We start from the raw sequence: 113,494 nt of genomic DNA, 5'->3' as shown, positions 1-113,494 counted from the left end.
TCAACGCAAATTGTTAAGAAGAAAAGGTGTTAGTGAAGCAGTGGTCCCCTCTGTCACTTGCCGCGTCTTCAGTCCCTCCCATAAGATTTGGGGAAAGTAAAAAGCCAAAGTCCGCCAAGTCCAGTGACGAGCAGTGAAGCTTTTGTAGCTTTTTCTCCTCGGGTGTCAGCACTCTGTAGAGCTGTATGAAACGGAAGTGATGTACGTTTCGGGAGCTGTGACTAGTTCAGTAGGACTGTGGAGGGGAAGGTCAGTCTGGATTGCAGGAAATTAGAAACTTCTTTGTTGTCTTATTCCAGTGCTGCTGGCTGAGCACCTGCTGAAGCAGCTGACCTTTTCTCTCTACTGATACTGTTTAGGGGTACCCGCCTGACTCATACTGAGCCTGCCCTCACCTTCCCTACGGGAGTGGGGGCCATGTCTGCACTCGGTGCCCTTTTCCCTCTCCCCTCTCCCCCTTCTCCCCTCCCCCACACAGCAGTGGATTATTAGACCAGGCCCCAGAAAATTCTTTATCTTAAGAGTTTTGCAAGGGGAGGGAGAGAGACCCTCCGGGATTGCGGCTTGTATGGGGGCGCTTAGAAAGTCGGGACCCATGAGCCACACTGCAGGGACAGGCAGAGAGGCTGAGACGTAGAAGTGCGGGTGGGCCGGAGGAGCCGCCCCATGGCCTCGAGGACCTCCCTGGTTTCTGGATCGGCTTCTCCATCTTTGCTGTGGACGCTACTAATCCGTATCCTTAGAATGCATTTTGGCTTTTTAAAAGTTAATCTGAAGTGAAGTTTTATTACATGCAACCAAAAGGACCTTGACTAAAGTACTGCCAGATTGTTCGAATTACTCATGATTATGTGTCCTCCGCCTGTTTGCAAAATACAACTGAATTCTGGAGCATTCTTCTTACCAAACCTTCCTTGGTCATTTTGTGAATTCTCTCAAGATGGAATGCTACAGTAATGGAGCGAAAAGACACTCCCTCACTTTTAGAGGGAGGAGTTCCTCAGCCCCAGGAAGGGGACGTCTGAGTCCCTGTTACAGCCAGGGCCTTCTGGACCAGGGCCTCCTCCTGCTTCCCAACATCCTTCCAAAAGATAAACACTGTCCCCACTCTTAGCAACTGTAATAAACCCAGAAATAGAGGGCATTTCTGTCAAAGAGTAACATCAAGTGATGGAGGGCAGGGATGATTACAGAACAGGTAAATGCTGACCACTCCTACCGACACAGCAGGCTGTCTGGCCTTCGGCAGGAACCGTAAGTGGGAGTAGATTCCAGCAAACCCCTCAAGTTTACAATGTAGGAGAACCACACTCATAGCTCCCCTGTGAGGCCACTTACAGAGAAGCACTGTGGGCCCTAACGAGGCGTCTCTGCCTGGGCAGGGCTGAGAATGGTTCAGAGTCAGAAGTATGGTCCTCTGTGGTCTTGGGACAGGTGGGAATGGCCGTGGAGCATGTTGGAGGGATCAGTGTGAGCAGAAGCCTGGAAGCTATTCACGCTCAGGGAGAAGTTCATCTGCTTGCTTGCCTATCACACAGGGTAGTGAGTATTTCTGCCTTGGTAATCTTATGCAACTAATGATTTCCTCCATCTTTTCCCTCCAAACCGCCCGCTTTGGCACAATGGGGTTATGTGAACTCACCCGGCATAATTAAGCCCCTTGCCTAAGGGTGGTAGTGCACCCCGCCCAGGCATGACCGGGGCACCTGCATGACTGTATTCGTGAGCACAGGCTGGGGCAGCTAGGCCCTTTGGACCTATGGTGGGCAGGCAAGGTGCCTTGAAAAAGTGAGTTTAAGTTCAGCTCAAAGGGAGCTGGGATTTACTGAGGAACAGATAAGAAAAGAGGATTGTGAAGACTGGCATTTCCCCGACTTCAGATAAGAGTCCCCCGATCTGGAATGTGCCTTCAGGCTCCCCCCTAAATGATCCCAGGCTGGCCTCTTCCTACATCACGGCAAGAGGCCTATGCCGCATGCCCCTCACGGAACGGCCCTCGCTGAACAGGCCATGGGCCTCCACACTGTGCGTGGCTCTGAGCGGTGGGCCCGGTCTCGCGTGCTCACCAGAACCCAGCGGGCTCCACCCAGAGCCTAGATTTCCTCATCTTGACCAAGAGCAGCCTTTATCCCTTCTAATGACGGAGCCACTGGTTTAGCAGATATTTGTGAATTTGAAGTATTTTAACGCCTACTAAGCGCCGGGCACTGTTTACAGTGCAGGGACCAGGGAATAAAACAAACTTGTGAGCCATTCTACCGAGGAGGCAGTAGAAGCTGGAAGTTCATCTGTAGTGTGTGCTGGGATTTTTTGACTCAAGATTGCCTTTCGAGCCTATGATTTAACACCCTTTCCTTACAAAGTCCCGCAGGAAGTCACTAGGCTTTCCCGACCCATAAAGGAACCCACAGGCTGCCTCGGAGCACCTGGCTGACGACGCGGGGTGGGCACCTGGATGTCTGAGGACATCAGGCAAGTCTCTCTGAGTAGGGTAGGCCTGGCAGAGGCCGAAGAATCAGCCTCAGCCCCATGAGACTCTGCAGAGCTTTGAGAAATGTGAACTAGAGATGAGAAACACAAAAGCCAATGTAAAGTCGTTACATGCACATGACCTAAAACCCCAGCCTTGGAAGAACCTGTCGAGCTGATTCCAAGAGGTAATCTGCTCGCTCTGAGTTCCACCTTAACGATAATGACAGTGACCAGCCTAAGTGAAGGCCTACACTGTGACAGGCACTGGGAAGGTAAGTACCTACTTGTCCCTTCTATGAGGGAGGCAGAGGCCTCGGAGGTGAAGGAGGCAAATCCAGGCGGTGAGACTGCTGACTTCCCCACTGCTCTGCCCCGTTGTGACCCGCCATCAGCTCTTCTCTCATTGCGCCGCTGCTTGGTACTCACTAAAGCCTGGCATAGCAGGTGCTCTAGGAAAATGGGACTGTGGCTTTAAAATGAAAAACATTCCATCCATCACCTTAAAGCAGTAGTTCTTAAACTTTCATGTGCATCAGGAGATGCACCTGGAGGGCATCTCTCCCCTGGAGAACTTGTTAAGACACGGGTTTCTGGGCCTAACCCCCTGTCTGACTTAGTAGGTCTGGGGTAAGGAAGGGCCAAGAATTCCCATTTTTAACACATTCCCAGTTGACGCTACTGCTGCTCCGGAGATCAGACTTTTGAGAATCACTGCCTTTAAATCTTTCCTGTAAACTGGGAACTGAATGTCTTCATTCCCTGTTATTGGAAATGCCCATGCTACACAGAAACGCAACTCGAGTCTTTATTACTCATGATTCCCCAAAACAAGCACACGTATCTCTTAGTATTCAGGTGTCAGAGCCAAAAACACCCAAACATCACCAACTGTCTCACTGGGCACGTCTGAGACCACTGAGGCAAGGCTCTCCCCCCCCGGGGGTAAGGCCACAGGCTAGTCTCAGCCCCACGGTCTGGAGCTCGCACCCTTCCCCCGCCATGCGCTGTGCCTTTGCGGGTCACGGTGCACCTGACATGTTCCTTCAGGGCTGAGACTTTGGGCTGTTGGCATCACACCCAAGGCCCCAGTGGGATCTTTCGCACAACTCTTGTCTGGTCCATTTTCTTAGAGTCCTTCCCCCAGGTCCTTGATGCCGACTGTCCTCCGAGGTCTTAACCATGCCTTTCCTGACCTGTCTCTCCCTCGCTGCCCTTCGTGTCGAGTCCCTCCCATAGGACACTGGCACCTTGTTCTTCCTTCCCCTCTTCATCAGCACATATTTCCTGAGGACTCATTATATGTCTGTTCCATTTCCTGGGGGTAAAGCAGTTCCCAGAACAAACATACTGGCCCTCTCCTTGCAGCCTAGAAAACCATGGTAATTCACGTAATGAGTGTTTGGGAAGAGAGTGGGGAACCTGTTGGCAGGCAGTCTAGGTGGACCCCTCTTTGTGAGTCACAGACTTCCTGATCATCTCAGTCTTCCTTCAGAACCTGTCCATTCTGCATGAATCTCCTTCCTCAAGAGACTGTTTCTTCCCAGTCTCCACACACGCAGGCCACTGCTCCCCCTTCACCCCGCAACTGGACCACAACTTCATATTGGTATCGTCCACGACTACCCGCTGTGTCCATAGCTTTGTTCCACATCCTCCACTGCCACGTGGGGAGGCTGTGCCCTTATGTCTGCCACCTGCCCGGCTCCAGGACACTCCTGGCTATCATTCTCCACGTGTTTGACTCCTCACCGTTTCATTCCCACCCCAGGAAACGTCACCGTCCATGATGATGATCCACCCAGCAACCCAGCCTCGAGCTCCTTGGCCGCCTTTGTTCTCAAGAACATATTTTACTCTTCAGTCACACCCATGACTAGATTTTGTCATCTCCTGTCAACTGCTCTACCTCTGGTTTCTCCTCACATTTTAGCCCACCGTAATCTCAAACGGTGCAAGTACAGTGCTAGATTCCTCCTATCGGGATGGGTGAAAACGGGGGTGGGAAGAAACCCAGTAACTATCCCAGAGGGGTGTGCCCTCACTATTATAAGAGTTAGGTTTTGTAAACCAGCCTTTCAAAGAGCAATTTCGAAAGCAATAAGTGACTACTTTGCGTCGCAAGGATTACAAACCTGCACCTACGTGATAAGTTGGGGGTGGGGGAAGAGCTGTCTTAACGTGGTGGCTCGGATCAAACTTTCCAAGGACGATGTCAGACAAGTATTATAAATGCTGCATCTCAAAGAACTTGGATGCAATTGAAGGGTATAGACTTCAAGAAACCGTGGCTCTGGATATGATGAAGACATTGATGTGCAAGATGCATGTAGAGAGTTTGAATAAAATTGTTACTTGAAATGTAAGAATGGGCGGGAGCAATATTTTGTATTAATGTATTATTGTATATAACCTTATTTTAAATATGCATGTGTTACTAAATAAATTAGATATTATAATTAGACATCTGACTATTTCGTCAACATTCCTAAAAGTTTATCCAGATTGATCCCTTAAGTTTGAACAATCTTTTCATTAGGAAAATAGGGACTTGCCTTAAATATAAGATCAGCTATATCATTAATGAACTCCCTGTTGTCTGCTGAATAAAGTCCAAGTTCCATAATTAGCCTTCAACACACTGACTCATCTAGCCGTCTAGATCTTGGAACCCTAGACTTTATTTTTTTATTTTTACTTTTTAATATTTATTTATTTTTGAGACACAGAGAGAGCACAAGTGGGGGAGGGGCAGAGAGAGGAAGACAGAATCTGAAGCAGGCTCCGGGTTCCAAGCTGTTAGCACAGACCTCGATGTGGGGCTCGAACCCGCGAACAGAGAGATCATGACCTGAGCCAACGTCCGATGCTCAACACTAAAATTTAAACCATACCTGCCTCTCTATCCTTTGCTCACTGGGCTTTTACCCCTCTGAGCCCGTGCCTTTGCTGAAGCATTGCCTGCAATTTAAAATGTCCTCCAAACTCCACCTAAAGAAGTCCTCGTTGCTGAAGGCTGGCTCCCTTCCTCCTCTGCCTCCTCTAGAAACCTTCCCTGAGGCCCTGTCCGTGTGAGTTCCTCTGAGCAACCCCTCACACGCCATCCTGTGTGGTGTCATGCAGGATTGGTTCCGGGCCCGTCTGCTTCACCAGATGTGAGGACGCTCTTCCCAGGAAAGGCCTTAGGTTGACCCCATGGCTCAGGGGATGCTGGGGGTGGGGTGGGGAGGCAGGAAGCTTGCTTTAAACGAACCAGGCCCTGGGGCGCCTGGGTGGCTTAGTCGGTTAAGCGTCCGACTTTCGCTTAGGTCATGATCTCGCGGTTCGTGGGTTCGAGCCCCGCGTCGGGCTCTGTGCTGACTGCCAGCTCAGAGCCTGGAGCCTGTTTTCAGTCTGTGACCCCCTCTCTCTCTGACCCTCCCCTGCTCACGCTGTCTCTCTCTCTCTCTCTCCTAGAAATGAAATAAAACATTAAAAAAAAAAATTAAACGAACCAGGCCCAGCTAATGGCCTCCTGGGCCTACCTGCCCAGAATCAGAACTAAGTCTTCCTGTGCCTTTGGGGCTGAAGGGGTCTCTGGTCCGTGCTGCTGGCACGAGCCTGATGAGATGTCACTGTCTTGCACTAGTCCAGCAATTCATAAGGTCTGACTTACAAATGCCTGACTGTCCTGAGGCCCTTCCAGGAGGTCTACGTGGTCAAAATTATGTATCTTAATAACACTTAGACGTTAACCGCCCTTTGCACCATGTGAAGATTTGCACTGAGAATGAAAAAACAATTCCAGGTGAAACTTCTGGAATCGCGGCAGGAATCTGGACAGTGATACCAAACTATCAGCGGTCATTGTATTCTTCACCACCGTGTGCTTTTCATTAAAAAAAAAAAAAAAAAGCCAGTTTCCCATAAGAATGTCCTTGGTGAAGCAGAAACAATTACTAATTTTATTAAATCTCAAGTACGTGTTTTTCAGTTGCATGTGGGACAAAATGGGAAGTATGCATAAAGCACTTCTGCACAGTGACTGTGACCGGTGCTAAGCGATTGGGCAATCGTGCAAGTTGTTAGCAGAATTGGCCGCTCTGGTTGTGGAATACAAGAAAGAATGACTAGACAAGCTGGTTATTCAGACTTGGGTGTTTCTTTTTTTTTTTCAAATGTGTGTTTATTTTCAAAGAGAGAGCCCGCGTGCGCACTCACACGTGTGGGGAAGGGGCAGAGAGAGAGGGAGAATCCCAAGTAAGCTCCGTGCCGTCAGCACAGAGCCCGACGTGGGGCTCGAACTCACAAACCATGAGATCATGACCTGAGCTGAAACCAAGAGTCTGATACTTAACTGACTGAGCCACCCAGGCACCCCTGATGTTTTTTTTTTTTTTTTTGATGCTGTATGGTGAAATGTGTCAACACTTGGAAGATCAGGATAACCCAGTGAACCAATACTTTCCAAAAGACAAATGCATGAGGCACAAAAGCATATATAGGTCAGAGATTCAAAGGGCAAGATCCACCAAAAGAGTGAGAAGGGGTGCTGAGAGGAAAACGTTTGAGAACTGCCCCACGTGTCCAACCTCTGGCTAGTCGTAGAAGCCACACGGAGGAGGCCAGAGCTTATCTGCCCCGTGCTATTTGCATGAAAATAGATCCAGTTCCACATTGTGCTGCACCTTTGCTGTGGGATTTCAGTATTTCCCGCACCTCTCTGGGCCCCTGTGGAAATGGAGATGATGATTCTTCAGCAACTGGTGGTGGCAGAGAAGGAAGTTCATTCATTGGTTTCGAGAGATAGTCGGTGATGCAATCCAAAGGTCCCGCTGATGTATTATAAAGAAGAGGGTGAAGCATTGGGTTTTGTTTTGTTTTGTTTTTTTAGATTATTACAAGGAAAGACCCTCTCCAATAACCTCACTTCCAAGGCCGCTCTCAGAGTGCAGATCTCTTACTTTGTGCGGGTCCTTGATTCCTCATTAGAGGCGTCTCTGATCTTGAGGCCTTATTTGAGTTGCATAATTGCCAGCACTGGAAAAAGGAGCTTTCCTTCTTCTCTCCCCACGGCGGAGAACTGCTGATCTGATGGCTTCGCCCAGCTCAACAGGAAGTGAACGTTCTGTCCCAACCACAGGGCCCAGAGCAATCTCTTCTGCCCGCCTGAGGTCAGCCACAGAGCTGACAAGCCAGGCCGCTGGGGAAGGAAGCTGGGAGAGGCTGGGTGCCCTCAGCACTGCTTTGATGGGGAGCAGGGGCATTGGGAGCAGCTGGCTGGCTGGCTGGCCCTAAGGCATTACAATGCGAGCCTCCTCTAGAAAATTCGCACAAACCTGACTGCATGAGCATCCGGATCAGGGTGAGAGATTCTTGCAAGAACAGTTCACTTTAATCAAACTCCCGGAGGCTGTGACACAGAAATAGACACCAGAGGACCAGTTTATTGATGTATTAGAAGAAGTTTGGGAGCCCCTGGGTGGCTCAGTCGGTTAAGCCTCTGACTCTCGGTTTCGGCTCAGGTCATGATCTCATGTTCATGGGTTCAAGCCCCATCACGGAGCCTGCTTGAGATTCTCTCTCTCTCTGTCTCTCTCACTGTCCCTCTCTCAAAATAAATAAACATTTAAAAAGAAAAGAAAAAGTTCAGGGCGCCTGGGTGGCTCAGTCAGGTTAGTGTCCGACTTCTGCTCAGGTCATGATCTCAACGTTCATGAGTTCAAGCCCCACATCAGGCTCTCTGCTGTCAGTGCAGAGCCCACTTTGGACGCCTCCGTCCCCAGCCTCTCTGCCTCTCCCCTGCTTATGCTCTTTCTCAAAAATAAAAGAATTAACATTAAAAAATTTTTTTAAGAAAACGAAAGAACAAGTTCAAATGTCAATAAATAGACCAGAAAGAGCATTTGACAAAACCCAACACCCATTCAAGCAAACCAGGAATAGAGAACTTTTCTCAACTTTGACATTTGCCCAAACCCACAGACAGTACAGCACCAACAGTGAGCGCTGATGCACGCTCTGGGCTCTAACTAATAATGAAGCGTCGATGTAGGTTTATCAGTTGTAACAAAGAGCCTTCTCTGGTGTTGGATGTGGACAGTCGGAGAGGATGTGCACATGTAGGAACAAGGCATATGTGGAAAATCTCTGCTCGGTTTTTTGAAATTGCAATATAGTTGACACACCACACTGTGTAGATTAAAGGGGCACAGCACATCGATGTGACGCATTTATATTGCGGTATGATTTTCATTGTAACATTACTTAATACCTCTGTTGCATCAGAGGTGGTGGGAACAACTTTCAGCTTGTTCAACTTGTTCAAAAGAACAACTTGCGACCATGTTCTTTTGTTAAAAACCTTACAAAGGCTTCTCATCTGACCCAGGAGGAAAGCCTAAGTCCTTATTTTTTTTTTAATATTTATTTTATTTAGGAGATAGAGAGCAAGCAGGAGAGGGGCAGAGAGAGGACCCCAAGCAGGCTCCATGCTTTCAGCACTGGGCCCGACTTGATGCTCGAACTCAAGAACCATGAGATCATGACCTGAGCTGAAATCAAGAGTCGGACGTTTAACTGGCTGAGCCACCCAGCCCCAAAAAAGGTAAATTTCAGATGGATTAAAAACTCAAATGTAAAAACAACAACAACAAAAATCACTTCCCAACTAACACAGGAAACCTAGAAGATAGGGTGGGTGGGGAGAGGAAAGACATGTTTGAAAATTAAAAATGTGTTTTTAGGGAAACCATAAACTAAGCCAATACATAAATTATAGACTGAGCCACCCAGGCACCCCAATAATTTCAATATTCTTAATAAGTAGCAGATGTCTCTTAAGATTAATTATGTTGTTCATGGCTCTGATAGGATCCTTTCTTAATCTTTGTAAGAATCTCAGAGATTTAAAAAATACATTTGGGATGGGAGGGAAATAGTTACAGAGAGGAAGGGAGGCAAACCATAGGAGACTCTTAAATACAGAGAACAAACTGAGGGTTGATGGAGAGTGGGGGAGAGGGGAAAGTGGTGATGGGCATTGAGGAGGGCACTTGTTGGCATGAGCACTGGGTGCTGTATGTAAGCTAATTTGACAATAAATTATTTTTTAAAATACATTGACATCTTTATTGTCAAGTATATAGTAAATTGTTATGTCTTATTTCATCAGTTGGCATAATTTTATGACTTTTTGTTCATCTTCAATCCATGCAACCGAAACATCATTTGAACAAGTTTCAGAATTTAATAAATGAAAAGATTTAGGGGCGCCTGGGTGGCTCAGTCAGTATCTGACTTCGGCTCAGGTCATGATCTCACAGTCCATGGGTTCAAGCCCCACGTCGGGCTCTGTGCTGACAGCTCAGAGCCTGGAGCCTGCTTCTGATTCTGTGTCTCCCTCTCTCTCTGCCCCTCGCCCGCTCATGCTCTGTCTCTCTCTGTCTCAAAAATAAAAATAAAAACTATAAAAAATAAAAATAAAAAATAAAATTTCTAATAACACACCGTATCTCTTTTTCTTTCATCTGCTCCCTGGTCACAAATTCTCTTCCTTAGGTTTATATATTTAATCAATTTTATCATGTGCCTAATAAATCCAGCAGTTCTCAAACTGTTTAATTTCAAGACCCAACATATTTACTGTATTAAAAATTAAAACTAAGGGGCACCTTGCTGGCTCAGTCAGTGGAGTGTGCGACTCTTGATCTCAGGGTTGTGAGTTCAAGCCCCATGCTGGGTGCAGAGATTACTTCAAATCTTTTTCAAAAATAATAAAATGAAAATTAAAACTAAGAAATGCAAAATAGATTTATTCTTAATTTATTTAAAAGCAACAATAATGAGCCCATTATAAGTGAACATACAAAACATTGTTATGAAACATAACTATGTTTTCTGAAACAAATTTAGTAAGAAAAGGGATGTTTGTGCCAATATTAATACAATATAAAAGGCAACTCACATTTTCATGTTTTTAAGAAAATACACAGGAGACGTCACTGTCTGAACTCACGGAAGCCCTGAAAGTGTCAGAAATCTTCAGGAGTCCACACTTGGAGGACCATTGAATTGATCTATCAACTTGTAAGATTCAAGATCTATCAGTATTGACTGTTCTATTGTAATAAATGATATGTAATTTTATTATTTATTAAACCCAAACACAAACTTTCCCATGTATTTATTACTTATTTAGCCACTCCCACTCTACAATTTTTATTAAACTCTGTAGAGCAGGATTGATAGCATTTATTTTATTTTATTTTATTTTATTTTGAAGATTTTTTTTAATGCTTATTTATTTTAGGGAGCGTGAAGGAGGGACAGAGAGGGGAGTACAGAGGATCTGAAGTGGGCTCTGTGCTGACAGCAGCGAGCCCGATATGGGGCTCAAACTCACAAACTGTGAGATCGTGACCTGAGCCAAAGTTGGACGGTTATCCTACTGAACCACTCCGGCGTCCCTATCTTATTTTTTAAATCATCTCTGCACCCAGCGTGGAGCTTGAACTCAAAACCACAAGATCAACAGTCGCAAGCACCACCGACGGAGCCAGCCAGGCGCCCTGACTGATAGAATTTTCTAACTCCTTTGTCATTCTAGGATAATAACAGGCTGGCTAACAAGATTCAAGTCTCCATCCAGCTGTCATTATTTCGATCCCTGCTCTCAGATACTTTATTTCATTTTCTCTGCTGTTTATTTGACACACAGTAGTAAATATAACATTTATCAAGGGAAGATTTAAAGTGAGTTACATGATTTGCAACTTTCCTGCATCATCCAGAGATCACGGAATACAGTGACTAAGCATCAGATGAAAACATCTGAAGGTTTTCTAAAACTCTGAAATGCTCGACTTTCTCCCAGGCATCACACTGGCACCGTGTACACAAAATCCAATAAAGGTTTCATAGGTCTGTTTCTCACTGAAACCAGCTTTCTGGAGCACTGACCATCAAATTAAATATATGATTTTAAGATGCTATTCCTGGGGGCGGCTGGGTGGCTCAGTTAATTGCCTTACTCTTGATTTCGGCTCAGGTCATGATCTCACCGTTCATGGGTTCGAGTCCCACATCAGGCTCCGTGCTGGCGGTGCAAAGCCTTCTTGGGATTCTGCCTCCCTCTCTCTTTGCCCCTCCCCTGCTCACTCGCTCTTGCTCTCTCCATCAAAATAAATAAGCATTAAAAAAAAAAAAAAAGAAAAAGATGCTATTCCTGTTAGTGCTACGTCATCCCTAAGAACCATTAAACAATCTTCCTCATCTTCAATTCTGCACTGTGGGTACAGTATTAAAACACCTGCATGTGAGGTCCGCAGCCGGACAACAGCAGGCCTGGGGGAGATGCGCGATGCACAGGCACGCTGGGGTCCCCGCCGGCCTTGCAGATGGCCATGGCGTGTGGCTTCAGGGTACTCACCGCCAGGAAAAAGCCAAGTGGCTTTGGGGGACACCAGAGCCGCTTGCCAGCAGTGCACACCTCGGCAAATAAAGGGCTCACTGTCTGGACCTTTACCCACTGAGCAGATGGGGACCAGGGGCTGGATGGGGTGGAAGGCTTCCTTGTGCAGCTCATGACCAAGGGGGCCGACATGTTCGGGAGGATGGGAGTCTGGTCCAGGCGAGCCAGCGGCTGCAGACATGTTGCGTCACCTCCAGAGCGCGGGTGCACCTCCCACATCACCCGGAGAAAGTGCAGAACCAGAGCCACCACACTCTGAACAGCCGGAGAGCCCGGTGAGGTCGAGGCAGAGGCAGGCAGCAGGGAATGGTGCAGCCAGGACACATGCCCCCAGCCTGAACCCTCTGGTCCGGACTCCCAGACCATTACGGAAGAGCATCTGGCGCAGGATGGGTGGCCCGTTGCTTGGAGAAGGAAATGAGTGGGGGTGAAATGATCTGCGCCTTTGTTTGCTAGTTGTTTTGAGACTTGTGTGCAGGGGTTTCTGGAGGGTTGTCGACCTCTGGCCTGGTTACCCATCCCGCCCTCTCTCCCACTCCCCTGTCCAGCTCCCACCTGGGGAAGAAGAGCCTTAGGATGCTTGGTCTTGGGGTGAGGGGACCTGGTTCCCTACACCCCCCTCGGGGCTTAACTTACTATCTGAGTGATGAGGCCAGTTTCCCAAGAGATCGCCTCTTGGGTAAGAGGAAAGATGAGTGGGTGTGGGTGCAGCTGGAGGAGCGACCACGCTTGTTGCCGGAGGCAGGTGGATTTTTGGAGAAGGAACAGCCAGGGAACCAACACGGAGCCTTAGAGACATGATGCTCCTGCTGAGTCAGGAATGTGAGGTGACCCCGCGAAGGGAAGCGAGATCACCTGGAGACGTGAAGGAAAGTAGCTGCAGCGGCTCCCTCTTCTCCCCTCCCCCAGCCCCAGCTGAACAGCTCTGGACCCCTGCCCAGAATCTGGAACCTCCTGGAACACTCCTTCCTGCGCCTCAGCCTCCAGCCCTGGGTCCCCTCAGGAAGTCTAACCCCTTGCTAGGTGCTGCCTCCTCCAGCCTCCTTCCAAACTCTTCATCCCGCCCAAGTCCAGGGATGAGGCTTAAGACCTCAGTACATAATACCTTACTGTTCCATCTGTGTCTTGACCTTGGAATCAGCCGTCTGGGAACTGAAGCTCAGCAAGGGTGTCCTTTCTGGGCCCACCCTAGCAGCCTGGTGCTTTTTTTTTTTTTTTTTTAAGTTTATTTGTTTTAGTAGTCTCCGCAGCCAAGGTGGGGCCTGAACTCATGACCCCAGGATCGAGAGTCACGCACTCTTCTGACTGAGCCGGCCAGGCGCCCCCCGGCAGCCCTGGTACTTTTGGACAAATAAACGGATGGACGGATGGAGCACAGCGGCGCTCTGAAAGTTTCCAAAATAAACTGGTTTTCCTTTTAACAAAGGAAACAAACTAAAGCATCTGAACAAAAGGCAAAACAAACAGACTTCTTTGGGGAACAATAGACACGTCATTGACAATGAAAGAAAGTTTACAGCTTGACACAGACATTTTCCAAAACACTGTTGTCGACGTGGAGATGTGCTGTCCGGACCGCCGTGGGAGGAAGGCTGTGCTGCTTCGTCGGGGAAAATCAGTTTGCTGCCAGCTCTTTGCGCCTTGAGGTCTCGGCCTGGTAGCAGCCTCGCCCACCCGGGCTCTCAGCTCCCGGGGCAGCCCCATCAGGTGCTGGGCGAGCTGGGGCATTTTGGCTCAATGCAGGTCAAGTCTGTGTTTTGCTCCAGAGCTTTCTGCTGGGGTGGCCCTGGCTTCGTCACGCCCGCATCCCAGCTGTCTCTCTGGCAGTGCTCTTTCCACCGCCTCCCGCCACCTGTGTTAATTTCCAAAAACTCGTCTTGCACCCCAGCTCCGGGTCAGCACCTATTTCTGGAGAACCCACCTGGCACACCGTTTTCTCATGTCAGTAGGTACGTGGTTCATAAGAGGGAGCAAAGATCGAGATCCCAATGATGCATTTCTGTTCTTCTTTTTTGACGTTCTAGTAAAGGCATCGTGGCTGAACATGTTCTATTCTTTTTGGACCTTACAGAAAATGCTGTGTAAGATTCTTTAAAAATTCTTCTGAAATTAACTTTTTTCATTTTCTTTATCATCACATCAATAAAATATTTCTTTTAGGAGTTTTACTACTTCAGATGCTTCATTTGGAAAACGGACTCATGATGTTCCTTGCAGTTTATCTCAGTGACGTTTGCAAATATTCTTTATTTCACCCGTTAGCATTAACAGGATATTATGGCCATTCCTATGAAATATGTGGTTAGCCGTTTTCACTTTCACTGATTCAAACTGTGAGGACTGTTTGGGTCTAACAGTTATGGCAACAGCAAAAATAAGCTACTCAATGTCTTGGTTGAAATAACGAAACTGTTTCAGATTCTCTCTCTCTCTCTCTCTCTATCATCTGTCTATTTTTGAGAGAGAGAGAGAGCATGCAAACATGTGCAAGCAGGGGAGGGTGGAGGGAGAGAGAGAGAGAGAGAGAGAGAGAGAGAGAGAATCCTAAGCAGGCTCCACGCTCAGCCCGGAGCTAGATGCAGGGCTCGATCCCACAATCCTGAGATCATGACCGGAGCTGAAATCAAGAGTTAGATGCTCAACTGAATGAGCCACCTAGGCGCCCCTGTTTTTCATTTTAGAAATGCAAATTTTATGGGGTGCCTGGGTGGCTCAGTTGGTTAATCGTCTGATTTTGGCTCAGGTCATGATCTCACAGCTTGTAGGTTAAAGCCCCACATCAGACTCTGTGCTGACAGCTCAGAGCCTGGACCCTGCTTCAGAGTCTGTGTCCCTCTCTCTCTGTGCCTCCCCTGCTCATGCTTTGTCTCTCTGCCTCTCTCTCTCAAGAATAAACATTCAAAGATTTTTTTTAAAATGGAAATTTTATGCCAATTCTTGCACAACGTGGAAAGATGCTCCTTGATGCTGTCAGATTATCAGAGTATCGTAAAATTCCTAGGCTGAAGTCTATTTTTGGTATAATTTTAGAAGATTTGTGTTTACGACTTAGAAGAATTGTGGTTATGGTATTTCCTAAAAGCTTTAAGAAATCTTGTTGTCTCTTCATTTTTTGTGATGATTTCCATAATTTATTATAAATTAATGCATGTGTAGATATCAAAGCTGTGTACTCCAACTGTTCACAAGAATTTCAGCATCATCCACGTAGAAACAGTAGAACCAATGGAGCACCTGAGTGGTCAGTCGGTTGAGTGTGAGACTCTTGATTTCAGCTCAGGTCATGATCTCACAGTTTGTGAGATGGAGCCCTGCATCAAGCATCATGGGGCCACCTTGGGATTCTCTCTCTCCCTCTGTCTTTCTGCCCCTCCCCCACTCTCTCTCTCTCTCAAAATAAATAAACATTAAAAAATTTTTTCATCATATCCTAATGTGGGGATGGAATTTTGATGACATTAAATATAAATGGCTCAAAATTGTATACTAATTATTGTGAGCTTTAATTCTTAGCAGATGCAACCTTGTGAACAGGGTTGGGTTATGAATTATGTCTCATGACAAAAGGTCCGAGACACAGACATGTGTAAAATACGCATTAGCTCCGATGACAAAGGGTACACATGTCCTCATCTGGACAGTGAGGTGACCAACAGGAAGTTCAAAGTGCTGTTCCCAGATGGTACCAACACCCCGAGAGACATCTCGGCAGACAGACCCTGAAGCCAACATCTTCAGCCACTTCTAGGCAGCCTGGGAGAGAGCTGTGTGTGCTCCCTGAGATGTTGGCTGACAGGTTCCATGAGGGAAAGGCCGTCAGACCTAGTCAAGGTGTGTTAGCTTCCTCCCCATGGCTCTCTGCTATGCAAAAAATGTATACTGTTTCTACAGAGAAAGCTTATAGGAAGAATTCTCCAGATGTTTGTTAGATAACCGACCCTTACATGGGTTTGGATGGCCCATCCCTGGAGCTGAAAAACTTGGATTCTGTTCACATAAGAACCACCCGGGGAGTGGAGGGAGGAGGGAAAGGAGAAGGAATCTCAGGGCACTGGTCTGGGATTGGGAAAGTATTGCCTAAGGCCAGCTGTGATTTCACCTTACTGACCTGACAGTTGCTTAAATAGTTCTTTGTACAAGCCAGGCACTGGTTAAGCATTTCACAGTGTTTGCCTCACTTAATTAACCTGATGTGGCAGTTACTATTGCTATCTTCATTTTACAGATGAGGAAACTGAGACACAGGAGGTGAAATACCTTGCTCAGGGTCCTACAGCTCATAAGATACATATTCCTGAAGACCTATTTTTTTTAACTTTATTTATTTATTTATTTATTTATTTATTTATTTTGAGAGAGACTGAGCATGAGCAGGGAAGGGGCAGAGAGAAAGGGGGAGAGAGAGAGAGAGAGAAAGAGAGAGAGAGAGAGAGAGAGAATCCCAAGCAGGCTCTGTGCTGTGGGCACAGAGCCCGACTTGGGGCTTGATCCCACAAGCCGTGAGATCATGACCTGAGCCAAAATCAGGGGTCAGACCCTTAATTGACTGAGCCACCCAGGAGCCTCCTGAAGAGCTTTTTTTTTTTTTTTTTTTTTTTTTTTAGGGACTTGGCACATTAAATCCCATATCCTATTTAAATATCTATATTTAGAGATTTACAGCAGAGAAGCTTTCAAACAGGTAAAGAATCATCTCCGGGTGAATTTTTGTGTCTCTGCACAGATTTGCTTCATTTGCTTTTAGTGTTTGAAGGCTCCAGGTTGCCACAGTGTCTAACATTCCCCTGGGCCAGATTTTGAAGTAGGGAGAGAATGACCTAGGCGTGCACACTCTTGAGAGCAGAGATCCAAGACTCCAAGTGTTGAAGGTCTGAGAAAGGGAGAGAGGGTTCCTCTCAGCATCCCAGCTGGAGGTTCTTAGGGTCTCTGGGCCGCCTCAGGCCAGTTTTCTGGAATGGGCCTGGGGTGGGAAATGTACTTCCGGGGGCAAGGGATAACCTGAGAGCAAATAACCCAAATCAACTGGGATGGCATGGGGTCTGAGTTTTCTATGACAGTTTCAAGCTTACTCGTTATAAAATGGTTTCATATGGCATCTCCTTGAGGAAAAGTGGAGAAATCAGCTCTTGACACTTGATTGACCTTCAATAATCCGGAGGAAAAGAGCTAAGTCTGAGGTCAAACCGGCGGGATACAGCGGTGGTTCGGGAACAGGGCTTCAAATTAGGGCCTTTGAAAATGTGTTCTCAGTACTGAGTCTACGTGCATAAACATTTCTCCGGGAAGAGGGTCCTCAGCTGTCATCAGCTTCTCCCTGAAGTTGAGGGACCCCAAAAGGTGCCGAACCCCTGCCTGACACCATCTCTTCAGGGACCCCGGGGAGTAAACGCAGAAGGGCTGGTGGAGACGGGCAGCTTGGCAACACGACCTCGGGTTTCAGAGGGGGCGGGGAAGGCCGAGCTCTGGGAGATGCTCCTTTGCCCTGTCCCGTTTCCTGAGATCTACACTGCACCGAGGACGCCCCTTCCCTGCTGCCGTCAGAGTTCAAGACCCGCTTCCCCGACGCCCGCCTCCCAGAGGGTTCCGGCCCGGGGCGTGGCAGGCTCGAATCTGCTCCCAGGCCCAGCGCGAAGGCTGCAGCCGGTAATTAGCTGTGGTCCCAGCGTCTCGCACCCCCCTTCCCTGCCTGGGCGAGTGACTGGGGACGCGCCCCCGCGGCGGCGCCGCTCCCACGGGCGCGCGCGCACTCATTTTCCTGGCGGAGGGACCGGGCTTCTTCGGGTGCTGCGTCCTACAAGACGTGCTGACGTCGCGGAGGGCCGGCAGTCGGCTCGGGAGCGGCCGGCGCGCGCGCGTGTGCGTTGGGCGCAGCCGCGAGGCTGGGAGGCGCACAGGGACGGTGGTTGTGCCGGTCCTAGGGCGGCGGCCGCCACCGCAGTAACCCCGCGAGCGGAGAGGGCCGACGCGGCCGGACGAGCTGGGGATGGGGAGGACCGGGGCCCGCACCTCTCCCGGGCGCGTGCGCGGCTCCGGGGGCGCACAGTGACGGCTGCGGCGCCCCTGGCCCGGCGCCGAGGCCGCTTCGCCAGAAGAACCTTCGGCCGGCAGCGGGCCGGGCCATGAGGAGCGGCCGGGGCCGGGCCAGGCCTCGCTGACCCCGGCCCCGCACGTAGGCCTCCCCCCCGTTTCCGCTCCGGCCTCTCGGCATGAGCGTCCGCCCGGGCCGGGGGCCGCGGCTGCCCCGCTCCGGCGGCCCCCGGGCGCGCTCCGGGCCGGCGGGCCCGCGGTGCTGATCCCGGCCCGCCGCGCTGCGCTGCCCGCCCGCCCGCTGTATGCCCCGGGGGGCGCGGCCATGGAGGTGGTGGGCGACTTCGAGTACAGCAAGAGGGACCTCGTGGGACACGGGGCCTTTGCCGTGGTCTTCCGGGGGCGGCACCGCCAGGTGAGCCCCGTCGGCCGGGGCGAGGCCGGGATCTGTGGGCCGCGGCTCCTCTGCCGCCCGCCCGCGCGGCTGCGGCCGGACCGGGTGGTCCTGAAACTTGGAGACGCCGCGGGCGCAGCCCCCACGCCCACCCCCCCACCCCCCGCGTCCCGGTTTGCCTCCTCGTCCCCGAGGCCTGGCATTGTGCGCGCTGTCAGTGTCGCGGGGTTTGTTTTGATCGGGCGGGGATTGTTTTGAGGCCGAAGCCGCTAGGCAGCGCTCCACCTACCGACGGGCCGCTCGGCCTCTGATTTCCCCTGCTTGCAGAGAGCCTGGTAACCAGAGTGCTCTTAGGGGCCCGGCCGGATACACGCCCTTCCACCTTGAACGTGACCCGAATCTGAGTCCTAAAGGAGTGCCCGGTCCCCTCCCCAGCGCTGGGCTCGGGCGTGGAAGCGCGCACCTTAGGGGTTTTTCCGCGCTCTGGGCTGCCAGGGCTCGTCGCCTTTGAGGTCGATAATTGCAGACCCAGCGGAAAACGGGCTGGTTTCCCGTTAGCCCGAGACTTTCTCAAACTCGGGGGTATCGCATTTCCCAGCATTGGTTTCCCTGCACCCCGTCCGAGCCCCGTACCACCTTCACTTCTTGGGGTTAGACAGGCGGGTGGAAAAGATGGACGCTTCGTTTTTCAATCCAAGTAAACATGAAAGCAGGTTCAAAAAATTTTTTTAAGCTTTTGCTGTTTCACACGAGGTTTTAGATTCCAAAGAATTTGGAAGAGCACCTAGAGGTGGAAGTCTTCAAAGGGGGTTGGTCGTAGTTCTGGCTGTTGGCAAGAGGCGTGTTTAAAGTGGGCTGTTTTTGTTACTTATCAGAGTAATAACAATGATGTTCATTTCTTATGAGAATAGGTTAAAACTCAAAAAAAATAAGCAGGAGGCTTAACCCTGCCAAGCTATCAAATGCCACCTTCCAGTTTATTTATCCATATTTCTCCATAACTTTAAATTGGTTGTAAACTGTGTTCTTTGGTTCACTTGTGGTCTTCGTGTCTATTATTTTTAGTGGCTGTCTTGTAAGGCGTTAGTTTGTGATTTATGAAATCATTTTCCTGTTTTTGGAGATTCTAGTTCTTTTCCATTTACCGCCCCCCGCCCCCCAGTGTTGTTTGTATATGAATTGGCTAGAAACATCTTTGTGCTAATATATTTCTGTAAAACAATTTCTAGGAGTAACACTATTTTTCCTTTTCAGAAAACTGACTGGGAGGTGGCTATTAAAAGTATTAATAAAAAGAACTTGTCAAAATCACAAATCCTGCTTGGGAAGGAAATTAAAATCTTGAAGGTAGGCTTTTTTATGTGATATTTCATATGAGGTTAAAAGGTATTTTAAATTAATACATGATGACATCCTTTGTGTCATTTTGGTCGCTGGAGCCAAGTTTGAGAATTTTCACCTGTTGCTCTCATTTTTTGCATGCTCATTTTCTTGAGACATTTGAGTACTTGGAAACTATTTTTAAGAATAGATGTTTGTGGCTCTTGGCCAGTGCTTAGAGGGATTCTGGGAAGGCTGATTTTAGCTTCTCCTAATTTCTTTTCCCTCGTTATTGTGTGACTGTTTGAGAAGAGGCAGGCCCTTCTTACCCATTATTTAGCTCTTCTGTTGATCCCTTTCATGTTACATTTAAGTATTTGGGGGTGTGGGAGCTGGGAGTTGGAATCTTTTCTCCTTATAAACTGAAAAGAATCACTTACCTTGGAAGTGGCCTTCTTAGATCACTCGCAAGCAGGGTTATTGCATTGCGATGCTTTGAGGGAAAAAAATGGTCTCCAGGTGAAATGAGTGTGGAAAATCCTGTCTACTACATACTTCCTGGAGAGTCACTCACAAAGCACTTTGCTCAGTAAAGAAAGTCTGAAAAAATTGCTCAGTGAAGAATCCAACTTAGGAGAGTTTAACTCAGTACTTCCCATGCTGATAAGAGTATAGAGCTCTCAACTAACACCAGCTTTCATCAAAATTAACTACACTGTGGAGAGCTCTTTGGGAAGAATCCTAGCTCTTCGAGCTAAGAATTATGCTTCGTTTTCTTTTAGACAAAGAATATGCTCTTTAAAAGCATTTTGGAATCTTATGCCTTTCGTGCTGTTAGAATTGTATATTGAATTTAAAAGACTCCCAGAAAGTCTGTGGTCATACTGTCTGTGATACTTATTTTGTAGACAAGAGTATTCCCTTTGTTAAGAGTCTAAGAAATGATCACGGTGAAAAAATATTTCGGGCCCACGTAAAGTTGGATCAGGCACATTTCCTCCTATTGTTTCATAAATTGAATTGTTCTAATCCAATAATCAGGAGTGTAGTGTATAGAAATTGTATGTATGTTCGTGTATGTGTGTGTATACTTAATATTTATTTGCATATTGAAATATGTTAGAATGAATACAAATATTTTAAATTCTCAATTTCCTTAACAGGAACTTCAGCATGAAAATATTGTAGCACTCTATGATGTTCAGGTACCTTATTATTATTATTTTAAAATTTGCATGTCGATAAAGAACTTTTCTGTTTAATACAAATGTAGATGAATCATAATAGAAAATTGCCTCATTCTTGTTAGGTATATAGTTTGAGTTATATGTTAACTGATAAATTGTTTAAAGTAGCATAGAGCGGTAGGTTAAAAGACTGTGTTGCCTGAGTACAGTTGTGCTATAGGAGCAGTGCTGTTTTAGGTCAAGAAGACGAATATTGATACCAGATCTAGCATTTCTGTGGTAAATGGAGAAAGGACTGTTGTGGGCTATTAAAAAATTAGATAGAGCTTTTTTTCTTATTGCGAAAGCAACATTTGCTAATTCTAAAGGTATAAAAACAAGGAAACTATGCATACGCCTCACATATCGTATGTCTATGATTATTACCATGGCATACAGTAGAGGTAAACTTTATTTGGAGGTGGGAAGGCTGGGTTCTCAAGTTATCTTCTAAGGTGACATTTCTACATCGAGAAAATTACCCTTGGAAATCCTTTTAAAAAGCTTCAATTTGGAGAAAATTACTGTTTTGGGGGGGTAGGGCACCAGAGTAAGTAGTTGGCTTATACTTAGGGCCCATATTGTGTTTTAAATACTAGATCCGGTCTTGCGGGTGTGGCAGTCAGCCTGTGTGAGAGCCCTGGGGATCTGAGATGGGCAGAGGGGGCGGCCAGCTCAGCCTCTCCCGGGATTCTCACTTCAAAGCAGACTAGAGTGCATGATTTACGTTACTTCCTTCTTTTGTTTCTCTTAGTCTGGACAGTTGGATTCCAGTAAAGTAGATGGACATGTTAGGTGATTCTGCTGTATGTGTTTCTAGATAAAATTTTTCTGTATATACACTTGCATCGTTCAAATTCATTAGTTTTATAAGGTTTTGAGTGGCTACTATGTACCAGGCATCATTCTAAGTGCTAGGATCAAAGCAGTGAGTAAAACAAAGTCCTTGCTTTCAGTGTGCTTAATTTTAGTGAGGTGTACTTCTTTTTTGTGGATAGTCATTTTTCATGTAGCCATGAAATACTACCAAGTATTTAAACCCATGTTACAAGGTGTTTCATTTTTTTCCATTACAGTGGAATACACTTCCGTAAAGTGCTATGGGGATACGAAGTTCTGAACATATCTTAGATTATTTATGTTCAGTTTCTAGAATTGGAATCACCAAGTCAACTAGCACATACAGTTTTAAAGTTTTTGGTTGTAGAGTGTGATTATGCTCAAGAAATTTGCAATTTAAATTTCATGTACATACTGTGTGAGTGACTGTGGGGTGTATTTTATTCCCCATTTAAATAGGTGTCACTCATTCATTCCTTCAGCCGAGAAAGTCAGAGCAGCAAAGAAAAAGGGGAAAAAACTTTAAAGTCAAAACTCAACTTCTCCACAATCCCTTGCTGCAGTGTTGATTCTCCTCGGAGCTGTTTGTGTCTTTGGAGACAGAGGGCACCAAGTGGTACAAGTCAGTGCCTGGTACAAAAATTGTTAAATAATATTAACTCCTAATTCCCCATTTTTTGAGAAGCACAGAAACCCTGCCAGCTGCAGAGTAGATTTCCCTTTCAGAAGAGAGGGTGTACTTAGACTTCATTCTAGTAGAAGAATATTTTTAAGTACTTATTTGGTTTTGAATGAGATACTCAGTGGGAACATGTACTCAAAAACCTGAATTATCAAACAGGAATATGAAGGTGACTGTATTAAAATGTTTATATTTTGTGCAAAGATCTATCAGTCTGATAAATACACTCTTAAGCATTTGGCTAATGAGTGAACAGTCTTGGTCTAATATTTTAGGTTCCCCCCCTTATCAGTTTAGTTATTTATCGTATATTTGTAGACACAGTAGTATAGTCATTTTAACAAATTGAAATGAACAGTATTTTTACTGGCCATCAGCTTTGGAGATCTGTCTGAAATGTGTGGATACACTTTTATAAATTAAAGACTTTGACATTGTTTCTAACAAATCTGGTTTCAGTTTAGATGACACTTAAAAAGCAGCATATTTTCCCATCATAAAGTTAAGATATCCCCCTAGTTAAAATAATCATTGTGAACAAGAATAAATTAGAAAAGAAATGCCATTCTCAGAAACAACCACTGTTATATTTCCTTCAGAGTTTTCAGAATACATTTATGCATCTTTCATCATTTATAATTAGAGTTTTAAGCTTTTCATTGTGAGAGATTTGCTAATAGTATTTTTACATGAATGCAGCTTGTTTTCTTGAACTTACTGTATTTTGGATACAGTCTTGTGTCAGTACAGTATTATAGGGCTACAGGGTAATTTACCTAAAACCCAGTTGTGGTCATTTGGGTTGTTTCATATGTTTCCTGTTAGAAACAGTACTGCAGAGAAAGCTGTGTACATATCTTTGCTCATTTGTATGAGTGTTCTTGTAGAATACATTCCTCGTCATGGAATTGTTTGGTCAAAGACCTTACCACGTTGCCTTCCAAAAGGTTGTACCGATTCATTTTGATGTAATTTTTTCTGTTTTGACAACCTCATGGGAAGACAGTAGCTTGAGTTTTATTTTTTGTTTCTTAAATCATTAGTGCACTGACCATCTTAATGTTTGCCTTTTTGTATTTCTTCTGTGGCTTTCCTGTGGCTGTTCTGCGATGCTTCTGTTGTGTTCCTCTTTCTTACCGGTTTCTCTGTAATCAGTGTTTCTTGAGCCGGTTAATGAGATGTGCAGTTAATGAGATGCGCGGGAGTCAGTGGTGAACAGAACCGCGATGGCCCTGGGCCCCTGTAGCGCTCGCCGTGTAGCTGTAGCGGGGAGGAGGGCGTGAAGCACATGGCCACTTACTCTACGTGTCCCCAGTGCAGAGAGAGAGAGCAGTTGAAGACCTCTGAGAGGATGCCGTATGGGGGCTGGGGGAGACATGGGGGCTTGGGGAGACTCGGTGAAGTCATGATGTTTAAGCTGACTTGACAGAAGAGGGGGAGCTGGCCAGGCTTGGGCAGGTGGGGGAAGAGCTGGGAAATGTCCCGAGGAGACAAAGCCTTCTGTGAAGAGCGGGCAGGAGGGGGAGAGCTGGAGGGGCCAGGGGAAGGCTGGGCGATGGGAATGCGGGAGTGAGGGCAGGGTGGCCGTAGGTGATGCTGGCGAGGTGGGCAGGGGCCACCTAGGGGGGCCACATGCCACCTTTGTTCCGAGGGCAGCGCAGAGACATTGAAGAGGTTTAAGAGCAGGAGAGTGATAGGTCTGTTTTTCAAAAGATACAGATCTTTGAACCTTCTGGGCACGAGATAAGTATTGTCAGTTAGGAGCACTTTACCTGAATGACGGTCAATTGCCTGGGTAAAGATCCACCACCAGGTAATATTTAGTGTAGTGGGAGAAGATGATTCATTTAATAAATGGGGCCGGCAAAACCGAGATATCTGAGAAAGACTAAAGTTGGATCCCTGTTCTCACCTGTTCCATGACAATTTCCAAATGAACTAAAGGCTTAAATATATAAAATATACAATAAGAACCTTAGAATAATATTTAGATGACCATGTATAATCTGAGAATTAGAAAGATATTTTAAATCAAGATAAGATCCTCTGAAGCTGTAGAAGTAGGGACACTGGGCGCTGGGTGGCTCAGTCAGTTAAACCTCTGACTCTTGGTTTCGGCTCAGGCCATGATCTCAACAGTTTCGGGAGTTCGAGTCACACTTGGCTTCTGTGCTGGCAGCACGGAGCCTGCTTGGGATTCTCTCTCCCTCTCTGTTCTTCCCCTGCTCACACTGTCACTCTCTCAAAATAAATAATAAATAGGAAGTAGGGACATAAAATTTAAAAAAACATTTTTTTTACTGTTTTATTTATTTTTGAGAGAGAGATAGAGACAGCGTGAGCAGGGAACGGTCAGAGAGAAAGGGAGACACAGAATCCGAAGACAGGCTTCAGGCTCCAAGCTGTCAGCACACAGCCCAACTCGGGACTTGAACCCACGAACTGCAAGATCATGACCTGAGCCAAAGTCAGACGCTCAACCGACTGAGCCACCCAGGCGCCCCCAGCATATGCTATTTTAAACATGTTTGTGGGGCATCCCGATGGGGTGGGGGCTGGTGGTGCAGGTGCTGAAAATTCACCCACAGCAGAACTAAGGAAATAGAAGTGTATCAAATACACCGCAAGGGAGCAGTGGGCAGGACAGCAAAGGAGAGACCCTCTTGAAGGATGCGGTGGGGGTAGGGGGGCTTATAGTTATAGGGCCAAGTGAGGGAGTATGGGGACAGGGAATTTCCCTTTTTTGGTAACTGCTCAGTTGTAAGTAGCTCATTGGCCAGCAAGGGCCTGTGGCCGCTTCGAGGTGGGTCGCTTGATGAGCCTGTTTGCATAGCTCGGTGGTCACTGTGGCCTTTCTGCCTTGCTCAAGCCTCCATTGCTCAAGCTGTTGCCTAAAGTGGCCTCTACCGTTTTTGAGAAAAAGAAGCCAGCCATACACAGCTACCGTTTGATTCCGTGTTTGTGTCTTCCAAGAAGAGTCCAGGGTAGTAGAAGTCAGGGAAAATACAGCAGAGGGTGCCTCTGGGGACGCAGGGATCGACCACAAAGAGGATGAAGGCACTTTCTGGGGCGATGGAAATGATCTGTATTTTGATTGGCAGGGTGCTTACATGAGCGTACCCACTTGTCACGGCACAGTGAACTGCACACTTTAGCCTCTGCGTGTTAATGTGTGTACGTTATGCCATAATACAGTTCAAAACAAGGCAGTTGACAAATACTGGTTTGAGAAAGTATTCACAACACAACAGATGTAGGCTGATGTCTAAAATAGACAAATCTGCTCACAATTTGGTAAGGAAAAGATAATCCAGAGACAATAAGCAAAGGATGCAAATTGTTACTTCTCATAAGCGAAATAAAAATGGCTAACGTATGAAATGATATTCATGGACAGGCAGTCAGGGAAATGTAAATTAAAGTAACAGTGAGGTGCCACTTCTCACTCATCCCTTTGGCAAAATTAAAAAGTGCATTGGAATTAGGGAGGAGGTATAAAATATTCTCATGGATCACTGGTAGAAATGTGAATTGTAAGAACATTTTTGGCATGCTATCTGACAATATTTTGTCACCCTGCAAGAATATTCTCAACACTGCAGTCAGCATGATCCTGGTGATGTATGTCAGGGCTCGTTCATGCTCTGCTCAGACTGGCATTCTGCAGCGGCTCCCGTTTTTATCAAAGTGAAAGCCGAAGTCCTTATTTGCACAGCATGGCCGTTTTAGCTCTCTCCCCATCTCCTGCTTCTCTGTGCTTGCTGCTTCGGATGGTCCCTGTGGCGGTCTGTTCTCAGGGCCTTTGCCCCTTTTTTCCTTTTCCCCAGGACCTTTCTTCCCAGAGAAGACATTCCTACCTCTCCATAGTATACATAGATATATTCCCAACTTTCTTTAGGTCCTTACCCAAGCACTATGTTTTCACTGAAGCTTTCTGTAGCCACCCTCGGTAAAATTCGCAATCCCCTCCCCAGCACTGTCTCCCCTCCCTACTTACTTTTCAAAGCACTTAGCACTCTCTGACATACTGTATATACTTAATTCTTTTGTGTGTATCTCTCCTTCACTCTTACCTCGTGGAATTTAAGTTTAAGGAGGATAGGGCATTTAATTTGTTTGCTTGCAGCTCATATCCTCAGTGCCTAGAATAGTGTTTTAGATACAGTGGGTAGTTAAAAAAAAGTATTTGAATGAAGAGATATATCTTACCATTAAAAATACCGTTTACTAAACAACTCTGACTCCTGGGCATCTATCCCATAGTGATAAAAACACAAGAATTAGGATGTATGTCCAAAATCAATGTAGCATTGCTTATACTGGCCAAAACTGGAAACAAGTTCATGCTCTTTAGTACGGGAGTGCCTGAATAAACAGTGATACAGTCACACGATGAAATATTATGCGTTCGTTAAAAAGGAGAGTTCCACTTGACTTGGAAGGTTTTCCTGTGGTGTGTTATCAGGCGAGGAAAGCAAGATTCAGACCTTTATTTAAGACAGCCCATTTTTTCAAAATAAAATTGTGTGTGTATGTGTTTAACTTACTATTGTATGAGCAGGAGAAAGGTATGGAAAAATACATAGCAGGTGGAAACATGGACTGCTTGGAGGGGTGGAGTAAGCAAAAAGGTGGAAATGGATTATGTTAAAATTTACAGAAATGCAAATATATAGTCTAGCTACATGTGAGTATCTGTATAAATAGGTACATGAAAGCATAAACCATCCTGTTAATGAGGATTCTTTCAGATGGTGAGATTAAGGTGATTGTTTACTTCTTTCAAATGTTTTGTATCTTAAGTGTTTCAATAAACGCTGTAATTGAGAGAAACAGCTTTTTTTGTGGTAGATATTCACTTTTGCTTTTTTTCTGTAGTCACTGGGCCGTCTTCTGATTATGAATTAGTATTCCGGATACTTTGTGCCAGTGAAGGAGTACATATATCTGAGTGTTAGGCTTAACCGTGATCATGGTTTGAAAAAGCAATATTCCGCATTATAGAAGTTTATTAAAACGTTGGCTGCTCTGGAAAGCAAGGGTGGACAGGAGGCCACCGTGTGGGAAGTGTCTGCCTGACAGGGGTGGCACCACTGGAAACAGAGAGGCCGGACAGACTGGTGACACGTTGAGGAGACGAGATGGGGCTGGTAGTAGCCGTGTGAGGTGAAAAAGAGGAAACCTGAGTTGACAGCTCTTTGCTATATGGACTATAAATGTTTTTCCCAGTTTGTCTGTCTCTCTCTTTTGGGGGGCGGGGAAGAGGGAGTCTTCAGCGTCTTTCTGGTGTGTGGAAGTTCTTGTGCGGGAAGATCTGTCCGTCTGTTCTTCAGTGACGTCTCGGCTGCATAACATGTAAGGATTTCTCCACCTTGAGATTATAAAAATGGTCCTCCCCTGTTTGCTTCTAGTATTTTTGGTTTTGGGGCTTTTTCCATGTTTATATCTTTGGTCTCTGGAATTTACTTATGTGCAAAGAAATGATACAGGGACCTACCTTAATTTTCAGAAAATGGTCCTCAACTTTTACCTGTTTCTAACTGCAGAAGAGGGTGATATCTCCTGTAGGATGGGTACAAAGGGTTAGGACTTAGGTGGTTTGGAGAATTATGGGCGAATCAGGTTTAAATTAGGTGGGTACTTCGTTATCACTTCTAAGTTTGTGACTGGGGCCCACGGGTGTGAGAGCACCTGGCTCTGGGGGTCCCAAACAGAGAAGGTTCAGCCACTCGCCTCTGACAAAATCCGAAGGCAGAGAGGGGCGCGTAGGTGAAACAAGAAAGGGATTTTGATTTTCTATGAGGCCACCACCGGGAAGACAGCGGACCAGAGTCTCAAAGACTCTCCAAAGTGCTGAAAATACTTCCAGGTTCACCTAAGGACAATAGGGGACAGGTCAGTGGGTGCCTGCAGGTGGGCGGTAAAGGTCAGGTCATCATTGTCTTAGGGTCAGTCACAGGGGTCTTGCTGGGGTCGGGGCGTCCCTCCTGCTCTGCCCTCCAGGTCTTTTGCTTGAGTTAAGAGATAAGCTGGAAAGAAAAACTTCATCCGTTAGAAAGTACGCACTGAGGTCTGCATGGAGGTAGGTGACACCTTCCTTTAAGTTTATTTGATAGGTCAGTGTTCTATTCCAGTGTGTGTTTTTTCCAACACCACCAACACCATCTACCCGGAATTAGCATCAGATCCGATCCTACAGGTTAAGGGCTTTGCCCTACCAGACTTCACCCCCTGCCCTGCCCACCCCCTCTCCCCTAATTTTAGACACTGGTCACAAGTCCAAGTTGTCACTTGTGTCTCTGACCAAGCAGCTATAGATGAGAGTACCAGCAACCTCCTCCTCGGATTTGATTAATTGCTAGAGTGGCTCACAGAACTCCGAGAAATGTTTGACTTACTAGGACATTGGTTTATTATAAAAGGATATAAGAGAATGTAACTCAGAAACAGGCAGATGGAAGAAGGCATAGGGTGAGGCATGTGGGAGAGGCGTCCCTCCTCACTTTCCTCTGAGCTCCATCCTTTTGTGGTTTTATGAAGGCTGTGTTACCTAGGCACACTTGATAAAATCATTGGCCCTTGGTGATTTGACTCAGTCTCTAGCCTCCCTCCCTTCCCTGGAGGTGGGATGGGGTGAGGAGGGGTTGGGCTGACATTTCCATCTTTGATCCAACCGTGGTTCATCTGGCAAACCAGCCCCCCTCCTTAGGGGGCTTTCCAAAGGTCTCCTCAAGAACAAACAAAAGATCCTTCCATATCTGATCCCTTAGGAGATCACAAGGATTTTCATTTCCTTATGAGAACTGATAGGAGTCACCTGAGGTACAGAGAATGAATCAAGAAAAGTAGCAGAGAAATGCTGAGGGATGGGTTTTAAGAGCCAAGAATTTTTATTGAATCTTTTGTTTACTTAATTCTTTTGTTACTTTCTGTTTTTCCCTTTCTGATCCTGAGCCTCTGAATTCTGCTTGAGAAAACACCTGGTCATGCTATCTGATTTTTAAATTCATTTTATCTTTGTTTTTTAAGTTACAAAAGTAATAGACCCTCAGTGGAAAAACAATTTAAATATTCTAGCTGTGTATTAAGCAATGAAGAGATGCCCTCTTCTGATACCTCCCTTTATTTCTTTTTCCAGAAAAAGAAAAACAAAACTGTACTGTTGTGCATCCTTCAAAAGGCTTTATTTTTTATTTATTAACAGCACCCCCTTGGTAAAAGAGGGATGATCACCCAACCCTGCTTACTCATAGGATGCGGTGGGGCTGTCTGGTTCCACGTAACCCCAAGGAGAAACAATCCTGAGGATTGTGGTTTTACTCGAACAAATTGCTTTTCAAATTGCTTGTTTCATCTACATTTTTGTATACTGGCACCGAGTTCTGCAGAAGAATACCTTTTTCTTTTTCTTCTTAGGGATTTTCTATCTTATTAGAGAGTTTGAGGAGGGAAATGATAAAATGAAATTCATTATATTTACTTCTGAGGATGGACGTCCTGGGGAGGAGTTGAGGGCGAGGATTCCCTGACTTTAGCAATGGAGGGCGGGCGTGTGTGCGGCTCTGGGAAGCGCTCGGCGGTCTGCTCTCCGGCTCACTTCTCAGCCTTTCTGTCCCTGTAAGTGTCTCTTCAAGTTCGGGCCTGGTTCCCCGGGACCATCAGAGTTTCGGTTTGTCTGCCGATGACTTGATTGTTTACTGTTCTTTTCTTTTTGCTGACTCCTTCGTGGCTCTTAGAGCTAGTGCTTCGCTTAAAAGATGTGTGCTGTGGGGGCGCCTGGGTGGCTTAGTCGGTTAAGCTTCCGACTTTCGCTCAGGTCATGATCTCGCGGTTCGTGGGTTTGAGCCCCGCTTCGGGCTCTGTGCTGACTGCCAGCTCAGAGCCTGGAGCCTGTTTCAGTCTGTGACTCCCTCTCTCTCTGACCCTCCCCTGCTCACGCTGTCTCTCTCTCTCCTAGAAATAAATAAAAATATTTTAAAAAAAAATGTGTGCTGTGTGGTACTGGAGGCGCTTAGGAGGGGAGTGTTCAGGAGAGAACGATAGGACCAGTGGAGATTGTCACGGCTTTAAAGGTGGGCACAAGGTTTGCCTGAGAAGTCAGGGATGTTAAAATACTTCTTTTGCTACCTTCACGTTGAGTTAACAGTTTAGTCTCCCCTAAGGAATTCCTAGTTCTCTTTTCTCTTTGGTCGTTATAATATGGTGCCATTATCTGATTAAGCAATACTGATTTGAGATAATATTTTTGTAACTCCTACTCAAGAAGAAGAAAACTGTGTTGAAAGTTACTGGTTTAATGATAGCTCGGTATTTTTAGAGATGAGAGGGTATATTGGTCTGGATTTGATCCAGGTGAGATGGCTAAACCTAAGGCTGAGTCACCATAGAGATGATATAACTCTTAGAAATAGATTTTTGTTTTTCCTTATGATAGAAGAAATAGGTATTTCTTACAGACTTGCTTTCCTAGCCTGCTGGAGGCTGACTGGTCTCTCCTTCCTTCCTGATCATGGAAGTGGTGCTGTCCAGGGAAACCAAGTGTCTGTTGTGGGCCTGCAGCCTGGCTCCTCACGCCCCTGGGCCCACCTGGGCTGGACTGGGGTTCCCGGCTCCCCAGCAGCCCATGTATATGCCTCTTTGTGTGTGTGTGTGGGGGGGGCTGTGTGTGCTCAAAGAATTGGGCACAATGTGTTTGAATTTTTTGTATAGTCCTCTGAGAAGTGAAGTAAATCATCCCAAGTTTATTGCAGAACGTATTTTAATTCAGATCTTGACTTGGGGCGTCCAGACCCTTGATGAGCATGGTTGGGACCACTGTGTGGCAGCCCCTTCTTTTGATTCTTGTTGCACAGAAGTGCTGAGACACCAGTTTGTATTTCTAATCTGTGTGAACTGATATTTTGTTTATAAAATCCAATAAAAATGAATTGTCAAAATGAAATAAAACAGGACCTATGAACAGATGTCCAAAATTTTTATTATTAGGATTAACAGACATAAAATTAATTTGTAGCTTTAAGACTTTTGAAATTTCTTACTTTTAATTTCTGTGATTATCTCCTTGTGGGCTCATACCAAATAGCTCACTGCTTGGCACTGGCCCTTGAACAGCGCTCTGAGGGACGCTGCCGTACATCTCCCTTTGTTCTCTGACAGACTCCTCATTCTTGAATTTAGGAGCTTAGTGAAGCCAGGTGCTGTTGGGAATGGCTGTATCTTGAATCACACTGTCTCGAGTTAGGCTACGGGAACCACAATTTAAAATTTCATTAACAGGGTGCCCGGTGGCTCATTCAGTTTGGCATCTGACTTAGGCTCAGATGATGATCTCATTGTTTGTGAGTTGGAGCCCCACATCTGTGCTGACGGCTCGGAGCCTTCTTGGGCTTCTCTGTCCCCTCTCCTCCCCTCCCTGACTCAGGCTTTCTCTATCAAAATAAGTGAACTTAAACATTTTTTCCTTAACATCATAAGAATTGTTATTAAAGAATCAGGAAGTCAGTCTTTGAATTCCCAAGCAACAGATCTGGAGCCCTGTGAATTTGAGAGACTTAGTAAAATTTCTTAAATTAGTTCCTTTTTAAAAATTTTTAATTTTTTATTAAAATTTTTAAATGTTTGTTTTTGAGGGAGAGATAGAGCATGAGCCAGGGAGGGCAGAGAGAGAGGGAGACCCAGAATCAGAAGCAGGCTCCAGGCTCTCAGCTGTCGGCACAGAGCCTGACACAGGGCTCGAACCCACAAGCAGTGAGATCATGACCTGAGCTGCAGTTGGATGCTTAACCAACTAAGCCACCCAGGCTCCCCTTAATTCCTTCAAAATCAGTCTAAGATATGTGAGGAAATAAGTGTCTTTTCTTTGCCAACAATTCCCAGATAACGAGATAGCCTCCAGAAAAAACTGGCCACCCTGGGTCATGTGCTCCAGAAATCAGATTGTGCCTTGAGCTAGCATTGCTAAGATAGGATTTTCGAGTCATTGCTTAAATCATAAACTTTTCAAAGTGGAAATGCTTCCCCCGAGGACCAGAGAATCTTGCCGTTTTCGCTCCCCCCCACCCACCACAAATTTACCATAGTTTTGACCAAAAGGATGAATCTTTCTCGTTAGTTCTTTCTGTAAACAGAATTGAACTTTAATGACTACATTAATGTCATCAAAACTTGAGTTGACTTTGAGGCTGGGATGCTTAAATTACGTGTTGGGGATTTAAAATTTCACTTACTGATAGATTTAGATTTTGTGAATTTGTGCTTCATTCTTTCTCTAATCTAAATTATATTTAATGTTTACTTTTCAGGAATTACCGAACTCTGTCTTTCTGGTGATGGAGGTAGGTAGTAATATGTGTTGTTTAATTTACTTCAGATTCCTTTTGATTAATATGTACTTTACAATTGATTAATATGTACTTTAAAATTAACCTAGCGATTTATATTCTACTTTATAAGGAATATAAAATTTTTTTATTCCATTTTAGGATGTTTTTCAGACTAGATTTACATTATATACAAAGTATTTTAATTAAAATTGGTTACAGATTGAATTAATCTTGAATCAGTTCCCTTATTTTAATTATTTTTTCTTTTATGTGTCAGTACTGCAATGGTGGAGACCTGGCAGATTATTTGCAAGGTAATTTTTGTTTGTCTGTCAGTGTTCAGTCAAGATAGCACTGTGGTCTGCTGAAATCCTGAGCGTTACCTCTGAAGTCATGCTGACCCTCTTCTGCGCGTGTATAGAAACAGTCAATAAATATTTGTGTATTTGTTTAAGGGTGGTCACTTTGCCGACCAGCTGTCTGTTGTGGTTTTATTCCTAAACTTTATTTGCTTGTAAGCATTTACGTGTGCGTCTCTCTGACGAGTCCTCTCCCTGAGAGAGAAGAAAACAAAACAACTCTCCTGGGTTGCCATCAGTGAGCCTTTAGCCCCTTCCATTTCTTTTAAAATTTAAAAAAAAAAATCATAATGGAAACATGTATCTAAGAATGTGTTTATTAATGTGAATCTTTCTTGTAAATTAAAAAGTTACAAAGGATTAAAGGTAACACTGAAATTATTTCGTGGCTCAGAGGTGAGGTTTTAGTACTAGATGGCGCTTGAAATCCTGCACCCAGAATGTATGTACATAGGATAGAAGGTGTTCAGACCAATTGTGTCTCTGACAAGTAATTTTTAAATGGTGTTAGATGAGACCATCATCGACTTGTCTTAAAATGCAAAGGAAATAGCAAAAAATAAAAATAAAAAAAAATAGTGAAAGGTTAATATCTCAACCTTTGAATAGTTCGGGGCAGTTGATGGAAGTCACTGACCTCAGTAGATGCCCGTACGAAGGGTGTAGACAGTTTCCAAGAACATAGAAAAATGTTCGATTTCACCTAGTATTCAGGGAGTGCAATTGCAAATTTAAAAGCCTTAAGGGTATAAACGATTTCCGACTTTCAAACACTTTGTGGAGATTACTAGAAACAACGCCACTGGCCCCAACTGGTTGGTGCCACGGAGGGTGAAGTAGCCCTGGGCCTGAGGCTCTAGGGCAGCGCCTTCCTGGCCGCGGACCCGGGCGTGCTGGGGACAGCAGTGACCCCGGGACGGGTGACACCGCGGATGGCCGGGCACTGCGACTGTCCCTGCTCCTGTGCGGGTCACAGTGGAGAACAAGAGCAAAGCCGGATCCGCTTCAACCTGACCACGAAGATTCTGGCGGGAGAGGAGCCAAGACCCGCCTGGTCTCTGGGCCCCTGCCACGCCATAAGTCCCGCGTGTCCCCGCCCCAGGCAGACCTTCTCTGGCTTTCCTCGCACCGAAGTCCTTACCCAGGGGTCCTGCCTGCCCTGCCCTGCCCTGCCCTGCTCTGCCCTCCCCTCCTCTCCTCTGTAGTGGGCCCTTCCCAACAGCCTAGGGAGATGGGCTGTGCCCCTTCTGAAGCCCACAGGCCTTAGGGAAGGCCCCAGAGAGAGACTGGATTTGGAAGTTCCTTCTAGGGCTAGTTGATTGTTGCAGATTGGGAGGGGGGGAAGGGGGAAGAAACTGGTATAACCGCCCCCCCATTAAAAAAAATTATAAATAGTTGAAGCTCCCGTGTAAGCCCTTCTGTAGTCCCGTTCCTCTCCTGTCTTTCCCCCTTAAAGACAATGGTGATCTGGAATTTAGTAGTTTATTCTGTGTGCAGTTTTGTGTTTTTCCCAACTGAGATTCTTTTTTTTTTAAATCCTCATTTGCTGTTTCACATATATGTGTGTGTGTGTGTATGTATGTATTTCTCATTTGGTTTTATTTATATATGTACAAAATGTCACTTACTAGTGGAAAGAACACATGAGACAGGCACTGTGGTTCACCACTAGTGAAAAGAAGTTCAGGCTAGAAAACATCCTGCTTCTACCTCGTCCTTGATGTTCTCAGTGATCCAGATAAAAGCACCTTTCCCCTGGGGTCAGATTGAGTGGCAGCCTATCAGTTTAGTGCCCTCATTAGAATATCAGTTTCCCTCATCAACAGAAGTCCTACTCACTGATATAGTCAGTGTTACTGGTGTAGAGAGTCAAGGTCACTTTGACAGCAGTTTTGTCCATTATGTTGAACTCCTTACTTGGTATTTCAGAGCAATTGTGTTAGAATAGGAGGCCCCCCAGAGGAGTTTATGAGCCTCAATGTTGGAGTCAGGCAGGCTGGTTTATAAGGGTGCCACTCTTCACATCCCTTAATTGCTGCGATTTTTGTCCGGTCCCCCTCTGCCACAGTCCTTAAGGGAATCTCTTGTCATTTGAAAACACTTGTAAAGGCATATAAAAGAAATCTGGACCTCAAGGAATTTTCGAGGGTTAAACTGTCCAATATGGTAGCCACCAGCCACATGGGGTTATTAAGCTCTTAAAATGTAGACTAGTCTGAAGATGTGCTGTAAATGTGGATATATTGATTTTCGAATGCTTCAAGGAAGAAAATGATTATATCTCATTAAGTATTTTATGTTGATTATAAGTTGAAATCATAATTTGGATGTATTACATATAGTATTAATATATTTATATATTATTTTCACCTCTTTTTACTTTTTAAAATGTGACTACTAGAAAATTTAAAAGTTATGTATGTGGCTCACATACTATTTCTGTTGAGCACTGGTCTAGATGATCTAATGCCATTACATCACAACAGGATCATGATCATTTAATCCTTCTATTTGCTTTGATAAATAAAATGCTATTCACATTTTCCAAAGATGAAAAACGGATTCTACTGATTGCAAATTTAAAACAAATTTTAAATTAATTAGCAAGTTGTATTCCAACATGAATTCCAGCAGAATAGTGAGTGTGGCCGGTGTGGCTGAGCCTGTGGCCTCTGGGATGACTTGCTCAAGCACTTATTTATTTGGAAGAGTTTTGATGTTGGCCGTGCCTTTAAACTAGTAAGTTTTTAACATGGGAAATTCAGTTTATAGGATCGTGATGAGAAGTATGCATTCCATGCTCATAAAATATGAATATGCACTACAGTGTGTTCAGAAACAGCTGAGATTAGATCATTAATCCCCTCCCCCCACCCACCCAAACACAAGAGCAGCGTTAGAACTTGGACTCTGAAGCAAATAAATTTTAGGTATATTCAATTGTATGTCATGGGGCAGAAATACAAGTTCTAAGCTAATCATTTGAAGTAACAAAATGTTTCTAAGCCCTAGAGTGAAAATGTAAGTGAATGAAATGGAAAACAAAGACTGCCCATTTTAATTTTTGCAAAGTAACTTAAGTAGGCATTACAGAAATAAAGCTCCAAGCTCCAGTCACTGGTTTGACCCACCCACTGAGATCTGGAAGAATACACTCCATGTTTTTAGCAGTGTTTGTCTCTAAGGGATGGCGTATGAGAGATCGCACTTTTTACAGGTTTTAGCGTACTGAGATTTCTTTCTTTTTTGACAGCATCAGGAAAAGAGCCCCAAAGAATAAAAACGAGGGACAGGTTAAGAACAGCCCTCACAGAAAAAAGTATTTTTTAATTTTTTAAACCATGGGGATTTATTTTACTTGAGGGTGTTAAGGACATAAAATGTCATTCTAATGTGTCATTAAAATGACTTTGAAACTAGAATATTTCATTTGTTCCAAGTGTAATGTTATTTTTATCTTCTTAGTTGCATATGGGAAGGTCGTGTAGAACACATTCTAGAGTTGTAAGAGCAGAAGCATGTTCACAAAGGATTTAGTAGATAGGGTCATGGACATTAAGTCCTCACGTAGATTCCAGGAATCACACTTGTGACTTTTAGAGGTCCACTGTAATAAAAAGTTTGTATTTGTGTACTGGCTATGAGTACTTCTTCTGTGCCAGGCTTTTTCTAAATCTTCATTATTAAAGGTGCTATCTTGTTTGATTGTCTCAGCAGCCCCGTGTGGTTAGTCTGTTTTTGGCTTTTTACAGATGAGGAAGTAGACACAGGCGGTTCATCTTTCAGGGTCACGCAGTAAGCAGGTGGAGGAGCTGGGATTTGAACAAAGGCAGCCTGACTCCAGATCAAGCCGTTAACCATTCCATGCTCCGCACACACACAGACACACGTTAGTACTGACTGAATAGTGACTAGCCTCCAGGAATGTTCATGCTGTCTCTCTAGTAGTGAAAGATACTGTCGTAGGTCAGGAGTGTTGCAGGGCAGGGGTGATGAGGGGAGAGAGATGTGGGAACACAGATCCCTGCCTGGTACCTGCAGCTCGTGGTGAGGTCCAGTTCTCTCTTCAAGGATTTCACATGTTTTTAATTTGTGCTCATGTCATTGTTGGAATTAAATACGGACCTTTATCCCAGATACTTGGCTAGTAGGAAGGGGAACTTATTTTTTTGGCTTCTTGAGGGAAAGTACCTGTTGTGCTCGCAGTAAAAATGGGAAAGGAAAAACACCAGTGAAAATGAAATGCAAATATAAATCAGTTCTCTTTACAACAGATCAGGTGAAATGTTTGAGTTGTCTGGTATCTTTTCAAAGACTTAAGTTATTAGAGTAAAAGGGGAAAAAAAGTGAATCCTGGTTCCTTATTCCCTCTACGTTCGTAACTCGGTTCTGTTGATGGAAGATGCAGATGGTATTTGAGTTCGTGTGCTTAAATATGTATGCAATCCCTTTTCTACCAGCTAAGGGAACTCTCAGCGAAGATACTATTAGAGTGTTTCTGCATCAGATCGCAGCTGCCATGCGAATCCTGCACAGCAAAGGAATAATCCACAGGGACCTCAAACCACAGAACATCTTGCTGTCCTACGCCAATCGCAGAAAGTCCAACGTCAGTGGTATTCGCATCAAAATAGGTAAATGGCCACACAGCGTCTTATGCAAAAGGACGTTTTTGGGACTCTGTAGTTTTAGGTGATTTCAGTTCAACTTTGTTAGAATGATGGGTTTTGTTGATGCACTTCAGGCATTTTAATTGAGTTCAGTGAGGTACATTTGGATATGGGGACCTTTGCGTCACCGTCAGCACGCGCTGAACTTAGGTCCGAGGGCTGGTGCTTTATGGTTCGTGGGATTTTAACGCACAGGACCTGAGAGACCGTTGAGTTCAGCCTTTCTTTTTTGGCAGCTTTTTAGTGCTCTTGCACATCAGTGATTTGAGGCAGTTTGTAATAGTGTGTTTTTTGTTTTTTGTTACAGTAGGTATTTTTTCAAGCTGAAAAAAGGACATACGTATATAAAACCAGCATTTAAAGAAATTTCCGATTTCACTTATGTTACATCTCTATCTGGAGAAGGAAAAAAAAAAACCAGTTCAAATTCTATCCCTGGTATTGATATTTAGTGAGAGCTGCCTTAATGAGTCGTCTGTTACAATTAGCATTTTCTCTTGCAAAGCGTGGCGTCCCCTCCTTGGTGCAGGAGTGGCAGGGCAGTGGCTTGTTCAGCCGGGGTCCACACTGTCTCTTAGCCTGTGGAAACTGAGGTAGCAACTTTTTTCTCCGGCAGCCAGGCTTACTCAGTAAGCTGCATATCTCTCACAAATCCTCTGTGCCCTCTTGTGTCTTGAAGATACGATCTGTGTGAAGCATGAGTAAAGGCATCGTCTGTTTTTTTCCTTTTTATTTTGTGACACAGCGGATTTCGGGTTTGCCCGTTACCTGCATAGTAACATGATGGCTGCAACACTGTGCGGGTCCCCGATGTACATGGTGAGTACATGTCCTGCATGTGTACTTTATGCGCCATTAGCCCTGGGATCTAAGCGTAATGCAAGTTTCCAAGGAAGATGGGATTTTATGTATAGTCTAACTTGTTGGTAATTACTAATATTGATTATATTACTGATAATGCTGTAAGTCATCATTGGCTTTAGCATAATGGACTGGGGGTGCCTGGGTGGCTCAGTCAGTTAAGCATCCAACTTGCAGTTCGTGAGTTCGAGTTCCTCGTTGAGCTCTGTGCTGACAGCTCAGAGCTGGAGCCTGCTTTGTATTCTGTGTCTCTCTCTCTCTTTGCCCCTTCCCTGTTCATGCTTGCTCTCTCTCTCTCAAAAATAAACATTAAAAAGTTATTAATATGATGGACAATAAAAGTCAGTCACTTTTACCCATTAGTTTAAATTAAAAAAGGAATTAGTTATTATGGTAGAAATTTACTATTAGGTTAAGTCAAAAATAAAACTTGATGATGCATGGTCATGTTATACTTGATGTGTAATATTTGGGAAAACTTGAAAAAAGAAAACAACCTTTTGGGGGCATTTCTTTTATAGGATGAACATGCTTATCTTTTGCATGTTATTTCTCTTGACAAGATCCCTGTATCAGAAAGTTTTTCAGGGCACGTGTGGGACTCAGTCAGTTAAGCATCTGACTCTTGATTCCGGCTCAGGTCCTGATCTCATGGTTCATGGGCTCAAGCCCCAGTGCAGAGCCTATTTGGGATTCTCTCTCTCTTCCTCTCTGTGCTCCTGCCAGCTCCTCAAAAATAAATAAATAAACTTAAGAAACAAAAAGGTTTTTCAATTAGTGTAATACTTAAAGCTGAAAAACCTTACTTCTCCCCTTTAATCGTTTCACATGGATGTTGTCAGGTCTGATAGGGCAAAGCTGTGAAACTTCTGAACTAATGTGAAGCACCAAGCCTGGATGTACCTTAATTCTGGGCTTCAGAATTCCGCAAAGTAAATTGTTGTGCCTATCTCAATTCAGTTTAAAATGGGGCCGTGTTTAACGAGGATTTCCTCTCTAAATCAACTTTGAGATCAAGGAGCTGGTAATCAAAGTTAAAAAAGTACCTTTTTTTGAATTAGATTTACTTTCTTGATCATAATTTTACTGCTTATCCAATAAACTTTATCATTTTTTAAAACATTTATTTATTTTTGAGAGATGGAGAGAGACAGCACGAGTAGGGAAGAGGCAGGAAGAGAGGGAGACACAAAATTGAAGCAGGCTCCAGGCTCCAAGGTGTCAGCACAGAGCCTGACGTGAGGCTTGAACTCATAAACTGCGAGATCATGATGTGAGCCGAAGTTGGATGCTTAACCGACTGGGCCACCCAGGCAGCCCTAAACTTTATTATTTAACGTCACTGAAAAATGAGGTTGTACTTCTGGAGTATGAAATGAGTTCAGCCTTGAACTAACAGCCTTGAGGGTGGAGAGGGCGCTTGGGGCAGTTCTTGAAGGGAGTTGACTCAGTAAGAAGCATACTAGGCACGACAAATAAAAATGGTACGCCTGGAAAGTAAAGTTTCACTGGCTTTAAGTGTATTTGACATTTGTATTTAACGTTTGTCCAGATTGATGGTATTTTTAAAAAGCAACATCTAGTGAGAGGTGGGAACAGAGCTGTGACAAAGCAGAAGAGAAAACGCCTTTGCTTTTAAGACAGTCCTTCATCGTGTTTTCGTGATACTTTGTGTATTGTTTTAAAAGCTTTCAAATGACAGGAAAAAAGGGAGCAATACAGCAAACGCTTGTGTCCCTATTGTTCACGTTTAATGTTAACAGTTGGTCACGTTTGCCTTGCTTTTTTTTTTTCTAGAAAGAAATAAAGTAGTTCAGAAACAGTCCAAGTCCTTTATTTCTTTCTGTCTTTCCATTTTCCACTCTCCTACCCCAGGAGTCACCTCCGTCTTGTAGTTGGTGTGTATTTTTCTTATTATAAACGTCATGACTCTTGCTGTATTGCTGCCCATAGTAATACATACAAGTGTTTGTTTCTATAAGTTGCTTCTTTTCATGCAACGTTCTTTTTGAGATTTACCAGTAAATCCCAATGTACAATGTGGTTTACGTTCAGTGCAGGATCATCTGATTAGGGAAGTGTCACAATGTGATCTTATTTTAGTAGTTTCGTTAGGAGCCTGACCTTTACCAGTTAATTAGTTTATGCATATTGATGATATAAATAACATAGTGCCTGTGTCCGGAATGTTTCTGTCCCTAGGCTCCTGAGGTTATTATGTCTCAACATTATGACGCTAAGGCAGACCTGTGGAGCATCGGAACGGTGATATATCAATGCCTCGTTGGAAAACCACCTTTTCAGGTAGCCTGACTTTTTACTTATGTGCTCGATTTTGAGATCTTCCCTTTCTGCTTTGCCTCTGACTTCTAAAATGGGGACTACTTTGAAAGCAGTGTTTTGGGTTCCTTTGTGACTTAGTTTGATTTTGTTACGGGAAGAAACTGTTACAGTGAGCTAGAACATCTTCTGCTTTTCCTTTTTTTATCTGCTCCCCTCTGTACCTGGCCTGAGCATAAAGCCCGTTCTGTGTTTTCCAGGCTGATGAAAACTAACCAGGGCCAGGGCCAGCAACCTGCTGGGAAATGGCCGTGAGCAGGCATGTCCGCGCTTCCTGCTTAGCCTGTCTTGGGGGCCCTGCTCTCCCACGTGAGGGCTGGGCCTGGTCTGGGGCTGTCACTGCCGGGAGAGAGAGCTAGTTGTTTGGTCTTCATGGAACTTATTTTGGGTTATTCCCCCTCCCCACCCCCCGCCTTCCCCTCATTTCCTGTCAAAAAGAGGCCCTCTAGAACTTATCATGATGACCACTCCCGAGTTCATATTGCCCAGTTTCAAAGAGATTTTTTGAATCTGAAAACTGGAACAAACTAAAATTATCTGTCCAAAATAGCATTAAATAGTGACACAGCCAGTTTAGACACTTGACTTTCTCGGTCTAGTTTGTCACGTACGGGCAGCTTCACTGAGCCTGCACCTCTTGTTCTGAGGGTCCTACTTGCTGCTGTGGAGAGTCTAAAAGTTAGAGGTAGGTATGCTTTGTTGTCTCCCTCGAACCCCTGATAGTCCTAAGATAAAAGATACCCTGATTTTACACAACAAAACTGTACCTGTTCCATAGGCCACATAACCTCCAGGATACAGATTCTTAACTCTTTCTAAGTTTCAGGCTCCTCTGGGAGGCCAACCTCAGAAAAGATACATTATGCCTAGATATGCAGAATTTGCACCCAATTTCAGAGGTTTTTAAGTTCCTAGTACCCATCTGTGGCTCCTTTAGCAATCCATGACCTTCAGGTTGAGAATCTGTGTTCTATAGCAAGAATATGAATATGGATCACATGATTTGAAATTTTTGCCCCCATTATTTAGGAAATAAAACTTTTTTTTTTTTTTTTTTTAAACAGGCCAATAGTCCTCAAGACTTAAGGATGTTTTATGAAAAGAACAGGAGCTTAATGCCTAGGTATGTGGTCTGGTTACACTGGATTTTATTTATTGTCTGTGAATACAACGTTAAGTGATCTCTGTGATTTACATATTTCTGTTTTTGAATCTTTTTTCAGTTGACCATAACGTGAGAACATTATAACAAGAAATCAGAATATTACTAGTGCATCATAGGTGGCTGGATAATGCAGTGCCATTTTTTTTTCTTTTTAAAATGTGAAGTATATATATATTATTTTTTTTAATGTTGATTTTTATTTGTGCTTGTGTGAGAGAGACACACAGAGCATAAGAAGGGGAGGAACAGAGAGAGGGGGAGACAGAGAATCTGAAGCAGGCTCCAGGCTCTGAGCTGTCAGCACAGAGCCTGACATGGAGCTTAAACCTACAAACTGTGAGATCATGACCTGAGCTGAAACTGCACACTTAGTCTACTGAGCTACCCAGGCACCCCCTAATGTAAAGTATATTTAAAAAGAAAAAAAAAAAAAAAACCATAGAAGTTTTATGTGTTTTTTGAGGGGAGGGAGATGCAAACGGAATAGATGGGCATGACCTAGACGGTAAATTCCTCTCCAGGTCTTCCTAGAAGTTTGCTGTGTACCTTTCCACATCTTTTCTGTGGGAGTTCTTTAAACACATTTGAGTGCTTAGGTATATATTTATACACATCTACATATTTTAATACAAAAACTTTGCAAATTGTTCTGCAACTTTTTTTAACTCTACAGTGTATCATCAGCATCATTTAGAAACAGAATATAGAGAACTAATTCATTCTTTTAAATGGCTCACAGTTCCAGAGTTAGGTGTATCATATCTTAATCCTTGTTTTCATTTTTTGTTTACTACAGTGTTTAGTGGTGTGTGTGTGTGAGATCAGACACTTTTGTGTATTTCTTTATCATGGACTCCTAGAAATGGAGTTGTTAGACTAAGAATACCAAAATTGGTATACTCTCTAAATTGGCTCTATAGCCGTACAACAGAGTGCTTGTGTCCCCACATTTTTACCAATGTGGGGTGTTATCGGACTGGGCACGTCCCAAACGGAAGAGGACTGTATTCTCTGTGCTAGTAAGTTGGCTCTGTTTCATATGCTCATTGTCCCTTTGTAGTTTCTAGTCTGTGAAGCGCATATTCCTATGACCTACTTATTTTTCTATTACCTTGTCTTTGTGTGCATGTGCTTTATCTTTTTCTTAGTCAATCTTGGGAGGCTGGACTATTTCTCACTTGTATTTGTTTAAGCAGTGCCCCCTTCCAGACAGAATTCAGGTGGCTTCTAATAGAGAACTCTAGTGAATATTATCAGTGCCAAGCTACAGTTGTGTTAAAACAGGCTGCACTTGTGAGGTACTCTATCCCTGCTGACATTCAAACAAATAATATTGACAAGCACAGTGCAGGGATCTTCCCAAATGGATGCCGTTTCTCAAAGGCAGTTGCTTAGTGCTTTGGGTTTTGTTTGTTTTTCTCCTATAAGGAATGAGGTTTACCGTAGTCATCTTCTTATGAAATGTAGTATTTGTGAAAGTGCATTTGTATTTTCCTTTACCATAATGAAAGCCAAAGTCATGTAGCAAATATATATATAAACTCACTTAGATCTTTTTTTTTCCTTTCTCCCAGTATTCCCAGAGAAACATCACCTTATTTGGCTATTCTCCTCTTGGGTTTGCTTCAGAGAAACCAAAAAGACAGAATGGACTTTGGTAAGTAATATTTTCAAATTTTGTATGCTTTGTAATTTTATTTCTGTGTATCCTGAAAAGATTTTTTTGAGAAGATGCTATGGAGTTTTCAGAAGAAAATTAAAGTCAATTTCTTTCTTTCTCTTCATCTTTTTTCTTTCACTTATTTTGTAAATATCGAGTGCTTGCTGTGCTCTAGGTGCAGGGGATAGAGTAATAAATAATAAAGGAAATCCTTGTCCTCATGTAAAGTATATTCTCGTTAGGGAGAGGCAATCAGATGATAAACTATGATTATACACCCTACGTATAGGTGGTAAGTGCTGTGGAAAAAAAGAAGAGAAATGCCGTGAGGAAGGGATGGAAATTTTAAATAAGGCAGCCAGTGAAGCCCTTTATGAGAAAGTGGCCTTGAATAAAGACTTGATTGACAGATGGCAGGATAGTGAGCTAGTGGGCAGTGGGTGGTGTGCAGATATGTGGGAAGAGCTTTCCAGGCGGAGTGAACAGCCAGCACAAATGCCCGGAGCTGGGAGCGTGCCCTGTAAACTGCAGGGCAGTCAGAAGGCCAGTTATAGACTTGGGCTTTTGCTCTAAGGGTGCTGGGGAGGGTTTGAGCAGAGGAGTCCTAGGATCTGACCGATGTTTTCAAGAGGCTCATTCTGGTTGCTTGTTGCAAGCAGACCGTGGTGAGGGGTGGGAAGGTAGCCCGAGGACCAGGCAGGAGACGGTAGCTGCTCACTTAGGCTGGGATGATAACAGAAGTGGTGAGGAGTCTGTTGACTTCTGGATCTTTTTGGAGGTAGAAGCAGCAGTATTTACAGATGAATTGTATGTGGGGAGAGAGAGAGGGGACTCAAAGATGACTCCACGGTTTCTGGCTGGAGCACATGAAGGAACGGAGTTGTTGGTTACTGACACAGAAAAGGCGTGTGGCTGGAGCAGGATGTGGGGAAATCAGAACTTCAGGTTGACCATGTTAAAGCGAAAATAAACATTCATATGCTGCAGATGTCAGAAGTGCACTTGGAGTTGAGAGGAGAGGTCTAGGCTGGGAATATACTTGGGAGAAGGTCTGGGAGGAAGGAGAGGAGAAACACTCCAGAATCCTGGTTGAAAAGCCCCTGGCCTTGAAGATGGAGTTTAGGGAGACAGGGAGGGCCACGCCATGTGTGTGGACCCGTGAACATGTGCTCTATGGTGGCTTAGTTCTCACCGCGGCCTTAGGAGAGCAGCTGTGGGCGCTCCGCAGAGGCCATGGTTTTAGATTTTTGGATTCTAAAGGCAAAGCTTCTAACATTGGTTTTGAGACTTTCTTCTTTTATAATCTAATCATCAAAGCTAAAACGTTCTATGTATTTTAAGTTAATACAGTCTTTTTTCAAATAATGTTTTACCACCTCTTGTGTGATGAAGGAACTTAGAAAGCTTAATACTGTAGGGATTATCCAGTTCTTGAAGGTTTTGAAAGAATGTTTTTCCTTGAAATTGAGTCTCAGCTCCATTTTGGGGGACAGTTTGTTAACTTGTTCTTATCAATGTAAACATGTAAAAGATTGTTCTTACCAATCATATGTAAAAACAGCATGACTCAAATTTAAATGTCAGACCAGAAAAGCCATAAAACATGTTCAGTGAAAATGCTTATTAAATTAACCTTGATCTTGACATTTTTAGGGGAAAAAAGTGATTTTTCTTGTAATTAGTTGTAATAGTAATACAGATTTGCAAAAACTTATTCAGTTTCTTAGTCTGTTAATGTATATTATGGAAGTCTACAAAGGCTTCTGGATAAGACAGAGCAGGGATTGAATTCTAGTCTCTAAACTTACTAGCTCTTCAACATTAGCGAAGATACATTGCCTTTATGTGCTTTAATTTCCTTATCCATAAAAGGAGGATAATGGCTTGCATTAAGTTTGTGTGGATTAAGTGACCTGGTATGTGAAGCATTGCCCTAGCAAATGTTCTTAGTACACAGTGGCTCTAATAGTTTCCATATAGGGGAAGAGAAGAAATAGCTTGAATGTGTATTAAAGTTTTGTAAAGTTGGAATTAAATTTTAGCACATCTACTTGGTAGATATTTTTATTTTTCAGAGGGAGAAATGAAATTGAGAGTTGCTCTGTACCATGAGAAATGTGGATCGGTAGTGAAACAACATATTCATGGATAATAGTTTTAAAATGATAGACTATAGGAGTGCCTGGTGACTCAGTCAGATAAGCATCTAACTCTTGATTTCAGCCTAGGTCATGATCTCACATTTAGTGAGGCTCTGCTCTACACTGACAGATGACAACTTGGAGCCTCCTTGAGATTCTCTCTCTCCTTCTCTCTCTGCTTGTGCTCTCTCAGTCTCTCAAATAAATAAACTTTTTTCCAAACATGATAGATTATTGGGGCGCCTGAGTGGCTGAGTCGATTGAGAATCTGGTTTCGGCTCAGGTCATGATCTCACGATTCATGGGTTCGAGCCTCGCATCGGGCTCTGTGCTGACAGCTAGCTCAGAGCCTGGAGCCTGTCTTTGGATTCTATGTCTCCTTCTCTCTTTGACCCTCCCCTACTCATGCTGTCTCTTTCTCTCTCTCAAAAATAAATAAAACATTAAAAAAATTTTTAATAAATAAAACGATAGATTATATTAAATATTTATATACTTTCCATACCAGAGCAATTGATTTGGAATGCAGTTTCAGAGACTTTGCATTCAGGTTTGTTTTGTTTTTTTTTAATCTTTTCTATTTCATCTCTTTTACGTCCATTGTAAAAATCAGCATAAAAACTTATCTGGCAAACTATAATTTCTGTATATGTATATTAATTATTGTTCTAAAAGTTATCTCAGGTAGGGGCGCCTGGGTGGCTCAGTCAGTTAAGCATCTGACTTCAGCTCAGGTCATGATCTTATGGTCCGTGATTTGGAGCCCCGCATCGGGCTCTGTGCTGACAGCTCAGAGCCTGGAGCCTGCTTTGGATTCTGTGTCTCCCTCTCTCTCTGGCCCTCCCCCGTCCCCGTCTTTCTCTCTCTCTCTCTCTCTCTCTCTCAAAAATAAAATTTAAAAAAATCTTAAAAGTGATCTCAGGTAGAAACTTATGTTTTTCTTCAAAAGCTTCCACATTTCCTTAGCAAGTCTTATAGCTGATAATTTACTCTGAGGGGCTTTTGGTGATGGTTTCCAGCGAGACTCACGGGACCCTTCAGAGTAGAAGGAAGAAACGTTAGGTCCTGAGTTAAGCGTCTCCTGATGTGTTGCCTCATTCAGACCTCCACGTCGGTCCTGTGCTTCTCTCCTTGCCTGCTTCATGGGCTGTAACAGCACACGGGTCTGGGACGTCATGACAGATGAGAGTTTCTTTGTGGGTTTTTAAAGAAAAAATGAAACACTCTAAACACTTAAGAAAGTAGGTATTGAACCACCACGTACTCACCTACTTGTTTATCTAGTTGGCAGGCCTGTGTAGGCTTTGTCCTTGGTGGACAGCCAGAGAGATTAGATCAGACTTAGAGGTTTTCAGAAGTGTGAAGCCAGCTGCAGGAGCGTCTCTTCTGGTAGAAGGATAGGATTTATCGTATAAATCAACTGCCTGCATTGCCCCTCGGGACAGTTTACAGCAGCCATGCTTCACATACATGCTTAGCAAGGAAGGGCCCACTCGCAGCCCTGCGCGGGGGTGTCTGCTTGAGGCCGGCACACATCAGAGCGCATCCGCTTCTGTAGCTCGGGGCTTGCTGTGTCGGCACTGGGTGTTTTGGAAATTCAGATTCTTACTTTTAATTTTTCATTGATTAAGAGTTACTTATAATCTGATCATTTTTATAGATGACTTATAAAAATAATATGCTTTTACACTGAAAGACATAGAGGCTACGTGAAGAAGTTAATGATAATTATGATCTCAAAGACACTGTGTTAAATTCTTTGACAAAGGTTAACCCGTCTGCTAGGCAGCGTTGGTTTAAAGATTGTATTCTCTTGTTTCATTACAGAAGCATTTTTCAACCATCCTTTTCTTGAGCAAGTTCCAGTGAAAAAATGTGAGTACCCATTTTTTGCATTTTTTACTTGAAGAGTAAATGCAGACTTAAGGAAAAAGTAGTGTTTTGTGTTACAAAATTAATTTTATTGAGCTCCTCGAGATTTCATCGAGCTTTTCTTAAATACCCATAGCTGTACCTACTTAATTACAATGGTTTTCCCCAAATCTGAGTGGAAACAGTTTTAGTAATTGCTGCAGTTTTAGTTTTATCCATGGGAGCTATAGTAAGTTGGTGAGTGTGAACTTGGGGTCAACACAAAGGTGTAGTAGTTTTGACAGTTTTTCTGTTAGACAAGCCCTGTAATCGCCTTGACAGCTGCCATCTTGCCTCACCTGTGTTTCCTCCCCCAGCCTGCCCGGTCCCGGTGCCTGCGTACGCCGGCTCTGTGTCTAGAAGCTCCTGTGGCAGCTCCCCACCCTGTCGCTTTGCCTCTCCACCAGTAAGTTTTGGTTTTCTTAAAAATAGCTTCAGACTTAGCTCTATTGCATCTGCCCATACTTGAGCCTGCGGGTACATTGTGGATATTCTTTTTATGGGTAGTGTTTACTGGTATAACTGAGGTGTGGGGAAAGAGCATTATTGTTGAGTCAGATGGACCTAGATTTGGATCTCTGCCCTTACTTAGCTGTGTAAGCTTTAGCAAGAAATGTCACCTCTCTGGGCCATTTTCCTCTGAACAGTGAGTATAGCACTGTCACCTTCTCACGCCTTAGGGGGTGGGAAAGAATGGTAATTGCGAAGAGTACCTAGTACAGGTAGATAGGTAATTAATATTTATTTTATCAGAATGGCATAACATCAGTTTGGGTATTTATGGTACAGAGAATTTCCAGTGGTGATGAGTCCACTTTCCGTGGACACCCGTTCCTGTAATGGTGGCTACCGGCCCTTCAGGAGTTGCTCCGCCCCAGCTGCTGCTTTCTCCCGGGCGCCCCAGGCCATTTCCTCCATGGCTGTCTTCCCTGCAGCCCAACTGCTTGTTCTAGGTCCTGCGAGCTTCTGGTTACTACTTCTTCCTACTCCACTCTCCCCGGGTTTTACTTTGCCCTTTTCTGACCTTTCCCCCAAATCTCTCTTGCAGTGTGGGTTGTCACCCTGAGGCTTTTCCATAAGCTGAAGGTCCAAGGGCTCTTGTGTCAGCTGTTGTGAATATTTTCCAGATTAGCCTGGCAGACATGAATTTCTTGAATTCTGCTGGCAGAGGGTGGGGCAGTTGTAAAAGGAGAGGATTGTATAATTAGTGGGTTCAGCTCCGAGGTTTAAGAGCACGGGGCTTGGGAACTTCTACATCCCTAACTTGCCACAGTTAACCAGGACAAATGACTTAACTCTCTTAACCACGTTCCTCATATGTAAAGTGAGTGTAATTTACCTACTTCATAGAGTTTTTTAAGGATAGATGGGCAAACGCACTTTTACTAGTGTCTGGTGCATAATAAATGCTCTGCGGCAACTACTGTTATGATTATTTTCAAGGAAGACCTAGCTCAGGCAGATGCTGAAGCAGCCTGTCTGTCACAAACAGATGAGTCCTGAAACTGACAGAAAAACTTTTCCGCATCACCCTGCAGACTGAAGCCAAGTAGAAAAAGCAGATGGGCTAGTAAGACTTACCTGATAGCTCCATGAATTGAAAAAATCTCAAGAGGGAGAAAAAAGCCTAAGGGCGGGGGGGAAGAGTGTTGTATACTTGTTATTTCAGTCTGGAGTATAAGAACACCCTGCTTTGGAGTGACTGGGGAGAAATGTAGAGGAAGTGCCTGACGCGGAAAGACGGCTGGGGCTTGATCTGGTGCCGGACGACTGCTGCTTGCTCAGCCTTAGCTTTGGGCTGTTCAGTCCCTCTGTAGCGCTGGCTTCATTAACCTTTGCCTCAAGAGCTGCCGAGCGAGTACTTGATAAACTGTAGCTATTATTATGACGTCTACACTTGATACAGTGTGCTACGCAGTGTGAAAAGCAAAGCTTAGGCTTGAGAAGGGAGCGGCAGGGAAGTCTAATTATGGGAGAGATGTGGGAGAGCAAGAATAAAGGAGCCTGTTTGTAGCATGACCAGGGAATGAGAAAGAGGGGCTCCAGGAGGAGTGACATTGAATTGGAAATTGCTTTGACTCGGAGAGAGCAGCTGGGGTTTTGTTGGGGGGAGCTTGCGAGCTAACTGACCGCCAGGGAGGAGGAGAGGGGGAGCTAACAGGAGGGAGGGCACGCACGAGGGAGAGAGGCAGATTTAGATGCTACAGAGATAGGTGGAAAAACCACTTTAGAAGGCTTTTATTAAAAGCTAATGCAGTGAAAATAAAAAGGAAGGCAGGGGAATAAAATAAAATCAAGAGTGTTTCTGTATAATTTCCAGATAGTGAGATTAGAAAACGGGATGGTTTAGGGACACCTGGATGTCTCAGTTGGTGGAACATGCGAGGCTTAATCTCTGAATTGGGAGTTCAAGTCTCACTTTGGGTGTAGAGCCTGCTTAGAAAAAGAGAAGGAAAAAATAAAGAAAATGGACTGGTTCAACAAGCCTTGCTTTTAATGGAATCTGACAAAAGTAAAATGATTTCACACATGCATCCTCTTCCTTCCTACGGCTGGAGTTGCTTCTCACACTCAGGGCTGATACACACAGGCATGGACGTAATCCAGCATTCTCTTTTTCACCTCCTCACACAGATATCGGCTGCTACTTTATTCTAGAGAAATCTTTTTTTTTTTTTTTAATATTTTTTATTTATTTCTAGGAGAGGGAGAGAGAGAGAGAGAGACAGTGTGAGCAGGGGAGGGTCAGAGAGAGAGGGAGTCACAGACTGAAACAGGCTCCCGGCTCTGAGCTGGCAGTCAGCACAGAGCCCGACGCGGGGCTCGAACCCACGAACCGCGAGATCATGACCTAAGCGAAAGTCGGACGCTTAACCGACTAAGCCACCCAGGCGCCCCGAGAAATCTTTTTTTTAATGTTTATTTGTTTGAGAGAGAGAGAGTGCTTGCGCATGAGTAGGGGTGGGGCAGAGAGAGAGGGAGAGAGAGAATCCCACACAGGTTCCTGTGCTGTCAGTGCAGAGCCTGATGTGGGGCTTGATCCCATGACAGCGAGATCAGGACCCAAGCCGATATAAGGAGTTGGACATTCAACCAACTGAACCACCCAGGCGCCCCCCAGAGAAATCTCAGAAAGGCAAAAATCAAAAAACTAACTAAATAACTAAATAACTAATCAGTCTTTTAGTTATAATATTGGCTATAGGTTAACTGCTATTTAGATAATATTTCTTGACTATTTATTGGTTTCATAACATTTATTAAATGCCTACTTTGTATAAGGTTCTGATTGATCCTAATGAAGGCAATGGCCGGGTCTCTACCATTAAGGAGCTTTTAGTGTAGTTGTGTGGAGAAGAGGCAGGTAAAGTCAGTCACTATTAGAGGCGTGTGTGTGTGTGCGCGTGCGCGTCTGTGTCTGTCTTTGCTGCCTGTGGGAACTGAATGCGGAGCATCCCATCAGAGCAGGAACTCAGGACGGCTGCTCACGGGAGGGCCATGAGCAGCTGCGTTTTGAAGAAAGACTTAGCAAGGTGAATTAGTAAAAGAATGGTATTGTAGGTAGAGGAATTCCCATTCATGAAGTCATGGAAGCATGACCCGCTGAAGGAACTCTGTAGCCCCCCCATTCCCACTTTAATTTAAATTTGTTAGAACAAAGAAAAATTTAAAATTTTATTCCTTATGTCACATTCAATAGCCATCGGTAGCTAGTAGATCTATACCGTATCGGACAGCTCGGATGTAGACTGTCTCCGTCGTTGCCAGAAGTTCTGTGGACAAGGCTTCTCTGAGCGGTCCCGACTGGTGTATACTGGTGGATGCAGAGAGCGTTGGTGGTGGAGGGTGGGTGGGAGCGGGGAGAGAGCACTAGAGAGGCAGGGAGATGCTGTATCTTGACAGGGTTGGCTGTGGTGAGCCATCTGAATGGTTTGAAGTGGAGGCGTGACGGGGTGCCTGGGTGGCTTAGTCGGTTAAGCGTCCGACTTTCGCTGGGGTCATGATCTCACGCGGTTCGTGGGTTCAAGCCCCGCATCGGGCTCTGTGCTGACTGCCAGCTCAGAGCCTGGAGCCTGTTTCAGAGTCTGTGACTCCCTCTCTCTCTGACCCTCCCCTGCTCACGCTGTCTCTCTCTCTCCTAGAAATAAATAAAACATTAAAAAAAAAAAAATGAAGTGGAGGCGTGACATGACCCGCTGTGTGTTTTAGCTAGATTCTTCTAACAGCAGAGTGGAGGACTGGATTTGAGACTGGCAGAGAGTAGAGCAGTCCCTCTGTTAGAGGAGAGAACTACCACAGACTGTTGCACCTTTCTTGTTTTTTGTTTTTCTGAGAATGAGGGCCTGAGCCAAGAGGAAGATGGGGGAATGGATAGATGGTGAAGTCACTGGGTCAGGGAGCGTGGGAGTAAAGGTGGTGAGCTGATCAGCGCTACTGGAGACATCCAGGCTGCAGAGGTGAGGTGGTCACCGGGGTGAGGCTAAAAATGTGAGGAGTCGAGGGTCCAGCATGGCACCTTGGGGAACTCCACAGTCTGCCCATCTCCTTTAAGGGATGGATGAGAAGCGGGTACCCACAAAACTGATGAAGAAGTAAGAGGAAAGTCAGGGTCACTGAATGAAGGGGTAGTGCATCAAGAAAGGTCTCCAGTGCAGGTGTAACAGCTCTGATAAGTTTAGGAACAGAGCAAGAATCCACACGACTTGGCAGTGGGGGAGGTCATGGTGAGCCTAATAAAGACCATTTTACTGGACAGTTGAAGGCAGAAAGTGGAGTATGGTGGGTTGAGTGATACGTACTAGGTGAGGAATTTGAGTCAGTGAAGATTGATAATTTCAAGAGACACTGTTAAAAGGTAGAGAAAATGGTAATTAAAGGGCTGCAGGGATTTGAGATGTGAGGAAACAAAATGTGTTTATGTGCAGAGGGGAAGAAGGCCAGAGTAGAGGGAGAGGGTGAGGGTGTCAGAGGCAGAGGGGAGTTGGTCTTGGTCGGTGAGGAGGTAGAGGGGAATAGAATTAGAGCACAGGTGGAGAAGTGAGGATCTCTCTTCCACAACTCAGATGTTGTGGGTGCAGATAATATTACAAATGCAGGGAAGAAAGAGAGAATTCCTGCCTAAACTGCTGGAAAGAAATTGTGGAGTTGGATACTTAGAATCACATCTCAACTCAACCACTTTTTAGTTGTATGATCTTGGGCAGATTTCTTAAACCTCGGAGTGTGTGTGTGTGTGTGTGTGTGTGTGTGTGTGTGTGTGTGTGTATCTATATCTATATATTATATAAAAATGGGTTTCAGAACAGGATTGGAGTTAAGTAATACACAGAAAGCTCTTAACAGTGTCTAGCCCACAGTAGACAGTCAGTAATGTTAGTCTTTAAGTTGTCCCTTCTCTTTATTACCTTGACACATAAGGTCTTTTTAAAAAGTGATGAGATTATATGTCATGTATATGTCTCTCTGTCTCTGTCACACACACACACACACACACACACACACTAGGAGATTTGAGGCAGATCTCATTGCACAGTGACATTCAAAGAGCCCTTGCAGTGAATTGGGTGTTTAAGACACGGGTTTAAGTTTAAAGGACATTATGGTAGTTTTCCTTTTCTTACACAGAAACAGAGGTTAAACAGGGTAATAGGAGACTTAACACAATAAGTTAGGAAGTTTGTTGTTTTAGAAAACCTTTGTATAATTAAGACATTTAATTAGAGGTGACACTAGAGTCCTTGAACTAGGCAAATGCTAAGATATATAGCTGCTTACATCTAAGTCTTTGCCCAAATATATCCTACATGCATTTCTTCCCTTCCTGTCCTATCTCCTGTACACCAGCTCCGCCCCCTAACAAAAGAGAAACAACTGTGAGGTTTTCCAAATCTTTCTTTCTGTGAGTGTAAGTAACTCCAGGTTTGAATGCAGTTATCCTTACTGATTTATTTACTTTTTGACTTAACATGGTCTCTTGCTTTCCTGTTTATAATGTTTTCTTCATCATAGGCTTAAAATTTTCTAAAGTGTGTGCAGGATGTTATTATTCTAAAGTCCCTGCATTTTAGTCATTAAGTGAGTATCTACTTTGCTAGGCCAAGAGCCAGAACTGGGGATGTTGAGATGATAAAACGCACCTCGACAATTGCAGGAGGAGCAGACATGTACATGATAAGTGGTATGATACATTTTTAAGTATCGTTTTTGGAGAACATTTTAGAAGTCTTTCTACAAAGACACTTTAAACTGTGCTTTTCTAAGGAAAAGATTTTCCAAAGAGATTTTTTTGAAATTTAAGATGGAGTTGAACTTCATGCCCACTTTTATGAAGACAGTATTCCTTAGTCTTATGGCTTTTCTGACGTGCATTTTATTATTAGGCCAGTTTTAATTTTATGTTGTTAATTTTAGTCCCTTCCAGATATGCAGCATATTCAGGAAGAAAACTTACCCTCCCCACCACTGGGTCCTCCCAACTATCTGCAAGTGTCCAAAGATTCTGCCAGTACTAGTAGCAAGAACTCTTCTTGTGACACGGATGACTTTGTTTTGGTTCCACACAACATCTCGTCAGACCACTCATGTGAGAATTTTTTCTACTTGTACACATTATATATTTCTTACTTTGCTAGACTAGCTTCTATTTTTAACCTTTATATCACGCTCTCTTGTGTAGGGCGCCTTTTCAGACGATCGCCGTATTTAGTGGTTTGAATGCCCAGAGGTATGTAGCAGCTGTTCTAAAACCAGTCACCTTGCATAAAACAGTAACTTTGGATTCTAAAGGTAGATGAAAAGTTTACATAGATGGTAGAAATATAAACAGAAAAGCCTGCAGAACAAGAGAAATAAAACTTAAGGAAAGGAATTAAAGGAACACCTCTTTTACAAAACAACCGAAGAGTCAGGGAAGTTTACAGTCACTCCGGATGCCCTTCAGAAGATCCTAGCATAAGGTCGGCAATGAGCTGTGTAAATGTATAGCAAGAATTTTTATAAAGGAAGCGGAATCCAAGTTGGCTAAATATAGTCAGGGCTCTATGGAATAATGAAGGGCACCAGGAAACCTTCAAAAGAGAGAACTAGACAAAACCATTAAAAAAAGGAACTATGATTTGGTTGTGCAGGAACTGGATCAGAAAAACTAGAAACTTGATTACTTTGACATTTAAATGGTCTCAAGTTGACTGTGCAGGCATAGCTGGTTGGAGAAGTGTGTATCCAGAGGTCTGTCGAGTTGTTTGTCAAATACTGGTTTAACACTGCCATTGGGAGGCACTGTGCTAGCTGCTGTGAGGGCCTCCAGAGCGAGCGCACTTGAGCGTTTATTTTATGGACACCACAGCAGGAGTAGATTGCAGTTTACGATTCGTGCTCTCCCACCTCAAAGTCACCTTTAAAAATCATCCAGTATACGTGGGTGGTTTTATTTTCTTTTATTTTTAAAAAGTAAATGCTAAGTGTTCTGAAATATTTCAAACACGAGGTAATACACCAGATACTCAAATCACCACCATGCTAATTTTGTCACCATTTTGCTGTATTGTTTCAGATGTCTTTTTTTAAAGATATAAAATGCTGTAGGTATAGCTAACGTCCTTTTCCTCATTCTACTCTTGCCAGAGGTAAACTCTTTCTGTAGGTTTTTTTATACTTCTACATATGGCAGTATCTATAAATAACGTACAGTTTTCTTGTGTTTATACAGTTTTAATGGTATGAAGAACCTTTCTTTAGTTTGTTTTTTTAATCCATGGTTTTGCTATGAATCTAAATAAATATCTAGGTGTGTGTCTAGTTCATTTTAATATCTGAATCTTATAATACAACTAAACCACAGTTTATCCATTTCTGTGCTGATGGTTACCTGGATTATTTCTGTCTTTTCACTATTCAAAATGTATTATAACAGATGTCTTTGGATCAGAGTTCCTTCCACATGGATCCTCTAGAGATTTTCAGCCTCAAATCTACAAAGTATTGGTTCACACAATCTGTAGGAAGTTGTAGGCCTCTGCCATGCTGTCCCAAATGGTATAATGGTACCTTCTAAAGAGAAGTCTTTAACTTTATCTGGAATTCAGTCTTGTAGATGGAATAAGGTAGAGATCCTCTTATTGAATATTCCTTCCTTTCTTTATTGATAGGCAATTCCAGATTTGTCACAACCAGGTTTATATAAAGGATTGAACTATTTTTTTTAAGGTTTCCTATTTCATTGGTCTATTTGTCTATATTATTATCATTTTTAAATTTGTGAGAGTGAGAGAGAAGGAGATTGAGATTGTGGGGAGGGGTGATGCTAGAGAGCATTCTAGTATTTTTGGAATCACCTTGGCTATTCTTGGCCCCTTTTATGTCCATGCAGTTTAATTTTGGCTTGACAAATCCTACAAAAAAACATTTGGGGATTTTGATGGGAATTGTGTTGATTTTATAAGACCTATTGAGGGGCAGTTAATGATCTTTACCATACTAAATTGTCAAATCAAGAGTATGTGTTTCTCTTTAATGTGTTGTGGTACGTACTCATATTTTCCTATCTAAAGGACATTCACATCTTTTGTTTTATTCTAGTTACTTTTTTTTGTGCTTGTGTATTTGAAAAACATTTTTTCAAAACTACCTCTGTCAAGGTCTTTGTGCCTCTAAATCTCAGGGGTCATTTCTTGGTCTTCATCTTTTTGATGTACTTAACTGTTTGTTGCAATGTAGTTGCAAATGGCAAGATTTCCTTCTTTTCGATTGCCAAGTAATACTCCATTGTGTGTGTGTGTGTGTGCACGCGCACACGCATGCGTGCATGTATATACAGACACACCATATCTTCTTTATCCATTCATCCGTCAATGGACATATGGGCTCTTTCCATACTTTGGCCATTGTCGATAGCGCTGCTGTAGAATTGGGGTGCATGTGCCTCTTTGAAACAGCACACCTGTTTCCCTTGGATAAATACCTAGCAGTGCAACTGCTGGGTTGTAGGGTAGTTGCATTTTTAATTTTTTGAGAAACATCCATACTGTTTTCCAGAGTGACTGCACCAGTTTGCATTCCCATTTTTGTTGAGCTTTAAGAGCTTTTTGTATTTGGGATAAGAGCCCTTTATCAGATGTGTCTTGTAAATATTTGTGCCCAGTCTGTGGCTTGTCTTCCATTCTCTTGATGTTGTCTTTCACAGAGCGGTTGTTTTTAATTTTAATAAGTTAAAATTAATCATTAAATTTAATGATTAATTAAATCATTTAAATCAATTTATTTCTTTCATGGATTGTGTTTGCTGTTGGTATCATGACACACAAGGTCCTCTAGGTTTTCTCCTATGTTGTCTTTTACAATGTTTGTAGTTTTTTGTTTACATTTAGGTCTGTGGCCCATTTTGAGTTAATTTGTTTTGAAAGATGTAAGGTCTGTATCTAGAATCTTTTTTTGGTCTGCGGACGTCTGATTGTTCTAGCACCATTTGTTGAAGACTGTCTTTGCTCCACTGTATTGTCTTTGCTCTTCTGTCAGAGATCAGTTGACTATATTTATGGGGGTCTATTTCTGGTCTCTTTATTCTGTTCCATTGATCTGTTTGTTCTTTTGTCCATACAACAGTGTCTTGATTACTGTAGCTTTATAGTAAGTCTTGAAGTTGGGTAGTATCAGTCCTCCAACTTTGTTCTTTTCCTTCAGTATTGTGCTGGCTATTATGGGCCTTTTGTCTTTTCCATTTAAACTTTAGCATTAGTTTGTCAATGTTGACAAAATAACTTGCCAGGATTTTGATTGGGATTGTATTGAATATATAGATCAAGTTGGGAAGAACGGACATGTTGACAACATAAAGTCTTCCTATTCAAGAGCATAGAATATCTCTCCATTTATTTAGTTCTTCTTTGATCTCATTCATCAGAGTTTTGTAGTTTTCCTCATATAGATCTTGTATGTATTTTGTTAGATTTATATCTGAATATTTCATTTTGGGGGATGCCAGTGTAAATGATGGTGTGCTTTCAATTTCAGATTTTAGTTGTTTATTATTGAGATAGGGGAAAACAATGTACTTTTTTTTTAATGTTTTTTATTTATTTCTGAGAGAGAGAGACAGACAGCGTGAGTAGGGAATGGTCAGAGAGAGAGAGGGAGACACAGAATCTGAAGCAGGCTCCAGACTCTGTGCCAACTGTCAGCACAGAGCCCGACACGGGGCTCGAACCCACGAACCGTGTGATCATGACCTGAGCTGAAGTTAGACGCTTAACCAACTGAGCCAACCAGGCGCCCCAGCAATTTACTTTTTAAATATTAAACTTGTATCCTGCAGCCTTGCTTGAATTACTTACTAATTCCGGGAGGTTTTTTGTGTTTTTTTCTTTTTTCTTTTTTTTTTTTTGTCTTTTTGTTAACTTTTTGAGATTTTTTTACATAAATAATCATGTCATCTGCAAGCAGTAGTTTTGTGTCTGCCTTCCTGAGGTGTATACCTTTCATTTCCTTTTCTTATTGCATTTGTAAGGACTTCCAGTGCAGTGTTGAAAAGGAATGGTAAAAGAGGACATCTTTCACAGATTATATGAAACTGTAATAACCAGAGTCCACAAAAAAATCAGTGGGGGGAGGGCACCCAGGTGGCTCAGTGGGTTAAGCGTCCGACTTGGGCTCAGGTCATGATCTCACAGTTTGTGAGTTCGAGCCCCACGTCCAGCTCTGTGCTGACAGCTCAGAGCCTGGAGCCTGCTTTGGATTCTGTCTCCCTTTCTCTCTCTCTCTGCCCCTTCCCCACTCATTCTCTGTCTCTCTCTCCTTCAAAACTAAATAAACATTAAAAAAAAAATTTTTTTTTAATCAGTGGGGGGGAAAAAAAGAAAAGAAACAAAAAGAATGTCCTTATTTTTTTTTTTTTTTTTTACCTGATCTTAGTAGGAAAGCTTGGAGTTTCTCACCATTTAATATGATGTTAGCAGTAGCTTTTTGTAGACATTTTTTATCAAGCTGAGATAGTTCTCCTCCATTCCTAGTTTACTAAGAGTTTTTATCACAAATGGTTATTGAATTTTGTCAAATGCTTTTTCTGTGATTTTCCTTTTAATATATTAATGTGATAGATTACATTAATTTTAGAATGTTGAATGAGCCTTGCATACCTGGGATAAATCCCATTTGGTTATGGTGTATAATTTTTTTATACATTGTCAGATTCAATTTGCTAATATTTTATTGGAGATTTTGCATCTGTGTTCATGAGAAATTATTGGTCTGCAGTTTTCTTGTAATCTCTTTTTATAGGTAATGATGGCCGTATAGAATGAATTAGGAAATACTCTTTCTGCTTCTGTCCTCTGAAAGAGATTGAAGATAGAGATTTGGTATGATTTCTTATTTACATGTTTGGTAGAATTCACCAGAGAACTCATGTGGGCCTGGTGCTTTCTCTTTTGGAAGGTTATTAATTATTGACTCAATTTCTTTTAATAGAATAGGACCAATGAAATTGGTCCATTTCATCTAGGCTGTCAAGTTTGTGGACCTGGTATCCCTGCGTTATCCTTTTAATTTCAGCGGGATCTCTAGTGGCATCCCTTCTTTCACCAGTGATATTTGTACCTTGTATCCTCTTTTTTTTCTCTTGGTTATCCAAGAAGCTTATTGATTGTTGTGTTTTCAAACTTATTTAGTTCAAAATATCTTAAAATTTTCTCTTGATTTCCTCTTTGACCAATTTGTTATTTAGAAGTGTGTTTTAAGTTCCCGTGTATTTTAGGATTTTCCAATTATCTATCTGTTATTGATTTCTAGTTTATTTCTCTTGCGGTCTGAGAGCAAACATTGCGTGATTTCTATTCTTTTAAATTTGTTAAGGCATGTTTTACGGCCCAGTATGTCATCTGTCTTGGTGAATGTTCCACATGAGTTTGAAGAAAATATGTTCTCTGCTGTTGTTGGATGAAGTTGTCTGCAGATGTCCATACTTTCTAGGTGATTGATGGTGTTACTGAGTTTAACTATGTCCTTACTGATTTTCTGCCTGCTGCATCTGTCTTTCTTAAAAAAAAATTTTTTAAGTTTATTTATTTATTTTGAGAGAGAGTGTAAGCAGGGAAAGGGCAGAGAAAGAGAGAATCTCAAGCAAGGTCTGTGCTTGATTCCTGAGCTGGAATCAAGAGTTAGATGCTTGGAGGGGCGCCTGGGTGACTCAGTCGGTTGACCGTCTGACTTCGGCTCAGGTCATGATCTCGCGGTTTGTGGATATGAGCCCTGCGTCAGGCTCTGCGCTGGCAGCTCAGACCCTAGAGCCTGTTTTGGATGCTTGTCCCTCTCTCTCTGCCCCATCCCCACTCATGCTCTGCCTCTTCTCTCTCAAAAATAAGGAAACATTAAAAAAGAACAAAAAGTCAGATGCTTAGCCAGCTGAGCCACTTAGGCACCCCTGGCTCTGTCCATTTTTGAGGGAGGGGTATAAGTGTCCCAACTATGATAGTGGTTTCACCTATTTATCTTGTAAGTTTTTGCCTTACATAGTTTGACGCTCTGTTGTTAGGGGCATGCATACCTGTTAGGTAAGAATTGTTGTGTCTTCTTGGAGCATCTATATTTTTGTAAATATAAATGTATCACTGTGTATTGCCCTTTTTATTCCTGATAACTTTTCTTTAAAGTCTGCTGTGTCAGAAATTAAAGCTATTCCTGCTTTCTTTTGGTGTTAGCACAGTCTATTTTTCTCTACAGGTCTACTTTTTTAATCTATGTGTGTTTATATTTAAAGTGAGTTTCTTGTAGACAACATATAATTGGGTTATGTGTTTTAATCCAGTCTGAAATCTGTCTTTGAATTGGTATATTTAGACCATTGACATTAAAAGGTTTATCTATATAGTTACATTAATATCTAACAAATATCTAACATATTTGTTAACTGTTTTCTATTCATCATCCTTGTTCTTTGTTCCTATTTTTGTCTTCCACTCTTTCTGCCTTTTATGGTTTTAGTGAGCATTTATTACTCTCTTTTTCTTTCCTTAGCATATCATTTATACTTTTTACTTTCCTTTAGTGGTTGGCCTAGAGTTTGTAATATACTTTTGTAACTAATCCAGGTCCACTTTCAAATAAACTATCATTGCATGGGTAATGTGACATACTTTATAATAATAAATCCTAATTCCTTCCTGCCATCCCTCATATCATTGCAGTCATTCATTCCAGTTAAACATAAGCATACGTAAGCATATACATATATATGTAAGACATAAACATTAAGCATACATAACTGAATATACTGTTGCTATTATTTTCTCAGCAAATCCCCTCAGCAAAGATTTGAGAAAGTCTTTATTTTTCTTTCACTTTTTTTTTAAGTTAATTTATTTTTTTTGAGAAACAGAGAGCAAGCATGAGCTGGGGAGGTACAGAGAGAGAATCCCAAGTAGGCTGGAGCCTGACATGGGGCTCGATCCCACGAACCATGAGATCATGACCTGAGTCAGAATCAAAAGTGGGACATTCAACCAACTGAGCCACCCAGGAACCCTTTTCCTTCACTTTTGAAGAAGAATTTTGCAGGATACAAAATTCTAAGCTGGTGGCTTACTTCTCTCTCAGTACTGTATTTCACTTCACTCTTCTTGCTTGCTTGCAGGATTACTGAGAAGTCAGTGTGATTCTTACCTTTGTTTATATTTATGGTGTTCTTTCTCTTTGGCTTCTTGCAGAATTCTTTTGTCTTTACTTTTGATTTTCTGTAATTTGAAAACGATATGCCTACATGTAGTTGTTTGGGGGCATTTATCCTGCTTGGAGTTCTTTGAGCTTCCTGAATCTGACATTCATTTAGGGAAATTCTGAGTCATTGTTGTTTCAGACATTTCCCTCTGTTCCTTTTGTTCTTTCTTCTCTGTCTGGTAATCATGTTACATGTTACGCCTATTGCAGTTCCCACGGACCTTGGATATTCTGTGGATTTTTAAAAGTCTTTGTTCTTGTTCTATTTGTTTTTCAGTTTTTTGAGAATTCTGACCATATGTTCTCTAGCTCAGAGCTTCTTTCCTCAGCTTGTCCAGTCTACTAATAAGCCTATCAAAGGCACGCTTCATTTCCATCACAGTGCTTTTTAATCTCTGGCATTTCTTTTTGCTTCTTTGTTAGCATGTCCATCTTTCTTTTCATACTGCGTATCTGTTTTTGCATGCTGTCTACCTTTTCCATTAGGACCCTTAGTATTTTAGTCATAGTTTTAAATTTCCAGTCTGATCTTTTTTTTTTTTTTAAAGATATTTAAAAATGTTTTTTATTTATTTTGAGAGAGAGAGAAAGAGAGATAAGGGGGGAGGGTCAGAGAAAGAGGGAGAGAGAGGATCCTAAGCAGGCTTTATGCCATCAGTGCAGAGCCCGATGTGGGGCTCGATCCCAACTGTTGAGATCATGACCTGAGCCAAAATCAAGAGTCAGACACTTAACTGACTGAGCCACCCAGGTGCCCCTGTAGCCTGATAATTCTAACATCCCTGCAAAGTCTGGTTCTGATGCTTGCTCTGTCTCTTCAGACTGTATGCCTTGTGACTTTTTCTTGATACTCATATAGGATGTCCTGGGTAAAAGGAACTCTGTGAGGAGGCCTTTAAGTAAGTAGGAGGGGAGTAAGTAAGCAGTAGGCCTGGAGGAGGAGGAGGAGAATGTTCTGTAGCCCCGTGATTAGATAGATCTCAGTCCTTTAGTGAGCCTAGGTCTCTGGTCTGTGGGCACAAGTGTTTCCCAGTTTCTTTCTCTTGCCTTAGGTGGGACAGAATGGCTGTAGGGGATTGGGGTTGGGCATCTCCCTGCCCCCAGGTCGGTTAGCTCTGAGTAAGTGGTTTCCCCTGAGGGCAGGCCTTGTTAAGAACAGAATGCTCAGACCTATTTAAAAATGGTCTTTTTTTTCCATTATCTCACCAGAAGCAGGAGAGGATTTTTCTCTGGTATTTACTGTGAGCTTCTGAGTTCCTGGAGGTAAATCGGGCAATTTCATGAGCCTATGAATGGGTCCTCCTGGAGATGTTATGTCTCAGTTATGTTATGTCTGTTAGTGATCCTCTAGCAACTTGTCAGTCCCGGTCCACGGTTTTCTACCCAGGTCTCATTCTCTGAAGCATTCTGCGGGTCAGTCTCTTGTCACGTAAGCCACAAGTCCCCGTGTTTGTCTGTCTCTCTAATCCCACCCAGGGCATCAGTTCGCTCTTCATCCTCCTCTCTCTTTCGGATCCAAGAAAAACTGTTGATATTTCAGTCTGTTTCAACTTTGTTGTTGTTGTTGGGATGGAATGGCAACTTCCAGGCTTCTTACATGCGAGACCAGGAGCCAGAAGTCCTATAGGATCTTTAAAACATGTACACAACTTAAAAGTAATGATCTAAAACAAATACCTAAATACACTCCTCTGATTTTATCTCTTTTGTCAGACTTTACATTTTTTTCCCTTATTGCTCTAATTTTAGGGAAATTTCCTTGATGTTTTCTTTCACTGAGTTTTTCATTTATGTTCTCTTATTTTAATTTTCAGAAGCTTCCCTTCTCCCTTTAAGAATTGTTCTTATTTCAGGGTGCAGTATTTTGTTTTATCTGAAGACATTAATTATATATACATCTTTTAACCTTTCTCCAGAAAATATTTCTTTTCTTTTCTTTCTTTCTTTCTTTTTTTTTTTTTTTTACCTTCCCCAGGTTGTTTGGGAGTCTGGTTTTCAGATTGGACTCCTTCCTTGGGTGTTTGGTGGTGGTTGTGCACTCATAATTAGGAATGGAAAATCAGAATGTTGTTTGAAAGCTTTGTAAGTGGTGGGTCTGAAGGACAGATGACATGCCTGAGTCCTTGCCTTGCCTTGGAATGCTTCCTTCTTGGAACGAGGGAGGGCCACTCACATCTCCCAGAGAAGACTCCCTGATACGATGTGGGGGAAACTTCTACTGGCTAAGGATTCTGTCTTCTTAGGTCCCCTAAGTCAAATAATGTTTATCAACTTTATAGCTTCTAAGTTTTTGTGGCTGCTGACTTTTTGCCCTTGTAAGTTTAGGCTCTTTTCTCTCCCTCCCTAATATGATATCAAAATAACAATATAATTATTAAAATCTTTTTATGGGAGGTGCCTGGCTGGCTCAGTTGGTAGAGCATATGACTCTTGGTCTCAGGATCATGAGTTCAAGCCCCACATTTGGGGCATGAAGACTACTTAAAAAAAAAAACAAACAAAAAAAAACAAAAAAAAACAAGCGAACAACACTATGGGTCTTTTTGTCCTTAGGGTAATCCCATTAGGGATGTTCAGTCACATTACTGAGCTTTAAAGTCACTTGAAAGAATTCCCTTCTGGTGATAATACAGATACACTGATACGTGATTATGAATGATAAAATGTTATTGTGGTTTACTTTTGATTTCTAGGGATTTTTTTCTTTTTCTTTTATTTTCTTTCATGATTATGTATGGCTCCAAACTTAAAGCTACAGAACCAAGTACACTTAGTGAAATGTAGCTTCTATGCCTACCCCATCTGCCCTGTTCCCATGTTGGCAGCTATTTTCTTTAAACTGGATACCTTCCTTCCTTCCTTCTCATTATTCTCTTATCCTGATTTATTTTGCTTTATATTCCTTACCATTGCCTGACACTATTACCTTCTTTCACTACTAGAATGTAAGCTTCAAGGGAGCAGGGACTTGAGATGTGCTAACATAAATACATTTCTCAATTCTTATTTAGGGCCATTCAAGGGATATTTGCGTTCACTTTCCTCCCTTTTGAGTGTAGGTTAGCAGTGTACTTTATTTTTTAAAAATGATATTTTTGCTGTGTCATATCAACACATTAATTATACCTTTACAGCCATTTATTTATTTGTTTCAAGTTTATTTCTTTTGGCAGAAAGTATGTGTAGGAGTAGGAGATACGGAGGGGGGTGAAGAGTGAGAGAATCTCAGGCAGGCTCCTCACTGTCAGTGCAGAGCCTGACTCAGGGCTTGAACTCATGAACCATGAGATCATGACCTGAGCCGAAATCAAGAGTCGGACGCTTAACCTGCTGAGCCACCCAGGCGCCTCGCCTCATGTTTACAGCCATTTAAAAATCACACAGACGATGCGATACAGTGGACATACCAGTGATGAGGAATGAGGGGCCCCTACTTTCTGAGCTCAGCTCTTCCCACACATAGATGATGTAGGAGGAGGTGAAGATGGCCTGTGGCATACGCTGCTGTGTCTGAGAGGCCCCAGCCTCCCCACCTTGCTCAACAGCCCATTTAAGGCAGAAGAGCGTTACACAGGAGGATGGGGGGCTCCAACGCTGGAGTGAACTAGACTCTGTTTACGGTCAGTTGTGCTGGAATGCGACATGCGTGTTCCTGAAAACTACCACACTCTGAAAAAATTGCTCAATAAAAACCACAGAGTTTATGAGCAAATTGGAATTAGGGGCATAACACTCCAAACATTGATGAGTGACATATTAAAAAGAACATGATTAAAACGTTAGCACAGTTTTCTGTGCATGTTAAATGGTGAAGAAATACATAACACTGAAATAAGTATGACACTTTACCTCAAAAAGACCTGATTGTTTCTAGAAATGGGCATTGAAGAGCTGCAGCCTGTGAAGTCAGCTGGTGCGCCATCTTCAGTGTTTGTGCTCCTGGTTTTTACCTGCTTTAACTCATGGAGGAAACTGCAACATAAGCAAACGGTCGATTTGTTTTGTGCTCAGATTTTTCCTAATAATCATGTTGGAACAATTTACATCTTGTAAGCAGATGGTAGAGCAGAACTGACGGCATTTGTGTCTCTCTCCTTTAGATGATATGCCAACGGGAACTGCTGGCAGACGCGCTTCGAATGAATTCTTGGTGTGTGGAGGGTATGTTTATATGTATTAAATGAAAAGATTGCTCATATTTTGATTGTTGTGAGGAAAGTTAGGGAACTTTGACTATGTTCTTGATTCTTAAATTTTATTTTGTTTTACAATGTGTCATTTTTTTAAACAAAGTTTAAATTGTGACAGAACACAAGAAATCTGTCGTTTTGGCCGTATTTAAGCTTACAGTTTAGTAGCGTTAAGTGTATTCACAATGTTGTGCTCTTCTCCAGAACCTTTTCATCTTGCAAAACTAAAACTCAGCACTCGTTACGTCATAGCATTCCCCGGTTCTCCCATCACTAGGCCATTCTACTTTCTGTTTCTATGAATGTGACTACTTTAGATACCTCAAAAAAGTAGAATATACAATACGTGTCTTTTGTGACTGGCTTGGTTCAATATCATAATATCTTCAAGGTTCATCCATGTTGTAGCATGTGTCAGAATTTCCTTTTTAAGGCTGAATCATATTTCAGTTTACATATATACCATGTTTTGTTTATCCACTCTTCTTTCAATGGACATTTGGATGTCTCCTACCTCTTGGCTATTGTGATACTTCTGCTATAAATGTGAGTGTGCAGATATCTGTTTGAGACCCTGCTTTCAGTTATTTTGGATATGTACCCAACAGTGGGGTTGCTGGATCACATGGTACTTCGACCTTAATTTCTTGAGGAGCTGCCATACTGTTTTCCTTAGTGGGTGTGCCATTTTGCATTCCCACCACCAGTGCCCCAGGGTTCTGCTTTCCCTGCATCTTCAGTAGCACCTGTTACTTCTTTTTTTTGGGGGGTGTGATGTGGTTTTGATTTGCAGTTCTGTTCATGAGTAGTGGTTTTGAGTGTCTTTTCATATACTTGTTGGCCATTTGTATATCATTGGTTGTTGAGCTGTAGGAGTTCTTTATATATTTTAGATATTAACCCTTTATCAGATATATGATTTACAGATGTTTCCGCCCATTCAAAGATTATCTTTCCAGTCCTTTGAACATAGAAGTTATAGAATTTTAGGTAGTCTCATTTTTCTATATTTTGGGTTTTTTGTCTGTGTTTTTGATGTCTTTTCAGGAAATCATTGCCTAATCCAGTGTCACGAAGCTCTTTTCTGTTTTCTTTCAGAGTTTTGTAGTTTTGGGTCTTATATTTAGATCTTTAATCCACTTTGAGTTAAGTTTTGTATATTGTATAAGGTAAGGGTCCAACTGCATTCCTTTGCATGTGGGTATCTAGTTTTCACAGAACAATTTGCTGAAGACACTGTCCTTTCCCCATTGAGTGGTGTTGGTATTCTTGGTGAAGATCATTTGTCCATATATGCTAGAGTTTGTTTCTGGCCTGTCTGTTCCATTCTGTTGGTCTGTGTGTCTGTCATTGTGCCAAACACATTGGTTTGATTACTGTAGATTTGAAATATTTTTTTTTAAATATTTTTATTTATTTCTAGGAGAGAGAGAGAGACAGTGTGAGCAGGGGAGGGTCAGAGAGAGAGGGAGTCACAGACTGAAACAGGCTCCAGGCTCCGAGCTGGCAGTCAGCACAGAGCCCGACACGGGGCTCGAACCCACGAACTGCGAGATCATGACCTAAGCGAAAGTCGGACGCTTAACCGACTAAGCCACCCAGGCTCCCCGAAATATGTTTTATTTTTTAAATGTTTATTTTTGAGAGAGAGACAGAGTGTGAGCAGGGGAGAGGCAGAGACAGGGAGACACAGAATCTGAAGCAGTCTCCAGGCTCTGAGCTGTCAGCACAGACCCCGACACAGGTCTCAGGCCCATGAACTTTGAGACCATGACCTCATTAGAGGTCAGATGCTTAACCAACTGAGCCATCCAGGTGCCCTGAAATATATATATTTTTAATGTTTATTTATTTTTGCAAGAGAGAGAGAGACAGAGCATGAGCAGGGGAAGGGCAGAGAGAGAGGGAGACACAGAATCTGAAGCAGGCTCCAGGCTCCAAGCTGTCAGCACAGAGGCCAACATGGGGATCGAACTCATGAACCTCAAGATCATGACCTGAGCCGAAGTCAGATGCTCAACTGACTGAGCCACCCAGGGCGCTCCTGAAATATGTTTTGAAATTAGGAAGTATGAGACCTCCAATTTTGTTTTTCTTTTCTCTAAATTGTTTTGACTGTTCAGGATCCCTGCAGATTACATGTGAATTTCAGGATAGATTTTTCTATTTCTGCAAAAAATGCCATTGAGATTTTGGTAGGGGTGGCATTGATCTATATAGATGACTTTGGGTGGTATTGACATCTTCACAGTATTAATTCTCTAGTCAATAAGGATGAGATGTCTTTTTAAATTTCTTTCAGCAGTGCTTTGTAGTTTTCAAGTCTTTCACCTCCTTGGTTAAATTTATTTCTACGTGCTTTACTCTTTTTGATACTGTTGAAAATGCCACCCAGGTGCCCTGCTGAATGCATTAGTTCTAAAGACCTTTTGTGTGTGAAATCTTTAGGATATTCTACATTTAAGATCATGTTTCCATGAACAAAAATAAATAAATAAATTTCCTTTTTCCATTCAAGTTAATGCCTTATATTTCTTTTTTTGTGCCTAATTGCTCTAAGAGTTCTGTGTTGAATGAAAGTGGTGAGAGCAGGCACCTTTGTCTTGTTCCTGATCATAGAGAAAAGGCTTTCAGTCTTTAACCATTGAATATGGTGTTAGCTGTGGGCCTTTTATATATGGTGTTTGTTATGTTGAAGTAATTTTTCAATTCCTAGTTTGTGGAATGCTCTTTTTAAAATTGTTTTTATCTAGAGAGAGCACACAAGCTGGGGAAAGGAGTAGAGGGAGGGAGAGAGAGAATCTTAAGCAGGCTCCACACTTGCTGTGGAGCCCAAGGGGCTCAATCATAACCTGAGCTGAAAGAGTCGGATACTCGACCATCTGAGCCATTCAGGTGCCCCTGTTGAATGCATTTTATCATGAAAGGATGTTGGGATTTTGTCAAGTGCTTTTTCTGCATAGACTGACATGGTCCTGTGGTTTTTGTCCTTCATTTCATTGATGTAGGAATGTTATAAATCACATTTGCTCATGGTATATCATCCTTTTAATGTGTTGTTGAATTTGGTTTGCTAATATTTTGTTATAGATTTTTACATCAAATTTCATCGGGGAAATTGTTCTTTAGTTTTTTTGTTTTTGTAGTATCTGTGTGTGGTTTGGTATTAGGGTAATGCTAAACTCATGGAATGAGTTTGGGAGTGTTTCCTCCTCTTTAATAAATTGGAAGAGTTTGAGAAGTGTTGATGTTTTGTTTTAATTTACTATTATTTTATTTATTTTTTGAGAGAGGCAGAGACTATGTAGAAGTGGGTGAGGGGCAGGGAGAGAGGGAGACACAAAATCCAAAGCAGGCTGTAGGCTCCAGGCTCTGAGCTGTCAGCACAGAGCCCGATGAGAGGCTGAAACTCATGAACCGTGAGATCATGACCTGAGCCGAAGTCCACATTTAACTGAATGAGCCACCCATGCACCCCTGATGTTAACTCTAAATGTTTGGTAGGGGCACCTGGGTGGCTCAGTCGATTAAGTGTCCGACTTTGGCTCAGGTCATGATCTCACGGTTTGTGGGTTTGAGCCCCGCGTCAGGCTCTGTGCTGACAGCTCGGAGCCTGGAGCCTGTTTTAGATTCTGTGTTTCTCTCTCTGACCCTCCCCTGCTTGCTCGCTCTCGCTCTCTCTCTCTCTCTCAGAAATAAATAAAAAAACATTAAAAAAAAGTTTGGTAGAATTCATCATTGAAAGTCTTAGGCTTTTTCTGTTGGAAGTTTTTTGATTACTGATCAAATCTCCTTAGTTATAAGTCTGTTCAGATTTTCTCGTTCTTTATCATGAAGTCTTGGTAGCCTATGTGTGTGTAGAAATTTATCCATTTCTTCAGGTTATCCAGTTTGTTGGCAAGTACTTATTCATAGTGTTCACTTTATAATCCTTTTTTATTTCTGTGGCATTAATCGTCATGCTCCTTTCTTTTTTTTTTTTTTTTTTAATATTTTTTATTTATTTCTAGGAGAGAGAGAGAGAGACAGCGTGAGCAGGGAAGGGTCAGGGAGAGAGGGAGATACACTCTGAAATAGGCTCCAGGCTCTGAGCTGGCAGTCAGCACAGAGCCCGACGCGGAGCCCAAACCCACTAACCATGAGATCATGACCTAAGCGAAAGTCGGACGCTTAACCAACTAAGCCACCCAGGCGCCCCTGTCATGCTCCTTTCATTCTGATTTTGAGTCTTCTCTTAGTTAACCTAGCTAAGTATCAATTTAGTTAATCTTTTAAAAATGCCAACTCTTGTTTGATTTTTTTTCTATTTCTCAATTTTGTTTATCTCTGCTCTAATCTTTATTATATCCTTTTGTTAGCTTTGGGTTTAGTTTGTATTTTTCTTTTAATTTGTGTAATATTTATTTTTGAGAGAGAGAGAGGAAGAGAGACAGAGTATGAGCAGGGGAAGGGCAGAGAGAGAGGGAGACACAGAATCGAAGCAGGCTCCAGGCTCCGAGCTGACAGCTCAGAGCCCAATGCAAGGCTCGAAACTACAGACAGCGATTTCATGACCTGTGCTGAAGTTGGACACTTAACCAACTGAGCCACCCATGTGCCCCGTAGTATGTACGTTTTCTCATTTGAGGAGTAAAATTAAGTTTTTGATTGGATTTTTTTTAATGTGAGCATTTACAGCCATAAACATTTATCTTAGCACTACTTTCAGTGTATTCCATAAGTTTAGGTGTGTTGTGTTTACATTTTCATTGTCTGCAAGTTATTTTCTGATTTATTTCATGATTTATTCTTTGGCCTATTATGTGTTTAGGAGTGTGTTGTTTAGTTTCTATGTATTTGTGGATTTTGTAGTTTTCTTTCTGCTGTTGAGTTCTAGTTTTTATCCATGGTGCTCGAAATCATACTTTGTACAATCTTTTACAATTTCTTGAGATTTGGTTTGTGATTGTGGTCTGTCCTGGAGAGCATTTCATGTGCACTTACGTTCATCTCTTGGTGGGAGGGGTGCTTGGTGTATGTCTACAAGATCCAGTTGGTCTAGAGTGTTGTTCACGCCCTGCTTCTTTATTGATCTTTTATCTGGTTGTTGTATCCATTATTGAAAGTGGGGGCATTGAACTGTTCAGCTATTATTGTGGAATTATCTGTTTCTCCCTTCAATTCTGTCAGTATTTGCTCCATCTATTTGGGAGAGCTGATGTTTGGTGCATAAATATTTATAATTGTTATATTATCCTGGTTCAGTGACCCTTTAATCACAATACACTGTGTCCTTTTTTGTCTCTTGTGACAGTGTTTGACTGAAAGTCTCTTTTGTTTGCTATCAGTATAGCTGCTCCTGCTTGTCTTCTGATTACCATTTGCATGGAATCTCCTTTCACTTTCAGCCTAAAAGGGGAAGATAGGTTACTGTCATTTTGTTACTTTTATGTATGTCTTGTGGCTTTTTGGTCCCTCATTTCCTCTTTTGCTACTTTGTTTTTTGTTGATCTTGTTGTAGTGACCTGCTTCAGTTGCTGTTTCCTATTGTGTGTATTCTATAGATATATTCTTTGTGATTACTACTGGGACTACGTGAAATATCCTAACAGTTACAACAATCCCATTTAACTGAAAACTTCAATTGCCTGCAAAAACTCTACTCCTAATGGACAGTATGGGCATACACTACCCCCACTTATGTTATCCATGTCACAAATGGCATCTTTTTATGTTCCTTTTTTTTTAATTTTTAATATTTATTTTTGAGAGAGACAGAGCAAGAGCGGTAGAGGGATAGAAAGAGAGGAAGACACAGAATATGAAGCAGGCTTCAGGCTCTGAGCTGTCAGCACAGAGCCGAATGCAGGGCTCAAACCCATGAGCCACGAGATCATAACCTCAGCCAAAGTCAGATGCTTAACTGACTGAGCCACCCCGGTGCCCCTATTCCTAATTATAACATAGTTTTATGGGGTTTTGGGTACGTTTGTCTCTTACATTGTGTACAAGAATTGGGACATGCTGATCTTAAAGGAGAAAGAAAAATAGCAATAGCAGGACTACATATAGCTCTGAAAGTTACTGGTCTGTCATCAGTCTATTTCCCTCTGCTTTGAGAACAGCATGTCCCAAATAGGAGCTGTTCTTGCAACCTACTTCCCAGGATTTGTGGCAGGAATGCCCGCGCAGGGAGTGTAGAAACAGGACCAGCGAGAGGTAGTGAGTATGTTGGGAAAAAAAGTACAGTGTACCACAAGATATTAAGTGCATGTGAAAACAGAAATTACTAAAAATACATTAAAATTATGTTGTGTGCAAAAATAAAATGGTTTGATGCAGGTACAAGACAAACTCTTTGCAAAGCCGTTAAAACTTTGCACCGCCCTATCCCCAAACTGAGATCTCCTATGCCAGTCTGTGCAGTGTTAGCAGTGTGTCTCATTCTTCCTTAGAACCTCACTTTTGTTGAAATTACTTTGAAATATTTAACTGTATGTCTTTCCAGGAAAATTTCTGACCCCTACACAAAACTGACTCATTTCAATAAAATAAAAGTGTATTGTATTTTGGGCAGCCTAGTATTTCTAGTATTCCATGCAGGTCAAAGATGACTTTCCGCATAGAGAATCCTCTGAGCTGCTTTACCTAGTGGAGGTGGAGGTGGAGGTGGAGGGGCCGTGCTGGAGGCTCAGGCTTGCCTAGACGGTCCCTCTCCTCCTCTTGGGTCTGAGGAAGTCAGCTAATGGTTACATATTGATAGGACTATAAAGCTAGACAGAGAGGTGGCTGTAGTGGCCTCAGCTAGCTGGTGCTCTGGGAATTTCTTCAGGGAAGACTTGGTAGCCTGAGCAGATCTACTTGAAGGTTCTGTCCAGAGACTGTCTGACACCACATCTCCAGGACACCTGTCCTGGCTGTTCAACTCCTCATATGCTGGGAGAGGAGTCCTTGGGATTCCCTGAGAGAGATGCTTTGAATTATGTATGACGTTGCTAAGTTTACTTCCCAGGGTACTTTTATTCAGCTTCTAATTTCCCTTTGGTGAAAAAGTATTAGAACTTGACAGTGTATACGTTAAAGGAAATTCCCAGATGTGCTTATTTCACTAAGTCTTTACTAAGTCATTGAATTGAGACAGTAGAAAAATGACATTGCTTCATTCACATTCTGATCCTGGATGGCTGTGCTGGCTGTTTTCCTGAGGAACTTAGGCTTGAAGGCCTATGCGACCTCTGGGTTACAGGCAACCACAGTTGGTTAATGAAGTCTTGTAAACCTGTTTAGTTTCCACTAGTAGAAGTTTTTGGTTTGATTTTGTTTCATTTTCAGGTTGTAGGTAAAACTCACAATCAGATATATAGATATTAAAAACATAAATTATTGTATTTGAAAGATACTTAACATTGCGCTCGAGCGTAAGGTATGTGTCAGCTATACTTCAGTATGGATGCATGGATGGATAAATACATGATACTTAATGGGAATTACCTAAATGAGAAAATAGAGTGAGCTTATAGACAAAAAGCTAGAAACAGCAGTCCTGTCTATAGCATATGGTTAATACTAAAAGTTTCGTTTTCTTGCAAGATGGGAAGTCAAATAGTTGTTGCCCTCATTTCTGTGGCTCAAGGAAGTTGTCTCCAGTTCTTTTGGCCTGTTCTTCAGAGTTTAAAGGTAGATGCTTAAGCTTCAGCAAGTGTACCCACAGTCCAGGAAGGAGGAAGGGTGGATATAAGACTTCCACTTACATTTCATTGACCAGGAAAGATATATGACTACTCATGGCTATGGAGGAGTCTGGGATGTGTCATAATTTCACTGAGCAAATTGCCATCTTCTGTAAAGTTTGAGTTCTGTTAGTAAGAAAGAGTGGGTGACTAGATATTGGAGAGGGCAACTAACATCTCTATTACAGATGAGATTTTATTTAAATAGGCAATGCTCTCATGGTTCATAAAGCTCTAAAGTGACACTTTGAAGAATATTATATTGTTTGTTAGATAAGTATACAATCTCTTTATAGCTGTAATATTGTAATTTGAGAAAAAGTATTAGATTCATGTGGCTTTTTTGGAATTATACGAGGGCAGAAGAATGAAATAAATCATCTTTAAAGGCTCAGTACTGTCCCTGATGTGTCAAGACCGGTTGCAAATTGAATTGAAAGTCATCCAAGGATATCCTGTTTCTGAATTTATGAAAATCAAGGGAAGAGGCTATTACAGAAACCCAATACTAACACCTCACCGTGTGGACCTCAGATCAGTAATGTGCTTTGAGAGTTGTATAGTGTTATTTGCAATCTTTTTAAAAGTCAGAAGTTCTTTGGGAAGGTTTACTGCATTCGTAACTTTCATAAACATTCCGGTCATCTTTGCTCTTGAACTTCCTGTTCTTTTACCGAGCATATTTTCCTAGATATATTTTTTTCTCTCACATAATAATGAATAGCAGAATGTGAGCATATGAAACTGAGTTTTGCTAACCTACGGACTTTCCCTGTTGTTGTAGAGGAATGTTTTTCCAGTTCTTATTTCAATTCTTAGTCCTCAATAAGCATCGGAATGCCTGGAGAGTCTTTTAAATGACTAATGTGATTTTTTTTGCCTTATATTTTGCGGTCATTTTTTATTCACATAGAAATGATCATTTGACCTCTTCTAGAATTTTCTCTAAATATCACCAATGTGTCAAATGAAAGAAAAACAGACTTACTTGGATTTTTTTTCTTTTTCAATAAATTATGGTTGCAGGCAGTGCCAGCCTACTGTGTCACCTCACAGTGAGACAGCACCCATTCCGGTTCCTACTCAGATAAGGAATTATCAGCGCATAGAGCAGAATCTTACATCTACTGCCAGCTCTGGCACAAATCTACATGGTTCTCCAAGGTAAGCTAGTATTTTTTTTCCTTCCTTGTTTTTTAAAAATTATGTTGTTATTATTGAAAGATCTGTTATTTTTTGGGATGCCTGGTTGGCTCAATTGGTGGAGCCTGAGACTCTTGATCCTGAGATTGTGAGTTCAAGCCCCATGCTGGGTGTAAAACTTACTTAAAATTAAATAAAATCTTAAAAAAAAAATTTTGCCCTAAGAAATAGGGTAGAGACTGCATCCATAAATTAGTACAAAATGCTTTTGAAAATAATCAAAATCAAAAAGACCTCTTGGATGTTATAAAATATAACTGAAACAAATAAAAATAAATGTTGGAAGACAAAGTTGAGCCATACCTGAAATAGGTGAATGAAATAAAGAAGATGGAAACTATGAATAAAATATATACTTCAGGGGTGCCTGGGTGGCACAGTCAGTTAAGTCTCTTTCTCTCTCTCTCTTTTTTTAGTGTTTATTTTTGAGAGAGAGCGAGTGTGAGCCTGGGAGGGGGAGAGAGAGAGAGAGAGACAGAGGATCTGAAGTGGCCTCTGTGCTAATAGAGGTAAGCCTGATACAGGGCTTGATGCAGGTCTCCATGTGGGGCTCAAACCCAGGAGCCATGAGATCATGACTTGAGCCAAAGTCAGATGCTCAACCAACTGAGGCACCCAGGCGCCCCAGGTGTCTGTCTCTTGAACTGAGTTCAAGTATGAGTTCAAGCCCTACATTGGGCTCCACACTGGGCATGGAGCTTACTTAAAAAAAAAACAAAAAACTTTAGTATAGGCATTCCAGAAAGAACAAGTAAAATGGTGAAGAAGAAAATTTCCAGGACATAATCAAGAGAAAGTTTTCTAGAATTGGAAAATACGAGATTTTAGATTAAAAGGGCCCACCTAATATAGAGCTCAGTGAATGGAAAAAGATTCGTAGAATGTAAACTGAGAAAACTTCTACAAAGAGCATTTTGGCATATTATTATTATCTGTGGAGATTATTAATGGGTATATCTTTCGAACCCAGTACTTTAACTTCTGGTAACTTATTATACAGATATACAGTCCTTGCCTGTGTATGAAGTTGCATATATACAGGTTGTTGATTGTTACAGCAGCACAATCGTATGCTATGAGAAAGAAGCCAAGTTCCTACTGGTGAGTGACTGATGTAAGGTTCATCTATGACAGCAGAGCACCTTCCACAAAAAGAGGAAGGAAGCTCTCTGTGTGTTAAGGTAGATAAATTTCCAAGGTATGTTTTAAAATGACAGAAGCAAAGTGATAACAGAATTAGCAGTGGCTTTCCAAGGGTGGTTCATGTGTGGCTCCCTCCCAAAAGGTCTGTGAGGCCAAAGCCATTTTCATCATGATACTGGGACACCGTTTGCTTTCTCTCACTGTGTGGCACGTGCACTGATGGTGCAAAAGCAATGATGTGCAAACTGCTGGAGCCTTAAGATGCATCAAGCTGGGGGCACCCAACCACTCTGTGAGTTTTCATATATTTTAACCACCACACACTGTGGTACCAAGGAATGTCTTCAATGAAGCCATGAAAGTTATTATTTCTCTTTAAAAATGCCACCTCGTCTTCAATGAAGCCATGAAAGTTGTTATTTCTCTTTAAAAATGCCACCTCGAGGGGCATGTGGGCACAAAGCACTTTTGCTGCAGGTTGGAGGAGTTCTCTTAAGGAGAAGCTCTCATGTGATTTAGTTGCAAGGTGAACCATAGCCCCTTTTTCATGGACCGCCATGTTTTCATGAAAGAACAACTGAAGAACCCCGATGTGGGTGTCTGGCGGCCATTAAGTTGAAAAGGAGCCAAGTCTGCCACTACCTAGAAAATAAGTGACCTAAAATGTGAGCTCATGAGCAAAAATTAGAGTTTTTGAAAGCTGTGATCGACAGCTTCTGATATGCCTTGACAGCCATTTCTGTTAAGATTCGTGGTGATATTTTGGTATGAATGTGACTTTTTGATACTGTATGATGTAGTCACCATTTGGAGTATAAACCAACATTTTTCAAATGACCAAATGTTTAAAAATCATGCATAGATAAAAGATCCAATCCAGGGACTCCTGGGTGGCTCAGTTGGTTGAGCGTTCAACTTCCGGCTCAGGTCATGATCTCGTGGTTTGTGAGTTCGAGCCCTGCGTCGGGCTCAAAAAAAAAAAAAAAAAAAAATCTAGTCCAAGTACAAGGGACTTTGCAAGAGATTAGAGTCTAATGTAATAGAGTACCAGATATCACTGACATAGTTTCAGATTCTACATTGCAATTAATCTTTTAAAAATGTCTATTTACTGAGTTTTGGTGTAGTATCAAAGATGAGCATCACAGTTACCTGAAAAGGCTACCAAAATATTCCTCCTTTTTCTGACTGCATATCTGCATAAGACTGGATTTTCTTCATGTATGTCCCCCCATATATATTGTTACGTGAAAGATTGAATGCAAAAGCAAGTATGAGAATCTAACTGTGCTCTATTGAGCCAGACCCTAGAGATTTGAAAAAATGTAAAACAATGCCATGCTTCTCATGAATTTATTTTGCTTGGAAAATATAATTAATTTTCATAATCCTATGTTAAATGTAATAAGTTTCTTTTAATGAATTGCTAATTACAAATTTTGTTCAGTTTTAACTTCTCATACAGTAAATATAAATAGATATAAGTTGCATGAACAAAACTTCTGGGATATTCAGTAATTTTTAGGAGTATAAAGGGAACCTCAAACCAAAAACTTTGAAAATCGTTAAATAAATAAGATTTTATTTTCAGCCTGTTGGCTTGTGTATAAATTAAGGAATTCTAGAAGGATATAGTAGAAACTGGAAATAATGGTAACCTTTGGTGGAGGATTGAGGAAATGCTGAGAATCAGGCAGACAGGATACAGGGTGGGAAGGAGCCTTCACACCATATAATTTTATACATTTTACATTTGTTCCATGTAACTATATCATGTATTTTATAAAAATTCTGGGGCACCTGGGTAGCTCAGTTGGTTAAGTGTCTGACTTTTGGTTTCAGCTCAAGTCATGATCTCATGGTTTCATGAGTTCAAGACCCACATTGGGCTCTGTGCTGACAGTGGAGCCTGCTTGGCGCGTGCTCGCTCTCTCTCCTCCCCTCACTCTCTACCCCTCCCTCACTTGCTCTGTCTCCGTCTCTCTCAAACTTAAAAAAAAAAAAAAAAAAAAAAAAAATTCTATTCCGTGGCATATTGTCAGGAAGTTTTAAGGGGAAAAATAAAAGACAGAAATAGAGTCCTAGAACTTGCCAGAGAGGGAATAATTTTATTTTTCTTTTCAGATCTGCAGTGGTACGAAGGTCTAACACCAGCCCTATGGGCTTCCGGCTGGGATCCTGCTCCCCGGCACCAGCAGACACAGTACAGACAGTTGGACGAAGACTCTCCACTGGGTCTTCCAGGCCTTACTCCCCTTCCCCCTTGGGTAAGGAGAGGAAAGCCGTTGTTTTCTTTTTTTTTTTTTTTTTTTTTTTTTTTTGCTATGACAAATCTGACATGACACTCTATGTCAGTCGTGACCGTGGCTCATGGGCTCACGATGTCAGTGAATCTCAGCTGATGGGGAGCCATGACCTTCCCCTCCAGCTCCACCCTCCTCCTGGCCCCCGCGTGAGCATCTCTGTATAAATTTGTTAGGACCTCTATTGGCAGTGTAATAATAAATGAATCTTACGGATAAAAAGTATCCCCATTGGGTTTGGGCTGTAAACACACAATAGCAGAAACCCTAAAGTACACGAGATGCCTGCCCACTTACCCTCGGGTCCGTGAGGATCAGGAGACAGTAGTGTCGCCGGTGTGTGGCTCACGCACACCTGAGGCCTTCCAGCTCTGGGAGGAGGACGGTGGCAGCTTTGTTACGGACCTTTTCACCTCTCGTGGAAACCACACGCAGGGCAGGGGTGCCAGAGTAAGCGGTAGCAGCAGCCACAAACCACAGTCTTCGTGGAACTGAGAGAGAAAGTGCTCCAGCTTCAGAACACACACGAGGGGGGCCAAAGCGGCTGTGACTGCAGACCCTGTGAGGCCTCACGGCTGTGGAGGGGAGCGGCCGCGGCCAGAGAGGGCCCGGGAGCCAGGTCTTGAGGCTCGCTGTGCAGATCCCAAACTTGCCACCCCCCAATGTATATGAATGTATTTCTATGTTTTTTACTTCTAAGAGAAGAGCACCTCAGCTCAGGCACAACTGCTGGATAAGAGTGAGGGCACAGGAGGGAGTTTCAGGAGGAGGCGGGGTGAAAAGGATTGAAGTGGTGCCCAGGAGCCCTGATTCAAAAAAACACAAAATCATGATGATAATGTTTTTAAAACTTTATTTCACTGCCTCACCTGCAATGGTTTTGAAGCTGTTTTCTTAGCTGAAAAATCTCCGAACAAAACCCTGGCCCTCCTTCACCTCCTCCGCAGCTCCGGGGGCCCTTCAGGGTCGCCAGAGACAAGGTCCAAGCCTTATCCTTGCTCTCCAGGGAACGGCCCTTCCTGGGGACCTAACCGTTGCCTGCCCACCTAACCTCTTGGTCAGTGCCTCTTGTTTTTAGAGACCCAGGTGTCCTGTCTGCTTAGCCTCCCTGGGCCTTCTTAGCTCTTCCGCCTGTTAGTTTGGGTTCTGAGAGGTAGATGCAGAGAAGGTAGCTGCAGAGAAACTCCGGAGTGACTGGGGAGCATCTGTGATTGATCCGGAGTGGGGGGCAGGAGCCTGGGGGAGCCCCTTCAGATCACCTTGCAGGTCTGACTCCTGTGAGGGAGAGAAGGAGCCAGGAGGAGTGGGCAGGGGCGTCTCGACGAGCGTGAGCTCTCAGAAGGTTTCAGCCAGGCCCGAGGAGTGTCCCCCAGCACTGCCTTGTCCACGTTCCCTGACCTGCCGGGACGGCCTGAATTAGTGCCTCGCCCACACGCAGTCGTTGTCTGGGCGCAGCCCTGGGAGACAGGCCTTGGCAGGAGCCTCAGGAACGTGGCGGGTGCAGAGGGACAGCAGCTGGGCCGGCAGTCCGTCAGTGCAGTCAAATTTTGTGGACTATGATGTACTGTGCAATGTGCGCGTATGTTACCTGTTTCCATCCTTCGTTGGTTTTGAATCATTTCTCCTCCTTTTCCCCATTTCCCGGTTCATAGTTGGTACCATTCCTGAGCAATTTAGTCAGTGCTGCTGTGGGCATCCTCAGGGTCATGAATCCAGGAGTAGAAACTCATCAGGTAGGAAATATATTTGGTATACCAATCATTTTAATCCTGTTCTAAGTGGATTTGAGTTATGTTTCTCTGGTCTTATCAAAAGAATTGAACTGGTATGAAATATCTCATCTGTTATCTATCCTGTTGTTTAGAATCTTGGTCTAATATGTTTTAGTATAACCTGGAATCCCTAAAGTATCTCTCTTTGGGTAGATCTTTTATGGAAGTAAATCTTAGAAATTAAGTAACTGAGCTAAATTTTGGTCATTGTTACAAAGATCATGAAAATCAATCTAGAAAATGAAATTTCATTGCATTGATTACTATTCTTGATAAGAGCTACCTGAGATAAATAGGAAAGAGATGTTTATTTGCTTTATTAAATAATACGTATATGCCTGAAAAGATATGTGTAAATCACACTTCTGTAATTTTATTTGGATTTTACTAAAATCCAAATTTTATTGGATGTGCATTTGAAGAGTTGGCCAATTAAAGGAATCCTGTATTACTTAGAAAGCCACTCTTTTCTTAGTTTTTCATATTTTGTGTTTCCCTAAAAATTAGTCTTCTATAACTTTCTCCAGAGCATAACATTTTGCTGCTGATTGTATTTATTTGTGTGTATATATGTGTACACATATGCTCATGTACATACACATGCATATACACACACATGCACACACGGCAGTGCCCAGCTCTGAAAGATAAAATCCCAGATTTAGGAAGAGAGTAAGCTAGGAATGGTCAGTAGAAAAAGCTCCAATTTCCTTTTTGGGAAGATGATGGTAGCGTTCACTAAGGAGAGTTATATATCCTTAGTGTATTAGTGGTAGTTGGGCTTACAAGAAGCTGCAAAGAATTTGTAACTGCAGCTCCAGGCTTACTTGGGAGACCTTACGTTGGCATCAGCAAGGTGCCTTTGGGGAATTCTCTTGCTATTGCCAACTGTTCGCCATGTCAGGACCCTATTTCTGGGCACCTGGGGGGCTCAGTCTCTTGAGCGTCTGACTCTTGATTTCAGCTCAGGTCATGATCTCATGGTTCGTGGGATCAACGAACCCTGCATCAGACTGTATTCTGACAGTGTGGAGCCTGCTTGAGATTCTCTGCCTCTCTCCTGCTCGTGCGCATACGTGTGTGTGCTCATTCTCAAAACAAGCAAATAAACAAAAACACCCTATTTCTCAGGCTCTTGATCTGGTGTGCCCTTAAGAGGCAAGAATATCTGTGGACAAGTGTTTTCTTTGTAGAGAATATAGACTCTTTAGGCTATTAATTAATTTCATTAATGAAACTGATAAGAAATGAATTATCCATATGCTTGTTATTTTTAGACAAGTAAAATAAATTCCCAGAAAAGTATATAATCTAGTGTGTGTGTGTGTGTGTGTGTGTGTGTGTGTGTGTGTATACAGGGCTATTCTGGGTTGCTTTGAAAAGTTTCTTTTAGCTACTATATGAGAAAAGAGAATAATCACATTGGTATCGCCAAGTATGTATTCATATAAAAAGTAGAAATCATTCTGTTTAATATGGGTTTTTGTAGTTTGCATTAACTTTAACAATTTATGGTATAGTTCTCTTTTGTGCTCATCAGACCATACATTAATCTGCGTTACTTGCTAGCTGCTGATAAAAATGGCGAACATACCCATCATCATTAACTTCTATCTCCTGAGAATCCTAGTGACCATGGACTTGTTACTGTTTTGTAAAAGATGTCTCAAAATAGTCTCTTGCCAAATAAACAGTTTTTAAAATATCTCCCGAAGAACATGACATTCATTAGAATTCTCACTTTAAGAATTGTCTTCTTAGTCGTTAAGATTTGCCCTGCACTTTGGGTGAACGTTGCCTGTGTTCTTGGCAGGTTCTCCAGTGCCACAGGCCCAGTCACCACAGTCTCTCCTGCTGGGTGCTAGACTGCAGAGCGCCCCCACCCTCACTGACATCTACCAGAACAAGCAGAAACTCCGAAAGCAGCACTCGGACCCCGTGTGCCCATCCCATGCTGGGGCTGGGTACAGCTACTCACCTCAGCCCAGTCGGCCTGGCGGCCTGGGAACCTCTCCCACCAAGCACATGGGGTCGTCTCCTCGGAGTTCAGACTGGCTCTTTAAATCTCCTTTACCAACAATCATTGGCTCTCCTACCAAGGTATGTTTGTTAAACTCTTTTGTCAGTGCCAGGACTTTGTCAGTTAATTAAGGTTTGTTAAACAGAGCACACGGTGTCGGATGTTGAGTTAAGGTTCAACAGTAGAGCACAAGAGAAATTGAAATAGAGAAGCCCGTTACTCACACGTCGTGGCAGAAGTACCTGGCATGCCTGGAGAGGCTCACAGGGATGTCAAGGCAAGTGCAGACAGAGACAGCACCTGGGGCACATGCCTTTTTTAGGGTCCATGGATGGTTTCTTTAGAGTTCCTGAGCTAAATTGGTCCATTAAAACCAAAAGAATGAGATTCTGGTAAGCTCCACAGTAGTCTTCTCTATGGGACACATAAGGGGAAAGCCTGCGGGAGGCTTGTGACATCCAGGGCTGTTGGAGGAGTCCTATCCACGACTTACATTTCCCTCTGAATGTGCAGGCCGCTATCTAGGCCACACGCTTGCACGAGGGGCTCAAGGTCAACGTAAGGTCCCGCAGGCCGTGTGGCCACGCAAGATGAATGCAGAGGCAGCAGTACTGTGGAGTAGCTCAGCTGAACTCTTGACAGTAGGTCATGAACTAGTGTGGTCAAGTACAGTAGTCCTTATGCCCAGGGGTTATGTTCCAAGGCTCTTAGCGGCGCTGTAACCACAGAGAGTAGCTAACCCTACATACACTGGTTTTTCCCTACACAGACATGTATGTTAAAGTTAAATGTATACAGTAGGCACAATAACAGATGAATACGAATAATAACAAAAGAGAACAGTTATATATGCTACAATAAGAGTTATACGAATATGATCTCTCCCCCCCAGAACACCATATTGTGCTGCGGCCACAGTGAGATGTGATGATGTGAGATGATAAGATTCCTGTGTGATGAGGCGAAGTGAGTTCAGTGATGCAGTGTTAGGCAACTGCTGACCTTCTGACAATACCTCAGGAGGAGGATTGTCTGCTTCCAGAGCGAGGTTGACCACGGAGAGCGAAACCATGGAACGGGGAGGCTGCTGCACACCAGGGAAAAGATTCATGAGGAGAATAGCTACAATTTAATGAGCACTCGCTGTGTGCCAGGCCCAGTCTAAGTACTTTACTTCCTGAAAGCTTTACATATATTAACCTACTTCATCCCAAAGAAAGAAAACTGAGGCTACGGGGTATGAAGAGTGAGAGTCAGTGTGTGAATCTGGTCTGACTTGTGCTCCTGAGCGCCGTGCCGCGCAGCCTGCCGATTCTGAATGCCGCCCGCATTGTGCTAACTAGCATCCATACTTTCTTCCTCAGACCACAGCTCCTTTCAAAATACCTAAAACGCAAGCATCTTCCAACCTGCTAGCCTTGGTTACTCGTCATGGGCCTTCTGAAGGGCAATCTAAAGATGGCAGTGACCCACGGGAATGCTCTCACTGTCTCTTAGTGCAAGGAAGTGAGCGGCAGAAGTCTGAGCGGCAGAACAAGGCAGTGTTTGGCAGGTAAAGCCCACATTTCCTTCCAGCTTTAATGTGAAAACTGTAATAGTACATATATTTCTGGCATAAAGGCAACCAGACCAAATTAGTGTAGTAGCTGGTTTATGCCACATGGTTAATGATATGAACTGTATGCATTTAGAATCTCTGAAAACCACAGGTGCTTCCTGTAACTGTGAATACAAAGCTCTCACTGTATTTCCTGAATGTTCTGTCTCTGCCTTTTGTTTATTTTGGTTATTAAAGTTCATCTCTGCCTTGAATTGTTTGATATCTATTTTTTGTCTCCTCGTTCTCTGACTTCCCATTAACCCTTTTGTGGCTTGGCTGAAATCCCCCTTAATATTTTAATGTCTGGGTTTTTAAAGTATACTTTTCCATTATTAACATCATTCTTCTTTTTAGGTCTGTCAGTACCGGGAAATTATCAGATCAACAAGTAAAGATACCTTTAGGTGGACACCAGGGCAGCACAGACAGTTTAAATACAGAACGACCAATGGATACAGGTAAGACACATGGGGTTTCTTTTCAGGCAGGTAATTTGGTAGTGCATATGTTGGTTTCCTATTTTTGCTGCCACAGATTACCACAAGCTTGGTGGCTTAAAACAACATAAATGTATTATCGTACATGTCTGGAGGTCAGAGGTCTGCAGTGGGGGTTTCTGGGCTCAAATCTGTGTTGGCAAGACTGCATTTCTTCTGGAGGCTCTAGGGGAGAATGCATGCCCTTGCCTTTTCCAGCGTCTAGAGACTGCCCCCATTCCTTGGCTTGGGTCCCCTTCCCATCGGGGACTAGTCTAGACTCTGACCTTCTGCCTCCCTATTCTACACTTAAAGGACACTTGTGATTACATTGGACCCACTGGATAATCTGAGATAATCTCTTTAGTCTACGGCCAGCTGATTAGCAATTTAAGTTCTATCTACAACTTTACCCTTTGGCATGTAACAGCCTACTTAGGATTTCCAGGCATTAGTACATGGATGTCTTTGGCTGTGTGGAAGGGCAAGAGAACGTAATTATTCCACCTGCTTCTGTTTCATGAATTTACTCACTCAGATTTCTTCACCCAGTCCTTGTCACTTCATCTTCTTTCTCAGCACATCATGATAGGGGCTTGTTAGGTATCTTGATGATCAACAGCTAGGAGTTAGAAGGAATTCTCGCCCAAGACTGGTTTTTATTGGTAGGACAATACTGGCCAAAGTTAGCTTACCATTTTTTATACAGTGAGTACATCCTATAAAAAAAAAAAACGCAGGTCACTTATATCCCCTGACCTTTTCATGGCTGTTTCAGGGACTGTTGTGGCCACAGACTCACATCTAGATTTCTTGAACTGTTTGTCAAAAAATAACAACAAAGAGGAGGCTGCAGACCATAACCTAGACGTGTTTAATCAAATCTTCTGGGAATGGATTCTAGGACTCTGTATTTTTAACGAGCTCCCCACATGATTATCATATACACTTAAATCTGAGAATCACTATTGTAATTTCTTTGCTCTGGTTTTCTCTAGAATTTTTTTTATTGACTCTCCCATTAGCATCCAGAGAAGGAAATACCTGGATCCTCAGATATCTGATTGAACATGGTTTCTAATCCAAAGAGAATACTCCACTCTTTTCTTGCTTGCATGGTTTCTGAAGAGAAGTCCGATGTAATTCTTACCCTTGGTCCTCTATAGGTGAGGTGTTTTTTCTTTGGCTTCTTTCAAGACTTTTTTTTCTCTGTCTTGATTCTCAGCAGTTTGAATATTCTATGTCTAGGTGTAATTTTTTTTCGTATTCATCCTTCTTGGTGTTCTCTGAGCTTCCTGGGGTCTGTGGTTTGGTTCTGTCATTTATTTTGGAAAATTCTCTGTCATTACTACCTCATATATTTCTTCTATTCCTGTCTCTTTCTCTGATATTCCCATTACATATATGTTTTACTTTTGTAGTTGTCCTACAGTTCTTGAATATTCTGTTTTTGTTTTTGTGTTCATTCTTCTTTGTATTTCGTTTCCAGTTTTTGGAGTTCATATTTGACACATCTTCAAGCCAACTGATTCTCTCCTCAGCCATGTCCATCTACTGATGAGCACATCAAATGCATTATTCATTTCTATTTTGATGATTTTGATGTATAATGTTTCCTTTTCATTATAGAGTTTACATCTCTCTTCTTGTGTTATCCATCTATTCTTACATGTTGTTTGCTTTTTCCGTTAGAGTTCTTAGCATATTAATCATAGTTATTTTAAATTTCTAATCTGATCATTCCAATCTGCTGTTTGTGAGTCTGGTTTTGATTGTTACTCTGTCTCATCAAACTAGTTTTACCTTTTAGCTTCTCTTTTAATTTTGTGTGCGTGAAAGCCTGACGTGATATATTGGATAAAAGGAATTGAGTTACATAGTATAAGGGGTTTTTTTTTGTTTTCTGGCTAGGAGTTAGGCTGTTCTTAGTGTTTACTATACCTGTATGTGTCAGGCTAAACTTTTCTCTGTTGTTTTTGAGTTTCCCTAGATATCCCTCTTTAAATAACATGTGACCCTTGACTAACTCTATATATTCCCCTAAGAGTTTTATATCTCAGCTCTTACATTTAGATTTGTGATCCACTTTGACTTATTTTTTGTGGACAATGTTATATAGGAGCCCAACTTCATTCTTTTGTGTGTGGATATTCAGTGGTTCCAACACCGTTTATTGAAAAGGTGAATCTTTCTTTCATTGAATTGTTTTGCCAGCCTTGTAAAAAACCTGTTGACTATAAATGTGTTTATTTCTGAGCTCTAATTCTATTATATCAATCTGTGTGTCTGTTATGCTGGTACTGTACTGCCTTGATTACTATAGCTTTATAGTAACCAAAGAAATGTGAGTCCTCCACCTTTGTTCGTCTTTTTATTTTTTTTTTTTTTTTGAGATAGAGATAGCGTGAGCAGGGGTGGGTCAGAAAGAGAGGGAGACACAGAATCCGAAACAGGCTCCAGGCTCTGAGCTCTTCCTCAGCACAGAGCCCAGCGCGGGGCCTGAACCCACAAACCGCGAGATCATGACCTGAGCTGAAGTGGGACGCTTAACCAACTGAGCCACCCAGGTGCCCCCTTTGTTCATCTTTTTCAAGATTGTTTTGGTAATCCTGGGCCCTTGAGTGTCCATTATAAATATTAGCATCACCTGCTAAGATGAAATTTATCTCTGGATTCACATGCTTTAATATATGAAAATCAATTAATGTAATACATAACACTCAATATGTTAGGAATAGAAGTGAATTTACTCACCTGATAAAGAGCATGTATGAAAAACCCACAACTAACATCATACTTAATGGTGAAAGATTGACTGCTTTCTCCCCATGATCAGGAACAAGACAAAGATATTTGCTGTCATCACTTCTCTTTTACATGCATCAGTGGCTCTAGCCAGGGCAACTTGGCAAAATGACTACAACAATACAACCAACAGACAAAACACCCAGCTTGGAAAGGAAGAAATAAAACTACCTCTATTTGCAGATGGCATGATCCTGTATATAAAAAGTCCTAAGTAATCCACTAAAAAAACCTATTTGAACTAATAGATGAAGTTATTTGCATGACAGGGTATAAGATCAATATCCAAAAATCCACTGTATTTCTTCTACACTGGCAAGAAACAATCTGAAAATGACATTAAGAAAACAGTTCTATGTAAGATACCATCAAAGATCAATAGGGATAAATTTAATAAAGGTATAAAACTTTTCTGAAAATTACAAAACAGTGATAAATTAAAGAAGACCTAAATAATGGAAAGAAACCCCATATTTATAGATCAGAAGACTTACTGTTGTTAACTCCCCAAACTGATCTATAGATTGAATGAAACCCCCATATGTGACAGGTCACTTTCCTCTTGCTGCTCCCAAGGTTGTCTCCTCGTCTTCCGCTTTTACTGTTTTACTCTGGTGTATCTACGTGTGGTTTTCTTTGACTATCATCTTTAAGTCTGTTGAGCTTCTTAGATATACAGATACATGTTTGTCATCAAACTTGAGAAATTTTCAGCCATTATTTACTTGGTTATTTTTTTCTGTCTCTCCTCTCCTCCTCCCATCACGCGTATAATACACACTGTGCTTAGGTACCCATAATGGCGTCTCATAGCTCTTTGAGGTCCTGCTCTCTTTTCTCTCGATGCCTCAGATTGCACAATCTCTGTAGATTTATCTTCTAGCTCATGGATTCTTTCTTCTGATTCAGATCTGCTGTTGAACCCCTGTAGTGAATTTTTAATTTCAGTTATTATTCTTTTTAATTCCCGAATTTGCATTTGGGGTTTTTCTTAATAATCTCTCTTTTTATTGATATTCTTTATTTGATGAGACATTAATGTCATACTTGTACTGAAAATTTTTTTCCTTGGGGTGCCTGCGTGGCTCAGTCGGTTAAGCGTCCAACTCTTGATTTCAAAGGCTCAGGTCATGATGTCATGGTCATGAGATCAAGTCCTGCATCGGGCCCTGTGCTGGGCATGGAGCCTGTTTAAGGCTCTCAGTCTGTGTCATCCTCGGCCCCTCCCCAGCTTGCGCATATGTGCTCGCTCTCAAAAAAAATTTTTTTTGAGTGTAGTTGACATACAATGTTACATTAGGTTTAGATATACAGCAGAGCAATTCAGCATCTCTCCACATTATGCTATGTTCACCGTAAGTGTAGCTACCATCTGTCACCATATAATGTGATTATAATATCATTGACTCTATTCCTTATGCTGTACCTTTGATTCCCATGACTTACTCATTCCCTAACTGAAAGCCTGTATCTCCCTTTCCCCGTCACCCATTTTGCCTTTCCCCCTACCTGGCAACCATCAGTTTGTTCTACGTATTTGTAGGTCTGGTTTTTCTTTTTTGTTTATTCGTTTTGTTTTTCAGGTTCCACATATGAATAAAATCATTTGGTATTGTCTTTCTCCATCTGATTTGTTTCACTTGTGAATAATAACCCTCCATGTTGTCACAAATGGCAAGATCCCAGTCCTTTTTTATGGTTGCATAGCATTCCATTGTATAAATAACACACACACACACCATTTTTTTTATGTAGCCATCTGTTGATGGACACTTAATGTTGCTTCCCTATCTTTGCTATTATAAATAATGCTACAGTAAACATAGGGGTGCATATATCTTTTTGGTTAAAACTTTTTTTTTTACCGTTTATTTTTGAGAGAGAGCATGAGCAGGGGAGGGGCAGAGAGAGAGGGAGACAGAGAATCTGAAGCAGGCTCCGCACTATCAGTACAAAGCCCGATGTGAGGCTCAATCCCATGGACTGTGAGGTCATGACCTGAGCCAAAGTTGGACACTCAACCAACTGAGCCACCCAGGTGGCCCACATATATCTTTTTGAATGAGTGTTTTCATTTTCTTTGGGAAAATACCTAGTAATGGAATTATTGGATCATAGAGTAATTCTATTTTTAATGTTTTGAGGAATCTTTGTACTGTTTTCCACAGTGGCTGTACCAATTTGCATTGTCACCAGCAATGCATGATGCTTCCTTTTTCTCCACATCTTCACCAACTCTTGTTATTTCTTGTGTGTTGTTTTTATTTTAGCCATTCTGACAGGTGTGTAAAATTTTCCTTTACTTTTTATTTTTATTTTTATTTTTTTTAAATTTTTTAATGTTTTATCTATTTCTAGGAAAGAGAGACAGCGTGAGCAGGGGAGGGTCAGAGAGAGAGGGAGTCACAGACTGAAACAGGCTCCAGGCTCTGAGCTGGCAGTCATCACAGAGCCCGACGCGGGGCTCGAACCCACGAACCGCGAGATCATGACCTAAGCGAAAGTCGGACGCTTAACCGACTAAGCCACCCAGGCTCCCCCCTTTACTTTTTAAATTATGGTTTCCTTTAGTTATTTGAAGATGTTTAAAAGAGCTCCTTTGAAGTCTACCTGCTAATTTTGACATTTGAGCCCTCTCAAGGGCAGCTTCTGTTTATTTTTCTTCCTGTGTATGGCCACACTTTTTTTTTTAATGTTTATTTTTGAGAGAGAGACAAGAGCATGAGCAGGGAAGGAGCAGAGAGAGAAAGAGAGGGGGGTGGGGATAGGGGAGGGAGACACAGAATCTGAAGCAGGCTCCAGGCTCTGAGCTGTGAGCACAGAGCCTGACGTGGGGCTCAAACCCACAAACCTCAAGATCATTACCTGAGCCAAAGTCAGACACTCAACCAACTGAGCTACCAGGCGCCCTGTGTGTGGTCACTCTTTACTGTTTATTTGCACATATCACATTTTTGTTGAAAACTAGACCTTTTATATAATATTTTTGTAGCAATTCTGATTCCTCTAGTCCCCTACTCTTTAGCTTCTTGTTTTGGGCTTATATGTTTAGTCTCGTCTGGACTCTTTCAGTGAAATCTGTTGGCCTGGTAGTGTGAAGCCTCTGGCATCCATCTTCAGAGAACAAGCTTTGGGCATGTGTACCCTTGCCCTGGGATGACAGTGGCTTTGACAGGGCTCTCTTTGACGCTTTCTTTGGTCCCCCAGGCTGTCTCCCTCTGTTGGTATCACATCCAGCTGGTGGTCCCTGCTACTTGCCCTCTGAGTGCTCTCTTTCTGACAAATTGTACTGATATAAAGCGCTCCACAGTCTTGTCTGGTTAAATTCTGGCCCTTTTGCAGAAGTAGTCTTTGAAGCCAGTCTTCTTTCAGCCTCGTTTCAGCCTCCTGACCACAGGAGGGCTCTTCTTAGCCATCTCTTTCCCTGGTTCTCTCTATTAAACTTCTAGATGGTCTGTTTGCTGGCTTGCTGCTCTTGTGGAGCCAGCAGCCTCCCCATTGTTTCTTACCCAAACCTTCATTGTTTTTGACAGTGCCCTTAGCCGAGAGCTTTCTCGTCTGTTTCACATAAAGCCTGTTTCCTTGGGGAGGATTTCAGAATTCCTTGTTCTCTGCCTCCTCCACCACCTTGGAAAATCGTGTGCACCCTTCTCTCGAGCTGGGTGTGAGGATAGGGGCCCATTGCTTTTAGAGTGACTCCCTTGCTTTGTGCACTGGGTGGCGGGTGGGCTGGAAGCCTCTGGTCTTTTTGGCTTGTCTTTCTCTACAGGCGTGAGACCTCTGCTCGACAGGTGAACTGAGGTGAGGACAGTAAAGCTCTAGGGTTTCATCTATGGGCCTTGGTTCTACCCTCTGAGTAGGGGCTGGGTGGAGACACAGTTCTTACTAAGATGCGGTAGATACTCTTGAATAAATGTTTCATTTCCCGCATGCCCTCGAACATTTTACAGAGGCTTTAAGTGGTGGTTTTTTAAAAAATAATTTTCACCGGTTATGGTTGTCTCACCAAGGAGCAGGTCTGCAACGCCCCTCACCCCCTGCGTTCTAGAAGTGATCGTTCAGGGTGCTCACTGCCAAAGGGCAGTCACCAGTTGTTGGGACAGTGTTTGAAAATAGCTTTTTGAAAGACCGTGTTATGTCTTGTTCTCCTTTACAAGTAAATGTATACGTTGTGTAAGTTCTGCATGAATATATGGTATGATTTCAGTCTAAGTTTGTGTGTGTGAAGCCAGGTCGTTCTCCTTAAACAATATTTAGGCAGAAAATGCATCTTTGATGATTTTTATTCTCTTTTTCTGTTCCCTCTTCAGCATGAACTTAATTATCAGCATTTGAAATTGCACATTTCTGTAATCATGAAATTTCCTTTTCTGAAAGCAAAGACTTGATAGGAGGAAAAACAGAAGACCTTAAAAAACAATAAGATCACTGGCCCTTAAACTATCCCCATGACTGTCTTTACATGTATAGCTAATAAAATAAGATAACAGTATTACATAAAAAGAATATCTGTGTCATTTTGTATATCTTACACAACAGTAGGTGCTATTTAATTGATTTTCATTTCCTCCCTAGAAGATTTTTATGAACTCTCTGTTCTGTTCATTAGATGCTTCAAGTTTACTATGCTCTGTTGTGGATCGTAGACACTGATGGCAGTTTTTTTTCTGTCTGGTTCAGTGTATCTACTTGTTTTGTGTTGTTACCCCGCCTCCATTCTTTGGCCACAGAAATGTCATGTTTTTGAGATGCTTGAATGTGAAAAAGCTTTGGACGACTTCTGTTCATTCTGCTCAGTTTGGTGGAGAGGGATTTTCCCTTATCTTCCTTTAGCCGCCGCCGCCGAGCGCGTCAGGCCCCTCTGGCACTGGCCCCGCTCCCGGCCCCTGACTGACGCCAGCTGCTGTGCCGAGGCGTGTGTGTGCTTCGACCCCACTCTCTCCAGCTTCTCAAGCTCTTACACTGCGGGGACTCCTGTTCTCCCTTCAGCTTTTCCTCACTTTTTTATTCTGAGGGCTTGGTTTCCACTTCTTCAAATTATCCTCAACCGGTGTGACTGCAGGTCACATACTAGAAGTTTACAGAAGTGACTCTGCGGACGCGGCTTTGGCGTGAAGAAGATTCACAGCTGTGAAGAGATTACTACAAAATACTATTAGGGGAGACCTGTGTTGCATTTCTGATTTTAAGTGTAATAAATGCTTATTGAACAAAAACCCTAATATCAGAGTACAGGTCTCCCTGTAACCCCAGCCCCCGAAACAAACACTGTCGGAGCGATGTAACAGGTTGTGAACTGTTCACCGCAGCCCCCGCAGGAGCTTGTGGTGCCGTGCTGGCGCCCCCCCCCGGAGCAGCAGCCAGTCCCAGGGCCGTCCTGTTCACTGTCGGGTCTCCTCCACACGGCGCCACGGCCCCCACCTGTACCCACGTGGTCCTTCGAACGAGAACCACCTCAGGTGAAGAATTGTCTTGTTATGATTGTGGCTAGTGTTGGGAGCGCAGTGTTAATGACTTAATGGTGTCACGGAGGCAAGTCCCTTGACCTCTCTGGACTTCCGTTTCTTTACCAATGACACGGAGATCATCATTTTCTTTACTGTAAAGGGTTGTGAGGTGTGAATGGGACCTTATTTGTGGGGGAAGAACTTTATAAAAGTACTGTATACTTATAATAACATATAATAATTATAGCAACACAACAGACGTATGACTTCTCCATGATGAAGCGGCTGTGCCTCTGGTGCTTCTTAGCTTAGATGAAAAGCGTAATTTAGCACCTCTAGTAAATTTTTTGAGATGTTAGATGGTTGGTTGTCTTTGCTTTATTCTTTTTAGAAGCCTAAGTTTTATCTTTTTTGTACCTTGGGTCCCAATCTTTGCACTTAGTCCTGTCTACATTTAGATAGGTTAATTCATTCATTTTATCATCCTCCGTACTCTATACATAGGTTGTTAATACCCTAAATGAAGAAAGTATTTAGAATGGACCCGAAATGAGGTCTCAGTTGACATCATCTTCTGTATTGGACTGTGTGTTCTCGGAGTTCTCTTACGCTGAATGAGTGACCAATCACGATGTCAGTAGATTAATAAGCAAAAGATTATAAACCGATAACGAGAGAGGGGGTAGAGCTAATAATCTTCTTCTTCAGACTATTAGAAGTAGTAAGTAAAAATAAAACACCATTTTCAGCAGAAAGTAATGGGTTTTTTTCCTTTTCATTATTTTTTATTTATTTATTTTTACAAATAGTTTATTGCAGAAAGTAATGTTTTATATCTGTTAACTAAGGCAACGCTGAAAGACTGCGATGTGCAGCGTGGCTGAGGGTGGGTGGGATCGCTGTGCTCCCTCACAGCCCCATCTGAGACAGTGAGGCGGTCTCACCAAGGGCTATAAATGCGGTGTCAAACTTGCTCTGTGGAAACCCCATTCCTGTTTGCAACACCGCTTTGGAGTATCGATCACAAGTGAACCATCCAAAGGAAGGAAAAACTTCAGATTTCATTACAGTGTTATTTGTGATACAAAAATCAGAAATAGTATAAATCTTCCGGTAATCATTACATGTAAAATTCAGTGAACTGCTCTGCATCGACCGCATTTTACAATTATAAGGACTACCGAACAACAGGGTGAGATGTGCATGTTATAAATTAGTTTAAAACCAGCCATGATGAGGTCTGTGAAATGTACGTATGAATGAGGAGTGCAGGGGAACTTGGGGGTCAGTGACTTTCCTTGTAACACCCCCTGTTCCTCGGAGAGGGGGAGCGGGCACTCCCCGCGGGCCCTGCACATGTCCTGTTCCCCTGCAGCGGGCTCCAGCGGCTCCGGAGGCTCCCTGTGCTCCGCCAGCGGCCGCGTGTGCCTGGGTTCCCCGCCCGGGCCCTGCCTGGGGTGCTCCCCTCCGGGAGCGGAGGCGGCTCCCAGCCTGAGACACATGCCTTACGGTGCTTCGCCCCCCAGCCTGGAGGGGCTCCTCACCTTTGAAGCTCCTGAACTGCCAGAGGAGACCCTGATGGAGGTAGGGGCGAGCGTGCGCCTCTGTGGGCTGGGAGTGGGGCGGGGGGGGGGGGGCAGGAGGAGTGGAATGTTCTGGTGATGGTGAAAGCGCAGAACACAGCACAGTTCTGAAGCTTTGTTTTCTCTTTAACTTACCTCGTCTTTTCCCTTTGAAAAGCATTGCTGATATGTTTTGAGAGTGATGTTGACCGGGACACTCATCCAGAACAACTTTGGTTGAGAGGACGTGGCACATGTACACTTTGTTAGATCTGCAGCTTATGTGCTACTTCTAAGACTTGTGAATCACAGTCTTTGTACTGAACCCATGACTTTTGGGTCTCAATGCTTGCTTTTCTTCGTAAGATAAAAATATGCGCTTAGGCTTATAAAATAATAAAGCATAATGCCAGATTCACCCCTACCGCCAAGAAGTAAACCTGCCCTGCAGATGCGCACATTTGTAGGCCAGCACCTCCCTCGGTGGGGCCAGCTCCTCGGGGAAACACAGCCCAACCCGAAGCAGGCCGCACACACGTTCACAGCGACAGAACCTCACTTTCTGACCCCGGACACGGAGCCAGTTCGGCTCCTCAGACTCCAGGACCGTGTCCAGGGCCTACACTGTGTCCTCGGTGCCCAGCTACAGTGCTAACTCAGCTAGCATTTCAAGTTAAAATGCTCAGTTCTCCAGGCCAGCAGAGAACAGTCTCTCTCCATGGCGGCCTTCCAACTAACATTTTTATTTTGCTTGAATGGGAATTAAATATTTCACATAAAAGTTATAAAATGTTGCATGCAAAATTTTAGTAGTTTTAGTCATAATTTTGAAAACCTGTGTAATCCAGTCCTAAGACTGGGAAAGTGGTTTTCAGAGGTTTTTCAGTCTCCATCAGATTAGACACAATTGAGTTCTGATACAGTTTCCGGTGTACTAGAAAGCACAGTCCAGTATGCTGTCGGACAGCAGAGACTTTCAAACGTTAATTGGTTCTCCTTTTTCTAGGAAAACGATTCCCATCCTTTTTTCATCATAAAAGGAGACTGAGAAGCTTAGTCTTATTTGAAATTTAAAAAAATATCTATAGCTAAAAACATCTCAAAACAACATTAATTTGGGGCGCCTGGATGGCTCAGTCGGTTAAGCATCTGACTTTGGCTAAGGTCATGATCTCAGGGTTCTTCAGTTCAAGCCCCACACTGGTTGAGCACAAGCCCTGCTTTGGGTGAGCCTCTCTTTTCTCTCTCATTTGTTCTCTCTCTCTCTCTCTCTCTCTGACTCTCATGGGATTCTCTCTCCCTCTTTGCCCCTGGCTCACTTGTGACCTCCCCCCCCCCACCACCAAAAAAAAAAAAAATTACTTTTAGAATACCCATTTTTAATGCATGCTTTTTATGTCTATACTCCCCTCTTTAAGTGAACAGCTCACAGAAATTTAGAGCTTTGGTTAAGCTCTGGGAACTGAAAACCCACCAGAAATTAAAACATCTCTGAAACTGTAAGTCAGTAGAATTTACTAAACTAGCAAGAAGTGTGGTTTAGTATAAAGAATATTCTTAAAATCCTGATATTTATTTGGTCATGTTTTTGTCTCAAGTATATTGATTTAATTATTTAGTTTTTGGGTTGTGTTTATTTTTGTTTCTGTTTTTCTGGTAAAAGCACAGTGGCCTCATTCCTCTGACACTTAATTTTATGGCTGCCCTCATACACACACAGACACATGCACACCCCACATCTGGTTTCACCTGTGTTTATTTTCTTACTGGTTTTCTGGAACTTAAAAATCTTCATCTGTTTTGCTCATTCTGATATTCATAAGTATAGAGAAACATTAGCATCGGCCATGGTTTATATACAGAAAAGAGTGTGTGCCTCTTAACTGAGAGTTTCTAAGACCCATTGGCTTTGCTGCAGCGAGAACACACAGACACCTTACGCCACCTGAGCGTGATGCTGATGTTCACCGAGTGCGTGCTGGACCTGACTGCCGCGCGGGGAGGAAGCCCGCAGCTGTGCTCATCCGCGGTCTCCTTGTACCAGATCCAGGAGAGCGTGGTCGTGGACCAGATCAGCCAACTAAGCAAAGACTGGGGGTAGGTGCGCCCTCGTCCTTCACTTCCACATTCTTCGTGCCTCTGCAAATTCATGTCTGAGATGGACACCTAGTCACACACTAGACATCACCTCTCGTTACGAAACACTCCGAGGGAGCCCGGAGTTTCTCCATTGTGCTAGATTTCACTGTATGAGCCAAGTCTTGAAGATTCTGCAACCCTAGCGTTGCCTTCTCTTTGTATCTTATGCTGCCGGAGATATTTGATGATAAAGGGATAGTGCCGGTGTTTGAGTAGACCTGTTGTATCCAAGGCACACGCACACCTTCTTCCTTCCGGAGTTACTTGTGCATCACAAATATCAAGGAGACTGAGAGTCCTTTAGAATTGCTGTGTTAGTGGTGACCTGACGTGGCGAGAGCGGAGTCTGGCATGTCATTCCCCAGGGTGACACTCTGCTGTCTTCTGTGCGCAGGCGGGTGGAGCAGCTGGTGTTGTACATGAAGGCAGCGCAGCTCCTAGCGGCGTCTCTGCATCTCGCCAAAGCCCAGGTCAAGTCCGGGAAACTGAGCCCCTCCACGGCGGTGAAACAAGGTATGGGTGGGCGTGACAGTCTCCAGCTGCCCCTTTCCCTGTGGCACTGAGCGCTTGCCATGAGAATTCCCCTTGTTAGTAGCTACTTGTAGGGGCGCCTGGGCGGCTCAGTCGGTTGAGCATCAGACTCATGATTTCAGCTCAGGTCATGCTGTCATGGTTCATGGGATAAAGCCCCACGTCTGGGATTCTCTGTCTCTCCCCTCTCCTCTCTCTCTGCCCTTCTCTCTCTCTCTCTGTCTCTCTCAAAATAAATAGATAATCATTTTAAAAAACATTTAAATGTTCTTAACTGGGCAAAGATGGTGACTTTTCTGTTTTTTGATTTTGCCATTTAATTGATACAGAGAACAGTCAGAAGTGCTTTTCTGAACTGGGAGAGAACACATGAAAGAATCTGATTTCCGGTCTTTTTTTTGTTTTTTAATGTTTATTTTTGAGAGAGACAGAGACACAGAGTGTGAGTAGGGGAGAGGCAGGGGGGTGCAGAACACAGAATCTGAAGCAGGCTCCAGGCTCTGAGCTGTCAATACAGAGCCCGACATGGGGCTCAAACCCATGAACTGTGAGAGCATGACCTGAGCTGAAGTTGGACACAATCAACTGAGCCACCCAGGCGTGCCCCCACCCCCACCCCGGTCACTTTTTTTTCAATGATCATTTAGTGTCACTTTTCTTAAATCAGCAGGAAATGTGCATGTCACTGTGACTTTATTTTTGGAGGAAAATTAAAATTGTCATCTCAACTTCTTTTCAGTTGTCAAAAATTTGAATGAACGATATAAATTCTGCATCACTATGTGCAAGAAACTTACGGAAAAGCTGACTCGCTTCTTCTCTGACAAACAGAGATTTATTGATGAAATCAACAGCGTGACTGCAGAGAAACTCATCTATAATTGTGCTGTAGAAATGGTAACCTTTTCTTTAATTATTATTATTTAAGAGTATCTTTTGAGCTGAATACCTGTTTTACCTTATCGTTTTAAAAATAGCCTGTGCCCTTGACTACTCCCAAGTCCCAGACACTGTGATAACCTCTAGAGGAGGGCATGGACTTCAGGAGCGCAGGTGACACATTATGTAATGTTGGCTACTGCATTTGGCAGTGTTACTGTGCCTCTTAAAAATTGCTAACATCAGGCATGATCTAATCTTTTTACACTTAGCATCTAAAAGCTTTGGCTGGATCTGTTTCTGCATTTCCTACTGTCTAAGAAATTTTGGCATAATAAAACATTAGAAAAAATACCACTCTGTTTACCAGTCCACAAAAGTTCTGGTGCCCAGATTCCACTTACTGACCTTACTGAAGTATAGACACAAAGTAAAATCTGCTTTTCCAATTATTTGGGTATACTGTAAGAAATACTTTGTTTCTGGCTCATGGGGGAAAAGTTGCTCTGAAGTAGTGACAAAATTGGGAACTGTTAAGTAGTTTAGTGAGGGAAAAATTACTGAGCAATCTTATTTTTGCCACATTAACAAATAAATTAACATAATAAATCCTCCCCTCAACATGCATCTACTTTACAGTTATATTACCCTTGGCCTTTTTTGCAAGTCATCAAAAGTCAATTGAAAATAACTTTGGAGTATAAACTGGTGATAAGAATAACATACGTTATTTTGCCGTAAATGATTGATATGAATCATGGGTGTTGTATCATTCTATACTGAATTGAGACTTCATATGATAAATTATTTTTAGAAATTTGTCCTAAGAAAAATGTCCTCTCCTAAGGAGTTATCAGCTTTCTTTTCTGATAAATAACCATGTAACTCGAATAGGTTCCTCCCTTTCCCCGGGCTACACGGCAGACTTCATGATATTAGCACTTGTGTTTAGTTATTTAATCTTCATCCTTTTCAGAATGGATTTTCTGTATCCATTTTATTTGTTTTATTTTACTGGCTTTAAAGTATTTTTTGAAAGAAACATCATATTGGCAAGTACACATTAGGATACTGGGTTACTCGCAGGTCCTGGCATTTAATGATTAAAGAGGATGTTAAAGAACAAAATTCAGCCAAGTAAAATTGAAGATCTAATAGGCTTTTGTTAAGTGATTCTTGCATCAGACAGCACTCCTTGTAGCAAGCAGAGGAGAGTTCTACTGAGCTAAATAAAACAAAGGTGTTTGAAGGGAAAGGGAGTAGTGAAAAAGAGGAATTCATTAGCAAGGAATGCATTGTTTAGGCAAAGGTGCCCTCCTAAGGGGAACGGAAGGGGAGAAGGAAGGGGTCATCAGTACGTTTCCGAGTGCTGACCAGGAAATGCCATGTTGACTGGTTCTTGGTTACAGATCTGGGATTGGAACCGCAGGCAGGTGAGGTAGTATGTCCTGGCTGACTGACCTGGCCTAAGAGATGCCATTGTGGGCCTGGGTTTTCTTTTTTAACAAGGAAATCAGAATACCATTGGGAAGACTTCTCAGATAGTCATGACCTGTGCATAATACTACTGTCCCCTCTTTCTGGAAAGCCCGTGCCCACCTTTCTCATCACCTCTACTCCTTATGACTCAGCCTACACATCACTTCCTGGAGGCTTTCTTTCCCTAATCCCCGCCTTCCACGGTGGGGTTAGATACTCTCCCGGTACATGTTCCGTCCCCATCTCGGCCTCCTCCTAGTGTCCCATGGAATTAGCAAGCCATGTCTTCACGCCTGTGTGTCCCTCCAGACTGAGGTCTCCTCTGTGGCATGTGCAGGGCTAGGCACTTGCAAACACCTCTGGATGAATGAGTGACTACGCCAGAAAATTCTTCGGCTGAAAGAAGCTAATAAATGACTTTTAACACCATTTAGTTATCTTATTATAACAAAATCTACCTTAATGAAATGTCAGGTTGCCCGAGTATGAGAGTATATTTTTAAAATAAACTTTTTATTTTTTATTTATTTTTTTAATATTTTCATTTATTTCTAGGCGAGAGAGACAGCGTGAGCAGGGGAGGGTCAGAAAGAGAGGGAGACACAGACTCCGAAATAGGCTCCAGGCTCTGAGCTGGCTGTCAGCACAGAGCCCGACGCGGGGTCAGACCCACGAACTGCGAGATCATGACGTGAGCGAAAGTCAGACGCCCAACTAAGCCACCTAGGCGCCCCTAAAGTAAACTTTTTACTGTAGCCATAGAAGAGCCAATTTAGAAGTACAAATTTTATGAGTCGTGAATCTCTCTCTTGAGTACGGGATTATGTTTGAAGGCAGAATAACTCTTCCATCAAGAAGCTCCTTTATATTGCTCATCTGAGTTTTGTATAGTTTGGTAGATTTATCATTTCGAAAATGTGTTAGTTTTAGATAGGTGTCACGTAAAGCTGCATTGCCCAAATGGATGTGTATTTTCTTGGAAAAGTTGAGAATTTTCTTGTTCTTGTTGACGTGGCTTCAGGTTCAGTCTGCAGCCCTGGATGAGATGTTCCAGCAGACGGAGGACATTGTTTATCGCTATCATAAGGCAGCCCTTCTTCTGGAAGGCCTCACTAAGATTCTCCAGGACCCTGCGGATATTGAAAACGTACAGAAATGTAAGTTGCTTTGGAAAGTGGTGTGTTCCTTGATGGCACCTGATTCCCTCCTGTGGGTGTGGCAGGAAGAGCTTGCAGTTTGGAGTCGCTATGCCTGGGTTTGAATCTCGGCTTTCCAACTTTGGGCAAATCACCCACCCTTTCTGTCGTCTGCTGCTGCTTCTAAAAGATGAGAGAGTTGTTTGAGGAACGGAGATAATGCTTGTGTAACGTACTGATTGATGGCTTTTGATTTTTATACTGCATTACCATGTTGGAAGGTGTGTGTTTGTGTATGGAGAAAACTCTGTTTTTATTGTTAAATAATAATATGTACAACTATTTTAAGCTTGTGGGCTTCGACGCAGAGCCTGCTTCGAATCCTCTCTCTGCCCCTCCCCCATTCGTGCTCTCTCCCTCTCAAAATTCAACATTAAAACAAAAATTTCATGAAGATCCTATGTACCTCAGATCTGGCATGGACGACAGTGGAGACTGAGAGAATGCCGGGATGATGATCTCATTTATCAAATATAAGCCCTGGTTTTTGAGGAGCACATGTGGTCACACCACATTTTGAAGAGCCGCAAGGGGACGGCAATTCTAAAATTATGTGCAGTTTCGTGAGCCAAGCTAGCTGTTAAAACCTAAATGTTCCTTATTTGGCGTGCTAACCCACAGTTTGCTCCAGTGCATCACTGAGCTAGAAATTATATGTAAATGATTATCAAGCAGAAAGAAGAAAAAGTTTTCAGAATGGTTGGCTGACTTTGGGACAAAGGTAGAATAGAGACCAGGAGGTAGGTAGAGAGTGGGTTTTTTTGTTTGTGTGTTTTGGTTTTTGTTTCTTTCGTTAGTTCTGCCGTTGGTTTTGAAAACAGAAATGACTTTTGTTATGAATTTACTTTATTTCTAGATAAAACGAGTATTGAAAGAAGATTGTCGGCACTCTGCTGTAGCCCTGCAACCCTGTGAGCAGCAGCCAGCCCCCGCCAGGGGCGGGACTGAGGAGAGGTTCGGGATGACGGCTTGGGTTCTGTTTCCCCGTCCCGGGAGACTGTACTTTCTCACCTGGTGACTACCAAAGAGCAAGCAGTGACTTCACAAAGGAGGAACAATCCAAAAACTACATACTTGTAGGAAATCTGCCTTATCGGAGACACCACCCCCTTCCCCTTTTCTTTGTAGAAGAAGCAAGAGCATTCCACCTGGCTCTCAGCTCGAACCTGGTAAATAAATGTACCTTAGAAATAGAATGATCAGTGCAGTTATTCTTAAAGATAATTAAGAATGGAACAAAATGAGTGGCTCTTTACTTCGTTCATCAGAGCAATGTGTGAAATTCCACGTATTTACTGAGGTATAAAAGTAAAAAAAAAAAATCTACATCTCATCCATGCAGTTTAATATCTGGGGTAGGTTTGTCTAAGTCTGAGCGTGCATCCTTAAACAGCTCAGGAAGAAATAGCTTAAGAACAAGCTGAAAGAAGGCTCTTAGAAGAAATTGTGAAATCTTCTATTTGATCTAATATGGACACGTTAATCTTCCAAAATCTTTCATATTGCACTAATTTATTAAAACAACTGTGTATTGGATTTTGCAATTTAAAACTAACTGAGGCACAATGGACTTGTTTAAAATATTTTACTTGATTATATTCTATACACACACCATTTCCAGAATTCACGTGTAATGTCTAGTGGACTTTTAAATGGTAAAAACTTGTGTTCATGTGGACCTTTGCATTTTTTTAACCTGTTCATCTACACGTAACAGATTTTCTCAGTGGTATTTTTTGAGTTGCTGCTTGTTTGCTTTTGGTTTTATTTTTTTATCGTGCATGCAGAATGTGCATTGACGCCTGTGAGCTCTAGGTTTACTAAAGGCTAGGTTTATTTGGGCAGTATTAGAAAAAATATCAATCGGGAGACTCTCAAGAATTTTAGTGGGGCCAAAACAAAGTTGGCAACCTGAAGGCTTGTTAGTGATGTGGAGTTTCTACATGAAGTTAGTGAAAAATGAGGTTTGTTTTCTCTTAGGAAAATGGGAAGCTCTCTCCAGCCTAATGTGCGTTTTTCACATTAATCCTGACGGTTCACTAAATAGCTAGTCCTGGAGAAGGCAGGCAGTTAACATCCCTCCAGAAACTTCCTACATTGTGTATTTGGTTTCTTTTCCTCACCTTCTTGAATACTTGAATAAACCATTCTCCAGTTTTATCTCTGTCCCTTTAGATCATATAATCCAAACTCTGACAAATTGCACAGAAGCTCTTTTGGCATTAATCTAATTTTAGTGTACTGATAAAGACAAACAAAAACATGTTTTTTCCTTTCCTTTGACGAAGTAATGTAATTTTTACCTTATTTATCTGTATGAAATTCCAGCAGTTAATTTGAACATTTATTTATATGATGTTTGTATTTTTAGGTCTTTAATACAGTGTTTCTACCTCTCATTTGTAACTGCATGCATTATTCTTGAAACTAGGTAAAACTCACTGAATTGTGTAATCACCTTTTTATGATTGCCTGTACAGATGTATATTAAGGTAAAATAAAACCGACAAAGTGTTTCTAGGGTAAAGCTGGGTCCGTCTTACGTGGCTTGTCAAGCCAGCTCCTTCCTCATCAGCAAGTTTGAAGGCTTGGTCACTAATATCCTTTGTCCTGCCCCAGGATTTCCGATGCTCGGTGACTGTCACGCAGGCTGCCACGCATGTAGATGACAAGGATTCCAGTCCCTCCTTGCAGGGTGATAAGCACCGGTATTAGGGACACTCTGGCTTGTGTAATTTTTTCAAGCTTACCGAGCATTTTCATTCACCTTCTCCGAGTTACCAGCTGTGCACTCTAGCAGACCCTCCAGGGGGCTGGGTTTGCTCAGGCCCCTCCGCTCTGTTTTTTTTTTTTTTTCTTTTATTTAAACACAGGATGAAACAAGTTCTCAGCGAGTAAGTGAAGTGTCTGAAGTCAGGTAACTAGTGAGGTAGTTAAGCCAAGCTTTGTGACTTCCAAGTTCATTCTCCTTCCTCTTGTATAATAAAGGTCCATTTCGTGGTACTTGCTGTGTGTGAAACCGTGAAGTCTGGACAGCAAAGAACAAACTGTAAACCCATGAATAACGTTCTGATTCTCCTTCCATTCTCAAGGCCAGTTGTTTTCAGAGATCTTGCCTTGATTATAGCAATAATAAATGCTCTATGTTTCCACGAGTATTTTTTTTTAATTCCGTATCCTCTATTTCACGAGGTAGAAATGGGCCAGTCTGCACATCTGTGGGCGGACACCGGTATTGAAGGCACAGGTGGGAAGTCACTGGGCGCAGCCTGTAAACAGGGGCGGACTCGCCGCTGCCAGAGTCTGCCTCTCGAGGCACCGCGGCCTGCCCGGGCCTCAGCTTCCCGCCGTCCCGCGCCCTCCGCCCGGAGGAGCAGAGGAGGCAGCAGTTGTCTCGCTTCTGCCCGAGGGAGTCCCGCGGAGGAGCTTCCCGGCAGGGCTGGGTCCCCCTCAGTCCCCACAGGGCCACAGGGGAGAAGTGGAGCGGCACGTAGCGGACACGGACACCAGGCCGTTGACTCGGGGATCTGGGAAGTCCCTGGGGCGACGGAAGTGATGGCGGACGCCTTGCCGCACAGCGGAGTCTCTGCAGGCCGCCTTCAATCCTTTCGGAGACAAAGCTCAGTGTGTGGCCCCGGGAAGACTGCCTGCTGGCGCCCGCGACACCGAGGAGCCACTGCTCGGGGACCGTGGTGGCCTCCCTCCGCCTGGAGGTGCATCTCGGAAGCGTCGGTGTCCATCCCTACGCGGCCGTGAGACCATCTGCGACCGGGGCCGGCACCGTCAGTCTTCGGCCACGAAGCCCTTGGGCCTGCTGGCGTCTCCTCGTTTATCCGAGCCCTGGTGAGGGGACTGCCTGTGGGGGACTGTCGCCACGGTCGCTTCCTGCCCCGGCAGAGAAAAGCACCGCACTCGGGGCAGCTGACACCCGGCCCCGAAAATCTCCGCTTTTGTTGGGAAGGCAGAGCCAGACAGGCGAAGGCTCGCTGTGAAATCGGGGGCCAAACTGTGGTAGCGAAAGGAACCGGCTGAAAGCCTGCGGTCCCCGCCGCCGCCGCCGCCGAGGGGGCCGCACGCACCAGGGCCCCGGCGCGCGAGTGCGCCCCCTGCAGGCGGGACTCGCCCATGGGTTTAAACCCTTCGCACGGAGGGCCCCAGCCCGGCTTCTCACGGGCCATAGGACTGTGTTGGGTGTGTTCCCAGGGTGCCTCCTGGGAGTGGATCTGAGCCGAGGAGCCTGCGGCGGCGACCCGGCCCCGGGGCTTCCAGAGGCTTCCAGAGGCTTCTCTGCCGGCTGCGCTCAGGGCGGGCCGGTGGGGGCCTCTCCCAGGCGACGCTGCCGGGCGCAGGGCCACGGACCTCCCCGCACCGCGCGCCCTCCTCCATGCAGCTTCCGGGGCTTGCTTCCACCGCTAGGAAAGGCCAGCCCAGCACTTGTTTGCCGAAAACTGCGCTCTGCCTCCTCGGCGTGGTGGCCCCCTGGGTCCCAGACTCCAGCGACCCCGTGCAGAGCTGCGGCTCCAGGGGTCAAGGGCACAGAGCTCAGAGAGTAGGGGTGCGGATGAAACAGGTGAGTGAGCATGACGCTCGCTGTGGGGCCGGTGGAGGCCCGCGGCCCCCTGCTGTTTTGTTGTGGGGGTAGGGGGTGGAGAAGAGCTTGTGTTTGGGGCCAGGCCTGGGTTTAGGGCTCCCTGGAGCCACGCTTGCTGTGGCCGGACACCTTCTGAGAGCACGTGGCCCCTTCCCTGGCTGGCCCGCCCGGCAACCTGGGCAACCTGCGTCCAGACTTCCTTTATTTACCCTTTTACGCCAATCTGGCCGTTTCAGCGAAGCGTTTGTATCGTTCTAATATTTATTACTTTATTTGATCTTCATACCAACCCTTACTTGCCTCATTTTACAGATGGAGAAACAGAGTAACCGCCCCCCACCCCCGCAAGAAAGGCCCTGAGGCGGTAGTGGCGGAAGCAGGGGTTTGGACGCTGGGCTGCGGGCCGCGTGCGGGGAGTGCGCCCCGCGCATGCGCTTAGCGCCCCGAGCCTGCTCACCCGCACGGCCTCGTAACACGTCTCTGGTGACGTCCCGGAACCAGGGAAAAGGCAGAGTTCTGTGTCATTTGGACCCGCCTTCTGCCTAGAGAATGCAGCAGATTTCGAGAAGCGGGTGGAGTCAACAGCTCTGTGCAGCCCCTCCTGGGCCGGGAGCTGGAGCCCGAGGGCCGTGGGTTTCAGAAACCACCCTTGAACCTACCGGTGAAGGGGCTTCTATGACGTATCAATAAACGTGAGCGTTTGACGGACGCACTGTGCGGTTTCCCTGTTTGGGTTTCCCTGCGCCTGTGAGCTCGAACAGCAAGGGATTGGCCCAGGGCCAGGTGGGAGAAGCCTCAATCCAGGTTTGCCCAGGGGACCCCCACCCCCACCCCACACGCACACAGCCCTGGCCAAGGCCTGGGACCAGTTCTTTTCCCGATGCCAGCAGACACCCTTTCCCCGGGAGCTCCTTAGTCTCCCCCCACTGTGGCCAAGCGGCCCCACGCCCTCAACTGGGCCTCGGCCAGTGTGGCCCGCACACTAGCCAGCCCCTCCATGCACCAGCAGGAGCGGAGCCCACAGAGCTTTCTCTTGATTGACTCAAACCACCAAGCGCCCACCCATTCTCCCACCTTCCATCCATCTCAGTGATGGGGGTCCTGTGACCCCAGGGCGGATCTTCCATTAACAATTGGGCTCCGCTCAGAGAGGTTGGGGAGGAAGACAGGCTACTTTTCAGTTCCAGCTAGCGGGGTTCTGTAAAGATGACGGGTAACCGGATTGCACACTCTGGAAATACAGCCAGTGATGGCTCCTTTAGGAATCCCCGCAAAGATGGGGCGCCTGGGTGGCTTAGTCGGTTAAGCGTCCGACTTTCGCTTAGGTCATGATCTCGCGGTTCTTGGGTTCGAGCCCCGCGTCGGGCTCTGTGCTGACTGCCGGCTCAGAGCCTGGAGCCTGTTTCTGACTGTTTCAGTCTGTGACTCCCTCTCTCTCTGACCCTCCCCTGCTCACGCTGTCTCTCTCTCTTTCCTAGAAATAAAAAATAAAAATTAAAAAAAAAAAAAAAACCATTAAAAAAAAGGAATCCCCGCAAGGAGCAGAAGGCGCGGGCAGCCGAGCTGGTATAGAACGCCTTCAACTCAGAGTAGAAAGTAGACGCAGTTTCTAGTGGAAACCCAGAATATTTTGAGCGTGCTGTTTTTCTTCTTAATCCCCTTTACTATGAAGACAAAACAGCCGGTGTCATTTTTTTTAAAGTTTATTTATTTTTGAGAGAGACAGGGAGGGGCAGAGAGAGAGCCTCAAGCAGGCTTCACACCATCAGCGCAGAGAGCTCGACATGGGGCTTGAATTCACGAAACGTTCGATTGTGACCTGAGCTGAAATCAAGAGTCTTAACCCACTGAGCCACCCAGTGGGTGACACAGGCCCCACCCTGTGTCATTTTTTAAACAAGGTTCGTTCTTGGTCTAGGAAAACTCCAAGAGGGAAATCACCAACTAGGGAGAGTATTTGCCGTAAATACAACAGATGAAGGTAGGTGAAGGTGAGGGAAAGGCACTAAGTAGGAAATCTGGAAACTTCCTTTGCTTCTGATGTGTCCCCCCTCCCCCGTCACCAGGCAGAGCAGTAGAATAGATGAGCCGCAGGCAGGCCGGGCCAGGCAGGCCAAGGCTCTCAGCAGATGTTCTGAGTCACCCAGCTCAGGAGAGGCGAGTGGATCCAAGAGGCCTTGGTATCCTTCTCTCCCCCGGACGCGTGTTTCTGTGTCTCCTTCCCATGTGCCCTGGGCCTCGCTTTCCTCGCCTGTGGGGTGGAGATGGTCATAGAACTGCCTCTCAGGCTCATCGTGAGGATTAAACAAAACAGTACACGCAGTGCTCACGCCCCTCCTGACACATGGCGACACTGCATAAACACCGGGTGGCGGGATCAGTAGCAGCCACAGCAGGATTAGAGTCAGGACCAGCGGGCCTGGCCCCACCTTCCCCCCGGTGACACAGGGACACGGGGCAAGGCTCACTTCTGCCTCTTCCGTCCGCCTGTGTGCTACACTCTTTTTCTCACATCTGTTCTTTTTGAAAACCCCAAACCCTTCTTTCCACTGAGAATGTACGGAAGCAACATTGCACAGACAGGGGCTCCTGGGTGGCTCAGTTGGTTAAGCATCCGACTCTTGGTTTCAGCTCAGGTCATGATCTCACAGTTCGTGAGTTCAAGCCCCACATCGGGCTCTGCGCTGGCAGCACGGAGCCTGCTTGGGATTCTCTCTCTCATCTCTGCCCCTCCCCGACTCATGCTGCCTTTCTCTCTCTCTTTCTCGAAATAAATAAACTCAAAAACCAAAACCAAACACACTGCTTAGACAAGCAGATCCTGAGCACACATTGACGTTACTTTGCTAGCAAGCCAGCAGCTGACCGAGTCATGTCAGTTCAGAAAGGGTATGAAAACCGGCGTACATCTGGGAAACAGGATGCTCATTACATAAAGCAGCTTATTGTAAAGACCACTGCTTCCTTTCACATGGTCATAAAAACATCACACGTTCCTCTGTAACATGCTAACAGAGGAAATCTGGGAAGGGCAGCCCGAGGTACTAGCTGTTCACACACTTTCCGTACAGGACTAAAGGGTACTTCTGGGTTTGGGGGCCAAGCAGTCTCTGTCGCCACCAGCCGCCCCTGCTACTGGACGCCAGAAAGCAGCCGTAGACAGTACACACGCAAACATGACTATGTGCCAGTAAAAACTTTACATGCAGACATGGAAATTTTATTTTTACTTATTTTTTAACGTTTATTCATTTTTGAGAGACAGGGCATGAGCGGGGGAAGAGCAGAGAGGGAGATATAGAATCTGAAGCAGGCTCCACGCTCTGAGCTGCCAGCAAAGAGCCCGATGTGGGGCTCAAACTCGCTGACCTCGAGATCAGTTCAACCACCCAGGCGCCCCACAGGAAATTTTAATTTCATGTAATTTTCATGTGGCAAGTCCTACTCTTTCTTTTCTTTAACCTTTTCTATGCATTCAAAAATGTAAAAACTTTGGGGCGCCCAAGTGGCTCAGTCGGTTGAGTGTCCAACTTCAGCTCAGGTCATGATCTCGCGATTCGTGGGTTCGAGCCCCACGTCGGGCTCTGTGCTGACAGCCCAGAGCCTGGAGCCTGCTTCCGATTCTGTGTCCCCCTCCCTCTCTACCCCTCCCCTGATCACACTCTGTCTCTCAAAAAATAAAACCTTACAAAAAAAGATTTTAAAAAGAAACCCACTAAAACAGGTTTTGTGGGGAAAGTGCCCTTTGCCCAATGGCACTTAGCACGCGTTTAATAAATGGTGGTTGTTTCTAGAAGCAGCTGCCTGGAGTTGTTCTAAATGCTAAAGTTAGCACCCATTCAGGGACCTGTGCCAGGGAGCCCGACCGTGGGCCGCGGCTCTCAGCACAGTGCGTGGGTGCGCTGACGGCACAAAACCAAGCCCCAGTGCCTTGTTGCAGGGCTGATCCTCCACAAACATTCTCGCTCTATTTTCTTGATGTGTTTAAAATACGAAATAAATGTGTGTATGTAAATTAAAACATGATTCCCTACGAAAGCATGCGTCTGTGGACCCCCATGGCCTGCAGTGCGGCAGGGACCACCTCAGGCCTTCTCTGGTCTTGGAGAAGGAACTTGTGACAGAGCCAGATCCCCCCCTCTCCCACTGACCCCCTGAGGACCTCCATGGGTGTCTCCCTCCCCCTGCCCGGGCTGAGAGTCTGGGTCCCGCGCCCCCCTCCCTCCACCATGAGTCCCGTCCCCAGCCAACAGAGGGCGCCCACCCACAGGAATGAGGCTTCCTGGGTGCCCATGGGGGCCCTGGGATGGGTCTGGGCTTCCCACTGCACCCCGAGAGAGACAACAAAGTACTCCAACAAAGTACTCGCGGTGGGGTGGAGGGGGAGGGGAGGGGAAAGGAGGCCTGGTAGAGTAGAAAGAAAGTAAGGTAACACCTTGCCAAGGGGTCATGGACCCTTCAAGAGCCCCAGGAAAACCTCAGAGAAGATGCAAGGACAAAGCTCAGAGAACTCCCTTGGTGCTTTCCAGAAGCCCAGCTCCCTTCCTAAGGGAGGCAGTGAGGTGAGTCCTCAGCATACCGCCCCCCCCCCCCCAACAGGAAACTCCTGCCCCAAAGATTCTCCCAATCTCTTCCTGGGTCTGACCCCAAAAGACAGAGTCCTGGGGTGGGAGGTGGGGTGGGGGCTGCCCTCTGAATTCTTTAAAAAAAGGTTTTTTTAATGTTTATTTATTTTTAAGAGAGAGAGACAGCGAGGGAGATACAGAATTCAAAGCAGGCTCCAGGCTCCCAGCTGTTAGCACAGAGCCTGACACAGGGCTCAAACCCACAGACTGTGAAATCATGACCTGAGCTGAAGTCAGACGCTTAGCAGACTGAGCCTCCCAGGCGCCCTGCTTCCTCTGACTTCTGCCTCCGAGGCTCCTCCATCTCAGCCAGGCACTGGATGCTTATGCATGAGATCGGTCCTCACAGGGATGGGCTTTTGTAGGTAAGAAAGACAAGGCCTCCAGCCAACCAGGATATAGAAGAAAAAAGCCCAAACTGTTCTGTAATTGGATTTAGGGGTTAAGGCCTAGAAGTTAGGGAAGAAGGGTCTGGCGTAAGGGAGGGAGGGTCTAGGGAAGGAGTTCCCTTTGCTATGAGACGTTTCCTATGTCAGAAGCTGATGGGCACATTTCAGGAACTATTTGGGGGTGGGAGGCAGGGAGAGAATCCCAAGCAGTTTCTGCGCTATCAGCACAGACCAGACAGGGTCCATCCCATATGAGATCATGACCTGAGTCAAAACCATGAGTCAGACCCTTAACTGACCGAGCCACCCAGGCGCCCCTGAAATTATCATATTTATATTCTTTTTTTGGTAATTTTTAATGTTTATTTATTCTTGAGAGAGAGACAGTGCAAGCAGGGGAAGGGCAGAGAGAGAGGGAGACGCAGAATCCAAAGCAGACTCCAGGCTCTGAGCTGTCAGCACAGAGTCCAACGTGGGGCTCGTACCCACGAGCTGTGAGATCATGACCTGGGCTGAAGTCAGATGCTTAACCGACTGAGCCACCCAGGTGCTCCTATTGTATTTATATTCTTACTTGTTTATTCTTCTACTCACCTCTCAGCTTTCGAAAGCCAGGAATCTTCCTGTTGTTGTTGTTTTTTAAAATTTTTTAATGTTTTATTTATTTCTAAGAGAGAGAGAGACAGCGTGAGCAGGGGAGGGTCAGAGAGAGAGGGAGTGACAGACTCTGAAACAGGCTCCAGGTTCTGAGCTGGCAGTCAGCACAGAGCCCGACGCGGGGCTCGAACCCACAAACCGCGAGATCATGACCTAAGCAAAAGTCGGACGCTTAACCGACTAAGCCACCCAGGCGCCCCAGGAATCTTCCTGTCTTGTTAATTGTGTCCTTGGCTCCTAGGACAGTGCCTGGCAAATAGTGGGCACCGGACAAGTGTTTGTGGAAACTAATAATGCTGTTGCTGGCTGCCCTGTATGCATTCTGTGCACCAGCCACACTTGTAAGAATACAACATACATGAACAGATGTCAACCCTACAGCCACCATCATGATGAAACTGCAATACAGAGAAGTAACTTGCCGATTTCTCCCAGGTGGCAAGTGCCTCAGGCAGGACCTGAGACCGGCTTCCTCCCTTGCACACTGTCCCCAAATACAAAGAGAGCCTGATGAATCTGCTTATGTGCGCATACTGTTTTATGCATGTCTGTGCACATGTGAGCAAGGAGGGGACTCCATCCCATGATGGAACTTGGGCTTTCAGGCACCATCGCTGTGTGACTGCAGGTCAGAGCATCTGTGTGGAAAATGGTGGGGGGAGGGTATGTTGAGGCCGGTCATCTTGCAGCCTTTAAAGGATTTTAAGTAGAGGGTGTGGCCTGATTAAATTGGCAGGTTGGAAAAAAGATCAGAGGGGGTGCAAATGGATACAGGGATACAACTGAAACTTATTCAAATGAGAATAATGAATGGTTTCAAGGGATAATGAAGAGTCGAAATCAACATGACTTACAGATGAATAGGATGCAGGTGTGTATCAGGTAGGGTCTCCTGTGCTAGAGTATATAGTATATAGTGTATGAGTTAGTTTTTGCTGTGTAACAAATCGCCCTAAAACTTAATGGCTTAAAACAATAAGTAGGTACTACTTATCGTAATTTTTCAGTTGGGTAATTCTTCTGATCTAGCTCAGCATGACTGTTGTTCTGTGGCTCAGGATGGCCTCACTTGTGTTTGTGTGTTTGCTTGATCTTTAGCTGGGGTATCAAGGATGATTTGGCCACCTGTCGGTCATTATCTGGCGGGCTAGCTCAGCCCGTTTATGTCACAGTATCCCGTGGACACGAGAGACCAAGCCGCAGGGTGCTTTCACTCTTCAAGCCCCTACTCAACCATATTTGCTAATGTTCCATTGGCCAAGTTCAGATTCGAGGGGTGGAGAAATAGACTCCCCGTCTTGGAAAGTATGGCAATGACATTGTAAAACTGCGTGCCTACAGCGATGGGAAGAATTCCTGTGGCCATTTTTGTGAGCTACCACAAGCAGAAACAACTCTGGCTGATTTAAGCAAAAAGGAGTTTGGGGAGAAAAATGACAGTGAAAAGAATTTTGGGAAGGCCTGTAGAACTGGGAACAAAATCAGAAATCAGGTCACGCAGAACTGGTATAGGAAAGACATCACTGCATTGTCTTAACCTTGCATCTACTGCTGCTCTGGGAGTTTGATCTTGTGACAGCCGCTGCTGGTGTCAGAGAGGAAGACCCCAGAGGCCCCCACTTTGCTCCTCCTTGAAGATCCTGTGTGGGTCTGTTGGACTGATGGAGCTAGATCACGTGCGAGACCCTGTTTGTAGGGTGGGCAGAGCCTTAAGCGACATACCTGGTCACCTTTGAATGGATGGAGAAGACAGGTCTGAGGTAAGGATATATGTGAACACATGGCTGGTGGTGAATGGCTTTGCTGAGTGGTTGGGGTCTAGAAGAAGCAAGACTGAGAAACTGAAGTTGCGATCTGGGGACCAGGCATGTGGATGACCTAGGAAGTGGGCACGTGTTGTATTTCATATCAGTGGCCACCAGAGGGGGCACTAAGCAACGCAGGTAGACAGGATGTCCAGGTGAACGCTGTGCTTTGAGCATCCCCTGAAGATGGAGGGCCACGGGCTGCTCAGCAGTCCCTCCAGCACAACCTGTGGGAGAACTATTATACGTATCTCCGGAAGCTGGGGGAACATTCTAGAAAGGTGTCATATCTGAAAAGTCACCTGGCCAAGAGTTCATAGCTGGCCAGCAGCTCTCAAACCCTTTGTAGGGCCCAAGGGGGTGTGGGAGTGTCTCCAAGGAGAGGGGCCTGATGGGAAGAGCTGGGGGCCTGTCTGGATTGATAAGAGGGAACCCTGGAGGAAGAGTTCTTCCACCAGGGCGGGGGGAAATGTACCGCTAGCCACTGGACAGGTGGAGTCCGCTGGGTCAGGGGCAGCCAGGGCAGCAGACCCTGGTGTGTATGCAGGACAGGAAGGCTCTCCAAAATCTACCCCTTGAAAAGAGAAAGCTTTCGACACCTGCCACGGCCAGAGGAACCCTCCCTCCGACTGCGCAGACAAGAAAGCTTCCCCTGACCACTTCCCCACCTTCACTCCTCAACCGGGTGAGGCCGGAGGTCACCAAGGTGTGGAGGAGAAAGGGGACAGGCGAGGTGGGACAGCTCAGAAAGAACCCATTTCCCCCAGGACATCTGCAGCTGAGGGGCTGTGGGGGGTGCCCTGCTCGGAATGACTATGGACCACTAATGACGAAGAGCGTCTGAGGACCACTCCGGCCTGGTGCTTTCCTAACCCACCGGACTTGCATAGTTGGGCCCGCTCAGCACGCGCAGGCGTGTGGTGGAACGCGCCCCGGGAAGAACTGGCCCCACAGATCGGTGGGGACAGAGGAAGGGCGGGTTTGCAGCTGCGCAGCATGAGACACCCCCCCGCCCCCCAGTCCGCTGTGTGGACCATCTGCTGGGTGGTCTGCTGGGTGGTCTCCCGTCTGCTGGGAGGCACGTGGCGGGAATGCGGGAACCCGGTCCCTGCGCACTGACGGTGGTAACGTGGACCCCGCGCACTGCCGGTGGCAACGTGAACGGGCGCAGCCACTCTGGAAAACAATATGGCGGCTGCTCAAAGAATTAAACGTAGACTCGCGGGATGATCGAGCAGTTCCGCTTCCGGAGACACACCCCACAGAGCTGAGAGCAGAGACGGGCACGGCCGATGTGTGCGCCCGGCTTCGCGGCTGCGTTAACCACAGTGGCTAAAGCAGGGGGGTGCGCCACGTGTCCACGATGGATGCGCGGATACAAGGCCGTATGTGCGTGCACTGGGGCGTCAGCCAGTCCTAAAGAGGAAGGAA

General features: G+C 43.9%; 1 protein-coding gene across 3 annotated transcripts; it reads left to right on the top strand.

The window, feature by feature from the left end:
- Nucleotides 1–17,761: 17,761 nt before the first annotated feature.
- On the top strand, nucleotides 17,762–103,148 carry ULK2 (unc-51 like autophagy activating kinase 2). Of its 3 annotated transcripts, none has more exons than XM_039227313.1 (27): nucleotides 17,762–18,362; nucleotides 19,596–19,688; nucleotides 20,825–20,866; nucleotides 32,711–32,743; nucleotides 33,009–33,045; nucleotides 37,551–37,724; nucleotides 38,506–38,579; nucleotides 40,824–40,925; nucleotides 42,026–42,084; nucleotides 43,701–43,783; nucleotides 47,755–47,802; nucleotides 48,156–48,244; nucleotides 54,250–54,421; nucleotides 65,643–65,703; nucleotides 74,468–74,605; nucleotides 77,912–78,054; nucleotides 79,743–79,823; nucleotides 81,676–81,962; nucleotides 83,247–83,434; nucleotides 83,837–83,940; nucleotides 92,073–92,222; nucleotides 93,589–93,794; nucleotides 95,691–95,869; nucleotides 96,306–96,424; nucleotides 97,182–97,339; nucleotides 99,822–99,957; nucleotides 100,853–103,148. In XM_039227313.1, the coding sequence occupies exons 1-27, from the start codon at nucleotides 18,273–18,275 to the stop codon at nucleotides 100,909–100,911; spliced, it is 3,105 nt and encodes a 1,034-aa protein (XP_039083244.1). In that variant the 5' UTR covers nucleotides 17,762–18,272; the 3' UTR covers nucleotides 100,912–103,148. The 3 variants fall into 3 exon arrangements, with proteins under 3 accessions (XP_039083244.1, XP_039083243.1, XP_039083245.1); XM_039227312.1 differs by having other exon boundaries at nucleotides 93,586–93,794; XM_039227314.1 differs by lacking the exon at nucleotides 79,743–79,823 and having other exon boundaries at nucleotides 93,586–93,794.
- Nucleotides 103,149–113,494: the final 10,346 nt, after the last annotated feature.

The sequence above is a fragment of the Hyaena hyaena genome, unplaced genomic scaffold, assembly GCF_003009895.1.
Source record: "Hyaena hyaena isolate Hyena2069 unplaced genomic scaffold, ASM300989v1 scaffold_27, whole genome shotgun sequence".
NCBI classification, from domain to species: domain Eukaryota; kingdom Metazoa; phylum Chordata; class Mammalia; order Carnivora; family Hyaenidae; genus Hyaena; species Hyaena hyaena.
The sequence above is the reverse complement of the archived record's forward strand: the minus strand, read 5'-3'. Positions and strand labels throughout refer to the sequence as shown.

What these genes read in the sequence shown, in the direction of transcription:
- ULK2 (XM_039227312.1), top strand. Translation starts at nt 18,273, where the DNA reads ATGGAGGTGGTGGGCGACTTCGAGTACAGCAAGAGGGACCTCGTGGGA. An exon ending in AATCTACATGGTTCTCCAAG is followed by an intron (nt 74,606 to 77,911) that starts GTAAGCTAGTAT and finishes TTTTCTTTTCAG; the next exon opens with ATCTGCAGTGGTACGAAGGT. An exon ending in CAACTAAGCAAAGACTGGGG is followed by an intron (nt 95,870 to 96,305) that starts GTAGGTGCGCCC and finishes TTCTGTGCGCAG; the next exon opens with GCGGGTGGAGCAGCTGGTGT.